Source organism: Crassostrea angulata, chromosome 1, assembly GCF_025612915.1.
Source record: "Crassostrea angulata isolate pt1a10 chromosome 1, ASM2561291v2, whole genome shotgun sequence".
NCBI classification, from domain to species: Eukaryota; Metazoa; Mollusca; class Bivalvia; order Ostreida; family Ostreidae; genus Magallana; species Magallana angulata.
In genome coordinates this window covers 4,635,101-4,779,279 of record NC_069111.1, presented here as the reverse complement: position 1 = coordinate 4,779,279, position 144,179 = coordinate 4,635,101, and the positions used below count along the sequence as shown (strand labels likewise).

General features: G+C 35.0%; 7 protein-coding genes and 1 pseudogene across 14 annotated transcripts; 5 read left to right on the top strand and 3 right to left on the bottom strand.

The window, feature by feature from the left end:
• LOC128171030 (uncharacterized) overlaps positions 1-1,336 on the top strand; it is a 3,746-nt pseudogene extending 2,410 nt beyond the window's left edge.
• An 11,325-nt stretch (positions 1,337-12,661) lies between these two features.
• Positions 12,662-25,093, bottom strand: LOC128166270 (peroxisome proliferator-activated receptor gamma-like). The gene is made up of 8 exons (XM_052831337.1): positions 24,967-25,093; positions 16,540-16,828; positions 16,313-16,414; positions 15,982-16,126; positions 15,688-15,869; positions 15,344-15,541; positions 15,037-15,235; positions 12,662-14,640 (listed from the first exon to the last, which is right to left on the bottom strand). The coding sequence occupies exons 2-8, from the start codon at positions 16,822-16,824 to the stop codon at positions 14,393-14,395; spliced, it is 1,359 nt and encodes a 452-aa protein (XP_052687297.1). The 5' UTR covers positions 16,825-16,828; positions 24,967-25,093; the 3' UTR covers positions 12,662-14,392.
• Positions 25,094-40,329: 15,236 nt separating this feature from the next.
• LOC128188760 (glutathione hydrolase 1 proenzyme-like) lies at positions 40,330-52,447 on the top strand. The gene is made up of 14 exons (XM_052860014.1): positions 40,330-40,381; positions 41,322-41,431; positions 42,085-42,348; positions 42,548-42,645; positions 43,561-43,677; positions 43,776-43,980; positions 45,025-45,185; positions 46,241-46,393; positions 47,245-47,378; positions 47,468-47,658; positions 47,920-48,007; positions 48,112-48,255; positions 50,962-51,075; positions 52,046-52,447. Exons 2-14 carry the CDS (start codon positions 41,394-41,396, stop codon positions 52,220-52,222), a joined length of 1,884 nt encoding a protein of 627 aa, XP_052715974.1. The 5' UTR covers positions 40,330-40,381; positions 41,322-41,393; the 3' UTR covers positions 52,223-52,447.
• A 108-nt stretch (positions 52,448-52,555) lies between these two features.
• On the top strand, positions 52,556-62,181 carry LOC128188769 (potassium voltage-gated channel protein Shaw-like). 4 transcript variants are annotated; one of them, XM_052860036.1, is made up of 4 exons: positions 52,573-56,067; positions 57,098-58,019; positions 58,255-58,452; positions 61,864-62,181. In XM_052860036.1, exons 1-4 carry the CDS (start codon positions 55,483-55,485, stop codon positions 61,917-61,919), a joined length of 1,761 nt encoding a protein of 586 aa, XP_052715996.1. In that variant the 5' UTR covers positions 52,573-55,482; the 3' UTR covers positions 61,920-62,181. The 4 variants fall into 4 exon arrangements, with proteins under 4 accessions (XP_052716010.1, XP_052716004.1, XP_052715996.1 ...); XM_052860026.1 differs by having other exon boundaries at positions 52,574-56,067; positions 57,098-58,025; XM_052860050.1 differs by lacking the exon at positions 58,255-58,452 and having other exon boundaries at positions 52,556-56,067.
• Positions 62,182-62,483: 302 nt separating this feature from the next.
• Positions 62,484-87,366, bottom strand: LOC128188909 (glutamate receptor ionotropic, kainate 3-like). Its single transcript, XM_052860234.1, has 12 exons — positions 87,231-87,366; positions 85,229-85,346; positions 78,357-78,551; positions 77,787-78,077; positions 76,948-77,147; positions 76,261-76,317; positions 75,511-75,747; positions 67,618-67,731; positions 67,393-67,515; positions 66,660-66,854; positions 63,569-64,374; positions 62,484-63,251 (listed from the first exon to the last, which is right to left on the bottom strand). Exons 2-12 carry the CDS (start codon positions 85,341-85,343, stop codon positions 62,990-62,992), a joined length of 2,595 nt encoding a protein of 864 aa, XP_052716194.1. The 5' UTR covers positions 85,344-85,346; positions 87,231-87,366; the 3' UTR covers positions 62,484-62,989.
• A 160-nt stretch (positions 87,367-87,526) lies between these two features.
• LOC128188917 (glutamate receptor ionotropic, kainate 3-like) lies at positions 87,527-97,177 on the top strand. The gene is made up of 13 exons (XM_052860244.1): positions 87,527-87,668; positions 89,095-89,253; positions 90,603-90,842; positions 90,923-91,113; positions 91,410-91,463; positions 91,602-91,701; positions 93,928-94,079; positions 94,255-94,374; positions 94,505-94,627; positions 94,776-94,958; positions 95,190-95,493; positions 95,619-96,156; positions 96,680-97,177. The coding sequence occupies exons 1-13, from the start codon at positions 87,587-87,589 to the stop codon at positions 96,879-96,881; spliced, it is 2,448 nt and encodes an 815-aa protein (XP_052716204.1). The 5' UTR covers positions 87,527-87,586; the 3' UTR covers positions 96,882-97,177.
• Positions 97,178-100,869: 3,692 nt separating this feature from the next.
• On the top strand, positions 100,870-129,464 carry LOC128172235 (intermembrane lipid transfer protein VPS13B-like). Of its 5 annotated transcripts, none has more exons than XM_052838035.1 (54): positions 100,870-100,906; positions 101,508-102,486; positions 102,754-102,944; positions 103,156-103,362; positions 103,533-103,770; positions 104,228-104,410; positions 104,651-104,832; positions 104,950-105,141; positions 105,242-105,366; positions 105,493-105,668; positions 105,755-105,874; positions 106,015-106,176; positions 106,476-106,655; positions 106,913-107,118; positions 107,346-107,568; positions 107,970-108,184; positions 108,589-108,754; positions 109,067-109,246; positions 109,569-109,701; positions 109,795-110,549; positions 110,751-110,862; positions 111,097-111,214; positions 111,380-112,004; positions 112,137-112,274; positions 112,480-112,725; positions 112,909-113,061; positions 113,327-113,580; positions 113,766-113,913; positions 114,013-114,069; positions 114,997-115,178; positions 115,778-115,971; positions 116,310-116,485; positions 116,783-116,919; positions 117,103-117,216; positions 117,299-117,400; positions 117,556-117,645; positions 117,728-117,805; positions 117,928-118,080; positions 119,772-120,035; positions 120,323-120,403; positions 120,676-120,708; positions 121,825-122,000; positions 122,083-122,244; positions 122,547-122,823; positions 123,074-123,247; positions 123,797-123,934; positions 124,241-124,682; positions 124,812-126,101; positions 126,448-126,624; positions 126,939-127,109; positions 127,299-127,481; positions 127,569-127,674; positions 127,802-128,054; positions 128,377-129,464. In XM_052838035.1, exons 2-54 carry the CDS (start codon positions 101,559-101,561, stop codon positions 128,623-128,625), a joined length of 12,015 nt encoding a protein of 4,004 aa, XP_052693995.1. In that variant the 5' UTR covers positions 100,870-100,906; positions 101,508-101,558; the 3' UTR covers positions 128,626-129,464. The 5 variants fall into 5 exon arrangements, with proteins under 5 accessions (XP_052693995.1, XP_052693997.1, XP_052694015.1 ...); XM_052838037.1 differs by having other exon boundaries at positions 105,242-105,370; positions 105,497-105,668; XM_052838055.1 differs by lacking the exon at positions 114,013-114,069.
• Positions 129,465-129,636: 172 nt separating this feature from the next.
• Positions 129,637-141,620, bottom strand: LOC128172269 (coatomer subunit alpha-like). The gene is made up of 29 exons (XM_052838066.1): positions 141,485-141,620; positions 140,576-140,689; positions 140,358-140,431; positions 140,189-140,269; positions 140,005-140,081; positions 139,259-139,368; positions 137,947-138,162; positions 137,497-137,632; positions 136,976-137,209; positions 136,684-136,750; positions 136,497-136,572; positions 136,299-136,381; positions 135,969-136,108; positions 135,775-135,860; positions 135,528-135,666; positions 134,959-135,121; positions 134,503-134,649; positions 134,166-134,355; positions 133,870-133,965; positions 133,441-133,659; positions 132,449-132,541; positions 132,005-132,192; positions 131,656-131,861; positions 131,181-131,367; positions 130,730-130,840; positions 130,449-130,610; positions 130,216-130,328; positions 130,041-130,122; positions 129,637-129,944 (listed from the first exon to the last, which is right to left on the bottom strand). The coding sequence occupies exons 1-29, from the start codon at positions 141,522-141,524 to the stop codon at positions 129,885-129,887; spliced, it is 3,690 nt and encodes a 1,229-aa protein (XP_052694026.1). The 5' UTR covers positions 141,525-141,620; the 3' UTR covers positions 129,637-129,884.
• Between the last annotated feature and the right edge of the window lie 2,559 nt (positions 141,621-144,179).

Genomic DNA, 144,179 nt, shown 5'->3' with positions numbered 1-144,179 from the left:
ATAGTTTAAATTCTGTGTTCCATATTTATTCAAGAGGAACATTTCCTTGATAAATTATCAAGGTCTTCTTGTATAATTATTTTAAAATTTTCTGTTTCATAAGTTAAGAAGACTTCAATTGAAAAGTGAGAGAAGTACAGAGACCAAAAGCAGTGAAATAAGGGAAGGAGATACATACCTATCCAATGTTCTTGGTAAGAATATAAAATGACCTCATTAACCTTTCAGTGATTCATATAGCTACATGTGTTCCATATAATTACCAGTACATCTCTACAAGGCAAGGGGAATATTATAATGACCCTCTTCTTTGTGAGTAAAGTTAAAAATATTTTTCAGGTAAAGGGCAAAAATCATTGCACCTGCAAAACCACCTGGGATATTTTACCATACATGTATACTTACACTTTTAACATATTACAGATGATGTAGTAGAGCCAGATCTTCTCGAAATCCCGGGGCCTAATGAAGACAGTGGTGACCATGTCAGCAAGATTGTTTTCTATGATTTAGAGACCACTGGCTTAGGTATTAGACTACACAATTTACTCATTCTGTTCATGTATAGTTTTTATCATTGAATTGTGTTTGTTACAAGTTGGTTAATCATGTATGGATCCATAGAATTTTTCCAAGAGGAAGTCGAGGGTTTTGGGATAATTGTGTTTGCTGGTTGAGGGGGGTGTCTAAAGTCTCATTTTGGTAATTTTAATGCGAATTTGATAAATTTGAATTTTCCATGGGGTCCAAAGGACCCTCCCCCCCCCTTATAGATCTGTACATGGTCCATTGTTTTGATGTTTTGTGACATTTAACTAAACCATTTGAAACACATTTGTTCACTTTATATTTTTATTTTATAACAACAAATTCGGATCACAGCCTATTGAGACATCATGGATTGAAGAGCATCATATGAACTAGTTTGGATATATTTCTTTGTTTTGGGTAAAATTTATCAATATCTAATATTACATTATTTCTTAAAAAAGTTTTCTGCATGGTTAGTGAAGAGTAATTTAATTTCTAAGCCTTTTTTAAATGTAAGCTGATGCCTATGAATTTCACCTTACAAATTTTCTCGAGAGAGAGAGAGAGAGAGAGAGAGAGAGAGAGAGAGAGAGAGAGAGAGAGAAATTAGAAGCGCTATGATGGAAGTATTGCTTCATTATTAAATAGTGATGTATAAAAATGATTGTAGGACGAGAGAGCTCAATTGTGCAGTTGGCAGCAACATATGAGGACCATGTTTTTAACAGATATATAACTCCAAATCAGGAAATGTCCGAAGAAGCCAGCCGGGTCACAGGAATAAATTACAACTTCATGACAAATGAAATGGTTCACAATAACAAGTCTGTATCTCACAGCCATGCACTACAAGTTTTGTTAGATTTTATACAGTTTTTGATGTTACTTGGTAAAAATTGTGTTTTAGTGGCTCATAACAACAAGGTTTTTGATTCCATCCTTCTTTACAATCAGTTAAAATATCATAGTCTTTGGAATCACTTTTGCAAATATGTCACTGGTTTTTGCGATACTTTACCTTACTTTAAAAAACTTTACCCTGGCTTAGAAAGTTACAAACAGGATTACATTGCCATGAAATTACTGCAAGAAAGTTATTCTGCTCACAATGCTTTAGATGATTGCAAAATGTTGCAAAGACTTGTACATAATGTTGGAGATGTTGATACTTTATTGTCCAAGTTTTATTACAGCTCTTCTCAGATTACCTCTCATGGTGTTCAGCCTTCTTTAGAGTCGTTTGAACACATGCTAAAGAATGGAGTCATTTCTAGGCAAATTTATAAGAAAATTGAGGGTTCATCCCTTACACATGAGCATTTGAAAGCTGCCTTTCAAAGAGAAGGTTTTGATGGAATTTATTATTTGCTCACAGAGTTGAATGAAGATGGAAAACCTAGGATAAGAAAGAATCGCAATGTTATAAAGAAAGTTTTTGATTATTTTTGCTCTTTAATATAAATGTTCCCTATGAATAAAAATGTGTATATTTGCCATTGTGATATGTGACATTTGAATTTATCCCACATTGAATTATATTGAGTTATTTGTTGTACACATGCAGACATTGTATACCACTATTCTTTTTAGTGCACATATATTCAAAATATATACATATTAATCTTTATAGTCATTATTGAAAAATGACAGGTCATGCAGTTGAAGCAATTTCTGAATCACTAAGTCATAGAATTTTAATTATAGAGAAAGTGGAATTACTATTTTAAAGCAACAAGTATGTTAAAATCAGATCGGTTTGTTGTTTACTGAAGTTTTTTTCCTGTAGAACTATGCATGCATCCATCCAAAAGTATGATATAAAAATAATGATTTCGATTTATGATTAATTTGATCTATGTATTAATTAATCTAAATTACTTTTCACTCTGTACTTATCTTTGTAAAAGATGTGTAATTATTTTTGACAATAAATGGGTTGATGGGTTTCATAAAAAGTTTTTCTTAACCAGATACCATTTAGAGCATAACGTGATTTTGGCGAACAGGATGCGATCCTCTGGCGCAGGTGAAACATACTCGTAACATCGCAAGTCACTGGCGTAGTCGAAATATACTTGTAAACTTGGCCTGCTGCAAAATCTGAGCTTGCTGTGTTTTAAAAATTAATGTAAAATGGGTCTGCTTTTACTCTAAGCATATAAACAAAGAAACATGGATCTAATTATTTTTTTCTAATTGTGATAGATTCCAACCATAATGACATGATTTTGTTCATTATACATGTAGATATAACAAAACTCAAATTTGATTGCTAGGAATGATTGATAGACATTGTTGATATGATTGATTGTGGTTATAATTAGTCATCATATACTGTCATGTAATATGTATAAATACATGCATACATGTATAAATATTGCATTTGTTATTGTCTGTTGAAAATTTTAAACAGTAAAACTGTTATAACAAGTTATAAGATATAAATTGTGTTTGGGGTTTTTTTTATCATAAAGATACTATACATGTATGTATAACATTCAATATATAGAGGGTATGTTTTACTTTATTGGAGGAGGAGGAGGGTGTCACATAATACTCATTAGTACTTTTAGATTATATATAAATGTAAAAAAAATATTAAGTAGTTAATCCATTTGTCTTTGTACATTTACACACAAAAAATCATTTTATGAATAACATTGGATGTGGGGAAAATATCATTACTGACATTGACATTGTATTAAAAATCCTTATTGCATAATATTCTAGTTACATTCATCTAAAATACTAATTAAGGTTTTTCCTGCATCTACCCTTTAACTAAATTCGATCAATACCCCAAATAAAGCTTGGTGCGTCTAATAGTGCATTGTGACGTCATCTTTATGAGTAGTTGAAGCCATGACGTTATTGTTTCAACTGCAGATATGCAGTGAATCTTTCCGAATATAGCGATCGCTTGAGGCGTAAAATTTACATTATATTGTGGAATAAACAAAATACATGGTTACTTTCTTAAAGAATAAACTATATTTAAACTATATTTAAACTTGGGTCGAAAACGTGAAGGGGGTTGATAAGCCTAGCGTTTTGTCATGTTTTCTTAACCCGCTCGAACGTACTTGTATTTCAAGACAGTAACCATGTATTTTATATTTATGACCCTAAATAAGTGATGCTATACACTTTTTTATTACTCAAATATGTTTGAATACATCTCATCTCTTTTAATGATAATATAAAGATCACCATTTCCGCCTTTGTCAAACAAAAAATGGCCATTATTTAACATATTTGGGAAATTGGGCATAAAAATTCAACTTTGATAAGACCCCTAGAACAAACTAGGAGGTAAAAGGGTTTTTTTATTTGATCATTTGATGCCTTTTAGCATTAACTTTCATATGTAGAAGAGAAAAAAATCCCTAGGGCAGAAAGTAAAGAAAAATGAAAAAAATGTGCAAATTTGACACATTTTAAGCAAAATCCCATAGGGTCCTATGTTAAAAATTTACATACTTTGAGATGGTCCCCTAAAAAAACGACATGGTAAATGCCTAATTTTTTTATCTTAAAATAATAATTATATCATTAGAAATTCATGTAAAAATTTTCATTAAAAAATCTAGGGCAGAAAAAATTAGACCCGGCCTCGTTAAACGAAATTAAAACTGAAGAAAACTTTCTTTTAAAATGCTTATTATATAACGACTTACGCAACTCACTTTTATAAACCACTTTAGGCTCCGTAAATTTTAATGACAACGATTCATTTAAAACATCACTGTAACTTTCCCCGACAATGTCCTCAATTCATATTTATAGCTTTTAGGATAAGACAAACCAAACTTTCACGCTGACTTTTATATTTGTATTAAAATTCAAAACAATGACATATAGGTCCGATGAACCGGGTGTGACAATATATGTGTTATTTCAATGTGTAAATGTTCAATTTAAACCCATGTCACTATAATAATTAATTTGCTTACTTAATTCAGAAACTGGTCAGAAAAAAAATCGAGCAAAGTATAAAATGCCAAAAAGAAAAAATAGAGCCAGATTCCTTCTGCAAAATAAATCGGTCCTCCGCCTTCAAATGAATAAACAACCAAATAAAAACAAGATACTACTAGAACAGAGTCCTCGATTTAAAAGACCAAGTTAATGAAATAATATCTGAAAAGTGGAAAATTGCACCTCTTTTTATAAACAAAAGCAGGAAAACAAGAAAGTTCTTCGTTCGTTGAAGCCCAACAAAATAACTTGAAACTAAGATATACATATAAAATCAATTTTACATATAACCCTAGTAGCTGTTTATTAAAGTTAGGTAAAAAATAAATTTAGAGCTTTGGTAGATGCTGGTGCAGCCTTATCTTTTATCAGTAAGAACATGTGTGATAATCTATTCCCCCGACCCAAATTGTTCAAAAATGACATCCCATCTCTTCAAGCAGCAAAAAATTATTCATTAATTGCGATTGGATATGTAAATATTTCATACAAAATATCAGGATTAACTTTAAACCACAAACTTTATGTGACAAAGGGACTCAACCGAAACATGATTCTCGGTGATTGACTCAAGGAAAACATTATTTGTTTATACTATGATATAAGACTCATGCACATTGATTGCAAAGTATATGCAGAACTGAAAGAAGATCTTAACTATTGTAAGTATGTCTAAGAAACTTATTATGCGTCCAAACACGGTGAAAGTATTCCATGGAAGAATAAACAACTATTTCTCTTTGTAAGAATGTGACATAGTTGAAGACAGCAGTATAGACAGAAACTGTAATACGAAAGAACCAGGGCATCATTTAAAATACGCATCAAAGACCAACATACGCATCAAAGACAAATGTGGTTGAATTGATTTGTCCCAAGGGGACATTATCTGAGCGAAGGTTAAGATATTGCTTGTGTGTAGAGAAAATGAATAATCTGTAAAATGGACAGTTGGTTTGGGGTTATTTTGACACTGTTTCATATAAACCAAAAGTTTCTATCATTATAAGGAAATAAATTATATCAATATAAATAAAGAATTATTACCTATCTTAAAAAGCTGTTTAATAGGTCAAGTAAATTGAATGACCCTTAAAGGGATTAATGTACAAAAAAATCAAAATTATTGATATGATTGTACTGTTTTGGCAATTTAAAATAATAAAAAAATTGGAAATATTTAACTCTTCTCTTTACTAATTGAACAAAGTATGCTTATGATGATAATGTTAAATGAATTTTTTTATAACTTTACAAGCTCATCAAAGGGTCTCATGCACCATAGGAGAAACTGAGTAAAATTTCACACAGCTTAGGAACATGTACAAATTCAAGGTTTTATTCACAAAAAAGCATTGCTTGCTATTTTCATTTACTGAAAAGAGAGGGGCTATCGACACTTTGATGTATTTTCTTTAAAACAATTAGATTAAAATATACCATCGGATATGTGAACTATTACCCTCAGTGTTAGCAACACATTTGGCAACGGGTAACACGATAAATTGTTAAATGCGCGTAAATTATGCGCGTACGGTTCGTCGTAGAATTCACTTCATTTCTATATAAAAGCAATAAAATTTTTTTTAAAATAAGACATGTAGTATAATAAAATAAATAGTGCCTGTTTGAGTTTTCTCGGGGGTGTCAATTTCAACAGTTACCCTCCCAAACAGGCACTATTTATAAAATGAGACATCTTCATGTTCTAACGTACTATCTATCGAAATAAACAATAAAATGAAGTACAGTTTTATAAATAGTTTCTCTCCAAAAAGTGTCAACAAACAGCGTAGCGAAATTAGTTTGAGGTTTCTCTACGAATCTGTAAGTCATGAGTTTCAATCCCGCTGGGAATTTTAAAATTTTTACCTTTCCAAAAATGTTCACGCATACCTTTTGGTTAATTATTGTTAAATTTAAAAATTCTAAACAGTGAAACTATTTCAATTAAAATCTACCTTATTCCACATTGATATCGACATTCATCTCATACCACCTTAAATATTGTAAATGATTTAAAAATAAGATTTGAAGATAAAAACTCGTGACAACGCCTCTTTACCATAATTACCCACCTTAAGACTCAGCTTACATATTCTATAAGATTTAAATAAGATTTTCACACAGTCAAATTTGAATAGTAACATGATTAAGTGTTATAAAAAACAGAATCCGTTCGTAGATGAAAGCAGAACATCATATATTCAGAAAACCTATTCAATATCAATAGATAGTTTTAAAATGTCTGATAGAATTATCCTCACCTCTAAAGAAGACAATGAACAAGATGTCTGCAATTTTGGGAGTGAAGAAAGTAAATGTTTCTATTTATCAAAACTCAATCATGAAGATTCAACATTTATAAAAGAAAACATTTACCTTTTAACTTTTAATGAATTGTTGAAAGTGTATTAACAACCGAACAAATAATTAGAAGGATGATGCATTGATGGACATTTAAAAATTGAAACAAACAAAAATTAGAAAATTGTCATAACTCTTTAGATTCTACGATTTGCCAATCTTTTAACTGCAACATTATGTAATTTTATTAAAGTTAAACAAAGTATGATGTCTTTTTCATTGGTAGCGGTTCATTACATTTTCTTGAATTTTCATAGAATAATGAGGACGCCCACTTTTTTACAGACTTAATAGATAGCCAGCGCATGTATGTCTATTGTTCAGAGATCAAACATGCGCTCATGGTTAAGCAGAAAAAAAAGTTTTTATTTTATTCGCGTTCTCTGTTGCAAACGGTATACTTTGACCTGTTGAATATTATATCTCTAACGCGTGGTAACTTTGTAAATGCTAGACTTCCTTCGTGTGACGGAACCCATTCTCCAAATATGGTGATTGTCCATACCTATCTCAATTCATTCCCATCGAGTAACGGTTCCTTTATTTTTCTAAGATACACGTATGCTTACACTCAAAAGCGTGATATTTCCATTATTACTGTACAATTTTGGGTAATTAAGATCAAGTAGTTTTATATAGGCGACATTTCCAGTGTGGTAAGTAAAAGTTAAGAAATGAATTCAATATTTGTTAGTTTTATCCGATATAAAATGGTTTGTGGCAGTTCACGCTTTATAAACCGCGAGGCGATTTATTAAAAAAGTGTAAACCGTCATGGAAGCTACAATTCCTTACGTGTTAAAAAATTTCCTAGACATTTTTACTACAAACCTTGTCACTTAACTTGTCCACAATATTCCTTTAAAACACCATCATCAGCTTTGTAAATTTGAAGTAGTATAGATATTTTGCATGAAAAAAATATACAAACAAACAAAGGAGAAATTCTAAGGCAGGTAAAGCAACGACATCAGTACTAATTTGTCTGAAAAAATTGATGGTACTAATTTGTTTCTTCATAAAAGAGAAAGGAGATGTCTTTTTTATTGAAAATTCAAATGTTGTTGTTTGACTTAATCAGTGTTGGATAGATTGAAGAAGGAATAATACAAAAGTATTTTGGTAGAAACAAGGAACTCTACTAGAAGCACCAATACTCAGGATCAGTTATAAACAGATCATGGCTCAAAAGCAAGGAAGAATCAGCTCAGAAAAAACCTAATGTAGGATATGACATATTTAGATTTAATAAGAAGACTGTTACTCGGTTAATCGAAGTCGTATTATTTTTGCAAAAACGGCTTGATAAAGCTACTAGTATTTTATCTGTACTAAATAGATAACATTCAAGTGCAATTTTAAATGATTTTCATGATTTAAAAAATCAGAACTTGCAGTAGCCGCAGTAACATGTATTGTTTGAAATTGACAAAAATAGTGTTTGATACTTAAATTTATTAACTTTATCACTTACATTGCAAATACTTATTGGTATTGAACAATATTAATAACTGTGATTACAAACTAATTATACGGTATATATATATTTTTTTCAAATGTTTACGTGTACTTCTGAAGACTTTGAAGACCCTAAACAGTGGGTTTTTGGGTCTCACATTATTATTTAAACTTTATAACAATGAGCAACTACTGTCCATGATTGTTTTTATAATTGCTAGTTTCATAAACAAAATAAACCTATTTGAAGAAATATATATAATTACATTTGTTATTACAAAACTTGTTTTCTTTCTACGCGTCTATTTCTTAATACGAAAGAGTTAAGGGACTTTCACTTAATCTTAAGTGATCAAGGCTTTATTGATTTAGGTTTTGACAACAACATTCATTCAGTCTGCTTACGGTTCACTATGTGCTTAAATGATCGTTAAATGTTTTAAAATAGATTTGATCGACAATTTTCCATCCAGTGTGTACAAGAGTAAATGTACTGCTTACATAATTCTATTTTAACATCTCTCTCTCTCTCTCTCTCTCTCTCTCTCTCTCTCTCTCTCTCTCTCTCTCTCTCTCTCTCTCTCGTGATTTGTTAAAGTTTGATTCGTAACATTTTAGTTAAAATTGTGCTTACCCTTTGCTTTTAAAACATCGAAAAACATATAATTATATTTTGCCAATATAAAACTCAAAACAAATTTACATCCTCACAGGGAAAGATCCGAGTCGACCTTATATGTAAGAATTTAGGGAAAAGGGTCAAATTATGAGTAATTTCCGAATTTGCTGAGGACAACATACTAGAAAAATAGAATACATTTTCCCATTTTTGACACATATTTTTGATTTCATTGTAACACGTTTATTTTTCTTTTAATATAATATTTGATATTTGATAAAAGCTTTACGGTCATTTGATGATTTGATAAGGAACAGAGTATATAAAATTCATATTCTTCTCTTGAGATATACCTCGCTTAGTGTTTTAATACTTCACATCTTTTCTCAATTGTTAAGACATATTTTAAGGTTAATGGGAGACATTTTGTTAATTACTCTCTAATTGTGCAGTAAAAAATAAAAATGTCAATCAAATTTATATTTGTGACGAAGAACTTCATATAATATTGTGGCATTATTTCCATTATTTTCTTTCAATCTAATTAATTTATTTAGACTTTATCCATCACTTACATGACTTAAAAGTTACATGAATTCAACATGAATTCAACGGATTTTAGAGTTCTCCCTCAGTTGTATTTATATCCTTTTTATCTATACATGTAGTTAGAAGTTCTATAGTCATCTTATTTATGAATCCCCCTAACAGTAAGATTTTATCGGATGCAGAAAAGAACAATGTGGTTTTGAGTTTTATCCATTAAAACTGGATTTTTGATTTATAAGAAAAAAAATTGTACCAAACTGTGCTATCACCGATCCATATTGCATCTTAACATTCTTTGACAAATCTATATATATATAAGCCATATTGAACGTTTGTGTTTTCTTTATATATATATATATATATATATATATATATATATATATATATATATCTGTGTGTGTGTGCTTTATATATATCTACATCATGTACTATGGGCAGGTATATGTCAATTTGAGAGTTATTGCAATGTTTGTGCTTATTATATATATATATATATATATATATATATATATATATATATATATATATATATATATATATATATATATATATCCAAATCACAAAAGTATTTTCTCAGTGTCCGGTAAAAATATAATAAAAGATAAAAAGCAACACTAACTGCAAAACATGTTAAAAATCTTCAGACGTTTTACAGTCGTTAAAACTATGACGTAATTCTATATATATTGTTAAATGAATAAGTACCCTATCTTGGGCCCCTTGTGGAGTTTGCGCAGCATTACTCTTTATGAAGGGCAAGGACGTTGCTAAAGTCTGCTTCAGAATTGTGTCTTATAAATGTTACGCGATACAAATTTCTGTTTTACGTCACATCCGTTACGGTTATGAAACAGACGATATTTGAACTAGAGTTGAACCTTATTGCTCTGCATCAAGGCAATTACCAGGACTGATCATGTCAAACCGGGGAGAGTGTCAAAAATCATTATCACAAGAAAAAGACGAACTATTGGGTCACATGTTTAGAGAGTCACGGAAGTAATGAATAATTAATGATGTCTGCTTTTAGGTATTTGATCTTAGTTTTATCGATAAAATTAAAATGGTTTTATCAAACACAGATTCAATAAAAAGTATTATTGAGTTCTTTTTTTCAATAAGAATTCTTATTTGTCTTCCGTTAACCGACCTATTTAGATGAGAGAAATCAATAGGAGATAAAATGTGCTTCTTTGATTGTGATTTGCTTATCAAATCATTATATTATTTTCTTGTTTGGTGTTTAGTTTAACATTTTATAAGTTTAATAAAGTGTCGAAACCAGTAAAACTGTAAAGAGTGAGTATGTTTCCGAAGTTTGATTTTGAATTTTCATTATCCTATCTTTCATTTTAAACTTATTGCGATAATTATAATGCATTGAATGATATTGTTTGACAAAACAATGTGTATATGTTATTGTAGTCATCCTACAGTAAAAAAACAACGTGATAAAGATTACAATATCTTATTTTTAATGATAGTATTATATTTAGAACCTGTCAAATTTTAGTTTTTTTCTGGCAATTTTATTTTATAACAACAGTTGTTTAAGATTATCTATGGACTTGATGAATTTAAAACTGATGTAATAAAAATGTAGTGTTTTTTTTATTATTAGCAGTAGTAGTATTATTGTCATCATTATTTAGTGAAAATTTTGATTATGCTTTTGATGATAATATATCTGATTAAAGAATTAAGACGACGTTATCATAATTTATTCATTTTGTTTTGAATGTGCATACGTAACTTTTGTGATTCGTAACCTGAGAGTTGCACACGAAAAATTTCGTGATGCATGATTAAGGTAAAAAGAACAATGATGTGTCTCTGGCACTTATGTTATATGTTGCAATAAAAAATACCACCATTTCCATTTCTTCTGCATTGGTTTTTTTTACATTAAGAATAATGCTATTGTCATATTGTGAATTTTTGATTTATTCGATGGGTGTAAATACAAATATCACAATTATAAATGTACAACAATTTACATTTGTATTTACATTCAACCAGTAAATTATACTTGTTTTAATTCTCTTTTATGCTTGAATTTTTCGTAAAAAGAACGAGAAATATGTTCCGATGTCAACAACAAAACATTCTATGAAAAGTCCAATACGTTATTAAAACAAACAGTACAATAATTATAATATTGGTCAAAGATTACGTCATTTGCCATAAGTAGACATTTTAAAATGCAAATTACGTTCTCCATTTCTGCTCATTAATTATTACTTATATATTCATACTTAAGTTATCAAATGAAGTAACATTTACATTAAATGACATATCACTATTTGCATGAACAAAGGCATTTTGTGCCCATGTAATTCTCCTCTATTTGAATTGATAACATATTATACATTTTTTGTCTATTTTCCTAAAAAAAATCTTTAATGTTATACCAAAAGTTTTTCATTAGCTGTACTTTAAACGTAATTTCTTACTTTGATTTCAACTTATTTAGAGTCTGAACACTGTGTCTAATCAATGGAATTTGACCAGATAGAAAGAAATAATTAATTGCTAGTTTGATTGATTCAAATCATTATTATATAATCATTATCCTTCAGACCTTTTATTAACCTTTTATTATTTTTTATCAAATCATTAAACTCTAACTTCTCATAATTCTCTTCCATATGTCAAACTCTGCTTAGAATGCCTGATCTTCTTTAGCAAATATAGGGCACATTCATATTGTTGACCAACTTTCATTTGAAATATTAATAATGAAACTAACTATAACCCTATACAGTTTTTCGTTAACTTTCTGTACGTTTGTGTTTAACTTCAACGCACAAAGTATTAATGTGTTAATGCGTCAGCCATTTATCCGTTTGTCATTCGCTCGAAATTAAACTAACAATTTTTATATTTTTTATAAGTAAGCATCTTAAAAATACATTTCCATGTTAAATATTGTTCAATTTGATTTTTTTTTATTTTTAATATGATGAACTTTATCTTAAGGTACCATTTATAATTCAATAACTTGGCTGAGATATTTCAGAAAACATCTAGAATAATATGCAAATTCTGCAAAACATGAAAGATAACGCAGGCAAAGACGTTGAAGATAGGAAAATATACATAAAAATTGAAACATTAAACAACGGACTTCTTTTTCCAGGACAAAACAAACAAAAGAAAAACTTTCACATACTTTATTGATGTTAATTGGGAACAATGCAGATATATGTCATTATACTTCATCGTTTTATATTTAGCTGGTAAATATCAACAAAGTTCGCATATTTTGAAACGTTTTGAAATGTATATTTGATAAGAAAACAAATCAAATTAAAATACAACCTTTCCTAAATTTATCGTTACATGACCTCAGTTATGAAATACTTTGAATGGAGCACATATACATGTTATGGTTGAATTACACAATGAATTTTAACTATTGCTTTCACCAAAGGTTCACATGATGCCCAATTTAACACAAATAAAAGATTGTAAAAGTTACAGCTATGGTGTAAATAGTACATTTCATTGAGCAAGTTATATATTTACATTCATTAGTAATATTGAATGTTCATAATGTTAACAAAACAGGAAACGTGTTTGAAAACTGCTTGGTTTTCGATTAAAGTCACCAGCAATTTCTTTACATTTTCAAGACCTTAGTGTTTAATATATACGTTAAATTGCATTATACCGTTTTAAAAAAAAATGTATACATATTTTTGATATTTGATACATGTTTTGTGTCTGTTGAAAACTATCATAAAAATGCATGTTATTCAAATTTTAAAGTATATTTAAATCGTATTTACCTGAATCATTGAAAGTTAAAATGACAAAACAAATAATGTACAGTACGACAAACAATGTCGTCACAAATGTGCCAGCGGTATGTGCACATCACCGGTTAAATAAGTTTGGAATGCAAAAAATACAACATATTATATAATAATGCTTTAAAAATTTGTAGTCCACCGGATAAGAATGTAAATATAACAATTCATTAAATCCATTTTATACAAAATAAGAACAGAGCATTGTTGTCACCGGGTCAGAAAATAAGAATACGAAATACGTATATGTTACCCAAAAGAAACGCAATGTATATTTCTAAACTGATGATGAAAATAGCATTTATCGATTTAGAAAACACAAAGCAGGAAATAAACAAACAGTTGTACAACATGTCACAACCTTTCACTAGAATAGTTAGCAGGGACAAAAAATTTATATGGCACATGTATGTATATATATATAAATCATATTTGAAAAGGAAAAGTTCAAACATGTGCATGAACATTAACAGCAAAGAAACATCAAGAACCACCGGATATTGGTATCACATGTATATATAAATGTTTTTATGTATATGTAAAAAAAACTATAGTCAACGAATTACTAAATGTACCTTCTGTAGCAAGCACCAATATGTTGTCAGCCTTCAATAACAACATATTCCTTTCGTTGGAGCACAAAACTTCTTTATAATGTTATCATATCAAAACTGTTCACTGCTTAACAGCAGAACACTCAGCATTCATCATCATTAACGGATCTCAACAAAGAATGTAAGTCAAAGAGTTGATAACAAATTGGAGTAATATTATATCTAAGCTATTGAAAAGGCTGGAAAGTTGTAGCTATAATAAAGTACCCCCTCATTTGCATGAAAAGGAGCTAGATCAAGAATTGAAAGGAATGCATATTATTTGTCAAATTTTCAATCATGATTAAATAAGTAATTCAGAAGGTTTACAGACGACGCATGTACCATAGTTTACCACCTAGCCTTTTCTTAAAGTCCAATAGTTATGATTCTTCTGAAGTCATTAACACATTTTCCAACTTTAATTAATATTGAGTAGCACAATACATCACCGGTAAGCTTAACAGTCATATTTATATCGAATTTTATAGATCAAGTAGTTCTCGAAGAAGCGGGTCTGTGTTGCAAAAGTCTGGAGTTTCGTCGAAGAAATGCAGTTGCATGTTTCTGGATAAATCGTCCACAAGCTGTCGCAAGTCTGTCACAAGCATTAGAAGTTTTGGTAACGATGCAGGTTTTCTTGGATGGTTTCTTTTCATTGAAATCCTTAACGCTTCGAGCACGTCGTTTTGGATATTTTTGATGATACTATCCTCACTTAACCCATTAGTGTCTGTCGTAATAAAAAAAAAAAAGTCTTATCAAAATAATATTAGATTTTTTCCAAAGAAATTTCTTGAACATTTGCTATCTATTACACGTCATCATAACTCGATATTAAAGTCGCCCTATACATTAAACAAACGAATTAGAGAAAGATAATTATACTTTTATCTTAAAATTAAGTGAAAAGTTTGCTGCATGCACTCACAGGAACTTACAAGTGATAAGTGACTGACTAACTGTTATCAGTGACATCCATAGTGACCACTAAGATTAATTCTATTTTTACTTAGACTATTTGTTAGTAAATAAGCAATATAAGACCAATTGATTCTGATGCGAGATTTAAAATTGGAGAAATTTTAATATTAGAATGTTAGATGATAGAGGATTCCAAAGATTTTACCTGACATAATCAACAAGCCACAGAACAGGGCCTGGTCCATTGGGGTCAGTTCCAGTGATGTCAATTTGTCCACAATCAGAAGAATTGTCTGCATTAGAAGATTCGACGTCTTGTTGTCACTAATGGCGGTCCTCGTCACCCGAATAAAATCCGACTGATCTATAAAACTCACATATTTTGGAGTCACCAATGCCTGTAACTAAAAATATGGGGAGAATTGTACTGGAAATTGCTTTAAAATTGTTGTTTTAAGAATGGCTACGCTGTGCGCTTGTAATTGCATTTAAAACACACATCAAAAAATTACCATTATTGTTGAAACGGTAATTGCGCCTTGTTTCATCAAAATGACTTTATCCTGCATTCCAATGTCATTGAAATTTGGAAGGGATTTTGCAAATCGAATCACCGCGTCACAACATGGACATAAAATGGCTTGGAAAAGTCGAAAAAAGTAGACGGAATCGCTACTCAAAAGTTTGTCAATGGTCGAGGATGGTTCCAGCTGAAAGTCAAAATAAATTTATTCTGACAACCAAATAAAAACTAAATCTCTCAGTGTATATCCTTACAAAAGTCAATAATATTTTCAAAAGTGCATATTTTTAAATAATGAGTTATCAAAGATAAAATTACCATTTAAAAGTTTACCTTTTCTTGCTGATTTTTGAAATTTTCAATTATTGGGGAAAGGTTTTGTCGAAATGCTTTCTTGATAACATCAGACAACGTTCTCAATTCTATTACGTAACCGCTTCTGTTGTTTGTCATTTCTTCTTTGTCAGCCATTAATTTTTCCCGTTCCGTTTTGGGCATTCTTCCAAAACGCACAGCTAACAAGAAAAAAAAATAAATTGTTATAAATAGGCCAACTTTTTATCTTACAAATCTTGATTACGATCGAAAGATAAGAATGTAGTAAATAGGCCTTCAATAGGAACTTACAATCTTTGGACATTCCGGCATTTATACATCTTTGATAACGACAGTACTGGCATTTGTTTCTGGACGCTGTGTTGATTTTACATTTGCTTTGCTCAGAGCAAGGTCGATAGTTTAGATTTTTCTTTAAGGTTCGTCGGAAAAATCCCTATTCAAATATTCATTTTGTATTAAATAAATGCAATTCAGATAATCATAGTTTTATGAATGAAAAAATCATTTCTAATACATCATTGTTAAAACGTGCTTTGTTTTACCTCGAATTCTTAAGATTTTGCAGAAAAATATTTTTTTTGACGTCACAAAACATAAAACCAAATGCTTGACTTCATACCTTACACCCCTCGCAGGAATGTACGCCATAGTGAAAACCTGAAGCTTTGTCTCCACATATACGACAGAAAACATCCAGCTCCTGTGTATATTGTTGCTTGTTCTAGAAGAATACAGTTTTAGTTACTAAAAGTGTTTATCTAAAATTTTAATTTTATCTAAGATTTTAATTGCTGACATTTGTAGCTGTTATTTCCGTTTAGTCTTGACCTTAAAAAGCATCTTTACCTTTGCATCTTGGTAAGGTTTAGACCTATATTCCTTTAATTTACTGCGGGAGAGTGTTTGCGATTTGATTGGTTGCGGTTCAAAAACATCATCAAAGATGGTAGAGGAGACATCGGAGCAATACTCAGGGGGAATCCCGTGATGTGTCGGAGAAGATGTCAAAGGTGAAGAACTTGAATAAATGGGAGATGATCCATCTGATCGTAGTTCATCACACAGAGACTCTAATATATCCTGATTGTGCAGTATAATATCAACACTGGATGTTGAATTGTCCAGTTCCATTATACTGAAATTAAATAAAAGCTATATAATTTCCATGACCAAAAAGAATTTTTAATGAATAAATGTAATGAATTATTCCAATTGCAGAGTTTCTGATCAAAGCAAAAGGGCATTTTAATAGTTTTCTTGGTCGCTATAGAATAATACATATCTTTAAAAATATTTTTTAAAACTCTTAATTCTAGCTTTATTTTTAAATGTATTACAGTTACATGTATATATGATAAATAATTATAATGCGCTATTTCGGAAATGAAATAAAACTGTGACATTACAGCTCACGTTGCTTAACAGCTTCCGTAGTGAGAATAACATCCTATTGCAAAACATATTTCAATATTTATTAAATAAACTTTTTAATAAATTAACAGCAATTAACTTTTACATTGGCGTGCGACCAGTTCGAATTCTCGCCGAGTACCATTTCTCGCAAGTGCATTGTTAACTCATTTTTCGTATATAAATTTATGTGTTGATGACATGTGGTGATATAACGAACAGTGTTCAAAATCAAAAGTCCTAGGGAAAACATCAAATAAAAAGCGGTTTCCATTTAAACATCCTACTCCGTGCACTTTTACACTGATCCGTGACTTCTGATAAACTTTTGAGAACTCCCCTAACCGAGTGTGATTTATCCAGTCTGACAAAAATAGCACGGAGTTCACTCAGCGTTTAAATATAGCGTGTTTCAAATATCTTTCAATTTTTATTTTTACATTAACTAACTTTTCGTTATGATATAACATATTCAATAAAATAAAATGGAATTCATTATCAATTTCACTTAAGATTCATATATATATCTACAATTGGTATGAAGCCTACCAGATTACGTTAGAGTAAAGAGATACTGTTGCGACCGATGCATCAAAAACTCTACATGTAACATGTTGTTGTCGTGGTGTTTTGTTTTTATTTTTATTATTATTTTTTTTTTTAAATCATGCATTCTCATTTTGTGTGTACAGAAAGAATACACAGGCATCAATAAAAGTGAAGGCAAGTCATCGGCACAATTCTTAATATCATGTTTGCATTATAGGACAGACTTGTTCTAACGGTCAGTGGCCTATTTAAGGGTTAAGGTAACCACTTATCAGTTCGTTGCCTTTAAAATATGGGTAGCACACTGTTAAGATCCTTGCGCTTTCTCATATTTGCTAACTCGTGATATTTTTATGGTTACCTGTATTATATATTTTGGGTATTTAGGGTCTTCCGTTTTCAACGGAAGACCCTCTTGTTATTCTTCGGTTTCTTTTTATTATTATTATTATTATTCTTTTTCTTTTCTTCTGACTCCTTTTTTGCTTCATAACTCAAAAAGTGTTTAACCGATTTTGATGAAATTTTCAGAGATTTTTGTAAGTTGCCGTCCCTCAAAAATATTAAAGTTTTAAAGAGAACGTCATTCCCGTTTTGACGTGACGTCATTTTTAAAAATTTCAAAAAGTCATTTTGTCCCGGACTTTTCTCAAAAACGCTTTAAGATAGAGGCTTGAAATTTTGAATGGTTATGATTTGATCGATTTACCTCTGTAATAAGGCTGGAAATGAAAATCTATCACTTCCGGTCGAAACCGGAAGTAAAACAAAATTTTCGAAAAAATGAATTTTCTGATTTAATCAAAAATGTATATGTGTTTTGTAGAGCTTATTAAGCTGAATCTAACACTGAAAGCCGTTTTAAAATCGGACGATGCATTGCAGAGTTATCGGGGTTTAAATATTGATTTTTCCGGAAATTTTGATTCTGCGTCTTTGGTTTAAAAAATAGCGTAATGTTCAAAGTAATATTAACTCGTACCAAAAATAATTGTTAAGTCGTACTTGGACACATTCGGATTTTTTTGTTAAGTCGTTCTTGAAATCAGAAAGGTTTTTGTTAAGTCGTACTTAAAATCATTCGGATTTTGTTAAGTCGTACCAGGAATAATTCGATTTTTCATCTTTTTATTTTAGTTACTCTTGTTATTGGTTTAAGAGCTCTGCTTCTTACAGGAACTTCCAGCTTTACTTCCGACATTAACGGAAGACCCACTCGTTGCTTTGCAACGAGCTTTGCTCTAGTTCTTTTAATTTTTCTCCCCTATAACCTTATTTTCATGTTCATTTTTTTTATTTTTAAATTAATCGATTAACTTTCGTTGTTTGCAAATAAAGAATAACTGTTACATTTCATGACAATACAAAAATAATAATTAAGGTTTTCCGCTGGGAGCGGAAAACCTTACTATTATTCTGAAAAATTTTCAAATTTCTTATTATTTTTTTTTTTCTTCTAGACGCGAACTTTGATCCTTAATATCTCGCTCGTTTGTTCATCGATTGTTTTGAAATTTTCAGGACTGATAACATGCCGCTTGATGTTGTCGTTGCATATTTTAGTTAAGGAAAATCCTAATCCGGTTTTGAGTTATTCCCCTTTTAGTAAAATTTAACGACTTCTTTTGTCCAGGGGGTTTAGATTTAACGATGACTGACAGAGTCTCAAACATGGGCTGGTTTGGAAGCTAATACATTGAATTTGTGCGAGATATATTTTATTTATTATTTAAATGCTAATAAAAGGGGTGGTATAGATGTTGAAACAAAGGTAAGAAAAAAAATCAAAAAAATTCGCGTATTTTCCGTGTTAGTTTTCTACCTGATAAAAATTTGTTATAACATGTATTTTAAAAGTTCTTGGTCTTACTCAGACCTTTCATTCGGTATGCCGAAAAAAGGGCTGGCCCTTATAATTAGGGAGTTAGAGGCGTCCAAAGTTTCTTGTCAATAACTTAAAAAGGAATAAAAATTTCTAATGCATTATTGAAGCAAAGTTGTAAAGAAATTAATTTTGAATCCTTCTATAGTATTCAATTTAATGTTTTCGTAATTTATAGTCAGTATTTGCAGAAACAATTGTTGTCAGTTCGGTCCATTTTTGTGGGGGTGCGCACGTTTCTGAGGTTATGAAAGGGCTTCTTGTAATGCACTAACTGATACATGTAGTGCGCAAAAATAATTCCACATAAAATTCCCAATTGTTTTTATTCATATGTACATTTTCATTTCATATAGATGAACCTCTTTGACCTTATTTTTGTTGTTTGTTTCATAACTGTGCCCCTGTCTATGTTTAGATGCATTACGAGACTCAGGTAACCGATCGATAGGAGAGTCGCTAGCTGTATTCAGGCCGTCGCCTAGACGATAGCGCATGTGCTTGTAGAGCTGGACGTACACGTTTAACGCCCCACTGTGTTACTGTAACAGACATTTTGAATTGTTTCAGTACTGGGAGATGTGTTAATAAAAGGTTCTAATGCAGGGTAATTAAACTCAACTTTTCTACAATACGTATACACGGCCGTCTTATAAAGCACAATGTGTATTACTGACATGACAAATGTACGCTGGCAATTTAAACGAACGCGGGATTGCTCCCGATAGAACAATTCTTTTAAAGCAAAAAAAAAATACTGATTTGCGATGGATATAATATAATTATCATCGTGGAGATGATTTTAAAAAGTGAACTTAATATACGATAATATTTGAATCCAAAGCCGCTAGTTTTAAGTTACGGTTATTAGGGATATTAATTATGACTTCCCCCACGTTTCAGGTTTTTTACTTGCAAAACATCTACAAACGAAAATACCAAACAACCTTCAGCAGCAACTTATAAATTATTTATTGCATACACAATTCTAAGAGGTAATTAAATAGATTTTATAAATGCTTTATACTTGTATACATTCGCTATCTTCCATGGAAAACAGTGGCATGGAAAAAATGTTGTTCAATGTTCATCAAATACGCTGTAGCCTTAGCAATCGAAAATAATTAACAAACTGTATATTGATAGATTGACATATCAACAAACATTCAGACCCGCAATGTGTTATTTTTTTTACAAGTTCTATAAAATGTAGACTCAATGACTGAATTCTTTACCGTTTTTCGTGTTGGTTATTTTGAATCACGAGTGTACGTTATGTGTAGCTATATAGATGAACACTTTAAGTGTTTAATTTTTAAAAGAAATTGTGTACATGCAGAGCAATACAATGCTAGGACAATTAAATTCCAACAATGTGTATGGTGAGGCCGGTCAGACTGATACTGGTTCTGCTTGTTCTACAAATAGCAAATGTAAGACGAAGTATTTGGGTGTTATATTTTAAACAAATATAAGTATTGCTTTCTTAAAAGCTTGCATTACTCAACAAAGTATTTTATTGGAATCATTCTTAGTTACCTTAACTGCATATATGTACCGCTCGGTCTGTATCCCGGAAAAATTGACTACCATCCGAAATTTTTCATACAAGGTCTACAGACTCGCAGCTAACATTACCTTTAAAAATACATTTTAGAATTTGCCGCTGTTTATAAATTCATTCAAAAGACGGGCAGAATCAAGTGGTAATATGTCGTTTGATATGGGATTTATGACGTCTATTTATATTGTTTTCATTAAAATTATTTCATTATTTCAAGCTTGTGGGTGGAATGAAATCAGTTTCACATGTTATATGACATAAAGATGTTCTCTCCCCGCTTTTTCTCGCAGCAACTATTTTTTTTGAATTTACATAAAAAATTGAATTATCATGGAGTTGCCCCCCCCCCATTTTTGTAGCATGTAAAAAAAAAATGGTATGAAAATCATTAAATTATGATTGAAATTTTGAAAATTTTGGAAAATTCTAAAAAAAAATTTCTTTTTTTGCTTGTCAAAATTGGTTGGATGAGTTTGCCCCCCCCCCCCCCACTTTCAAAAACGATGCTACGTGCTTTGAAATTACTCATTTCTTTATTCCCCTCTTTAATAAACAAAACAAACTAACAAACATAACCGATCCAGGTAAATATAATTACATGTATCAAAAATAAACTTAAAAAATAAACTACACATTCATCCTTCACCCACAATATTGCCTTTTCGATATTTGTCATCGTTGTAGACCCGTGTAACAATCTGTTACATTATATATGTAAGTAGGTGCTTGCACGACAAAGAACCCCTTGCTGATCTACATTTTCATTAACGCATACAAAGAAAAAATATATTTTGATTTATTTTTGAATTTCTTTTGATGTTAAAAAAAAAGAGAAGAAATTGATTCTCAGTCTCTCTTTATGCCGTTAATCCAAGTTCATTTTGAATATCCTTTTGTAATTTCAAAAATGCGATGTAAATTTTTTTTCATGCAAATTTCGGATAAAGCAATGAAGAGTTGTTTCTTGAAATTTTATGAGACCATGAAATTGTAAAATGCTAACATTGAAAATTGTGCCCGATTTCTTTCTTTTTTTTAAGGTAAAACTTTATTGATTTAAAAAATGATTCTTTGAGACAAACAAATTGACATAATCAATAAGAGTTTGACAATCTCTAACTGCAAGTCTGTAGCTGTTAGTCAGAAAAAGAATCGAATGGACGACCTAGGACACAGATCGTCCATCCGAATTTCTTGAAAATTGCCATTATTTTCGCACGCGGACGCAATACTCACCGAGACTAAATGATTCGTATCTTAAGTTTTAACTGCTTTGAAAGGTAATATTGGTTTTCTGATAATTATGAACATGAATAATTAAATAAAAATGGTTAAAATTATAGTAAAATTACCGGCATCGGTCTTCTCCGTGCGATCTAGAAGGGGAATGGTTCCAGGACCCCCCCCCCCCCCCCAGCGAAATTTCTTTCAATTACGTGTACATTATAAACTTACCAAATATGCCTCGGACATCCCTTGGCAAACTCAAATAACCGTCTGACTTTTCACCCCCCACCCCGGCAAAATTTTCTGATCCGCGCATGTTCCCCCTCCTCGAAATACAAAATTATTCTTCAAAACCCCTTTTAAAATTTCCAAAATCTCCGCATATATACTAAGAGATTCATTGGTGCTTGCGTTCGATAAAAATGCGTGTAAAACGTTTGCCAATGGTCTTTTTACCTTCGTACCGGGCATAACCACAGTCCCACTCTGTGAATAAAATGCGGCGAATCAAACTAGAGACAACGTGTTAAGATCTGTATATGCTTATAAACATGTAGTATCATCGTGCAAAATGCACTGTTCAATTATAATTTTTTTTTACTTTACTTGTAAAATTCGTAATTTTTTCTCACAGTTTATTTCTTACAAAGTTACTTTTTTATTTAGTGATTGACACTTTTCAGACTTTATATGTGATTTCAAAGAGACAGAGTGTCATGTCTCAAGGACTGTTAATCTCTTAAAACAACATTGTGCAATTATCAGATTTTTATTTCTTGGACATCAAAGACTTATTGAGTTTATTTAATTATTTTAATATATCTGTGAACCTTTCACTCAGCTTACTTATATCATTACCTGTCAATTTATACTCATTGTTAAGATTCTTATAAATAGTTATGTACAATTGTCAATGCGCAGTCTGGAATACGGCGGCCAGCCCCGGCCACGTCCGACTCTCCCAGAGTCTTGAGTCCGGAGGCCACTACTGGCCATATCCGAATTGTTTGTAACATGTCTGTCTGTTAAATTGTTATAATGTTGCCATCGTTGGGTCTCGTCCAATAATGTGGAATCCTGCATCAATTGCCTGTTTATTTCTCTGGAACTGTATACTGGTGGACCTTCGGGAATACAGCAAACCTACCCTTCGTTTTAGCTTACGGCCCACAGCGCGCCACAACCTTATACCTTATACACTTTACGCCAACATTCCCTCACCCCGTTTGTACTACACACGGCCGATGCAGATCCAGACGAATTCTCTATCACCGTAAAAATATAATACTTTGTTTCTCAGTGTTTACACATCTAATATTGTACTATGGTCAGCTATCAATTTTTTTGTAATACGTCACAAGTATGACGCAGCTACGACGGAAAACCTAATCGTTGCTTGCAACGAGCTCGTCTCTAGTTATTATTATTTCAAAGAAATGAACGATACAGAAAATAGATTGTCGCTTTATATTTTAAATACAGGGACAAGTAGAGCAAGTATAAATTGAATTAAAATTGCAGTCATTCCTTTTTCTTTCCAAAATCAATATCTGGATATATACATGTAATCTAAATTCTATAATGTTTATTTCTATTGATATTTATTTATATTAACTCTACGTTGTGTAACAATGAGCATGCGTTATATTATTTTTTATAACCGATATAAAATATGACCTGGAATATCATGATATCCCTTCCTATTATTTTTCTGATCATAAAGGAGTCTCATCTACGTAATGCCCTTTGAACAATAATTCAAAACAATATACCAGGTTTTTTTTATGTTTTTTTTTTCAAAAACAAGATGTCGCAATTTCATTCATTCAAAGAAGACCTTATAAAAATATACACGTATACAGAGAAAATTTTCTACTTGCTTCGCCTCTTATATCCGTGTCATGGTTATTATTGCTAGACTATATAAATAATCCAAAATGAGTAAAGTTAAACCACACAAGCAATAAATAATAAAAAATAAAAAAAAATAACAGAAAGCCGATTCAAAACTCTTTTTATAGCTCAAGTTTTGAATCGGCTTTCTGTTATTTTATATATATATATATATATATATATATATATATATATATATATATATATATATATATATATATATATATATATATATATATATATATATATTTAAAATCACAACACCGAAATAAACTCAACTAGTTTCATTTTAAATCATCAGGAGTTTGTGTGTGTATATTACTTTGAAGATTTTATTTATTTAGTTTTATATTCTACAAACAAATTCGATTTGTATACAATGATACGAGGCTCGTATCGAGTGGATAATATTTGTATTTTAAAAATGATTCTATGCATGCATACATCGGCATAATACTAGTTAATCAATGCATGTCTCATGTGGGCTTTTATTAAAAATTCATCATCAATATTTTAAAGCAGTACTGATATTTATCACGCCATTTATGTATACGTCAAATTGTTGCTTAAGGTTTCCATGAGTGAGTGCTGATCGAGCGGCTGACACCAAAGCATAGCAGTTCGGTAGGAAGACGATTTAACAACAAATATTTTACAACAAACCAAACCCAGGATGCTAGTTTTAACATTGCTTAAACGTTTATAATAAAATTTGCATCATAAGAACGGTTGCAGAAAAATCACCTACCCTGGTAGTGCCGTCTTGAATCTAATCACCGGTAAGATCCTCACTCGTCTTTGCCACAAAACAAAACACACGAACAATCTTATTGTGAAATAAGCTATACTGTGCAGCAAAACGGAGGGGCCCCCTGAAGGAGCGATGAATTCTTTGGAAGGAACGACCGTGACTTAAACTGACTAATTTGACAAGGAAGATTTTATAACGATATCTTACTCCTCTGTACGTAAGTATGCAGCAGTTAATGTGGATAAACATCTTCATATAGATTACGGCTTTTTTTCTTGGAAGCCCCTGTAACCCAGGTCAGATCAGGACAACGACCGACCTACTGGGTCATTTAAGGTAGAGGGATAGGGTGCCTTAACCTAGCAGTAAGAGGGACAAAAGGCGCCTTCGGGGTGTATGGCTCTCCCAAGTCTGCCGATGGTTACAGTAGTAATATATTTATTGTTATACTCTAGGTTATCACATCTCATTTTTATTTTTTTTTTACTTATTTTTAAAAAATAATTTTGATTACTTTTAATCAATTAAATTTTGTTTGTTATTTGAGTATTTATTATTTATGTATTTTCTATTGTTATCTTTTTTATTTTGTTGCATTTAATCTTTCTTTTGAAAAATTCTATTTAATACCTGTGTATTTTTTTTTTAAATATATGTCAGAAGAATTTCCTTTTTGGACGGTGTTTAATTTTAGTTGTGCGTGTTTGTGTAGTTATATTTATTACGAACATATTACTGAATATACCATTATATACGAAGTATTTAAGACAGGTTCTTACAGTTCACAAGAATCTCGTCTTATGTAATTAGTTCAGTGTCTTTTCATTTCTGATACATTATAAAAACAAACACACAATGTAAAAAATTTACACATTCAGGTAAAAACTTACACATTCAGGTAAAAACTTACATATTAAGGTAAAAACTTACACATTTAGCTCACGCATAAGTAATTTTTATACAGAATCTATGAAAACTGAACAGCAAAAATTGGGGTTTTTTTATTGATTTCAATTATATTCGTATTATCAATTATCAAATCGTATCATTAAAATAAGTTTATCAGTTATTGCTGTTTAATTTCACATGTAACGTAAAAAGTAATAGGAAATGTTTGTTTCCATACCAACAGTAAGATATGTCCATGATATTTCTTGTATAAATCATGATTGAGTAAACAACGGCGTCCTAACTTTTGTCTCTTAACATTTACAACCATCAAGATTTTGGCCATGCATTAGGAGAACCAGTAGACATTCTTGCAATATTAAACATTATATTTGTATACCACATATGATAAGATACTGTTTATTTCCTCCAAACTAATTAAGAATGTTGCATTTCAAAATTAATAAATCATGTGATAATGAAATTAAAACGAAACATATTTATATAATTATGTACATATTTATAGTGGACAGTCGTAAATCACGACAGTCTATAGCAAAGAAACCTGTTTTTATCCAACATAATTGAAACAGAACTTAAAGCTGCTTGGTCCGATTTTATATCAAATTTAATACACGCTTTTAAACGATGGTTATGCTTAGTATGTGTATAATAATGGAGATTGCAGTAGTTTTACCCGTCAATTATGCCCAATTTCAATGAAGAAAAATACGTAAAAAATTTGCTAACAAAACAAACGGCATTAAAAGGTACCATGTTATTTCGCCTCGTGTTAAATTTCACCCCTGACGACGAGACGGGTATGGTTGTACATGTGTATTATGACTTTGACATCGCTTTAAATAAAGGTCGAAATGATCAGACAAATTACAAATAAATATGTGAACGTTTTGTTCGCTCATATTTCCAAAGTCTGCTTTCTTTAAAATCGATGCATAGCATGCGGGTTGAATAACCCCAATCATTCGGGGGACGAAACCAAGCGGTTTCCTTTTCTAAACATTCCCGTGATGCATTTTGGTTTGTTTTTTCGTTTGCCCAAAGAAAAATTATTTTTATTTACTTTGAATATTTCTAACTTTGAAAGGAGACTGATTCTGCTGGTGTAAATAGGAGAAAGTCCATAACTTTCTAAGATAATTGATTTGTATGGAAAAAAAATTGATACTGTAATTACAAAAAAATCGGACCAAGCAGCTTTAAAATGCGTTTTAATGTATATATCATAGAAACAACTCGTTAGGAATAAAAGCTATAAATATGGACCTTGATATTTATATACAACATATTGATTGTCGTCAAAAATTTCTATAATGTCTTCAAGCATACATTTTGTCTTCTTTTTTTAATTATTATAAGGTGCATATTATAAATATTTATTCAGTTATCGATTTATATTTTACATGCATATATATTTTTACATAATAACAAGGTTCACCGACGAAACTTAAAAAAAAGATTAAAAATCAGCAATCATCTCGATTATCAACATTTTTCTTTCTTTCATTTATAATAAAAGCTGATTTTAACGTTGTTCATATAAAATTTAGATAACTAAATCATCAATAAAATAAAACCAAGATATCTATATGACATTGTGTAATTTTTTGTTGTCACAAACACAGATTGTATAGATTATTTAGTCTTGATTTACAAACGAATACAACTTTTGTTATTCCACGTCAGCTAACAATCGGCAGACACTAATAAATTATATTTTTAGATCACATTTGAGGCACAGTTTTAACGTCTGAGCAAAATTTTAACGACAAAAAATCATAATATTGACGGAAACAGGTGATGTTCACTCTATTGAAACACAACTTTTTACTTCTCTCAATGTGATGAAATAAATTAATACATTAATTCTTAATCAGCATTGGTTTGCAGGCAGCTAAAAAAGGTGAGAATGGCTGCCATCTGCTCTTCTTTTTTTATTAGACAGTATGAAAAATATTATGAAAGTTGTGATTTTTTTAACAAACGATTTTAAACCCCATATCACCTACAGTTATCCACGGTTTACGACTTAAAGAGGCATGGTCACGATTTTGTCAAAAATAATTTTTCCGTTTTTAATGTTTTCAATGGTTCAGTAAGGCATTTCAAATAGTCAACCAAAATTAGAGTGGCATTTTTCGTGTTATCAGCAAGATACAATGCTCACAATTTTCTGTCATGATAACAAAGTTATTGTTTACGTTTTGAAAGTTGAAGTAAACATTCTAGTTTTAGACCGAAAATGAATGTGACAAACGCCAAGGAGTATTTCTGTGTACTTAACACGAATAGAAAGACGGAGAAATCAACTTGAAAAAGGATTTTTCCCGGTTTATTGAACCAATGTAGACAAAATAAGGGTGCGATCCTTGTTTATATGACAAAAAATATTGAGCTCTGTACTTTGCTTAAAACTCTACGACTGATACTCAAAATTTTGTTGATCATAATAAATGTATTTCTTAAGCATTGTAAACAATAAAAATAGAAAAATAAGATTTAACCAAAATCGTGACCATGCCCGTTTCAGGCTGATCTTCCAGCCAACTTTAGAAATTGATACATTGTGCCCATCTGTAAGAGGATAAAACATGGAGTCCTGTGAACAACAACATATACTGTGTCATGTAAACGAAGAATGCTCCAGGTCCTAGAAGACCTTTAGAGTTTTTTCACCGGAACCGTAACGACGAAATCTCTGCTGATGATCTTTGCTTTTCGTCGATTCCAAGAAATACCAAATGATACTATGAAATAACTAGGATTAAAATGATATGTTTTATAGCCAAACATTATTTTTAGTTCCAGACATACGTACATTACAGAATTTACTGGCCCGGAACGGATATTACGACCAGCTTGCACTGCGTTGATATTTAAATCTGGAACAACTTTCAGTTTAAAAAATGAATGCAGCGGCAGTCACTGTAGAGAATGTGTGTTCAGATCAATATTATTCATAAACAATATACAGAGAAAGGAATTTAATTCATGATTTATATACCTGTTATGCATCTTTGTGTGAATAGAGTGGTTAGAGTGTTCTCCCTTTTTTGTATAGGTAAACAACAGAAGAAATAGAAAAATTATTTTGATATTTTCAATACCGTTAGTAACAAAAACTTGGTAGCCATCAGCACATCAGCTGTAAAGATTTTTTTCATGCGATAAAAACGGCACGTTATTAAATTCAATATGTACGCCTTACTACCATATCATTTTTTTTCAAAGTCAATCAAATAATTGTCCTCTAGTCAAATAAACACTTCAAATGTCTTGAATTAATAACATGACACGGGTGTACATGTGGGTTTCCTTTTTAAAGCAATGGGAATTGATATCTTAGAAAAGGCATACTCGCGTCTAAATAAAATATGCTAGGTCAATCAGAATGCATAACAAGTAAATTAAACGAGCTAAATGAAAGAATTCAATATTGGTTCTCTCTCTCTCTCTCTCTCTCTCTCTCTCTCTCTCTCTCTCTCTCTCTCTCTCTCTCTCTCTGATATTTTAGCACTGCAAAACTAAAAACAAGTTTAATGATTCCAAAATGGAGGTTGCTGTATATTAATGAGATTAATTCATTTTGTTTTTCAAAACTAGTATGAATTTATACACAAAAAATCATATTGACGCAAGCGTCAAATGGGCCGCAAAAAATATAGTTGTTGTAAGAATCATCATTGGTTGTTTACATTAAAAACACATCACAAAGAAGAAAATAACGAGTTTAACATTTTAAAGAATCAAGTTCGTTACTGCAAGCATTTCTAACGGTAATTGTATGATTATTGCCATAGTAAGTTTCTTGTCATTCGGGTCTTTATGTCCCGTATACCGATCCCGATACATTGTTTTGAAAAGAATGAAAAAATCCTAAATTTCCCAATAGATTATAGTCTCGATAAAAACGTACCTACCACGACAGTCTATAGCTATGACCTAATTTACATTTACGAGCAAAACCAAAAATTTGTGATATTTTTTAAAAGGCATACAACATATTTCTTCGTGCAAATTTACTTTTAATTCATAAAAATATGCAAAGTATTAATTCTGTAAACAAAAAGCTATCCTGCAGAAACGCAGTTACAGTATTTTAAAAATGTATATCAAATAACGGACCGCATTCTGGCGGCCCGTTATCAAGGAACTGAAAATGATGCTAATTACCAGCAGTTCTTATACTTATTCAGGCTTTATTAACACAATGAAAGTGGAGGGACTAAATAGCGTTATACCAGCAAGAACCACTGATTTTAAAAAGGATTTTTGTGGGTCCTTGTTATAATTTTAAACACTAAATTGAGCACACGTTTGATACAAATACCTCTGGAACTAAATGTATTTTACTAAAAAGAAGAAAAGAACTGTAATGTGTTGACGTGATTGTTAAAAATTGTATGGGTTTTATATCAAATAATGCCATTCCTCTTTTGCAAAAATATTTCGTAATTATGTGTTACTAAAAAAGTATAAGTAATATTGGAATTGATCAATGATATAATTGAAAAATAGAAAAGTTTACTTGCCAACCGCAAGTAAACTTTTCGAAGAAAAAAAAACACTATCATGTGTAAAAAGATATATTACAGCCGTGAACAAAATAATAATCTTATCTGATCCAATCTTATCTAAACCATGAGGGCTGAGTATTTGTGCATAATCACCATTGACGGTATTTTTGTTTCTTTTTTTTTTTTCTTTTTTTTTTCTTTTCTTTTTTTTTTTTTTTTTTTTTTTGGTCCCGTGATTCAATCCATTTATGCATGTACTTTACGCTTTTTTAAACTATGTTGGTGCATTAAAAAAGTATCAAACACAGAATTATTGCGTTTGATATATAACACGACAAAAATATACTTTACAGATTAAATTTTTTGATTATGATTGGATTTACACTGTGTTAAATTTCATATCTCAAGGCACTGAATAAATTAATTTGAATTTTTCATATGTAATATAAGGAAAATTTCTTACATCAAATAAAAATACAAGTTTGTCAAATGTTAACAAATTTGACCTATGCTTCACAATAGCACAATCATATAAAATCAATATCAGAATTCAGGGTCCCTTCGAGCAAGCAAAGAGTTAATGCAAAGGAAGGACTTGTGCAAAACTTTTGACTATTTAAGATAAATCTGTAATGTAAATCAATCCCATCTACGCCATAAGGCCATAAGTTAATTTAAGGATATTTTTCTGTGCTATTGTTGAAAAGATATATCGGTTACAAAATTTCATATTATTTTATTTTATAACTGTTAGAATTGTTCTATATATCAGAGTGAACACTTAGACGTTTTGTTGATTGTACATGCTTTGTAAACCGCAGTGCAAGATGATGCGGCTCATGACTATGATCGGAATTATCAAACCTACTCCGGTTGTTTTCTTTGTGTTTCATGAATTTCTAAGTCAGTTCATACACATGAGAATTGGAATTCAGTTATAGTTGATTAATTATCTAATTACAATTCGATTATGTGATGGGGTTTTATTGGTCAATGATAATTGATTTACTCTCTGTTCTTCGTCAAATCGAAACAATTTTGTTTTCGGGATGAAGAAATGCTATCTCATTTGAAATGTTATCTGCTACTTGTGATATTCAGGCCAAAGTACGCACAAGTACCATATAGATTATTTATTAACACAGTCATCAAAACATCTCTCGTGGTTTCTGTTGGCTTCACAGCATTATTGATTCTGTATGATGAATCTTAAACAAAGTAACACTGGTGATTATTGTTCAAAAAGGTTATAAACAGAATAGATGTAGTTATAATGAACAAGTGGAAACCTGACATTTTCTTACCTGACAAAGTATTTTGAACAAGTGGTATGTTATTCATGACTTCGAGTAATACTGCATAGTTATTAGTGATTTTTACCTTACATAAAAATTCAAATTTATTTCATTACCTTATACAGTGAACTCATTAAGATTCGTTTCGGCCAATTTCCTCGCGTTTTAAATCTCTCATAAGTTCTTTTGATGTCATTTCGTAAACTAGATTGAATGATCTTTTTTATTGCTGCTTTTTATTGTTAATATATTTTTTTCAAATTTTGGGCCCAGTGGGAGTTCAACAGTATATAACAAAACAAAAAATACACATCTCATAAGAAACAGAAATATAATTGACGGTGACATAAAGATAATTGATCATTAGGAAGAGAAGTCAATTTTAAATGTAATAAAGAGAGAGAAAAAAATTGGGAGTCATTAAACATACATAAAACAAACATAAAAATAAATGATACATCTTGTTATTGTCGTCATTCACAGGTTTTTGTCAAAGAAAAGTAACATTACAATCCTTTTGATGCAAGTTCCTTCTCATGTTTTATCATACCTAAATCAAACCTAATTTAAGGAATACTATGAGGATAAAATAAACAAAGTCCTACAAAACCTGAATAATGCATACCTTTTTATCGGCCGAAGTGGGGTTTGGGAGTCGGAACCCCCCCCCCTTTTTCTCGTAAATATTATTTTTTAAAAGGTATAACACTGATCTAAATGCGATTTTTTCAATCTACAATCAAAATGATATTATCTGAAATAAATGCTTTATAGATCACGTGTTAATTTCGCATATATATATATATATATATATATATATATATATATATGTGTGTGTGTGTGTGTGTGTGTGTGTGTGTGTGTGTGTGTACATTATCTTGCTTTTGAAGTACAGCATATTAATTGACGTCATACATTTCTAAAATGTTTTAAAGCATATTTTCTTTGTTTTAAAGAAGAATTAAACAATTTTTAACCATGTGTATGCTATTTGTAGCCATATCAGGTAAGGGACAAGTTGTACAGACAGTTTCCATTGAAGGAAATTGCACTTTTTTATTTTCACCCTATTAAATAACTGACCATATTTATGAATTTATATACCACGTGTTTATCCTTTATAATAAAAACTGACGTTTGTTTTAATTCAAAAAACTCATATTACTAATAAAATCAATTATGTATAATAAAAAGCGTGCATTATTTTTTATCCCCTGTCGAGATGTTTACGTTATTTAGTTTTGTTTTACAAACTAATAAAAATAAATAAAACTTGATTGTTTATTTCTCGTTAACTAACAACATAAACAATCAGTGAAATTTTTTTTATAGAAATCCTACATCATTTAGCACAGTGTCAATGTCTTGAAAATAAAATGTATTAACTATACATTATCTGAAAATAATGAAAAAAAATCAATTCCCCTGAATAAACGATTCTAACCCCACCCTGCCCCAAATACCGGTTTTGGACTTTGGTTTTATTTTGACTTATGTGAGGCCTACGAATATTAAACAGTAATATACACATATATAATGTCTTGTGAACAAAAAATGCTTTAAGCCCTTAAATTCCTATGGAATTTATCAGACCTGAAATATTACAACAAAATCTTCTCTGATCTTCAAATTTACCTAGTTGCTCTTGAAACCAACTTTTCGATTCCGAGAAATACCCCAAAAATACTGTGAAATATTTTTTTTTTTTTTTTTTATTGATATTAATTTCATTTGCACATACAATATATCATACAATATATATATACATGTAAGTATATTTAGCACAATTGAAAAGTCTGTTGACAAGATCAATTTCAACAAATTTAAGGGAGAGAAAATGAGGGACAGTAGGAAATGGAGAGTGGGGAGAGAGAGTGGGGGAATTATGAGGAAACATGTATCATGTCAAAAATATTTTATTAATAATTAGGCGTAATCAAAATATTTACTACCGAGTTGTTGTATTCAGACAAGGTATATATAAATCGTGCCTTATGTAAATATGTCAATGGTCAGGATCTACATGTACATGAGAAAAAGCCAGTCAGTCCATTGGTTTAAGAAATTATTGTATTTGCCTTGTTTTGTTGCAGTGTATTTAAGTGTAGTTATATGGGTTTTGAGATCAATCAGAAGTTCATGGATTGATAAGTTTTCCTGTAGACATCTTTTCCTGTATACGTAAGATTTGATTATAAGAAAAATTATACCCAAATAAATTGAATTAGGGGTTCCTAATATAAATGATTTTTCTTCTAATGTAATATGTAAACCTTTTCCGTCACATATTGATATAAAGTGGCTTAAAAGATTTTGGACATGTAAACAGTCCAAAACAGATGCACGATAGTTTCTTCATTACTTTGACATAAAGAACACAATTTTGTGTCGGTTTTACCTATTTTAAATAAAAATGAGTTTGTTGTCAAAATATACTGATTTATTCTAAATTGCAACCATTGCATTTTAGAATCCTTAGTGTATAAAAAAGGAAATGTGAAGATATTTTCCCACTGAAGGTCTAAAATTTCAAAAAACTTTCCCCATTTTACTTTTCCAAGAGGAGTAATTTTTTCTGTAGTAAGAAAATTGTAGATATGTTTTGTTCCTTTTTTGTTGTTACAAAATTTTTTAATATTATGAGGAAGAAACGGTCTAGGGCTATTTGTTCCAATTTGAATTTTTGAGCTTGAGAGACTTGCTTTAATTAAATTTCTAAGTGATGCATAATTCAGAAAATTTGTTTTTATCTTAATTTTTTTTTGTAAATCTTGTAAAGAATAAAAATTTCCATTTTCATCAAGCAAATCTGCTATGTATACTATGTTCTTATCAAACCAGTTTGTATAGAAAACTGTTTTATTTTCAATTTTGATTTTCGAGTTGTTCCAAATAGGCTGAGTAATAAATTCATCCCATGATTGAACTAATTTTTCTTGAATTATTTGAAAGACAGTAAATGTATCTTTCCAGAAAGGATTTTTTTATTTCCTTTTTAACAACATTAATATAGTCTGATCCAGTTTTTAATATTTTTTCTATAGATACAGTTTTGCCAAGCAGCACTTTCCATTTTGTTTCTTGGGAACAAAGAATTCTTTTTATCCATGATGATTTTAACCCCAGATTGTAATTGTTAATATCAAGCATTTTTAAACCTCCATTAATATAGTCTTGCACTACTTGCTTTCTTTTAAGTTTATCTACTTTGGAATGCCATAAAAAATTAAAAAGAGTTTCATTCAGATACTGTGAAATATGTATATTAAAACTATAGAGTATTATTATGCAAAGAAGACTTTTAGTTTCAGACATAGGTAATTGCTGAGGTGGAACGAACACCACCACATCCTAATCCGTATCAACAGTTAAATTTGGAACAAACGTTCATATAAAAAAACTGAATTCAAAAGACGTCAATGTCAAAAAAGTGTGTCAATAATACTCATAAATATTCATCGTGTAAAACGTATAGAGAAAGTGTTTAAAGCATAAACACTGTATATTTTAAGGTATCTTTGTGTGGTTAGGGTTGTTAAAGCCGTTTTACTTTTTGATTTAGTTAAACAGAAGAAATCGAAAAATTGTTTTGATATTTCCACACCGTAAGTAAGTAAAACACAGATTAATCAATAGCACACATTTTGTATCCTGCGTTCAGAATGAAATGTTATCTTTATTGAATAATTTAATTGTACGTTTTAAAACCATATCATTTAGTCAAGTAATTCTCTCTCTCTCTCTCTCTCTCTCTCTCTCTCTCTCTCTCTCTCTCGTTACAAAACTATAATCAAGTTTGTTCCAAAGATTTTGCTAAATGTTTTTTTAACATTTATCTTATTTGTTTTGTTTTTTTTTACGTTCATGCATCAAGGATTTGTCTGAAAATGATGCAAAAACCCTGCAATGCTTATATTTCTTCAGATTCTATATACACAATAAAATAGATAGGACTAAAATATGTTATACCAGCTAAAACCATCAATTTTTACGATAATTTGTTAGCTTTATTTGTTGGCATGATAATTCTAAACATAATACTTAGAGTCCATTTAATGCTGTTAGCAATACACCTAGCACTATTTTGTTAAAAGGAAGCGGTTGCCTCTAGTAAGTTAGTAACCTTTATAATAACAACGATGTAGATTTCATACCCCAAAAAACGACTTTCCTGTCGGACAAACAAAATGTACTGGACTTGATTAAAAATAATATAGATAATAAAAACGTTTTCGATGCATTTGAAAGTTATGTTGGCGCATCCACGTCAAAAATGTTGACTTACCCTTCATTTTAACATAGACATATGCAATCATTAATTTAAATGTCCCTTCTAGCAAACAACAAGTGTCAGAGAACGAAGGAAATCATGCAAAACTTAAGAAGTTTAAATCTAAAACTGTGATGTAAATGCATCTCACCGACTGCTTGAGGACTATACCTTGTGAACCACAATGATGAAAGGTGGGACAACTCCTAACTATAATTGATCATTATAAACCTACCTTGGTTGCCTTTCCTGTCATTCACAAATACTCTGTTTTTATCATAAATCATTTCATGCACAAATTATTCACAGAAACAAAACTGTTGGGCATTGAATTCGGCTATGGCTGATGAAAATGACAGCTAAATTTGATACTTTTCATTTACATGTTAAATCATATTCACATACACTCACAGTGATATTTGATTTACCAGCTGATAATGGTGGCTCAATTTTCGTGGAATTCGTGGGAACCTCTCATCTACGAATTAACACCTTCCATTAATTAATAAATGAGGGTTATAAGTTCATATTTCCTTTTGTAAGTATAGAATAACACATGAAATTACGTCCCCACAAAGCAGTTAAATTTAAGCAATTCTAGTTTGAAGAGATATCCAGAGTATGTACATGAACAATATAGAATTTCTAAATACAATTTTAAAATATCATCTATTTTGAAGTGTCATCAGCAACCAGTGAAATTTGGCCCAGAGTATGTACATGAACAATATAGAATTTCTAAATACAATTTTAAATTCAATTTTAATTTTATTTTTTTCCTTTTTAAATTTTTTATAATTTCACAATACACCTCTGTAAAAGAAACAATTTTTAGATATATTCAATTTGAATAGTTCAACAAATGATAAAAAAAATTATTGCCTCAAGTTTTAACCTAAAAGCCTTGTCCTATGAGGTAACCTTAGATCTGGTTCTCTAACCACTGAGACATATCAGTCACAACAAATATCCTTAAAATGATAAATGCTTTTTTGCCTCAAATTTACGGACTTTTATTATTTTCCTAAAACGTTAAATTGTTAGGATGCAAAATACTATCTTTAATGTATAGTGTGTCATCACTCCAAGTTTTTGTTGATTGATATAGGTTCATTATCAATTAGACCTTAATTTGTTAATTACAAAAATACGGTGCACAGGCCTATTCTTTAGAATAAATGGCATCGGGGTTCTGCCTCATTGACGCTTTCTTGGAGGTTTTTATACAAATACACCGGATAAGATTAATATATATTCAATATTGAGCATATTTAAGGGATTCATATCGATGTTGGGCTAATTATAAATTGTTTTGAACGAGTTTTACAACAACAAAAACCCGAGGTTTTTTCAATGTCTTATCCGTCCTTATATATGTATTTTACACGATTTATTAACGTACTTCTTTCTTCTCTGCCTACACGTATGTATTTTTAGTTAATTTTTAAAGTTTATTTCAAGAAATTACAAAGTGAATTCATTTCAATTTTCTTAAGTTGTCTATCTTGAGGTTCTTGGGCCGTTATTTCGTAAATTAGTTTAAATGAATAAACACTACACACTAAATGAAATGAAGGCGATAAAAAGTATATTATGTTTAATATGAGCATATAATTAAACATATCTAATCAAATTTTTTATTTTAAAAGTGTCAAAAATGTTTGGGAAATCATTTATGTATGAGATTATGTAAACTCTATATAATAACTATTACACATATGTACTAATTGATATAGAAGACCTTTAAAATGATGGTCAAACTTAAACATTAAAAATATTAATTAAATACTGTTGTAGTAAACCCCTCCTCCTCCGCCAGCAATCAATCAATCACATACGTTGCCTTCTTAACGTTAGATTATAATCATTCAGCTCTCGTTTTACACACCCCGAAAATAAACTTCTCTTGACTAATTTATTGTTTAAAAGTCAGTATTTAACAATTTTCATTCAAATGCTGGGCCAAATGGCACAAAAAGGTTTATTAGCAACATGTAATAAGACAGAAATATCCAAATGATAATTAAAATGAGAATCGATCATTACCAAGAAAATGTTTGATAAATTTGAAATTTATATGCATCAGCTTTTTATGCACAATACCTGCAAAATGTATCACTAATGTTTACAAAATTTATTATTTTCAAGGGCTTTTTGGTGTTTTCTAGAGGTATTTTTGAAACTACACGTGTCGTCTTATAACAACAGTGATTTATTGATGAACCAGACTCATTTACTTAAAATTTATTGTCGTCTTGATATTTTTGTTTCAGTAAACAGTCGATGAACTACACCGAACCCAATATAAATGTTAACCTTTATACGAAAAAAAAAATACATGAACACAAACAATAAAGTGATTCCCCCCCCCCCCCCCCATTTCCTTTAATGTTTACCTTTTTACTATGCATATGTTAATTTTCGCACTAGCCTTTCATTTCTTTTCACACAGTTTCCAACTTGTAGAAAAACTATACGTCAGGATTGGAGATGTAGTCTTTGGTTGGCAAAACGACGACTTGGAGATAAAGGCTAAATCAAACATCGCCGAATAACGCTGACAAACCCCCAACCACCAACGGATGGCAAAATCTTCATGTCTTGTTCGACAAATACGTTCAGTATGGAAGAAAATGAGCATGTTCAAAACTAGGAACGGACACCGTCAAAAAAGTGCCCGCTAGAAGTGAAGTAGCATTGTATAATTAGTGCCTGTTTAGGTAACGGTTGAAATTAACACCCCGAGGAAAACATTGTCAACCTACGCGAGGCGAACGCGAACGTTGACGTTCGTTGGACACAGGCCGTAAAAAGGATCAACGGTGTCCTGAGGCTCGTTCAGCATAAGGGAGGCGACAGTTATTAATAAACAACCAATGGATTACGTTTGGCTCCATTTTTTCTTCATTTGTTAGACATTCAGTAGTGTTATCAAGTAAGGTGTAGCAAGGACACTTAGTTTTTTTTTCACGTTATATATTGATCATTGCATCCCTTCCTCACTAGCTCTATCTACCTCTTACAAGTAGTGTACCAGTATGTACATGTATGCAAGGACATTACATAATATATAGTATACTATATGGGTTGAATTGACTTAACATTAGTACATTCATTATAAATGACTTTCTGCAGTATAAGATGTATGCACCTGTAATCTTTTTTGTACTTTTTTGTCAATAAAAATAAAACCAAATGAACAATGAAAACAAGATCAAAACGAATTAATTTGTGCCATTTTTTTTTTTTTTTGGTTTTTGGTTTTTGTTTTTTTTTTTTTTTTTGGTTTTTTTTTTTTTTTTGGTTTTTTTTGGAGGGGTTTTGTTTTTGTTTTTTTTTTTTCGATGTGCTATATTGTGTTTATTCTATTGAATAAATTCGGGGAATTTTCAGTTTTCAAAAATTATAAATCTACCTGCTACTATTATTCGGTACTTAAGACACGATGGTTTAATCATCTCTACGTCGTAATTTGTAATGAATGCCATATTAAATGAGTCTCGATATTCTTAATATATTTAAATGCTATTTTTCATTGTTCATGTATGTATTTGTAAACTATTTATTTTACATTAATTGATCCCCCCAAAAAATTTTAATATTGTTTCAAATCACTCTGTCAAAATGTTTTATAAACAGCTGTGTTCGTTCCATATGTACGATTTTACCGATATTTCCAATACATATCTTAGTTTTCTGTCAGAAACCACAATCGGCGATCTGAGAGACTGGTCCTGTATCTAGAGTACTACGTACATTGTAAGTGAATTATATTAAGATGGTCTTGCGATTAGAATACCGGCCGCAAGGTGCCGCTTAAACGTACTTCTGGTTTGGGTCTAATGCCACAAAATCAGATTACTGTCATGTTGTCAGTTTTGAATTTACTGGGTGGGCGTAAATAGAAAATTTACAATATGACAACTAATTTTGTATTTACATCCACCCGTTGTAAATTCAAAATTTATGACATGACATTACTACTATTTATTATTTAAATAGTGCTAACAACAGACAAAAATGAGAGAAATATATATGTGCTCAAAACATATTGAAGAAATATATAAAAAAAAAACCTGAACCAATAAAAAAAGAGGCAAAAATAAACAATGATTTTAACGAAAAAAAACCCCACTTAATTTTATAACAAGTGCGACAAAATATAATATTCTTATTAAGCAACGTTGTTGCTCTTACATTCAGTAAAACAAGCATTGTATACAATGGCAAGGTTCATTGATAAAACATATGAAACAATTACTTATGGATCCTTACTCGTAAAACGCCACACCGTTCGCAAGGCGAAACTCTGGATGTACCAGTTGCAAGTGTCAAATTAACCACGATTTATAGGTACAAGGATAACGACCCTTCGCGTGTCCGACAAGTTCCCAGTACTACTGACCACGGAGCACGGCCAGGTAAGACACTTATTGTAACTACAACCAAAAAAAACGTTCTACAGCGGTAATAGAAATATATATAAGTTGCCTACCACTTCATGCATATTTTTTTTACTATGAAAATAAGTTATTTTTTTTTGTTTTGAATGGAGAGTTATTGCAATTCCATTTTAAATTGAATCATATCATCTGTGTATTTTAACATTTCATCATGATGCTTATGGTATAAGCATGCAATCAAGAAGTTCGTATTTAACTACTAAAAACATTTTTGTCACTTTAAAAGTCGTATGTAACCGCAAATTTTGACAAAATGCACAACCAAAAAAGATTAGGGTTTTAAAATCGTAATTGTATAGGCAAGTAATAAGATGGAGAGCCACAAAAATCTATAACAATGTCGTTGAAGAAAACTTTATGTATTGCCTTGATCTTTGAATTCTCGTAGCAATCAAATAATATGTAACGGCTACGGTAAAACCTTGCATTTGTATAATAGTTTTAGAATGCTATGACCGATTTTGCATAAATATACATGTATTTTATCATTGGTGGTTTCTGTAGGGATTGCTTTCAATTCAACATATTACGTTTGAAAGTATTCGTGATAAAAATAAATATCCAGTTGACCATATATCAGAAGAATTTATTGTTCAGTTTAAGTACTTGAGATATAACTTTGTCGCCATTGTCAATTCTAGATTTTTATTTAAAAACAGGTGTACGTACAATAAAAATCAGCTGTTTGTTTGACCAGAACTGAAGCAATTTCCGGTCTGAAAATCTAGACATTTTCTGAGCGAAGAAATATAAAACATTTAAAGTCGTCTTTTAGTTGTTTTTTTTTTTTTTTGGTCATGCAAATAATTATGCAAACTCATGAGGATCAATGAGGATTAAGAATCCTAGACGTGACTTCCATATTTTAAGGTACTACCGGTGTTTGTTACTTTGTCAGGTGTAGGAGAATCTCGACCTGTCCACTGCTGGTGTGTGAAAGCGTACCATCCAAGCGTAGAGTCGACACACAATGGCAGCTAATGCAAAAAATCTGGACCCGGAGAATCAGTAAGTTTTTTTTTCTTTTGTTGAAGATGACTTCTGTCATTATTCGCACAGCTTTAAGATGTCAAGCGCTGGTGAGTTTAACACGTGTTTGTCCGTGATCTATAGAGAACGCATGTTATATCTATAATATAAACGCGACATAAGCCATTTCTGAGATGTCAAGAGTTTTTAATGAAACGCTATTAGAATAAGCTATACAAATATCATAATTATACGTTAATTTTTCTTCTCAAAATTTTATGAGCACAAGGTTAGAGAAGAGAGCGTGAGTGAGCTTTCTAATAATGTTAGTTTATTTGTATGAATTGATTTTAAAAAGTATTGTGTTTAGGGCGGGGCGTTTGTGTTCAAGAATGTTCAAGATTGCTCGAGATGTAGATTCTTTTGATCATATTACTATTTACTAACAAAATCATTCTTCAGAATGGTTTGTAAAAAGATAAACAAATCGTGCTCAATGTAACATCTTATTACGGGTAATGTGCCAACAAAATATTTTTTCAAAATTTGTGTGTCTTACTCAATTTTGATTTTTATTAATTTAAACAACAGTTTACCAATATGATATACCGGAAAATGATACAAAGGTATATGAATTACAGAGTGTACAGATATGGATAAGGGGTTTATAGCGCGGGAACCTTTACTTACAGAATCATTGCAGAGGAGTCACATGAACGGGTTTCCAATAAAAAATCGGGTATCTGTTACTCCAAAAAATTCATAGGATTCTTAATACTCAATGTGTTGGTCGCTTACATTGTTGTCATATACCTGGCGACCAAAGACCCGGATGATAATGGTGACCAAGAGACAACTACCATGATGGCGCCGGGGGAAGCGCGAGGGGCGGACGAGGTGCACGTCAACACGGGGGCAGTGGTCAGTGACAACGTGGCCTGCTCAAACATCGGCAGGTCAGAGTTTTCCTCTTGTAATGTTGCAATAATTTTAATTGAACAGCAGTTTATGCAAAAATGATTTGTCTGGTAAATTTTGTATTTACTGCCACAAGGTAAATGAAAAATTGAATAACATTATGACTTTTAAATAAAAAATAAACACCCGATTTGGTGAGTGTTTGTGCAGAGATATCACACCTTTCGTCTGTTTCAGAGACTTTCTTTTGAAAGGCGGTTCTGCTGCAGATGCTGCCGTAGCAACACTTTTTTGTAATGGCGTCTTGACACCTCACAGTATGGGAGTTGGCGGGGGTATGCATCTTCTACCTTCTGAAGTTATTGTGTCCCTGCTTTGCATTTACTTACTTACAGAGTGATCCCTGTTGAACTTTTTAATTTCTAATTTGATGCGTAAAATAACTAGATTACAACATCTCTTACAAATCTATTTACCCGGATTGAATAAAACACATAAATCTGATCTACAATTTTGTTAAATTCCTCCGGAGGATTTATCTACTCGTCCCCTAACTGTTACGTATTTATTAATATATCTTCAAAGAACATGGGTTAACGCTGGAAACGTTATGTTTCTTTCGATGTGGGAGAAAGTACGTCTTAAACATGTGTATACCCCTACACATGCTCTGTTGATGACCAGTGATAGCATCAATGGAAGGCTTGAGACGGTAGACAAACAGTGGTTATTTTGACAACCTTACACACTGTACGCCTCTCTCTGCGTTAACGAACCCACTACCTCTTCTTTCATCAACGTGTCTGTAATGGCCATCAAGGGTCACATTATTTCGAACAAAAAACAATGCTGAAAGACATTTATCCTCAAAACAGAAATAACAAGATGAAGGCGGACGTATCTCCCTGGAGCTTAACCGTGACTATCGCGTCTCTCGACATATTTCCGAGATTACCCTCCCTTTAATGACCTTTTTATTTATAAATTGAAAAAAAAGCAAACATTATAAGAGACGCTAACTGTTTACTTTTAACTAAACCATTTGAGGTCAATTAACGCTGTAAAATTTCTTGTTTCAATACTTGAATGGCATCAACTCAAGCGCGAATGTACATGTATGGCGCAGTTGACCTCACCATTTTTTTACGATTTAATTTAATTTTTATATATATTCTAAGTAATCATATTCAAGTGATGTCTTTGTGCATTTTGTTATTGTAGTTTTGTTGCGTTATGTTTTAATGTTACAGGTCTGTTTATGGTATACTACGATGCCGAGTCAAAGAAATCTGTGTACATAAGTGGCCGAGAGAGGGCGCCACAGAACGTTCAAAAAGACATGTATGTCAACCATGAGGGCTGTTTTGGTAATGCTGTAGGTTATACATGCATTTCATTGAAAATCTGTTGTAGCATTGAATACATAGATGTATTTTATTAATTCAATCTCAACGACAAATTTTAGACGCAAAGTACATCGCTATACCTGGTGAAATCAAGGCTTACTGGACACTACACAGGAAATATGGCCGCCTTCCATGGAAAAACCTCGTCCAACCAGCAGTCCATTTTGCCAGAAATGGATTTCATATATCAAACAGTGTCGCAAAAGCCATTAAATATCTAAAAGACAATCTTCAAATAAATTTCAGAGATTTTCCTTCTCTATGGTAAGTATTTACTTTACAAATCGCTGTTTTACTCAACAAATATTTTCGAAAAATACTATAGTTCAATTTTTACGCGTTATTTGGCTAGAATATTTATTTTAAACACTGCATCACGTTAATATATTTGAACAATTTCTAAAAGATGACAAAATCAATCTTTATTTGATTTTTGCATATTGAAGTTATTTAAAACGCATCGCAATAGTTTGTTCAAAACCAGGGTTTTTTTTTATTTGAAATTATGAAAGTTTAAAAACCATAAATTAAAGCTGCTTGGTCCGATTTTATTTGTAATTACAGTATCAAATTTTTTTCCATACAAATCATTTATCTTAGAAAGTTATGGACTTTCTCCTATTTACACCCGCAGAATCAGTCTCCTTTCAAAGTTAGAAATATTCAAAGTAAATAAAAATAATTTCTCTTTGGGCAAACGAAAAAACAAACCAAAATGCATCACGGGAATGTTTAGAAAAGGAAACCGCTTGGTTTCGTCCCCAGAATGATTGGGGTTATTCAACCCGCATGCTATGCATCGATTGTAAAGAAAGCAGACTTTGGAAATATTAGCGAACAAAACGTACACATGTTTATTTGTAATTTGTCTGATCATTTCGACCTTTATTTAAAGCGATGTCAATGTCGTAATACAACATTACCCGTCTCGTCGTCAGGGGTGAAATTCAACATGAGGCGAAATAACGCGGTACCTTTTAATGTCGTTTGTTTTGTTAGCAAATTTTGTACGTATTTTTCTTCATTGAAATTTGGCATAATTGACGGGTAAAACTACTGCAATGTCTATTATTATACATATACTAAGCATAGCCATCGTTTAAAAGCGTGCATAAAATTTGATATAAAATCGGACCAAGCAGCTTTAAATTGTTAAACGGATTTATTTTCACCATGTACCAACTTTATTTAATTCGCAGGTATTACTTTTACAAATTATTAAAGGGTTATTTAGATAAAGATTTAAAGATGTTAGTTAAGATTGTATTAACTTTGATGATTCTGTTCACGAAATCTGACTTTCTACAGTTCGGTTTTTTGTGACACTGATGGGAACCCAGTGTCAGAGGGAGCTTTGGTCAGAAACGCTAAATTGGCCGACTTCCTGGAGATGATAGGCGAGAAAGGCCCGGATTATCTGTATAACAGTTCCCTGACTGACATTGTGGTCAAGGAAATCAACGATCAAGGTAGGACTGTTTACAGACAGGTCGTGAACAGGTCCTTAGTTAGTTTGTACAATTAGTACTAGGCCAAAGCTATCCTGCTCATTTGAATACATGAAAAAGCACCAGCTAGGTCGTAACAACTACTACTGTGGAATCATTAGAATTCGTGGTGGCTCAATTTTCATGGTATTCGTGGGTAGCTCTCGCCCACGAATTTACATCCTCTACGAAAACTAATTATGAAAGATTGAGTTTTCCTACTGACACTGAAGACCGATGCATACATGAAATTACATCCCTACAAATAATCAAAAAACCTACAATCTACGAAAATTGGACCCCGCGAAATTAAATGATTCCATATATAATAAGATAATGTATATTCCTAATTAAACGCGTGGAATTAATTTCCGCGTAAAATCGCGAGAAGCAGCTCTCGCAATTTTAAAATCTCGCCATTATTTTCTGAGAGTTGGTAACTATAAGAAACAAGGAGAAAAGTTCCTCGGTCGTGATTTTATATTCTCGCGATTTTATGCAAACCGGATAGATTGTGGAATTAAGTACTCGCGTAATACAAGGAATTAATAGTAGTAAGCAAACTTTATCCTTATGAGACTTCATTGAATAAGCAGATCTGATAACCCTGTAAAATATTCAGTGCAAGCAAACTATGGATTGCTGTTGAGTCTAAATGTTCTTGACATTAAGCATCATCACGACGTTTGTGACTAGTGGGCGACAGCTATCATTGATAACCAGTTTACAGATGTGACTCATCATTAGTTTCATCCAGAATAATTCCATTCAAAAAATGGACTATAGTTTCTGAAATGAATTTGTTGCAATGAGATCGTGATTTGTAATATCTTATACCTTCATTCTCAATGTATATATGGGTGACATATTTAACTTACAAAACTTACGGGACAAAATTTAAGTACAAGTTGACGTCTGTGTTTCATGGAACGACTGACTTTGATGTTCAAAGTACGAAACTGACAAATTGTCTATATAGCACTATATAAATAATATATGAAACAGTATAATTGTCTATGAAAAAAATCCATTTCTAGTATCCTTCAAATTCTGGGACAGAGAGGATCTGGAGACGTACCACGCGAAAGAAGATTCGGCGCTGTCCGTAGATCTAGGTCAGTGGACGCTTCACACCGTCCCCGACCCCAGCGGTGGGCCCGTGCTGGCGCTCCTGATGAATCTGTTCCGAGGTAAGTAAGCCAATCAATGACGTTGTTTCACCTTAATCTTGAAAACTCTCTGTCATTAAATAAAATGGGTTTTGCAATTGCTCTTCTCTGTTATTAACCTGTGACGGCATAATGGCAGTTTGAACACCTTTTTCATTGCATTTCTTTCTCATAGATATTTCTTATAGAATATACATATTGATAGTGGCCTTTGACGAAACAATTATTCATTATAATGAGTCAATAACAATCCTATGTACCAGTCGTTAACATCATTTGATTCATCATTATTCATTTATATACAATTTTCCCCCAGTAACTCTTGCAATCTGATTAAAGAATTTTTAGTTTTATACGACTTAAAATAGTTCGGTTTGGGGCAGTTTACGCTTTCTTAACCGCCTAGTGGTGTATAAAAAAAGCGTTTTCAAACCATTTTATATCGTTTAAAACTGAAAAAAATTCATTGCTTTATATATTTTATTACTTTTTTGCTATTGACTGCGTGTTAAAAACAGTCATTTGACTTTTTAAGAAATCAAGTTATACAAACTTCAAACGTACCGTTAGGCAAATTGATATGTTTTTGTCGTTATTCTTAATATGACGTAGGCAACATTATTTGTACAATATAAAATAATTTTATAGCCAATCAGAATGTGCGTTACAACCAGAATTAAATTATTTTAAAATACCGAGAGATCTGTCAACGAATAAACTTTAAAAAATCTTTGATTCAACCAATCAGATGGCAAGTTACGTTTTTCTGTAAGGGATATCGTGACGCCATTTTAAAAATGATACGAGTATAAATATTGGTTGATCAATATATCTTTTATTTCCGACATTATTTATTTTTTCATTACCATTAGAACTGAAACTTTCTAAAAGCATCATGGACGCAAATCCAGCTGGAACCTACCATCTGATGATAGAAGCTACCAAGTTTGCTTACTCCTTTCGACCAAAACTTGGAGATGGCGATTATGAGCCAGATGTAAAAAACGTAAGAAATTTCTTTTCCTATAATACTAGTAATAACTCCTCTTGAAGTGAAGTGAATTAGTTTTTCTTTTCTTTTGGATCCTTTAACAGCTAGTCAATCGTTTAGTCTCAAAGAAACTTGCAAAGGATCTAGCTGCTCTAGTCGACCGAAACAAAACGCATCCTGGAGACTACTATACCAACAATACCATGATGTCACAGGAAGAGCACGGGACAAGTCATGTGTCTGTACTGTCACAGACAGGGGATGCTTTATCAGCGACCAGTACCATAGAGTATTAGTAAGCCAACGACATCAAAAACTATCTCACGATTCTATAAACTATGTAAATATTAGGTTATTAACTGATAAAAGCAGATAATGATATAACATTGAAGTAATTTAAAATGAAGTAGTACATGTATATCTAACGTTTTTCATTCCGATGATTATGTATTATATTCAAACTATTTGAAATGTTGCTAATTTACTATATTAGACTTTTATTTACTATATTAGACTTTTATTGACTATAGTAGACTTTTATTTATGCTTTTTGCAGTTTAGGTTCCTTGTTTATGTCAAATAAAACTGGCATAATTTGGAATAATGAGATGTGTGATTTTACCCTCAAGCGAACTAATGAAGAGGTAGATTGTGACCTTGTTATATTGTTATTTTTATAAAACGAGAAAAAAAGAAGATTATGGATGCAAAAACCAATATCACAGCACCTTGTTTGTTTTTGCAATAGGTACCGGAAGTAAATTCTGTAAAACCCGGAAAACAGCCTTTATCATCCATGGCGCCCGTCATATTTGTTGATAATCAGAGCGGGAAAGTACGGCTCGTTACTGGCGCTGCCGGTGGCACCAGAATAACCACCACCGTGGCACAGGTAACAACTGTTGTCGCCGATATTTCTTACATCAATCTTAAATCAAATCTCGGAAACAAAAAGTAGTAAATTTAAATCGCACCTTTTATATATGATATGCTAATTGTTTGGGAATTTATTAGGGGAGGGGGCTCTAAACTATGGCGTGTAAAACGTTGATTTATTAAAAACTTTTGTGATGTATATTCAAAGTTTTGTGATGTATATTCAAGATCTTGTTATGTAGGTACCAAATCTCGTGATGTATATTCAAAATTCTGTGATGCATATTCAAGATCTTGTTATGTATACGCAAGGCAGCAGACTATGTTCTCGGAAAAAAAGCTGCACATGACAGAAGTAATTGCCAGTCTACAGAATATTACCCACAATGCATTTATTGCACATATATCGAGATTTATAGAACATATATCAAGATTTATAGAATATACATAACAAGATATAGAGCATATATCACAAGATATTGAAAATACATCACAAGATTTCGAACATACATCACAAGATTTCAAATATACATGTACATCACAAGATTTCTAATATAAATCACAAGACTATAGAATATACATCATAAGATTTCGAATATACATTACATAATTTTGAATAAAAAAAAACAAGATTATAGAATAAACATCACAAGATTTCGAATATATATCACAAGATTTTGAGTATACCTCACAAGATTATAGAATATATATCACAAGATTTTGAATATACATCAATAGATTTCCAATGTACATCATAAGATTTCCTTTATACAACAATATATTTCGAATATACATTACAAGATTTCCAATATGCATCACACGATTTCGAACATACATCATAAGATTTTGAATATACATCACAAGATTTCAAATACACATCACAAGATTTTTTAATAAAGCAACGTTTTACACTCCATAATAAACAACCAACTCTTTATTTGTTTGAATCTTGGTCATCTCATGAATCATAAAGGGACTGGGACATGATTTGACTTAAAATTTTTCAAAGTTTGTTTTTCCATTTTTTAATGTTTATACTGATAAATATAGAGGTTTATAATATTTGAAACTTAAATATCAAGTTGTAAGCAAGATACAGAGTTCATAATTCTTTGTTTTGTAAACAAAGCTCGAATTTTGTCATTTTTACATATGTGTTGTAGTGATGTAAGTTTTAATGAAATGTAACTTCCTTTTGTTGATAATAGTATTTATGAAGATATTGAATTAGTTTTAATTGTTTTTTACATGTCACTTTGTCTAAGAAATGGTAAAATTCTACATTACATTTTTTGTAAACAACTATAAGACTCGAGCTTTGTTTACATAACTATCAATTCTTACCTCTGTATCTCGCTTGTAACTTGACTTTAACATTTAATATTTTGGTCAATCATTTAAAATGCACAAGTTAATCATTTTATACATAAAAAATAAAAATAAAATTTTTGATCTCAAATCGTGTCCAAGTCCCTTTAATTTTAGAAAACTTTGCTTTGTTAAAAAATTCCAATTACATGAAATATTCCTTCTCAGGTTACCCATAATACCCATTGGCACCTTTATACAAATCATGTAAGTGACATAAAAATTCCAACATACAAATAATTAAGATGATAAAAAATACAAATAACCCTAATGAAGTCGTGTGGTTAATCGAATAACTCGGCGGTAACCAAAAAAATATTTTATTATTTTACAATAAGCTTACAAGAGTACACAAAATCTAATACATTGCATAGAAAGGCTAAAACCAAGTGAGAAAATTTTGCCAACAAACTTCTCAAATCCCCAGATCTAATTGAATTGTACTACAGCGCATTTGTTGTTTTATATTACAGTCAAGACAAACTTGATCTATTTTGATAATACTAATGATCCTAAGAAGAAAAATTACAGAAACTGCACACAAACCTCAGTGAATGCGCTTAACAAGCTTTGCATGTATATTCTGTCCTAGATCACTGATTATGCCGGGATTATCTAGCTGCAGACTCGTCTTGGGAACTTCAAAGACGATTTTTATCAGATCAGATCATCTGATGCCGCTCTATTTCTCTATCGGATCCGAGTTTTGATTGTAACAGTTTCATAAAAATCTGTTTCATAAAAGTCTGCGCAGCCAGAACTTTTCAGATTTATTTAAACGATTGCAAGTTTTCACTAGATTTTTTATGTCTTTGGACTGTGTTATAAAGTTAATAGTATATTTTTATGGGAAAACGTAACTTTCCGCAATAAGCCACAACTTTTCGTTGGATGACAGTTTGATTTATACATTTTATTTGCCAATGCCTTTTTCTTTCTTTTTCCGAAGATCATTATCTTAGAGTTCTCATGATATTTTGGGATTCTAGCAAAAACCGCTTTCTTCTAAATTATTTTGAATTTTGAAACGTTCTGTAATTCCGAATTTTCGTGAAGATGTACTACATTATAATATGCATTTATTTCTATATCAAAAGCTGCTTTTAGAGGCATTAATTCAAAAATATAACTGCCTTAATAAATAGAGAATAACTGCCTAAATTAGCATTTTCATATCGTAAAGTACCTAGATGTCCCGAAGAGAGACGGCCGGGGGCTCCAACATACGCCCTATCCCTCTATATTGATCATAGATTTCATTGCGAATAACCGAGAATTTACAAAATTCAAAGTACTCACAATTATAGCAATTTATTTTAAGAAAATAATCCTGTTTCATTTTTTTTTATTTTAGATTGCTGCAAGAGTGTTATTGTTCGGTGAATCCATCGAAGAGGCTATTCGTAAAAAGCGATTTCATCATCACCTTTCTCCAAATGTTCTAATGTACGAGTTTGGATTTCCAGAGGTACAGTGTGTTGAATACTTTTTTCATAATTAATAGCATTGTTTTTTCTTCGTTGGTGGAACTGCCAGAAAAAGGATTTAAATGATAAACGACACAAAGTCACGGACGTAAATAAAAATGACAAACAAAAATATGTCTCAAACGATTCTTCGCGGTTGGAATCCGACACTTCGCCGAGCCGTGTTGCATTATGGCTCTCACTGTGTTTGTAGCATAGTCGAGTTAATGTTTGGTATCCAGGTTAGCATGTTTATGACATAGCAGGAAAAATAGAAGCGTATCCATGACAAATTGAAGTCGACAGACAGGGGAAAAGGAATTAATCAGATCGCATTATCTGGTTATCAAAGGCTTCATGCTTGCTCCCTCACAAAATACATAATGCAGGTTGTATAAAGATGAGCCAGGGAAGATTCAACTGTTTGTCTCTAAGATAGGGCGCCAGTAACTCATCTACAGATTCGTTCTGTATCATTAATCAAAATGTTTCACCCCATTTTTCTCGTTTAAATGCATTTTAATTCGAAGAAAGTATTATATATAAGGCAAGTTTGACAGATATGTGAATATAACGCAACTGTTTCCGAAACTATCAACTTTTTATAAAGTGCAAACATATTATTAAGTGCGAGGTGTAAAGGAAAATCAATGTACTAAACAAATTCATCACAGTTCAAACACTGAAAGCGAAAGTGGATGGCTAATTCATCATTTGTTGAACTCGCATCCTTCATTCCTGAATGACATCACAATAAGGTCACTAAGTACCTTTGATGAAGGAAACACTTAACAACATATCACAACATTTATTTCATCTTTTTTCCTTAATAATAAGTAAAATTTATATCTGTAAAATTACAATCAAAATTTATTTCGTATATTGATAAGCTTACATGTAGGTGATTTATTTGGCTACAATATGTTTGTTTATTTCTCCATACGTGGTTATTAAGAGCCTTGAGTTTTACAGGACATCGTGTCACAGCTTGAGGATACATATGGGCACAAAACGAAGAAAAGAGAAAGATACATGGCAGTAGCTGAAGGAATTGAACGATGTCCGGTTACAGGTCAGGTTTCTGCATTTGCAGACGTAAGGAAACTTCCGGGTGGTGCTAGCTTTGTTCAGAAAACTAAATTTATCTGATGATCCCATTAATATTTTTATTCGATGTTTATAATATGTTTATAAAACATGTCTTTCGTTACTAGGCAATATATTCTGTATAATAATAATTCCGATATTGGTATAGAAATGAACTGGACATACTGTACGCATTGTATTTTACTAGAATTGATTGATTTATTTGAACATATATCATAAAAATACATAAATACCTTTACTTTGAGAATTAAATTATAAAACTTCGAACTGTTTTTAATAAAAAAGAAAAAAAGTATAAAAACATAATGAAAGGTGTTAGATTGTCTTCAAGTTTACAAAATTCAACGTCTTTTTATTATTTATCATACATTAGTGTACAAATTTTAATGACAATATAGTTTTCTATCTTAACTTTTAAAAGGTGAATTATTGTATCAATTTGTATTTTTGTATAGATTTTTATAATCCAATTTTTCGGTTGGATTTTGGTGGGTTTTTTCTTGGGTTTGACCCCTTTTCTTTAATTAATTGCATTCACCGAAACAAAAATTTTATTAAGGCATGGTTTAAACTAGCAACGACAAGACACAGACAATTATTGATACTTAATTATGACCAACAGTCATGTGCGACATCGCTCCAAGGTCATTGCTATCGCTAGCTAAAGTAACAATGAAACTTCCGGTATTTTAGAATCGAACCCAGCCCTGCACGCATGCACCACCTCCCTCAGAAACAAGATTAGTCTGTCGATGATGAAAGTATTACTCCGATCAAAGACGGGATTATCGCAATGTGTACTTTACTGATAATCAATCAGAATATGTAATGGCGGATACAGGACTCATCTTCTCTGCTTCCTGCTCCGGAGTGACCGAATTGTATGTTGATAGCTATGACGTGCCCCATACAATGAAGCCTCTTTATCATTGGATAAATCGCAAAAATCTGGAAGTGGGTGCTTTTCAATAATTCACGTCTTACACTTGCTCTCTCGAATCAAGAGGGGGGGCCACCATGACCTTGAGTGAAAACGTCATCAGACGAGAATGACGTTTTAGAGATGGTTGAAAGTCTTCCCTAAGAATCGGTTCCTGTCTTTGGGTTGAAGTTTATTCAGGGGCAGTATTAGCTGTCGACGAAACCGCCCTGTAAAAATACACAGTTGCTTAATCATGTATTTGTAAACTTTCAGACAGACGAGTTGAATTACGCAAGCCGTGAACTAATCGTATATCGGTTATCATCTAGTCTTCTTATCTCCTCTTTAACAGTTTCATCGCTGATGATTTTGGTGTGAATTCTCTAAAGTAAAAATTTTCAATTTTTAATTTTTTATGATTTAAAATATCAATCAAAGTACATCTTCTCCAAAGAGAAGACCTTGACATTCCTTGCAACAAATGAATGAGGTCACAGATACGTGACGTCGTCACGTAACGTCGAGTTTCGAATATTTTAAAAACACAAGACGCGTTGTTTGAGTGAAAAGGTTCATGTGATAGTCATTAATTTTAGCCTAATTTTCAGAAATATAATTCATAGTAAATGACCCATACCCATTCAGCGCCAATTATTTTACATTTTATTACCTTCTCTCAAACCGTTGTTCACTGCATAGCAATAATTATTTGTGCTTTGATAACTTAAGATTTTACCAAATGTATCTATATTTTCTTGGGCTCACGAACTTTTCTACACTCGTATGTTCAAGCATATTCAAAACCTGAGGGGTGGGGTGACCTAACCACATCCTTTTTTTGTTATATATATATAATATATTCGCATACAAATAACCCATAATCCAACTATGTTGAATAAATGAAATATTAAACATACCCGTACGTGTTACACATAATAATCTATTCAATTAAATTAAAATGACTTGTAATTAAAGCATCAAATTTTATTAAAAACACATTAATACTATGATAGCAACATGCACACATGTAAATGTCTTGTTTTGGTGTTTTTTTTCCTTTCGATAATTTGCTACGTGTACATGTATCTCTGATTTTATATTGACAGACTTCTTTCTGTGTTATTTAAACCAAATGTCAAAACTAATATGTTAGAACCAGTTCAAAGATATCGTTTATCAGTTCGGCACGAGCTTATCTTGTCGAAAGGCACATTGTGATTTCCTCAGCGTAATTGTTTTCAAACAGTTAATTTTACAGGAAACATAATTCTAAGATATCGTGGAAATTCCCGCCAAACAAGCTGACGTGAAGTCCGGAGGGTAATCGATTTGTACCCGCCTTCCTCCGTGTGCCCCCCCCCCCCCCCCCCCCGAGCTGCAACATGTCTCTCCACAGCCGCCTGATGGCTTTCCCACGTGGTCAGGATGAAATCCAAAGCTATCAAGAGATCGCGGGGATTGTTTGAGCATCTTTTCTTCTGTTTAAACACCAGCGGACAAATGACAACCGCTTTGCTAACAAATAACTTCCAGGGACGTCACTCGATCGGCCCATAATTGAAAAATCAAAGATAAAACAAGTAATCGTTGAAGATAAGACTGGCCATTAATCAAAGTAAATTATTAATAAGTTTTTTTCAAGATCCCGGGATTCCAATGGACAATATTTACAGAAAACGCAGGTGCACATTGTTTTGTTCCTGCGGATCCTTAATGAGTTAAGTTCTATCGTCAGAATAGTGATTGGGTGTAAGTGCGATCAGCTAATCATCTTCTGTGTGTATTCATTTAACTGTATTGGTAATCAAAAGGAAAATATCGAACCCTGTACCTTAGTGTATATTATAAACACAGGAGACTTCATGGAGTTCTTATACACGTCTTCATGTTGTTCTATCTATTTTTATTTCCTGTACTCCTGTCTACAACAGATGGCAGAGGATATAGCGAGCTCTCTCTGATTCTGTGAATCACAGGAAAAGTTTTACTTACATTGAACCGACTCCTTATTTAAACAGAATAAACTGTTTATAAGATATGCCAACATTTCAATTCTTGTAATATATACTCGCGGTGTTTTTTTCAACAACTCCCATCTTGAGTGTGAACTGCCCAGAGTGCACGCTGTGGGATTGTTGTACCAGTGTTTTCATCTGTGATTGGTATGTTAGTATATGCTGAGAGACGTCTATTGACAATATTCGTGTTAATATGCATCGGGCATCTGCTGGGGATTCACGGGCTTCCGCGTCATTGGTAGAGAACCATCCATCCATCAATTCGCGTAACTCGTATTACTCCACTGTGGCAGCGAGTCATGTATGATAACTGTGTCTTGTTAGTATCGGATGCTTCGCTTCACTAGACTTCATTTAATTTAATGGATAACTTTAGACGGTCAATCTTTGCTCCCAAAACGTCCATCATACCTATTCCGCAGTCCAGGCGGAACGAGAACAAAATTGTGCTCAATGTCGGAGGAGTCAGGTTCGAAACCTACAAAACGACGTTAAAGAGCATCCCTGACACCCGACTGTCATGGCTGTCCGACTCCACCGGAAACACCCCGGAGTTCGACCCGGTATCCGGAGAATTCTTCTTCGACAGGCATTCCGGCATGTTCCACATGATCTTAAACTATTACCGCACGGGGAAGCTGCATATCCCTATGGACGTATGCGGCCCTGCATTCGAGGAGGAACTAGCTTATTGGGGCCTGGACGAGAACCAGATAGAACCATGCTGCTGGAACACGTACCGGGCCCATAGAGACGCCCAGCAGACCCTGGCGGAGTTCGAGGGCCACGACCCAGAGGGCGAGAGTGACGACGAGGAGGAATCGGCGATGAGGGAGAGGTTCGGTATCTCGGAGGACTTTGTGGAGGTCAAGAAGTCAACCTGGGAGAGGTGGAAAATCCGGATCTGGAATATCGTGGACGCACCAAGGACAAACCTACTGTCACGTGTAAGTAGGGCATCTATAATCAAACTAGGTTCAGTAATAAATTTTATTGCATTAGGCTACGTGACGTGGTTGAATACTCTCTACAATTTAGGTAATTGTTGTTGATGTAACGCTTTTTTTCTTAAATTTTTAAAGTAGCTTTTGCAGACTTAAATATGTCAATTTGAGTCGGTTGAATATTCTCCGTAATAAGAAGGACAAAGTAATTATGTAGTGTCTATCTTCTAAATTCTTCCAAGCTTTCATATGTCTTGATATGTTCATTACACTTAATTCTATACAGAAATGCTTGTAAATTGATATTAAATGAAAGATAATTTCTAATGTATCTTTTAATGCCTTTTAATGCCTTTGGATTTTGTAAATGATACTTAAGCGGTTTATTTATTTTAGAAGAACTAATTGTGGCTTTCTTTACATCAGCATGAAATGGTTGCACGTAAGATCTCAATATTATGACTATTAGAAGGGAATGATAATTGCGCGATGCTCGTTAGACCAAAAAAAAAACAACAACTAATGGAATTCTTACAAACTCAAAAATTAATACATGATAATTTCTAATGTCCAATTCTGTGACCTTATTACTGTGGGGTATTACCGTAAGAACTGTAGCTAACATTGTGAACACGTTATAGTTACCCTTAATGTTCTCATAGCAACCAAACGTATCAGAATATAGTTGATAACTTTTGAAGTTTAGTCTCAATACTTAATAATCACAGCCATTTTGCTCTCATCCGATTCCAAAGGTTCCATCATTAACCCGTTTATTAATGAGCTGGAGCTCTTTTTGTGGCGCATACTTTTGTAATGCAAAGCTGTTTGTTCATTATGCTGCTAAGAAATAAAGATGTCAGGGTTTTTTGGAAGATCTACCAATTATGTGAATGTAATACATGTATTAATCCTAATGATTTGTTTATGTGACGAGGTCAACGGCTCAAAAGCCAATTTGGCTACTTCACATCCCTGGCATCTTAATTTCATAGTATGTTAACAATTAATTTTATTCTTTTATAATTTTCAGATATTTGCCATCGTGTCTGTGTTCTTCATCATTTTGTCCATTGCATCGTTCTGTCTTGAAACTCACTCCAAGTTCCGCTACGACATTTCCAGTAACAGTTCCGGAGAACCCCGGACGATCGTAGAGCAGGTCCGGAACACCCGTCCCCATGTCCTGTTTCAGGTTCTGGAGTATATGTGTATGGTATTCTTTACATTTGAAGTGACCGTCCGATTTATATCTTGTCCAAACAAATCAAAGTTCATCAAAGACTTCTACAACTGGATTGAGCTGTTTTCTGTGATTCCATTTTACTCTCTTATCATCGCGAATTGCATATCACCTGCCTTTATGACCACAGATATAGGAATTTTCATAAATGCCATGCGTTTCATTCGGATTTTCCGTATCCTGAAACTGACACGTTATTTCAGCAGCCTTAAAGTCATTGGACATACAATAAGAGCAAGTGCCAAAGAGTTGCTCCTGTTGTTCCTGGTTCTCATCATTGGAGTTCTAATTTTCGGTGTGTTAATCTACTTCGCAGAACAAATCCAAGAGGACACCCAGAATGACTTTTCAGACATTCCAATCAGTTTTTACTGGGCCGTGGAGACCATGACCACACTTGGTTACGGTGATATCGTGCCGAGAACTATGACCGGCTATATCATTGGATGCGCGTGCGCGGTTTGTGGTCTCTTGATGCTATCTCTTCCGGTCCCCATCATTGTGAGCAATTTTACACTATATTACACCCATGCACAGGCCAAAATGAAATTGCCAAAGAAAAATAAGAATATTCTTGTCGGCGCCGCCAACGCTTTAAAAGAGAGTTCGTTTGGGACAGTGACCCCGGTGGAAAGTAACGGGTCTGCAGGAGGGGAGTGTTGTAAAGAGTCCAGGCGGAACAGTAACGACAGTGCCCTGGGCAGCTGCAATAGTACGGGTAACTTCATTTATTCCTCCCACCTTTACCCGCCTGTCCTCCTGGCTGAGTACTGTATGTTTGTAAAAAAAATAGAGGATATTCAAACATTCCTAATGCATGTGACTTTTCAACTTTTGTTCTAATTACATGTCTCTGTAACTAATTTTAATTGCATGATAACTTTCTACTCCTTCATGATTTGATAACAGAGTGTATAGTATACTAAGTGTAGTTTTCCTACTTCTAGAATCTCCTCAAAGTATGAAAGAGCAAGTTGGTATTAGTGTTATATTTACAAACGAAACCCCGCCCGGAAATACGTCACCTGCCAGTTCCGGGTCCCCGGGACAAAAAAGGAAACTGTCTGATATCAAGGAAATACCGGGGCGGCGCTGTAGTAGTCTGGAGGCCCCGTCCCCGACCATTCACAGACTGAACCGCTCTGGTAAGCTTTTTTATCAACGGCGAATTGGCACTTCCATTTCGTAAATTTTGATTCCACAGGATGGGTAACTGTGCATATACAGAATGACAGGTTGATAAATTGCATGTAGTGTTTTTAGTTTGTTTGATGGTTTTTTTTTCTCTTAACTTCTTAAACATGTACATTGAATTCAAACGGATGTCACGAAAAGGAATGGTTCTTGGTTAATTTGATTTAATTTGAAATGAGCCAAACGTCTTACTTAGTTCATATGAAATCTGGATAAGCATAATGTTTTACAACTATAGAGGTTTTTTACTGCTTCTTGGTTGTGAGTTACTTTGAAAAAAAAATATTTTCGTGGTGGTCTTGTCTTACACATAGGATCTTTATTGGCCATTATCCCATTATTTCTTTTATCAATCTTTTACAACTAGCTTCCTTGGTTCAAGCTTCTTTGACACAAAATAAGACCTTGTTTGGATTCCTGTCGGCATTCTGAGGCAGGAAGAGAAACAGTTTACGGCAGTCGTTGAGTGATCAGAGACGGTTGACGGCAAGCAGGGGAGAATTGAAACAAACAACCTCCCCTTTTATATCACCAAAAAACGAACATCCATTAAATAAACCCAAGTCATGTATACACTCCGTGCATTTTCATGCCTACGGTGTACCTTAAAACTTTTGAAAACAAAATTTTTCCAAAAGCCGGGAATTTTAGTAGATCAATTTGTTTGGTTATAAAATAAATTCAATCTGTATTTAAAAAATGTAACTCCGAAACAAAGTATTATTATTATTTTATTAAAGAAAGTTATCTAAATTTCGATTCGATTCCACCATATAAAATATCAAGAAAGCAGATTTTGCTTATATTATATTTTCCATTTTCAAAATAAAAGGGGTTTGAGTAAATTATTCCGCATAGAAATAAACTGAGAGCCCTTGTTTTTGTGACGAAATAAACCCCATAGTTTAATGATAATTAGGTCGTTGTGTAAAACGACTTTCCAGGCGGCTAGCAATGTTTGGACGCAGAAAGAAGTAAATACAGATAAGAGTGTCTTATATGGTTTTGTAAATAAATTACCCTAAAAGTGGATGGTTGTAAACACATTCCCTACTGCGTTTCGTCTGAAAGCAAAAATGATTGCAATTGACGAAAAGAGATTCTTTACGGAATTCGCTGTTAAATAAGTTTACAAGATGGTGAAGAAAGTTGGAAACAAGCGCCCGCGTATTGTAGACAGGGACTGTCTCGTTAAAAACAAAAATAAAACTAATTTTTATTGGAATGGCTTAGTCCCTCTACTGAACCTTTGTTCATAATTTCCGTCTTGTCCGGAATGCTGTCAGCTGGAGGGTTACTATATACGACTTGATTTTAACGACCAAAAGCAACAAATTTAATCACTGAAATGGTTCGTTAAAATCATCAAGTCCACTCATTTTGCCAGCTGCAGTAAATAACTGAATAACACTCACTAAATTACATTTAGTAAGCACGTGACGGGATTTCTCGTCCTAATCAAACACGTTTCGGCGGGTGAGTTGTCTTTGTAATAGAAAAACACCGTGTGGTTGATTGTAACATTCAATGTTCATTTGATTATTTCATTTTCTTTCCACTGTTGTGATAATAGTGACACGCTATAAAAATTTGTTCTGAATTGTTTCGTGTAAAACATGTTTCTTTCAGTTGTCGATTCGTTCATTCTCTATCGGTAAATACTTTCCGAACACGCAACGATAAATAGTTGTTTTAAAATCGTAATGTGTATAATTTTCTGCAAAGCTAATAGCCGAAACTTTATTTTTTATTCTCGTTTTTTTCCACCCTTGAATTATCCAAAATATATTACCAGTATTTGATTTTTTTGATATTGTGAAACACCTCCTGTCCTATTTTTTACGGATAGGTAAAGATTAATGTCAGACATACCGGTATTAGCGATCGAACATCCGTTTTTGTTAAGACAGAACATAAAACAATAGTTTTAATTGAGTGAGATAGATATTTGCCAGACAAGCATCGAATATTTCTGCAAGGTGTTGCGATGGGTGCAATCCCGCCCTGTCATAACTCGCTAACGAAATTCATTAACTGAATTATTTGGATTGTTTATGTGAGCAACCAGTTCGTCCCTAAAACAAATGCCTATCTTTTACATTATGTCTTAAACTCCAGGATATTTCGATTTATTTTCAAAAAAGTGAAACATTCGTCTCGTGACGTCACGCAAAGTCTATTTTTATGAAATTCTATTTTCTTTCAATAGAAATTGCAAACAAGATTAAAGATGAGATATAATTGTTGATATATCATCGAAGAAAATATATATTTAGGAGATTCACTGGTTCGTTACCGGTATTAATCATAAATAGTTCTGTAACTTGTTCGTGGGTGATAGAATTCCTCCTTGCGCAAATTAGAGCCCTATAACTTTCATCAAGCTCGTATGTATGATTATCTTGAAACAATATGTTCTCAAGAGCTATAAACAATAGAGCGGCATTAATTTCTGAGTGCGATAAAGTGCATGTATATATATATACAGAACCGGTTCTCTCCTCAGAAACAATAGAATACTATTAGATGTTCTACACAGCATTGGCTCTGTTGTATAGAATGGACAGAGATGAAAGCAGAGCCCGCTCAATCCCACTACACGTGTTTACAAAGAGAACCTAGCGCGAAAGCACATCGGGATTTGATTGTTTTTCAAGATGTCTTACTTTGGCCATTATCGGGGAATTCGGAAAGCATTTATAGGTGTTTCCGAAAAGTGTTTTCAGAGCTAATAATGCCTACAGATCGTTAATGTCCGAACTCTATGAAAGTTTTCATTTCAAACACGATTCTATTTCAAACGCAAAAGAATATCAATTTAAATATGACAACTTTTCATCTGACATCTGGGAAAGTCGAGTATATAGGATGTCCTTTAATCTAAACAAAACTCAGCATGAATAATCTAAAATCATGTACGCATACTCAATAGGCTTATGGGTTTTTTTATTGTATAATATCTAAATACTTAGAATTTGGTGTTTAGTGATCTTACTTAATTTAGACTATTACATTCTATTAATCTAAAATCCTGTACGCATACTCAATAGGCTTATGGGTTTTTTTATTGTATAATATCTAAATAGTTAGAATTTGGTGTTTAGTGATCTTACTTAATTTAGACTATTACATTCTATTAATCTAAAATCCTGTACGCATACTCAATAGGCTTATGGGTTTTTTTATTGTATAATATCTAAATAGTTAGAATTTGGTGTTTAGTGATCTTACTTCATTTAGACTATTACATTCTATTAAGATGTGACATTTCACCGTGTAAAGTAACAATATTACATGTATATTCTTTGACAGAACGTATTTGATTGAATTGATTCATGAATGGTATTGAACTGATGTTTTAGGAACTGGTTCCCTGCGATTGACACCTGCCAAGCGACGTTCCATCACCGTGTTTTGATTGGCGGGAGCCGCCATTGAAGGTAGTCGATTGGTGGAGTTTCAATCATTGCTCACGTGTCGGTGACAGGCGGAAGCGGGGGGACTGTGCTAAAGTACAAAGTTCACGTCATTTGAGGATATTATTATCTCAGTGTGGAATCACTGACTGTCAATGTCCGAATCATCACTCCATTACTTTGTGACTCACGTGCTGGGTTTAATTCGCTGTCTGTGATATGAAGATGTCAATAAAGTGTGTATTAATCAATTTCACTGTGTTATGATTTCAAGAAACAAGTTGATGTCCCATTCTATATATATCGCCTATTTCTGACTTGTGTTTCTGGTATAAATATTAATATTTTGAATATTTTTAAAGAAGAATAACTCGTGTTATGTTGAAAAGAAATAAAAGAACCTACAATACATATGCCACAAAAGTTAAATTTAAAAGAAATAACTAGCCTTTCATATGGTGTGCCTCACTATCTATAATACCATTTTATTTGTTCATGAATGCAAATAAGATTTAGTTAATAAATATCAAAACAGGAAAATAATTTACGAAGAAAATTCTGTTTGTAATTGTATATTTTATTGGACACCTTGTAAATATATACAAATATTAATATGTCCTTCAGTATTTATTTACATACATGTAGTAACCGACCCTAGACATGCACTTCGTATAAGTTAGATGAATATGAATATCAAACTCAGGGCTTGTACATGTAGATATAGTTCAATCCTTCTCATACATTTTAAACGTACAAGATGAGTTTTGTGCTCTACTTTCAAATAAAGATTTTTAAACCTTACTAAGTATTTTTAAAAAGTTAAAGGTTTGCGAATACAAACAAATATTATATTAAACTTTACGAATAAACTCAATTTACGTTTCTATGATAAGTATGTGTAGTTCTTTAAAATACATGTACAAAAATATCCCAAACGTATGAACGAGTATGGGTGATGATTAAGATGTGATATTATACATTTCCTATTTACAATAACTTGACTATTGTCTGCTGACATGCAATAAACAGACTCCCCCATCTCCCCTGTAGTGGGGGTCTGAGACTGGATGAGCTAGACTTTGACGGCGTTGGCTATGTCTTCCTTGCTCATTGTCTTGTCCGTAGTATACAAGGTTTCCTCCAGTCCTGTATCTGACTCGGCGCTCTTTTCCTTGGTCCTGACCGCCACGAACCATTTCTTGGAGAGGAAGAAAAGAATGGCACACACCAGCCCGCCCGCCCCCACGATAAACACGCCCGCCATGTGTTTGATCCCGAACTCCACGGTGGGCTGGCTTTCTATGAAGTCACACTTCCGCTTGTTTTCCCACCACCTGTCAGAGAAAGAGAGCCTAAGATTTGATTCGTACGCGTGTTTGTAAAGAGCCTCAAATCCTTTTATAAATATTTAGCAATTAAATTAGATACAAGTGCTATTTATGACTTCAAATCCATTAATCGAATATTATGTTGGATCTAAGATTCTACAGAGTTACAAATAAATTCTCATCATTTTTACCTATTATTCTTAAAAGATATCAAGATATGAGAGTTGCATTTCTTTCATCCTTGCTGATAAAATTTTGAAAAACAAAACAAAATTCACAAAGAATAAAGATATTTCACCAAGAGGATACCTGCTACAACGTACTTGGTGTGAAGTTGTGTCATGATAGGCGACTCCTTGATCTTGAGCAGGTTAATATTGAGGATGGATTTGATTGACGCCCCCTGCTTCATCGCAATGCCGTGCTCCTGAAGTCGAAATGGAGTCCCAACCATTTTAGTTTCACACGAAGTCAGTTCTGAGTACGAGTTAATCATGTAATCAAAAATAAAGGCGTAGCCCCCCGCTCTGACCCTCTCGCGTCCCTCCTGTGAACTACTCACTAGCCCCCCTTCACTCATCTTTGACCACACTTTCCGATAGATGGGCTTGGAGCTGGTCTTGAAGAAGTTCATAGTGGCCGAGTTTTTGACCGTCCCACACTGGAAGTCCGACCTCTCCACCAGCTCCTCCAGCGTCTGGATCTGTTTCTCCAGATTATTAGTCGTCAGGAAGGCAGCCATGTTGGCCGTGTATGAAGACACTGTGATCAGAACAAAGAACAGGAATCCAGCGGTCAGGATCCTCTGAGAGGAAGGTCGGGGTGCGAAGTCAGTCCCACGCATTAAGAGGGTACCGACCGAGAACCACCAGGTTTCCCTGGCAGAGAACTTCCGTTCCTCGCTGGGGTAATCAAGGACGAAGTATAAGATGGAGACTCCAACAGACGCTCCAACAATCGCCATCCACAGGTTCAGCGAGAATGGCTCCATGAACTGAAAGATGGAGTCCATTATTTTGGGTTTCGATATGAGGAGGTTGACCCCCGTTGTCATGACGCCGAGCGTGAAGTCCACGTCCTTTTCTCTCTCAGACGTAATGGATATCGCCCCCATACCAAACGTGGCATTCTAGAAGAAAAATGAACAAAAGGCCCATGGGGCCACATCGCTCACCAGAGCAACAATTGCTTTATATGGGTATACAAAGGATATTGTGTGGTAGGGGTACACTGTTAACTCCAATCCCCTTTATTTTAGTTCTGCCCCCTCACTTTATAAAACGATCATATGAGAATATGCATATGTATAGGTACATATTAATCTTCAACTACATTGTACTAGCTAGTTATTGTATTTAATTAAAAAAATTCCGACATGTGAAAGAAGATTGTACCTCAAGGCGCTCAATTTAAGAACATTCAAAAATTTTATTCGTCTTCCACATTATAAACGATTGTTGTTTACCAGGTGCGAACTCGTGCGACGTTTTATAACCTTACGCACTTGATCGATGAATACACTCGAATGAAAAATGTTTTCATGTGATATGGTGATATGTTAAAGATCTTTTACATGTACAATCAATGCATAGGCGTCGGAACTGGGTGGAAGGGGGGGGGGGGGGGGTCCCCCGCACATTTTTTTGGCAAAGTCAGACATAGCCGTATTCAAAATCTTTTCATTTTTTGCTTGTCAAGATTTCTGATAAGGTCTAGCCCCCCCCTCCTCTCAATGAGCCTCAGACTGCAATGTATTGACAGACATATCGCTCTTTTTTACTAAGGCCCATTCTTTATTTTCATCTTTATTCAAAATCAACATTAACAAATGGCTACAAATCAAGATGATTTTCCGCTGTAATTTTTTTCTTAAGAATAGCGATAATACATTTATCCCCATAACGGTAATGTTTGTAACTGTTTTAAAGGGGTCTTTTTTATTTAATTGTGTCTAAAAAACCAACAAAGTTGGTGTAAATTCATCGTATAAGGAGGAGGCCCCAAAAAGTTGTTACAGCATATCATCCTTTTAATTTTTCTGTGCAAGTATTAAACGTTAAGTGAGACATTTCTAATGATAAATCGAAATTTCAGCGTCAATCGCAGAATTATAAGCAAGATACAGAACTCACAATTCTGCTTGGTTTTAGTCAGTTTTTTGTTCACAAGAGTTAATTACATTCAACTTAAAAATTTTAAACTTGGTATTTCCTATTCAGAATGAACAAAAGCATGGCCTCAGTTCTATGAACAAAGCTCTGTATCTTGCTTATAATTCGAAACTTGACACAGCTGAATATGGTTTGTAAAGAGAAAATTGTAAACAATTAAAACAAAAGAAATATGCACTAAAACAAAGAAAGAGCACAATTTATTTTTCATAATAAATATATACCTATATATTTCTAGCAGCAAAAACAAACTCCGTTTAGACTGAAAATGCACAGCATCTTAACAAAGTACGTTGCATTATAATCAACCATTACGTAGAGATCGTACCGCATTACCAATAGAATGTATAGTATTTATAATATAATATGTTGTTAATGCATCAGATTTTGCTCATTTTGCGCAGGCAAACAATTAACTGTCTGGTTTACTGGTCTAAATTTGATTCGATACGTAAAAATTCCAAAATACGGGCGATATTTCCCCTGAATTTAAAAAGCATAAACGAAATTCAAAGCAACGTAAAACCACGGTCACGAGTGAAAATGTCAACGCATTGAAAGTTTAACCTCAATTCACTTCACGAAATCGGCACAAATATGTTTAGCATGTTTCAAGTATCCCTTCGCACGTAAACTGTTGCACAACAAGCAAAGACATCTTTGTCAGTTTGACCCGTTTGTCATGCGTCCACATTCAAACATGGCTGCTTTATACAAAAAACTTTCGTTTTCGATATGGAATACCGAACCCGAAGTTATAAACTGATTGACCGCAATTATGTCTATTTTTATTTTCGTAAATTACTCAAATTTGAAACAGAATTCGCCGATAATTTTTGCAATTTATATTTTCCTTTCCATAAGGATTATTTATGCAAAATTACGTTGAATTTGACTCAGTACTTCTTGAGAAGAAGATTTTAATTTTCTACAGTTTCGAGGTTTTCTTCGTTTTAAATAAAGATTGGTCTTTCATTTCTGCAATTTATAATCACATTTCTATATGGATGCTTTGTGCCACATTTGGTTGAAAATGGCCCAGTGGTTTTAGAGAGGAAGTTCAAAATGTGAAAAGTTTACAGACGGACAGACAGACAGACGGACGAACGACGGACAAAATGTGATCAGAATAGCTCACTTGAGCTTTCAGCTCAGGTGAACTAAAAAAAAAATTAAATGAAATATCAGTCGGTGTCTATGCATAAAGTTTGGTCAATAGATATGCATTCTTTGAAGTTTTTACCCCGCTCAGCACCTCTCCCACCATGCCATTCCATTTTCCGTCTCCCGTCGGAGACCCGTATTTGTCCACGATGTAAATCTCGTATTCGAACCCAGATTTTTCGGACAGTACCTTCAGCAAGTCAATGGTGAAGCCTTCGTAGCGGTTGTTTCCCGTTAGCTGCTTCTCATTTTTAAGCATAACAAACGGCGCTTCCTACAAAAACCTTTACATGTTCATTTATATCTTACCTCCTGCTAAATTGTAAGAAAATCATTGGCTTACAGCAGTCACGTGGAGACCACGTATATTCCATACATAGTCAGTACAAAATATTATTCCCTTTGGGCATTATGCTGTCATTTTTTAGCATTATGACAACAGATATCCTACTCAAATTGAATCTTGTAATATTATTATAAAAGATTTTCATTGTTTTATTAACTTTTTATCATTAAAACAAAGGCAGCCGGTAAGATATAATCGTTACATGGTTTGTAGTTGACCTAATATGGTTTATACATGGTCAGTAATCGCTCGAGCTCCGCTCTCGCCCCATATGGAATTTACTGACTAATTATAATCCATATAAGGTCAACTACAAACCATATAACTAATAATGTACATTGATTAATACAACTATATTTAGTGTTTTAACCATAAATAATGAAGAGAGCAATAGATTTTTCATTAACGATAACAAAGTATACAAAATAAAAGGGTAAAATTTTGATTAAACAGTCCCGATCCTCACCAGCACCATAGCCACCCTCTGTACCCCGTCAAACAGACTCTTGGACTTCTTTGTCTGGGGCTCTGACGCATTCAAGCGTAGGTACCTCGACTCTGGGTCATTGCCGGGGGACCATTCTCCGATCTAAACAGACAATCCATTCTCAGATATAAACAGTACATTTTTTGCTTTAAACAAGTATCCTTATACAATAATCTCAGTGAATACATTCTAAGCCTTCGTTACCCTGGTGATGATGTCCTGTCCTCCGCCATGCCGATACAAGTGGAGGGTAAAGTTCACACGTTCCCCAGAGCTGGCATTGAACTGAATTCTTCCTGTGGATCCCATGAAAGACACCTTCATGGGGAAAATTATAGAAATAATTTAGCATTTTAATGTAATTTCTTTTTTATTCTTGCTAGTTTGGCCATGTGTTCACCGCTCTTTTAATACTTCATATTTACATTACTAGGCCGAAGCTAGCAGCCACTAACAGCAGCCACTAAGCCCGTAAAAGCTAGCAGCCAATAAGGAAATTCATCAAAGTACTGAGAGTACTCGAAAAGAAAATTATATTTTACTTAATTATCAACATATTTTAATTAATATCAAAATGATTAAAGCTCAATAATTTGTACGAGCATTGACGACTTCCGAAGCAGTAAAGCTCGCCTGAATAAGAGTTATAAATGCGTCTTAGTGGATAGAAATGAAATACGTTTATACGGGTTTTTAGTTATGAAAATAATGTTATCCTAAGGATAGTCTTATTGATACAAATAGAAAAACTATATGCATCGTATAAGGTGATATGCAAACGTATTATAATATAAAAGCCATGATAAATTAAAGTAAATTAAAAGGCCGCATAAAACGATACAAATACAATAAAACCCCAAGCCAATCCAGTGTTGCAAGATAAGTTGTTTACATCGAAGTTGAACATTTGCGTGTTTAAAAATTTATCCTCGGGCCTTTTCACTCCCCTGGAAACAACATCAATCGAAAATTAAAAAAGACAACGTATTATTACGAATATGCGACAATAGAACACCCAGCTTTGTGATTTTATTCCCATAAAAAGATTGTCATATGTCGCAGTCAAAAACAGCAAAAATCATAAGGTGAAATTGGGATTATTTTCTCTCAGCCATGTTTTGACGTGAACTTTCGAAAAATACAACCATGACAATGAAAAGGGTCGGTTTAGCTCACCCGAACTTTGTCATATTTTAGCATTTCAGAATGATATAGGGGTGAAAGGCGGACCATTATCTCTTTTATCTTTGAAGTGTGCATCAAACGGATACCAGGGCAGTGTAGGGGACCTATGGGGCTACTATTTCCCGGTCTCAAATTTGGGCTGTAGGGGTACCACCAAGTGGCTCCCAGGGGTTCTGGCTCATTTCAGGGGTTTATATCTCACTTGAGATTGCAATTGACCACAAGAACTTGCAAACACTAGGAATAAGTAGAGGACCTCAAGGGGTATTCATTATAAGCGTTAAAGGGCACCTATGACCCCTGCAAGGGTTCAGTTAGCTCACCCGAACTTTGTCATATTTTAGCATTTCGGAATGATATAGGGGTGAAAGGTGGACCATTATCTCTTTTATCTTTGAAGTGTGCATCAAACGGATACCAGGGCAGTGTAGGGGACTCAAGGGGCTACTATTTCCCGGTCTCAAATTTGGGCTGTAGGGGTACCACCAAGTGGCTCCCAGGGGTTCTGGCTCATTTCAGGGGTTTATATCTCACTTGAGATTGACCACAAGAACTTGCAAACACTAGGATTAAGTAGAGGACCTCAAGGGGTATTCATTATAAGCGTTAAAGGGCACCTATGACCCCTGCAAGGGTTCAGTTAGCTCACCCGAACTTTGTCATATTTTAGCATTTCAGAATGATATAGGGGTGAAAGGCGGACCATTATCTCTTTTATCTTTGAAGTGTGCATCAAACGGATACCAGGGCAGTGTAGGGGACTCATGGGGCTACTATTTCCCGGTCTCAAATTTGGGCTGTAGGGGTACCACCAAGTGGCTCCCAGGGGTTCTGGCTCATTTCAGGGGTTTATATCTCACTTGAGATTGACCACAAGAACTTGCAAACACTAGGATTAAGTAGAGGACCTCAAGGGGTATTCATTATAAGCGTTAAAGGGCACCTATGACCCCTGCAAGGGTTCAGTTAGATCACCCGAACTTTGTCATATTTTAGCATTTCAGAATGATATAGGGGTGAAAGGCGGACCAGTATCTCTTTTATCTTTGAAGTGTGCATCAAACGGATACCAGGGCAGTGTAGGGGACCTATGGGGCTACTGTTTCCCGGTCTCAAATTTGGGCTGTAGGGGTACCACCAAGTGGCTCCCAGGGGTTCTGGCTCATTTCAGGGGTTTATATCTCACTTGAGATTGTTATTGACCACAAGAACTTGCAAACACTAGGATTAAGTAGAGGACCTCAAGGGGTATTCATTATAAGCGTTAAAGGGCACCTATGACCCCTGCAAGGGTTCAGTTAGCTCACCCGAACTTTGTCATATTTTAGCATTTCAGAATGATATAGGGGTGAAAGGCGGACCATTATCTCTTTTATCTTTGAAGTGTGCATCAAACGGATACCAGGGCAGTGTAGGGGACCTATGGGGCTACTATTTCCCGGTCTCAAATTTGGGCTGTAGGGGTACCACCAAGTGGCTCCCAGGGGTTCTGGCTCATTTCAGGGGTTTATATCTCACTTGAGATTGACCACAAGAACTTGCAAACACTAGGATTAAGTAGAGGACCTCTAGGGGTATTCATTATAAGCGTTAAAGGGCACCTATGCCCCTGCAAGGGTTCAGTTAGATCACCCGAACTTTGTCATATTTTAGCATTTCAGAATGATATAGGGGTGAAAGGCGGACCATTATCTCTTTTATCTTTGAAGTGTGCATCAAACGGATACCAGGGCAGTGTAGGGGACCTATGGGGCTACTATTTCCCGGTCTCAAATTTGGGCTGTAGGGGTACCACCAAGTGGCTCCCAGGGGTTCTGGCTCATTTCAGGGGTTTATATCTCACTTGAGATTGCAATTGACCACAAGAACTTGCAAACACTAGGAATAAGTAGAGGACCTCAAGGGGTATTCATTATAAGCGTTAAAGGGCACCTATGACCCCTGCAAGGGTTCAGTTAGCTCACCCGAACTTTGTCATATTTTAGCATTTCGGAATGATATAGGGGTGAAAGGTGGACCATTATCTCTTTTATCTTTGAAGTGTGCATCAAACGGATACCAGGGCAGTGTAGGGGACTCAAGGGGCTACTATTTCCCGGTCTCAAATTTGGGCTGTAGGGGTACCACCAAGTGGCTCCCAGGGGTTCTGGCTCATTTCAGGGGTTTATATCTCACTTGAGATTGACCACAAGAACTTGCAAACACTAGGATTAAGTAGAGGACCTCAAGGGGTATTCATTATAAGCGTTAAAGGGCACCTATGACCCCTGCAAGGGTTCAGTTAGCTCACCCGAACTTTGTCATATTTTAGCATTTCAGAATGATATAGGGGTGAAAGGCGGACCATTATCTCTTTTATCTTTGAAGTGTGCATCAAACGGATACCAGGGCAGTGTAGGGGACTCATGGGGCTACTATTTCCCGGTCTCAAATTTGGGCTGTAGGGGTACCACCAAGTGGCTCCCAGGGGTTCTGGCTCATTTCAGGGGTTTATATCTCACTTGAGATTGACCACAAGAACTTGCAAACACTAGGATTAAGTAGAGGACCTCAAGGGGTATTCATTATAAGCGTTAAAGGGCACCTATGACCCCTGCAAGGGTTCAGTTAGATCACCCGAACTTTGTCATATTTTAGCATTTCAGAATGATATAGGGGTGAAAGGCGGACCAGTATCTCTTTTATCTTTGAAGTGTGCATCAAACGGATACCAGGGCAGTGTAGGGGACCTATGGGGCTACTGTTTCCCGGTCTCAAATTTGGGCTGTAGGGGTACCACCAAGTGGCTCCCAGGGGTTCTGGCTCATTTCAGGGGTTTATATCTCACTTGAGATTGTTATTGACCACAAGAACTTGCAAACACTAGGATTAAGTAGAGGACCTCAAGGGGTATTCATTATAAGCGTTAAAGGGCACCTATGACCCCTGCAAGGGTTCAGTTAGCTCACCCGAACTTTGTCATATTTTAGCATTTCAGAATGATATAGGGGTGAAAGGCGGACCATTATCTCTTTTATCTTTGAAGTGTGCATCAAACGGATACCAGGGCAGTGTAGGGGACCTATGGGGCTACTATTTCCCGGTCTCAAATTTGGGCTGTAGGGGTACCACCAAGTGGCTCCCAGGGGTTCTGGCTCATTTCAGGGGTTTATATCTCACTTGAGATTGACCACAAGAACTTGCAAACACTAGGATTAAGTAGAGGACCTCTAGGGGTATTCATTATAAGCGTTAAAGGGCACCTATGCCCCTGCAAGGGTTCAGTTAGATCACCCGAACTTTGTCATATTTTAGCATTTCAGAATGATATAGGGGTGAAAGGCGGACCATTATCTCTTTTATCTTTGAAGTGTGCATCAAACGGATACCAGGGCAGTGTAGGGGACCTATGGGGCTACTATTTCCCGGTCTCAAATTTGGGCTGTAGGGGTACCACCAAGTGGCTCCCAGGGGTTCTGGCTCATTTCAGGGGTTTATATCTCACTTGAGATTGACCACAAGAACTTGCAAACACTAGGATTAAATAGAGCGATAAAGGGCAGGGGTCATAGGTGCCCTTTAACGCTTATTATGAATACCCCTTGAGGTCCTCTACTTAATCCTAGTGTTTGCAAGCTCTTGTGGTCAATCTCAAGTGAGATATAAAACCCTGAAATGAGCCAGAACCCCTGGGAGCCACTTGGTGGTATCCCTACAGCCCAATTTAGAGACCGGGAAATAATAGCCTCATAGGTCCCCTACACTGCCCTGGTATCCGTTTAATGCACACTTCAAAGATAAGGAAGATAATGGCCTGCCTTTCACCCCTATAGCATTCTGAAATGCTTAAATATGACAAAGTTCGGGTGAGCTAACTGAACCCTTGTAGGGGTCATAGGTGCCCTTTAACGCTTATTATGAATACCTCTTGAGGTTTTCTACCTAATCCTAGTGTTACAAAGTTCTTGTGGTCAATCTCAAGTGAGATATAAAACCCTGAAATGTGCCAGAACCCCTGGGAGCCACTTGGTGGTACCCCTACAGCCCAAATTTTAGACCGGGAAATAGTAGCCCCATGAGTCCTCTACACTCCCCTGGTATTCGTTTGATGCACACTTCAAAGACAAAAGAGATAATGGCCCGCCTTTCACCCCTACATTAATCTGAAATGCTAAAATATGACAAAGTTCGGGTGAGCTAACTGGACCCTTGCAGGGGTCATAGGTGCCCTTTAATGCTTTTTATGAATACCTCCTGAGGCCCTCTACCTAATCCTAGTGTTACCAAGTTCTTGTGGTCAATCTCAAGTGAGACATAAAACCCTGAAATGAGCCAGAACCCCTGGGAGCCACTTGGTGGTACCCCTACAGCCCAAATTTGAGACCGGGAAATAGTAGTTCCATATGCCCCCTACACTACCCTGTTATTCGTTTGATGCACACTTCAAAGAAAAGTAAGATAATGGACCACTTTTAACCCCTATATCATTCTGAAATGCTAAAATATGACAAAGTTCGGGTGAGCTAACTGGACCCTTGCAGGGGTCATAGGTGCCCTCTGTTGCTTATTATGAATACCTCCTGAGGCCCTCTACCTAATCCTAGGGTTTGCAAGTTCTTGTGGTCAATCTCAAGTGAGATATAAACCCCTGAAATGAGCCAGAACCCCTGGGAGCCACTTGGTGGTACCCCTACAGCCCAAATTTGAGGCCGGGAAATAGTAGCCCCATGAGTCCCCTAAACTGCCCTGGTATTCGTTTAATGCACACTTCAAAGATAAAAGAGATAATGGCCCGCCTTTCACCCCTACATTATTCTGAAATGCTAAAATATGACAAAGTTCGGGTGAGCTAACTGGACCCTTGCAGGGGTCATAGATGCCCTTTAACGCTTTTTATGAATACCTCCTGAGGCCCTCTACCTAATCCTAGTGTTACCAAGTTCTTGTGGTCAATCTCAAGTGAGATATAAACCCCTGAAATGAGCCAGAACCCCTGGGAGCCACTTGGTGGTACCCCTACAGCCCAAATTTGAGACCGGGAAATAGTAGCCCCATAGGTCCCCTACACTCCCCTGGTATCGGTTTAAGCACACTTCAAAGATAAGTAAGATAATGGATCACTTTTAACCCCTATAGCATTGTTTGTGAAATGCTAAAATATGACAAAGTTCGGGTGAGCTAAACCGACCTTTTTCATTGTCATTGTTGTATTCTTCGAAGGTTCACGTCAAAACATGGCTGAGACAAAATAATCCCAATTTCATTTGATGATTTTCGCTGTTTTTGACTGCGACATATGATAATTTTTTTATGAGAATAAAATCACAATGCTGCGTGCTCTATTGTCTCATATTCGTAATAATACGATATCGTTTTAATTTTCGATTGATGTTGTTTCCGGGAAATGAAAAGGCCCGAAGTTAAATTTTTAAACACACATGTTCAACTTTGATGTAAACAAATTATCTTGCCACACTGGATTGGCTTTGGGTTTTTATTGTTTTTGTATTATTTTATGCCTTTTAATTTACTTTAATTCATCATGTCTTTTATATCATAATACGTCTGCATATCACTTTATACGATGTATATTGTTTTTCTATTTGTATCAATAAGATTACACTTAGGATAACATTATTTTCATAACTTATGACCCGTATAAACGGACTTCATTTCTATCCAACAAAGAGCATTTATAACTCTTATCCAGGCGAGCTTTACTTCTTCGGAAGTCGCCAATGCTCGTACAAATTATTGAGCATTAATCATTTTGATATTAATGAAAATATGTCGATAATTAAGTAAAATAAAAATGTTTGTTCGAGTACTCTCAGTACTTTGATGAATTTCCTTATTGGCTGCTAGCTTCTACGGTCTTAGTGGCTGCTGTTAGTGGCTGCTAGCTTCAGCCTGGTATTTACATTCAGTGTATATTTCCACGTATGCTTGCAATGGAAATCTTTGACGTTCAATTTCCTGTGAAAACACTTGGCCTACAATATTTTTTATAGTATTTATGAGCAATGAGCACGTATATAAACGTCATCACACGTTTTGTGTATATTTATTATTATGAAATTAAATGAAACGTTTCAAACTTGCATAACCAATTTGATATATACTAATGATATGAAAAATAATCATTAAATCAAATCTACTTGTTTATTAAAAAGATTTTTCTCTACAAATTTTCTGTAACTTTATTTCTAGTTGCAGAAGCGAACTAAGTAATATGTTAATCTGACTAAGAGCGTGTATATAAAGGCTTTAAAGCGACGATGCACAAATACTTCATACAAATAAACATCAATCTGAATATAGAATTTATAGTCTGTCCCAAATTATTAATACAGCACATTTTGCCGATTTTTAAACAAAAATACACATACCTGTGAAAGAAGTTCAATTGAAATTGATAAAAGGAAAAATATCCAAGATAACTTCATTTACACATTATCATTTTTTACTTGGAAAATTCACAGGAACGAAAACTGATTTCATTCATAATAGGGAACGTTGACATCTTTTCTCAATTCGGAAGTCACTCGGAATACCTCGCACAATTTTTCAACGTTATCATCCGGGTCTGTTGCAATATAAAGTCCACGTAGACATCAAATGTTTAAGCCGTGCATTAAAACCTGATATGCTAGAGGGGGTATTTCAAGGGAGAAAATATGGAATTTTTTCATACTTTTGAATGAACATCGTTTGAACCCTGAGGTATTTACAAATATCGAGTATTTAAGCAAAATTTGAATCGAGGATACTTGTATCTTACAGAGTATAGAAAGCTAACTTGCAGTATTCAATTTGTCAGCACAGCTTCCAAAAATAAGCAAGCTATGCTTAAATTGAATTAGATAGAATCTTGAATTGAGATTTAACGTTTGAAATGGCCCCACGTCATATCAACTAACAATATTATAATACCTCCTTCATACTCTCCAGAAACATCTTGCCATCAATTTTGGCTACTTTTCCCACCGCCTCCATGTACCTCTTCTTGGCTTCGACAATAAGGCGGGAAACGTCATTAGCTATGGCCTGTGTTGGCGATTTTAAGTCTTTTACCTCATCAAGATATCTAAAGGCTAGCAGCTGACTGTCGGCATTAAAGTATCTATTGCGGATAATGTTGCTCTCATTCAAACTTTGTAAGTAAAAATCCTGCAAAAATTATCCTTTGTTTGATTTGTGGTTAAAAAATTAAATGTATGTACATACATTTTTTTCTCCGCGAGAAGAATGAAAGAAAATAAATATCAATAGTGACTGTGTGTTGTTTGAAAAATAGCGAGATGTGCAAAATATCGAGTAACTCAACAGTTTGGTTTGGAATACAACTTGAGTTTGTTCTTTGAGATTTATTTGTACCGGTATGTAAGCAATAGACAACAGATTTGAATTGTTGTGCGCTAGAAATCTAAAAGCTGGTAAGAGTTTAGTTTATTGAAAAAAAAATCACGAACAAAATTATATTATTATAATTTTTGATAAAATGGCAAAATATACCTGGTATTTCAAAAATACATAAATACTACATGTATGTTCGAAATGGTTCTATGGATGTTAGGTTCTATAGTTGTTTAACCTCTACTCATATACATGTATATGGTTGTTTTAACGTATCAAGTAAAAAAAAGTTACTGAATTTTTATTGTAGGTGTAAAGTTTTTTTACCGTATCAAGTAGAATAAAATTCCTAGTTTCATCGCTCATCATGCCAAACGTTCTCGACTGAAATTAAAAAAAAATTATGATATCCTTCTCTGTGAAAAATCAATGACAAATTATATAGATGGGCCAATTGTTGACCAATAAATATGAATTCTATTATATAAGGTACAAAATAGAGATCATTTTCTGCTGTGTGTTATTGTGAAACACTTTTTGTTGGACTAGAATGGTATCATTTGAACACAAGTCTCCAAAACCAAACTAGCTATAGATGCCAATCTTGATTTTTAAATGCGAGAATGGGATCAAAAGTGATGCTATTCTAAAAACCATTGTCCATTGCTGCCTGATTTGCCACTTCGTCTCAAGCAAATATTTTGAATTGACAACACCATTGACGACGAATGTATCCTCGAAACTGACAGTTGATACGAAGGAATTCTTAAAGAACAACAATTTGGGTTTTTTTAGGTCATACGACACGTTTCTTGGGCATCTTTTCTATATCTTCTTTAATAAAGAGTTCGAAGTTGGTTTTAAAAATCATACTAGTATTTGCAAGAAAGCTTGTCAAAGTGGAAAAGCTTTAATTTGTTAAATTGAGGAACGTGTTGTCTGACCTTAACTCTACTTTCATTTGGAAAATAAGATATAGATTTAGATGATAAGTAATCTGTTGAAAGTGCTGACCGTGTTCAGAACGGTTTCTATGATGCGTTGACGGTAGTCCCTCGGGCTACAGACGACAACAGTCCTGATGTTCAACAATTGAGCCGTTCGTAAGAGCTCTGACGTCTGCTCCTCCATTTTCTCGCGAGAAGTGACGTCCAGAGAGTAGGCGATCGGCGAGATCTCCCTTTTCATCATCTGAGCCAGCATATCGTTGCATTCTGCATTTAAAAGAAGCAAACGGTTTAGGTACCAATTGAAAATAGGTTGCTTCAAGCAAGGAGCAATATCAACTTCAGACACATTAACTCAATGGTCTGATCGTTCGTTAGATTGAAACTAGACTGGGGCTCTATCTATGGTTTACACTTAAAGCCTTGGCCTAACAATGCTAGATCCTGAATATGTTTAGATGGTCCAGACATCCCTTTCTTAGATATTTATCTACATAGAGTCTATTTTTATCATTTACATCATAGAAAGATGGTTTGTATGACATTGGAGTATATCTGTGCTATTTGTACGGATGAACACGGCTCTACATGTACATGTATCGTGAATGTTTAAGCTGGCCGATGTATGGCACTGTAACGTACCCCAGGTGACTTTATGCTGTCTTGACAATTTACGACAAAAAATGAAACACGGTGTATATATATATATATATATATATATATATATATATATATATATATATATATATATATATATATATATATCGCGATACAGCTGCTAGTAAAAGAAATTGGCGGGGTATAACATATCACGTGACCGACGGCACATAAACAGAATTCTGCGACGTGCTTGTTGAATGTAGGGTATGATCTTTTGCATTACATGTATATTACACTAATATTAACCTTGGTCTGATGTCTGGTCGTCCGGCTTGACCACAATTGCTAAGTTCCAACCGTAGGCCTTCATCATATCCACCACCGCCATGTTAACTTGGTGGGAAGGAGGCTTCAAGTCTAGCATGGTCTTCCAAGTCACGTGGTTTCTCACGCGGTTTACGTCAATCCAATCAAATCCTTTGTAGTCGGTGATGATGTAAGGTATTCCCATTCTCTCTGCTATCATGGCGACATTGACGTAGAAAGGCCCTATGATGACGTTAAGGTCTTTATTGGCATCGCCCTGGTTTTCCATTGCTTATAGAAATAAAAATTTTAAAAAAATGTTTAATTGTGACTTTGGTCTCTATTGAATACTCAAATCAATGGCTTGTTAATGTTGCAATATTTGATGGGGTTTTTTTTTTCATTTCAAATGTATAATCTTCCACTGTCTTGTTTAAATTTCTATTTGAGTTTGTTTATTTTTCCGTTAAGTATTGTGTTTCCATTTGTATTGTATAATAAACAGAAAACTGAGTTGTGCATGGTAATAGCATGAAGTAATTGCTATTGTTTTGCCCCTGTGTGAGATACCTGTTTTAATGGCTTCCTCTATATTTGTCCAGCCCAGTGTCTTTATTTGTAGGTCAGATAGAACCTTGATGTCAATCTGTTTGTTAAATTTGAAGCACTTTTCGATGGCGGAGATGTTTAGATCCGTGGCCTTGGCCAGATCGTTTCTGAGTGTGTCCTTGACGTCACCTTCAGACTCATGGCGATTCAGGATACCTTCAGGTGAAAAAAGATAATACATTATATATATTGAATACAAGTTGGTGCAAAAAAATTTACAATAAATATTTATAATTGATTAGATTTTAATTTTTTTCCTATTTAGATTAGTTGTCCAAAAATTTTGGGAGCCTGATTGTTTATATAAATATACATTTTTGGCGGAGGGGGAGGGGTATTGATTCACTTCTTTGAAAAAAAATCCTAAATGACAAAGGGTAAATGTCGCAGTTGTCATATAAAAGTTTCATACTTTGCATATTTATATTTGGCGCGCATTGCCAATGGAGCGTGTATGAGAGATGAATGAGTGAACGTATGAATGAGTTTTGGGTTAGTCACGTGAGGATTTTGTTTACAGGTGTATGTTGACCACGTGTTTATTCTTTACTACTATACTACAGCTGACCAATAGAAGTTTACGACTGAATTCATTAATATGCATGACTTTACTAACTCACTATAAATAGCAAAAATCCCGCCAATTCCCCAACCCCACGACTTTTACCTTCATGGTAGACACAGTGAAGTGTATCTTTACCTTACCTGTACAAGATATTTCATATATTTTGTTAACTCATAGTTCTGGATACCTGGTAAGCTTCCGTTTACCTTGTAATTGAAATATATTAATTGTAAATTAATTTTAATTCATTTTATTCAAATATTCTAAATTACCGTGCGATGTTGCGTATGAATTGTGAGTGTGAGTGTGTTTGTACTTATAGGTTTTATTTGATAATATACAATCCTCGAAATAAAGAACCAGTGAATACATGTAGCTGAAATCAGTACCAGCGTTATTTATTCATACAAGACCCTGCGACAATGGCGCCCACGTTAATTTTGAGGAACCAGGATCCAGAACCCATTACGAGGACGGAGACCAACGCCCAGTGAGGTTGCTGATCGACCGTTCTATATTTTGGTAGGCCTACCGATACAAGAAATACTACCAGGAGTGGTACTTGGAATTCCACCCGATGTTAGTCCATTCATTGCCGGCAAAACTAATACGGAAAAAAGTGATTTGTAAAAATTTCACCAAGGTCACTCTACACAGAAAGGGAAGCCTAAAGGCAAGCCACCAGACTGGAAATGGGGTCAGGAAGAAGAAGAAGCTTTTCAGCTTATTAAGGAGAGACTGTCTTCCCCACCAATTTTAGCTTACGCTGACTTTGATGTTCCATTTGTTCTCCATACAGATGCTTCTTCACAAGGACTTGGAGCTGTCCTTTACCAATTACAGAATGGCCAGAAGAGAGTCATCGCCTATGCCAGTCGAGGACTGAAGAACAGTGAGCGGAACTATCCAGCACACAAATTGGAATTCCTTTCCCTGAAGTGGGCAGTGACAGAAAAATTTCATGAATACCTGTATGGAAATTCATTTGAAGTTGTTACCGACAACAACCCACTCACATATGTTCTCACCTCAGCCAAACTTGACGCAACCGGCCATAGATGGTTAGCTTCATTGAGCAACTACAACTTCTCTCTTCGCTACCGTAAAGGTGCGCACAATGCAGATGCTGATGGTTTATCTAGACGACCACAGGACATAATGGAGGTCACTCCTGATGTTGTCAGTTCCATCTGTAGTGCCTGCACCATAGACAGAAGCAATTGTCCTTATCTGGAAAACATATTTCTTCCAACATTTACACCAACTTGTAATTCGGTAAGTGCACTTGTTCATAGCAATGCAGACAGAAATGCACATTCCCCTTCTTCTTTAGTCCAAAATAATGAAACAGTTCAGATAGAAGATACATGTTTACTATCTGATGTCAATTGGGCCAAAGAACAGCATAGAGACAAAACAATTAGAAGGGTTATTGATCTGTTACAGGGAGATTATCTACCCTCAAGCACAGAACTAAAATCTAAATCTGCAGATGTTTGTAAATATTTCAGGGAATCTGACAAGTTGTATTTACAGAACGGTGTATTGTATAGAAAATCTGTGTTGAATAATAATAATGTCAAACAACTTGTTTTACCAGTACATTACAGAGATATTGTTTTCAAGCTCCTCCATACCAACTTGGGACATTTTGGCAGAGATAGAACTCTACATCTCATCAGAGAGAGGTTCTACTGGCCTGGTCTAGAACAAGATATAGGTGAAAGAATTAGAAATTGTGACAGATGTGTGAAGTTTAAAACTCCTGAAAAATTTTCATCAGAACTTGTCAACATCAAATCTTATCAAGCTTTAGATTTAGTATGCATTGATTTTTTGTCACTTGAAAAGAGCAAAGGTGGTTATGAAAATATTTTAGTAATAACAGATCACTTCACTAGGTATGCTCAAGCTTTTCCTACTAGAAACCAAACTGCTAAAACTACTGCTAAAATACTTTTTGAAGAATTTATAGTACACTATGGCTTTCCTACTAGACTTCACAGTGACCAGGGCAGAAATTTCACCAGTCATGTTATCAAAGAGCTATGCAAGTTAGCTGGAGTGCAGCAGTCTCGCACTACTCCCTACCATCCGATGGGAAATGGTATGGTTGAGCGGTTTAACCAGACACTTATCCATATGATCGGTACCTTAAACAACAAACAGAAAGAGGATTGGAAATCCCATGTAAGTAGTCTCGTCCATGCATACAATGCAACCAAACATGACAGCACCGGCTATACCCCTTTCTATTTAATGTTTGGTAGACACCCGCGGTTGTCGATTGACGCGTATTTATGTCTCGATAACGACAATACTGAAAAATCCAACAGTTATGACAATTATGCAAAGAAACTTGAAAAACGATTAGAATTTGCATATAAGATTGCTTCTCGTGAAGCTGACAATAGTGCTGTTCGGCATAAGCATCGTTTCGACAGAAAAGTTCGCGAGACTTCTGTGCGTGTTGGAGACCGAGTATTAATACGCAACGTAGGTCTAAAAGGTAAGCAAAAACTGGCTGATAAGTGGGCCAGAGACCCGTACATAGTTGTCAGTCAGCCCAATTCAGAAATTCCAGTGTTTAGAGTTAAGAAAGAATATGGTCAGGGGAAAACAAAAGTTCTCCACAGAAATATGTTATTACCCATTTCATACATCCCCAATTTCTCAGATGTAGAGCAGTCTCAGTCCAACAAAAGTGTTAAGCCCAACCCAGGTATAGAGCAGGTACATGAATCTGATGAGACCCCTAGTCCAAACCAAATGGTGTTATATGATTCTGATTCATCTTCAGATTCTGAGTCTTCTGACAGTGATCATGCATATGTGATTCCACAGAGAAGGGTAGGTCATGACACTGTTCAAAACTCAGCTCCCAGTGTTATACATGGTACAGCCAATAATTTTGAGAAAAGTACTTTTTACAGCCCTGCTGATACTTGTACTCCATCATCCTTGAATAGGAATGTATCATTTGATAGTACTTATGTTCGACCACGGAGACAGATAAAACCCCCAGACAGGTATGGAGACTGGGTCTCTCATCAAGTAACATCAGAGGTGTACTATGTTTGAATTTTGCAGGGGAGAATGTCATAGAAGTGTTTTAATAAGGTCTTGTTTAATTTTCGTGTTTGTATTGTGTTTAAAATGTCAGGAGCCATTTTCCCAAGCAGGGGAGAATGTCGCAGTTGTCATATAAAAGTTTCATACTTTGCATATTTATATTTGGCGCGCATTGCCAATGGAGCGTGTATGAGAGATGAATGAGTGAACGTATGAATGAGTTTTGGGTTAGTCACGTGAGGATTTTGTTTACAGGTGTATGTTGACCACGTGTTTATTCTTTACTACTATACTACAGCTGACCAATAGAAGTTTACGACTGAATTCATTAATATGCATGACTTTACTAACTCACTATAAATAGCAAAAATCCCGCCAATTCCCCAACCCCACGACTTTTACCTTCATGGTAGACACAGTGAAGTGTATCTTTACCTTACCTGTACAAGATATTTCATATATTTTGTTAACTCATAGTTCTGGATACCTGGTAAGCTTCCGTTTACCTTGTAATTGAAATATATTAATTGTAAATTAATTTTAATTCATTTTATTCAAATATTCTAAATTACCGTGCGATGTTGCGTATGAATTGTGAGTGTGAGTGTGTTTGTACTTATAGGTTTTATTTGATAATATACAATCCTCGAAATAAAGAACCAGTGAATACATGTAGCTGAAATCAGTACCAGCGTTATTTATTCATACAAGACCCTGCGACATAAATACATGTAAATTGTGCGTACATTCTAATATAATATGTAAATAGCATTAAGAATATAACCTGCTTAGTTTGTTTTATAATACATGTAGATGCATCCCGACAGACAAGATACTAGTCATTTTAGAGAACGCTCAAAAACATAAAAAATGAAGAAAAAAATGAATATAAAAAGGTTAGTGTGCTGCTTATTTAAAAACTCCGTGGCATTTGAGCTACATATACAAGCGCTAAATTATTCATGTGTCGACAAATACCCCATGTTAACAAATGAGCTAACTCATTGTATTAACGTGTGTATTCGTTCACGTGTCCACAAATAAACCTTGGAACCAATGAGCCAACTTATTGTATTTTAACATGTTTACATATTTTGAGTTACGATATTATATGAAAAAAAAATTATGTATTGATATATATGCATTATTTTTAAATGTTATTAATAAGTTATCTAATAAGAATTTAATGATGATATCGTCAAAAGCAAAGATTATAACAAATAAAACAATTGGGCTATATACCTAACATAAAAATGACGTTGATAAAATCATAACGTAACGTCGCAAGGTAAACAACGTCAAAGGTGAAAAAAATCCTTAACTTTAAATGTCAAATAAAGATATTTACAGTTATTGGATCTACATGAAACTTCATAACATGAATCTTCTGACATATATAAGTAAAAATCCATAAAAAATCTGGAATTGTGAAAAAAAAGCCATAAGGGCCCTTTTCTCATGGGCGCAATCACACACACACACACACAGAGATATATATATATATATATATATATATATATATATATATATATATATATATATATATATATATATATATATATATATATATATATATATATATATATATATATATACACACCCTTAGGTGTTAAAAAATGACAGAGAAAACCTTCATGTCACCTCATACAGGTGACCTTAAATTGTTAAAAATAAAATAGAGAATATCTTCATGTGTAAAACATTATACCGGATACCTTCCTGTGTAAACAATAATAGAGAATACCTTCCGGTGTTAACAATAATAGAGAATACCTTCAGGTGTAACGAAAAATAGAAATTGTTATATGATTTATTAATCTCTAGCTCTCTGATTTGCTGATATCCAACAGTCTAAAAAACACGTTAAATTCACCTGCACGTGACCTAGAAGGTCAATTTCATACAATTATTGCTGTTTCGGTTGTTAATACGATGATTTACATGTAGCTACTCGAGACGTACAATATTCACCGAGCCGAAGGGTACCTAAATCCTCATATTGATCGAAAAAAGCAGCAAGAATTATTTTATTTTATGGTTCAATGACGAATTTATACAGACATATCTCATTGGGTGTTATCAAGCGAAGATTTATTTTGAAGCCATAGCCGAACAAATTGAGAAACCTATATTTGATATGAACCAATCGAGAGCTAGGAATTAATCACTCATATGATAAAACACATTGGACTAAAACTACATCGTTCAATGAAATATCGCGTTTCTCAATATGTTCGGTTACAGTTTCAAACTAAAACACTCTTTATCTGTATCAATTCGTCGTTGAATCATAAAAAACCAATTATTGCTGTTCTTTATTAATACGATGACTTTAATAGCTACCCTCGAAGTACAATATTCACCTCGTTCTCAGCTCGTTGAATATTGTTCTTCTCGGTAGCTAAATCATCGTATTTACCTCAAAGCAATAATTGTATAATATTTAGGTATAAAAAGAATCGATAGAAAATAACTTGAGGTGAAAACATTAATTTAGGGTAAGTTCAAGTTTAAAATGTAATAAACGTATTTGAAACACTTATTGAATGTTCATACTTTTACACTTTCTTACAACGATGTTTCCTTTCAGAACATTTATAAAAAAAAGTCTCAAATTATAACTTATGCTCTATTTGGCACTCGATGCTTATACGGAGTCTATGAACTGATCGCAACATAAATTGCGAGATGTTTGAAAAATTTCCACACAAACGTTGTACAGATTTGTCCCCAGTTCTCCACGAGAGTTCGTGCGTGAAGTGGCACAATGGCAGTGTATAGTATATACATGAAGGCCGCCAAAGCTTCTGGCGATATCGAAAATATCAGTCGAAAAACCGTGGATATGCACGGTTTGTAAAATTTTACATAACTGATATCGTAACCGACGAGACAAATATGAACAAGGATGAAACAAGGATTTAAAAAATACATGCAAATTAAAAAATTGAAATCAATAAAAATATATTACAATTGAAATTTTGAATTTTAATGAGACGCATGGGATTTAATTATCTACAAATGAGAAATGATTGATACAATTAATTGGTTTTTTAGTTTCGGTTTTACACTGATTTACACGTGGTCAAAAATAATGTGAAAGCAATATGCGAAGTGGATTTTCATTGAAAGTTATAATGAAATCAGATGAAAATTTGATATTTTATGGGGATATCCCCCAGCGAATTGTACTCACCCTCATAGAAAACAAAGGATTCCCCAGACAGGGACTTCTGGCAGCGCTGATGCTGGGCCATTTGCCATAAACACAACTCGACAAACACTAGGAGGAGGGCTTGATTGAATTCCATCGTCTATAAATAATAAAACAACACCGAATATGATATTTGCATCCACTAAAGCGGGAGATTCCTAATTTCTGGTTTGTTATGGATGAGTCGTCAATTCATTTGATAATCATATTGACGAGTTGAAAGGACCGCAGGAATCGGGCACATAGATAATATACTCCATACGGTACAGGAATGATGAATATTATAGCATGAAAAATGATTTTTATCGCATTTGACAGCATACATTCGATATCTTTAAGGTCAATTATAGCAAATATACGACATGATTCATAAAAAATCATTCCTGGAAAAAATGACGATACATATACTGTGTAAGATATTGATGATGAAAGTATCGCGACTAGATAAAACGAATATAATATTAAGTTTGTAAGTTTTTACCAACAAAAGCCATCCTTTGGTAAAAAATTGTAAAGTTGTATATAGAAGCGTCAACCAGTTTACTCGCTGGTCGTGAGTACCATCATTTAACAGGCTTTACAGCAACCGTAAATGAATCAAGATAAACAACCCTATATCAATAGTAAAATAATATCGGTTTCCTCCCGCGTTTTCTAGCACGAACTTTAGCAAGATCGGCATTTTTTTTCCTTTTTCTAATTACATTGATTTTTCTTTCTTAATTTTGGGCAGAGGTAATGCTTTACAAAATCATGTTTGGATTGTAAAAATGCAATATGTTTGTGATTTTAACATTTTCCAAACAGATGGCATGTAGAGCTTATAAGTATATTAATTTTACAGATATACTGTAATTTTTGTAACTGAAAACATTCAACTCTACTCCGAATAAAAGTTGAATTTAAAGTTCTTCAAAAATGAATATCAATCTGTTAAGTAAATTTTATTACCATAGATCTGTGCAAAAAATGACTGTATCTTGATGCCCAATGTGATTAACAAATTGTAATAAATCACCAATCTACCATTTTCCCGACCCAATCCTTTTTCCCGTTGTATAAAATGGTATACAAATTTATTACGAGTTCAGATCCAACCCCCCCCCCCCCCATGATATCAAGTCTGTTTAAAATCAATTCATAAGCGTTCAACCTTTCCGCTTTTTTTAGTAGGAGATGTTCCAATTACCATTTTTATGGTTCAAGTATCCCCTTTTGGTATTAAAACGTTTTATTATACTATTCTAAATGGAAAGTACATAAACTAGGGCATTCTTGTATTTCTATGAACATTATCATTATAAATACTGAAAAATACCAATAAACAAAATTGGCATTCAGGTCAAGAAGATTCAATGAACCGCCCTTTATAAGGATCTATTTCTTATAACATCAGTGATATTGGACCCCAGTGGTATTTTCTCCGGTTTTATCCTGCAGCTTTCACCTTGGGGATATCTAATCGAGACCATTTCTCCCTAGAAACGATGTTTGCTAGTTAGCAAATCTTTAGTTTCAAGGAGGAACAAATATAATAGATTCTCTGCGCCGTTTTTATACGGCCGCCATTGAATAATAGTGCAGTTGTCGATATGAATGCAGGGACCAAAGTAGATATCATAAATCACACACCGGGTGTTCTACACCCATGTTATATTTAAATCTGTTGAAACAATTAACTCATCAATACGACCAATTAAACTTAATTTAACGACGCAGTAGATTCCATTGACGCGATGCACAGCTGAACAGAATTACGTTAATAAAATAATGTTCGCAAAGAATTCAAGAAATGAATATGTCAATTGTTGACGTTTACGTACTGTTGCCTAGAAAGTAATAAATTCGATTATACGTACATATAAATACTACTAAATGAATATTGATGAAATTATCGCTTAAAAACTGAAAACATTTTGACATAAATCAAATTCATCAATGGATAAAAGAACAGATTTAATACGAGAAAGTTAGCCAAACTCACCTTTTTTAAATAAATGTCATTTGTCTCCTTTTTTAAGCAGCTGTTGTTGAACTATCAAAAATATTGAATCTGACTGAAATTCCTAATGGTCGCTAAATGGACACATGTCATCTTTCCGCTCCCACAATTCTCCGCCACGGTCCTGTTGCATAGTACGTGAAATGTACATCTATTATTGATAACAAACAAATGGGGAGTGCTGCTTGATTTTCATTTGCCGTTATCCCTACCGAGAACAATTCGGAGGACTACCGAAAAGCTACGATATTATCAGATTGAAAGCTTTGAGCAGTCCCGTGAGTTGTCGTTGAGTTTTGTCTGGGAGCAGGCGTTCTACAGACGTCTAATTCCAGGAAATGGACCAAGTGAGTCGGTTCCTTTTGCTGACCATTTTGTCCGCGGGTCACGTGCTGTCTTACAACTACTATCTGACCGCCGGTAAGAAATTTAACGGTTCTTGTTCATGTATTCGTGGATAAGTTTGTTAATATAATTCCATACAAACTGAATGCAAAACAAACAAAAAATATTGAATGCATGTGCATGTTATACAATGTCTTTTTAAATTGCAATATTGCGTTGGTTTATGAACTGATTTGCTGGAATCAGTGTCTGATGGAGAAACTTTGAATAGAATTTATGGATTTAATAATTAAGCATCATAAGTAAATAGAATTTGTCTAGTTAATGTGAATTCTCCAGTTACCCGGTAACGTAGGCTAGGGATTCTATTGGACGTCCAATCGATGTATCACCGGCGGCAGCTTCTATTTGATTTCGGCAACCGCATCACCTACTGAGCACTCTTGTGTCTGAAAGACATGACTTTGGCATCATGCTTCACAGAGTTCAAAAAGTCGAAAATACTAGATGGACAAGAGAATTGGTCTGCTGCATCAGATAAAGACCGAAACATGCTCCTCTTAAACGATCAGATCAGAAAAAGCAGTTGGATGTGCAAAAACAGAAACTTTTCTTCTGACACAATTAGGTCCATGGGGGCTTGTCAGACTGATAAGCCAGCGTCTGAAAGGGTATGGAAACTGTTGAATTCCTAAAATGGAATAAGTCATCAACTGATAACTTTGATCAATTGCATCAGCATTCAGCGCATCGTTAGCAGGATGAATTATTTATACATTCCTATTTGAGAGAGATTCTGTCAGAAATCCATGCAAAATTGTTTAAATCCAATATTCTACAATAGGATTAATATTTCACACTTCAGATCCTTTTATAATGCAAGTTTTCGTGTAAATCATTAAATCTTTTGTATTTTTGTACATTCTATATACGTTATCAGTTTTCTTTTATTGATAAAAGTGTAGAATTGTTTTTAAACTAGAATACTAGAATATATTTTCTTGTTCCGGTGAGTTTCACCTAAATTATTTTGAAATGAAAGTTTTCTGCAGCTCAAAACTATTTTGTTCACAGTAATATCGTCTTCACGTTCACTGACTATTTTCTGTCCTTTAATTTTTTAAATGCTACTGTATTCTTATTGTTACTGGCACGATAGAACCAAGTACAAATATTTCTTTCTGCTCATGGTGATACAACCCAGTAGATAAGTAAAATAAAGAAGTAGTTACATTTGACTTTTTTCATCGGCATTATCTGAGTTTTGTTCCTTTGCTTTCTGCAAGGGTTTATTTTATTTTATAAATATTTTTATTTTTTTTGGCTGTACATGTATAAAGTTGCTAGCGGTCTGATTGTTAAAGATAATGCACTGTATGAATTTTACCATTTAAACAGTTTATACGTATATAAAACATGGCTTCATAAATTAATTATTACGAGGTTTTCATGGCCGATTATAAATGCCCTACGGTAATCCGACTCTTCTTAATCTCCCCAGCGGTTGTTGGACACAAGGGTTCAAACCGGGTGACGGAGTTCCGACGAGCCTTACAGCAGACAGAGAGCGGACAGGAAGGAGACTTCTGTAGGATAGAGTTCCAGGAACTGGACTACGACGAGACGGACGGCAGCACAGTGTATGAGACGCTGAACATAGGTAAGTCACTGCTCTATGTACAGAGAATAGTGAGACTCTCGACATAGGTAAGAGAATATAGAGATCACTGATCTATGTAGAGAGAATAGTGAGACTCTTGGCATAGGTAAGGGAGAATAGATATCACTGATGCTACGGTAAAGATAACATATGTAAGAGAGTATAAAGATCACTGATCTATGTAATGAGAAGAGTGAGACTCTTGATATGGGTAAGAGAATATAGAGATCACTGATCTATGTAGAGAGAATAGTGAGACTCTTGGTATAGGTAAGGGAGAATAGATATCACTGATGCTACGGTAAAGATAACATATGTAAGAGAGTATAGAGATCACTGATCTATGTCGAGAGAATAGTGAGACTCTTGGTATAGGTAAGGGAGAATAGATATCACTGATGCTACGGTAAAGATAACATAGGTAAGAGAATATAGAGATCACTGATCTATGTCGAGAGAATAGTGAGACTCTTGGTATAGGTAAGGGAGAATAGATATCACTGATGCTACGGTAAAGATAACATAGGTAAGAGAATATAGAGATCACTGATCTATGTCGAGAGAATAGTGAGACTCTTGGCATAGGTAAGGGAGAATAGATATCACTGATGCTACGGTAAAGATAACATAGGTAAGAGAGTATAAAGATCACTGATCTATGTAGTGAGAAGAGTGAGACTCTTGACATGGGTAAGAGAATATAGAGATCACTGATCTATGTAGAGAGAATAGTGAGACTCTTGGTATAGGTAAGGGAGAACAGATATCACTGATGCTACGGTAAAGATAACATAGGTAAGAGAGTATAAAGATCACTGATCTATGTAGTGAGAATAGTGAGACTCTCGGCATTGGTAAGGGAGAACAGATATCACTGATGCTACGGTAAAGATAACATAGGTAAGAGAGTATAAAGATCACTGATCTATGTAGTGAGAAGAGTTAGACTCTCGGCATTGGTAAGGGAGAACAGATATCACTGATGCTACGGTAAAGATAACATAGGTAAGAGAGTATGGAGATCACTATTCCCTGCGTTAGATATGTTGACGCAAGGAATAGAGATCCATGAGCGACGTTGAAATTGTCTTAGCAAAATAGAATCGAAATATTTCTACTACAAAGAAAATTGATTAGTCAAGATTGATAATAGAATAAAAATAACAGAGCAACGGTAAAGGTAATTTTCGTAAGATGGAATGAGTTCAGTAAGCAAATGAATTAACCACCAATTTGTATTAGTTTCTGTATCATTAAAATAATGGGTTTTTTAATTGTTTCGCTACGCCTGACATTTACATTCAGAGACCTGATTTGTACTTTTTTGATTCAGTGTGTTTACTTTTTAGCCCGCGACACGTTAAATAATGCCTCTGTGGCGGCGGTACTCGGTCCATACATTGATGTGTTTACGTCAATGGCCTACGTCATCACAAAGCAAGCACATCTACTTACGGAAAAGTCCGAGAGTTCCGAAGCGTCGTTGAGATCTCTCCCTATTCTTCCCGACTCCGACTCCTTGGCAGATGCTGTTGCAGAGATCATTGCCAATATGATGAAATGGGAAGGCATAGCCTTTCTTTCACAGAGTGAGTAATGACGATATTTATGCCAACGATGAAGCCAGATGCAGTAAATAATATATACGTTTATTATATTTTTTTTTCAGACGACTTTTCTCCTGTAACCAAGCTTAGCCGACGTAACGTCAAGGTCTGGCCGATCCGTCTTCCTCCCTCGATCGACTCGGAGAACGACAAGGAGCTGGTGCTGACGCTGACCAGGTTACGTAGCGCTCAGCGGCGCCGCCTGGTGTTTCACTCAATGGACAGTTCCGTGGTCAAGTTCGTCATGAAAGCGGTGGGTCAGAAATACCGCGGTGGGTCAGAAATACCACGGTGGGTCAGAAATAAAGCGGTGGGTCAGAAATAAAGCGGTGGGTCAGAAATAAAGCGGTGGGTCAGAAATACCGCGGTGGGTCAAAAATAAAGCGGTGGGTCAGAAATAAAGCGGTGGGTCAGAAATAGAGCGGTGGGTCAGAAATACCGCGAAACGTTTCATTCTAGGATGCCACGCGTACACTTTGGTGTGTGTTTTATCTGTAATCGACGCGATGGGTATTGCAAAGGTTATCTCTTTTTTTTCTCCCTTTTAAGGCCGATAAACTGCTGATGTTGCACAGTTCTTTGAGTTGGTTTATCACATATTTGGTGAGTACATTTAACCCTTTTCCTATATCTTTTTACCATAATGAACATCTATTTAGAAACCAGTATAAAAGACGCGAGATATTCAATTTGAGTTTTTGGTATCACCCTTATTATACTGCAATAGCGTCGTTTCTGTAGGATTTTGGGGACGTGGTGTCCATTATCAATAGGACGGCAGACATCTACGGCCTCCAGCTGCTCAACAGACACTCCATATCTTCCTCTTCTAACTCAAACGGTAAAACAATTACCCGCATAATACTTGTTCAGTTCAAACGGTAAAACAATGACCCGCATAATACTTGTTCAGTTCAAACGGTAAAACAATGGCTCACATAATCCTCTTCCAGTTCAAACGGTCAAAACAATAACAAACATAGCCTACATGTAATCGTCTCCTAAATATGTTAAAGAAAGATAACAGAAATCCTTAATTCTCTTCCTGTTGATACGGTAAGAACAATGGCGCACATAGCACTAATTAAAAAAATTACCCTAATCTCAATGTCTGCCACTTCCTACCCATCTTTCTTAAGACAAAATGTTCTTGATTCTTAATGAAAAACACTTTTTCTGTTTGAATATTTATTTCAGTTAGATTTATTGTGATAAATCTTCATCAAGGTACCAAAGCATCACATCTTAACTACTGAATAGTACATCTAGCAAATTAAAGGGTTTCTTTTTCTTTATTTTATTACGCAAGGACTTAAACGTTCTTGGTTAACAACTTTGTGAAAAAAATTAAAAACGAGGCATTTTTGGTTATACCTTGTAAATTCTTGAGGACAGGTTGATGCTAAACGACAGCAATTCTGAAATGAATGGGTCTTCTGTTATAAAAAAGAATCAAAACATGATCGGGAAGATACCTCAAAATTGTTGTTTCCATGGAAACTAAACTGTATACTTAAGTGGGCTTTTATAATATATTTTTTTTTCAACTTTCAAACGTTTTGAAACTCTTACTATGAATCATAAATATGTGTAAATTATGTCCTTTAAAGAATAAAAATATTTTGAGATTGAGATTTTTTGTAATATTCATTTACAAATTAGTGAATATAGGTAAGAAATATAGACAACCGTTACCATGGAAACATTGAAATCTATCTTATTTCATTATGAAATGATTACCAAATTTTTATGGAAAAATAAGGGCATAAATTATCAAACTTATGTTTTTAGCTAACCCGAACAGAAGACTTTTTTTGTACGGCATCCGTCTCTGTCCGTCCGTCTACATGTATCTGTGAACTTTTCTTATTTTTAACTTCTCCCCCAGAGCCAAGTCTTACCAAGCTTAGCACAAATTATCCCAAGGGAAACAGGACTCAAATTTGTTAAACTAACGGGCAACACCATCTTTCATGAAGAAAAAAAGGGGGGGGGGGGTAAAAACATTTTGCTCAACAAGTGGGTAGAAATTCAAAACAATAAATAGAGACAAGTCGCATTGTCCTTTAGAGGTATAGTGAGCCCAATGAATAGTTTAAGAACCAGAGACGTCGAGAATTCCGGAAAACCTCAGCTAAATGCTGGCGACTCTTCCTTGTGATCCGTTCAGACCGCCGTTAGTCGGTAGCCACTAGACAGGGTCTCCTCAGGGTGCGATTGATCACATGGATAATGAAGCAACAAATTAATATAATTGCATTACACAGATAAATACAATCCTTTTGTTTTCGCTGGAGTGTATATTTGAATTATTGATGAGGTCTGTAGGAGCGGGTTGTCTCCCTTTGTGAGTTCACGGATACTCTTTCGCGGTCATATTTTACCAGTGTTGTTGTCTTTAAAGTCTTACTATTGAGTGCTATTGTATTTCATCATCAATTGTTAGGAAAGTTATCAAAACTCTAAATTTAGCATTCATAATTACATGTATGCATTTGATTCTAGATCAATAAGTAAATGTAACAGTTAACTTCATTTGTTCTTGAATGTTTTTTAAGGTGCAAAAATCGTTTTGTTGTTTTACCATAAGCGGGAGTTCTGTGTTCGATAACGTCCACAACAAGTCGGTTGATAGGAGTTAAACATAAAACAGCTTCATTCGATGACCAAGCGCTTCATCAACGTTGTTGGTCATTTTGACCATGTCTTGTTTAACAAGGTCAATATGTAATACAATAGTTCACTTTGAGTACTAACAAAGAGTAGTGGCTCAAACATCTATAAGTAATACAGGTATATCAATAATTTATTATTCCGATATACCGGTTCGCGACGACAAATGTTCGCGACCAAGCTTTATTGAGATCCGTGTTGTTATAAAATAACACGACATAACTTGTTCACGGCAAGAAATATTCGCGGGGATCGGAGCATTTGCTAATCCCGCGAAAATTTCTCGCTTACTAATAAAGGTTGGTTTACAAGTAATCAATCATTAAACAAATCTTACGTATTATTATTTGGTGGCAAATCCTGAAACAATGCAAATCTAATCATTGACTTTCAGACGACCTCAACAATGCTGTTCTTTGCGACTCTGTAGGATTGTTACGTCACATCCTCAGCCAGAAATACAACTGCTCAAAGGAACCGGAACAAAACGTAAACTTGAAGGCGGGAGATGTTATGAAATTTGTCAACGATCTACCGAACGAAACAGTGAGTCTTTTCACGTAGAATCCATGGGTTCAGTAGTTGTAGAAAATAGTTCTACAGTTATAATCATTTAAATATGCCATAATCGTATATGTTATAGTAAAGAATTGTGAATCCTTTTCTAGAGTTAACGATATGAGTGCTATTACTTTTGTATATTCCGTTGTATTTCTGTTAGAGTGCTCCATACATTGGGACCTTGAGTAAGTATGTGTGGACCAACAGCAGTGACAACACGGGCAAAATGAGGACCCAGTACTCCTTTGGAATTATGGGATATAATGGAACGACCACAAAGGTTGAAATCAGCATCACCAATTTCTTTTTCAGCTGGACACTTATAGTTTTAAAAAATATAATGGGAACTTTTCGCTTTTTTCTGTTTCGACAATGTTTGAATAGTTGTTTTTTATGCGTTGTGCTTGTAGATTGGCAACTGTACATTCGAAGGCAACAACATTACGATACTGGAGACCAAGCAGATGCCGAGTCGGGACCAAAGCCTCGATAAAGTGCTCGCCGGCCATACATTCACTGTTATAACGAGGGTGGTACGTGAATATTTTGTACTCCTAAAGTTGCATAATGCTGAAAATAAGTTTTTTAAACGATATCAATGTTCTCTGATGCGACAGGGTATAACATTAGTTCATAAAAAGGCCAATGTTCAAAACGTTGTTGTTTTGCTTTATTTTGAAGGAACCTCCATTTGTGATGAAGACAGGAAGTGGTCGGTACGAAGGGTTTTCTGTGGATGTACTGGAAGGGATCGCCAAGGAAATGAATTTTAAATACGACATCCGGGAACTTGACAGTATCACACAGAATCGGAGTGACGTGGAAGACGACTGGGACACTTTAATCAAACAACTCATGGTCGGGGTAAGGGAGTACCACAGACAGGCTGTTAGCACAATCAGATCGCTATATGTCAGTCCACCTAATTAAGAAATCCAAAATTAAAATCGTAATATTTCTTTCTTTCGTGGGCAAAAATTTGGGAAACATTATCGAAAATTCGTGATATAAGAAATGTGCTTATGCGTGCCGTGTATTATGTATGCACGACGAACTGCACAGTTTTAATTCATTTGTTTTTCTGTTGGTTTGCAGAATGCGCACATGGCGATCGGGTCTTTGGCCGTGAAGTCTAGCCGGGAAGAACAGATTTCCTTCTCCTTCACCATCATCTCCTCTACAATTAGCATTGTTACCAAACGTCCGGTGACGTCACCAGTGTTGTTCCAGTTCCTGTGGCCATTCAGTTGGCAGCTGTGGGTCGTCATCATAGCGTTCTACGTCGTGGCTGGTGGAGCGCTATGGGTCATGAGCAGATACGACGTCACTCAAAATGGTTCAGAACAACAGTTTGATTTAAAGGAGAGCATTTGGTACTCCTTCAACCTTTTCCTTGGAGGTACTTAATATATATCTATAGCATTATACCTACAGGTTGCACAAGTACATGTATTTATCATTTATGCTATACATGACATTGTATGTAAGAATGGTGCTCACTGTATCTCTATTTAACACATTAAGGAGGGACAGAGTACTCCCCGCAGACTACATCGATGAGGACAATGATCGCTTTCTTCTGGTTTTGTACTTTGGTGATCACCGCAGCGTACACAGCGAATCTAGCGGCGTACCTCACACTACAGCAACAGGACAATCGCATCAAATCCATGGACTCACTCTCCAAGCAGATGACCGTCAAGTACGGTCTCCAGAAAAACAGCGACCTCATGCAGTTCTTCAAAGATTCCTCAATAGATCCATTCGAACGCATGTGGGCTACCATGAAACTCGAGGAAAAGACGCGACTGATTCCAGACAGAAGCACTGGTATTGAATTGGTGAAAAATGGCATGAACGGCAGTGATTTCGCGTTCTTGGACCTGGCGCTAATGAATGAGTACGCAGCGTTGCGGCACTGCGATATGGAATCGTTTGATCAGAACTTTAAGGAGACCAAGTTCAGCATGGGGTTTCCAAATGGTGCTCCATACAAAGACGACATCAACAGGGCGATTTTGATTCTAAAAGAAAGAGGACAGCTAGATGCTCTCAAGGATAAGTCAGTATTTTCATTTCATTTCATAAATCACAAGTTATAAAGTATTTTTAAACCACAATATGTATCTTGATTATGTATAAAGACGTGGAAAGGATTTTATATAAAGACTAGGGCAAAGCTTGTTGTAAAGCCGACGCGTGTCATGTGTTTTTCTTCAATGCACGCTACCTTCATACCCGTATGAATCACCAAAAAAGTTATTTTTTAAATGTTTAGCTTGTAAAAGAATAGCTACTTAAGTACCTTAACCATTTTACTGTTTTAAATGAAAGGCACCAAAAAACTTAACTAATTGGTTAGCAATGTTGCAGTGTATATAACAAAAAGCAGCATCAATGTTCCGTTCATATAACGGTCAAAATACCTTTGTTTTATTGGCTTTTCAGTTCTATAGATTTTCGTAAAGCAATGATCAACCAATGATGAGTATTTGTCCACACATAGGTTAAGAGGATTGGGACAGACAGGGGCAAAATTGGGACGTAGCATTAAATCATTATAAAATAATGTTCATTGGTTTCAGATGGTGGTCCATTCCCGCCACTGCCGAGTGCGCCGACTACGTCAGACCGGAAGACCGGCAAAAGCCGACGGCGGAACTGGACCTGGCCAACATGCTGGGAGTGTTCATCGTGCTGTTGTCCTGTGTCTGTTTGTCTGTCCTGATAGAGATCTCCAAGAGGGTGATGTCCCTCATTAATGGACGGAGGAAAGCCAAACAGTGAAAGTCACCGGCCTCGTAGAGTTTTCAAAAATGGTTCAAAACTCCAAAGTATTATAGGTGAACATATGATATTATGTAATTCATGGGGTTGTGAACTTGAATATGTTACCTGGTATATTTACAGTTTGTGTGATGTTGTTGTGTTTTTTCCCACAACAAGAAGGAAGGTGTAAGCTACGTTCAGAACTTAAGTAGCTGTTACATAATTATGTACTACAATTTTTTCATACGAAGTGTACTGTAGCACGTGTTTTGATGTCTCTCATGCAGGAATTGTGGTATAATAAAGAAAGTAATGAAAGTTATTTTTGATTCCTTATTTCTTGAAATAACAAAAACATGTTATTGTTTTATATATTTATTAGACTTTTACCCCACGCGTGCACGGGTTGACATTGCATATGATATCGGACATTTACGAAATAGTTACACCGACACACCGTATTATTGACATTTACTGTTACATAACCAAGCTTTAAGCCTACAATAATGTTCTTTATTTCACTACACTCTGCTTAGTTAGAATAATCTAACTGTGTCTCGGGACAGACCTTCACCATTTTTAAAATGCCTCCCATATACCCATAATCAGAGACATGTTATTTATGTCTCTGCCATAATGTAGCAAAAAAATTGGAGAAAATTAATGAAGTTGCATTGAAAATAACAGTCAAATTATTCATAAACCATTTTGAGGCTGTAAATACCTTTCATCTAAACATTTAATTCGTATAAATGAAGAATTTAACACCTTTTGGGAGTTGATTTTAATCAACTCTCGTATGCAGTTACTCAGACAAACCGAAAGTGAAACAGTGTTTGGACCTCAGCACAAATCATCGCTGCTGACAAGACTTAGTTCTTGAAAATAATTGATAAATTCAATGTAATGTACGCTAAAGCATTGTTTTTCAAGGAAACTTTTTTATAAATACCTTGAAAATAGTCAGATTTTAAATGGTACGAATAATTTAGATATTTTTTTGTTGTCGTATGTATTCCTACGCCAGAGTTCAATATGGTCTCGTTCAACTCGACGCTCGCCTGTCTCCGTAAATCTCCGACAAGCAGAGAGTCTCTCTTGCTTGTCGGAGATTTACGGTTTACTAGAGTTCAATATTGCTTGGATCCATACAATTTTCGAGAAATATTTCTATTACTGATACATAGTTTGATTGAATTAAGTTTATCTTTAAATATTATTTAACATGATTCATATGGGGGTTTCTCGACATTCTTGTCGAAAAAGTCCCAAAATTCATATCATAAAAATGTGCGTAATTCAAATACAAATTAGAAACTTGTCATGCAAAATAACATATTATTAATATTAAAATAAATAAGCATTGACAAAATCAACTCCCGTCAGTTCTTCAGTACTTTGATTATTCACCAAAGGTGTTTACTCGCTTCAAATTTACACACCATGTTGACATTCAGAACTCTCGGGACCTTTCATAATGAATGCATTGAGTTAGAGTTATCCCCCGTATTTTCTTTGATTTTCGAATATATAGCAAATTTTCAATGAAAATTTACAGTACACGTATTTGTATTATCGTTTCTGAGTTTATCCATGCAAAAGTAATATTGTGGAAACATAAACTAAAGAGCCTCCTGTGTATTAGCGAGAATGTAATGCGCATGCGCAAGATTGTAATATCCAAAAAAAATCCAGATGATTTCCGAATTTTTAAAGGAATTTTTCTTGAATATTAATTAGCAAAGCTTGATTGAGAAAAACTAAAAACAAATTGGTAATCTTCAAGTACCAATGATGTTTAAAATATATATAGCAAAAGACAGTACTCTTTCAATTTTTCGGTATTAAAACCCGAAAATTCGAGGCTATTATTTTAGTGTAGTGGTATATATTTTTCGAAAAATTTTCGTTTTCGGATTTTTTCGAAGCTGTACCATGAAATCAATAAAAGCATTTTGTGTGCTATGTAAAGTCATTTGATTATCAAAAATAAAGAAGGATAGAAATTAAAAGATATTTTATGTGGGGAGGAAAAACGTACACAAATCGAAAAAACTTAAACTTAAAATTTTCTCCACTTGTGAAATAGGGCTAATTTATGGCTATGTACATTCTATGTACAAAATATAGTTAAAACTGTTGAAGCTAATTAGTTATGAAAAATCCTTTGATTGCATTTCTGTACGTTTTATTGCAAAATCCTGAGCTGATTGGATGAAAGTATAGTTTAGCAAATAAAGCTTCTGAATACAAGTAAATTTAAAGACTAAGATTGAGGTTTACATTCAAAGTACCAAACCTGCGAAGAAGGGCATTAATATTAAAACGAATAAAATTTTAGAACAAATTATTTTAATTTTTATTTTTGTTAATACAAATAAAGTGAGTTTTCAAGCTACATGTAAGCTTTCTCTTTATAATATTCTTTCCTGTCCGCTTTAATTAAAGATAATTCCATTGAGTATCACGTATGTACGCGTGCAGGTGACGTTAAACAAATTAAAGAACGAACTTTGGGCGGCCTTATCAAAGGAGACAAGCAAATATTTATTAATTTTGCGCTGAAGTTCTTGCAAATTCAATTAAACAAAATAATTAAATAAAGGGCATTTTGTTATGTGATAAAGAACATAGAAAAAGTCAAAATACATTTGATTTTTTTTCTTTATGACAAATCTAGTTAACAATGTACAGGTTAAGATACCTTTGACTTCTATCTCAGACATGTTTCTGGCTTATATCATTAAAAGAATCAAAACTTATCTGTCCGCTTCAGAACTTTTACGGACACGAACTATAGCATATAACCATATTAAAAAAAAAGAAAAAAATATTTTTTTTTAAGACAACTGCATGGTCGTGTTTCATGATCCAAAGTCGATCATTTCATTTTCTTTTCTACAACCTGAAGAGAGGCAATTTTGTAAAGACATCTTTTGTATTAATGAGAATTTAAAGTTCGGTTGAATTCAAGCTCAGCAACATTGAGGATCAGTAATAGTATATACAATTGTATATATTGTATGTATTATCATTAGGAGAGGAACTTGTAAGTTGTAAGAACTTGTTTCCGATCCTTTTGTGTTACTTTAATACTTACACAATAAAATATGTTCAAATCAGCAATAGTGGAACAATGTGTAAGTTTACTATGTCTTCAAAACAATCATTGTTAAAAGGGTTTCATAGCAGGTCATAAATTATAAATATGCAATTTGAAGCTAGTTACTATGGTAATGGTTAAGATTGTGTTCACAGGTATACTTGATGTCGGTACTGCATTTATTTCCCAAAATGATCTTTTATTCAGAAAAAGTGGCCCATGCGTAGTGTAAGTTTGTAGGTTTTTTGGTTTTGTTTTTCTTTGGTTCCTTTTTTATTATTATTATGGGTTGATTCTCAAAATATTCGACACTCTCAAAATTTCTGACGAATTTTGGATAAAATGTGGAATAATATTCAAGAAAATAAAAGAAATTTGAATGACAGGTACAGTCGAGTCGCAAGCCTAAATGATGCAGACCATATACATATAAAATTCCTGCTGAAAGTTTCCACTGATGAGGACAAAAGTTTGTTCCACATCCTAAAACACACACCAGTTTTTCATAAATAACTCTAGACCGAAATATCTTACGTTTTCCTGGCGTTTTATAACGATTAACCATGCAGTTTTCTTAGCAAGTAATATGTCCTATATCAAAATCGTTAAAAAGGCCAGGAAAACGTTTGATATTTCGGACTAAATCAACTCTAAGGAAAATAATAACTGTATTCTAACAAACAAAAATTGTAACTTGACAATAGGGTTATTTCAATTTCATTACAATATCTATTTTTACAAAGAAATATCATCATTTGCACCTTTAAATGATAGGAAAAGTTCACTCATATTAAACAATAGTGTATATATTTTGGAACGACGACTTAAACGACGGGGACCGAAATGTGTTGGAGTCGAATTATCTTTCACCACTCCCGAATCTCTTGGCTTATTAATAAATCTCTGGATTCCGAATAACTGAAAACAAACATGGCGAGTTGTGAGTTGGCATATCATATGATGTTTTATATTTCTTGTAATTAATCTATTTAAGACAGCTTATTGGTCAATCTATAATACATAGATATTTCTATAGCATATGGAATTTTGGCTTTGATAACTTGAAAATAAAACGCCTTGCAGGTTGCCGTTACCCAGCGGCAAGCATCCGTGTCGTCTGTTGTTTTGACACGGGTCTTACAAATCCTATGCCGCGATATTAATATATGTTTTTTGTCTTACGGACTTTTAACTGGATTTGAGTCTGTGTGCACATCTAATGTGATACGTAATCGATTATTAATTCGAAGCAAGTGCTTGCACGATTGAAATGTAGATTAACTGATTAATAGAGCAAATTTTTGCTGTCTGATCTGTGGAATCTCAGGATATCTTGGGACAGAGTATAAACTGAAAAACTATTTTGGTACAGAGAAAATCAAGATTCTAACCATGTCCTTCATGGTTTTATTTCGTCCGATGGCATGATGAATGTTGGGATAGTTATCAGTGAATTAGCTATAAGTATCAATAGAGCAAGAGTTTTTAAATCTTTACGAGTATTTGTCATGATATTATAATGAATTAAATCTTTCTTTCAGAAATAATCAATATTCAGAAACAAGATGTGAAAAGGAGAACAAAATCTCATCATGTTTAAGATTGAATCCTACATCACCCCACTGTTGATGGGCTACTTGGACAAGTATGTAAAGCTACGACATGAAGACTTCCAGCTATCCCTGTGGGGAGGGGATGCGGTTCTGAATAACCTTGACCTAAGATTAGATGTCATTGAAAGGGCCATCCAACTTCCTATTATCTTCAAGAGTGGCCACATCCATGAGCTGAGGATACATGTACCATGGACGAAATTAGGATCTGAACCAGTTATTATAACCATTAACACTATAGAATGTATACTAAAACTACGAGAAACAGCATACGAGGATAAAGCTAGTTCTCAAACACCAGAGTTAAAGAAATCACGATCATTTCAGGCGAAACAAAGACCGAGGAGACAGCAAGGGGGTGAGGAGCTCCCCCCTGGGTACCTACAAAGCTTGATCAATAAAATCTCGAACAATGTTAGTATAGTCATAAACAACCTGATTGTGAAGTTTGTAGAGGATGACATAGTGTTGTCTGTTAATGTGAAGTCCTTGGAGTGCTTCAGTGTCAACGAGCTGTGGAATCGGGCCTTCATTGACCTGTGCCCCCCAGAACTAGCCCTAAGAAAATCCATCATTATCTCAGATCTGACAATATGCCTTGATAAATGTGACAGCAGTGGTAAGATTGAGAACTACCAGGACCCCATGGTCTACAGATGTTCTGTCACTGGCAGGATCTATCTCAAGTATGACTCTATCCATGGGAAGTTACCCAGCATCACAAAGTTTGACCTCTTCTGTGAAAACCTTGATGTCTCTCTAACAGATACCCAGCTACCTTTGTTTTTCCGTTTGATTGAGCTGTGTTTGGCATTATATTATGGTACACTGGAGTTTCCAAGCTCTGAGAACGAGCCAGCTACAAGTGTGAAAAGTAAAGATGATAGTGCTGATACAACATTAGAAGGTAGGAGTGCTACTACTATTACTGGATGTACTCAGTACACAGTACAGCCTTGATCATTTATGTATAAATGTATGTTATTGCTTTTCATTGTTATGTGAACTTTGCACCTTACAACAATTTACTACAATTAATTACTTAATTAAGGACACTTAAAATGCAACCTGATGGTACTGTAGTACACTTATGTAAACAAACAGTACACACAATTTACACAAACACAAAAGGAAAAGAGTTACATGACTACTTATGTTGATATTTGTTTGCTAGATGTGGCAGCGCTCGAAGAAGCTGATCTTGAGAATCAACAGAGCTGGTCATCCTGGGCATGGTCCTACGTCCCCCAGATTCTCCCATCCGAGGAGGAGCTACAGGAGGAAGAGAGGTCTCCTAAAAAGAAGCGACCCCCGGCGGTCCTAGCTGTGGGAATGTACGCTCACAAAGCCACACTAACATTTAAGGTACATGTACTGGTATTCCCTGTGTCTACACATTATTGTATTAATATCAATGTTATGATATGCTTGTACATTATATCTATTCTCTTTATTAGAATTGATGAATGTGATATATTAAAAAGTACCTTATTTTATTGGACAAGGCTTATTCTGAGGGTCTTTTTTTAGGGGAAATACTTGATGTCAGTGTGACAAACATTTCATTAACTTACAGCTAACAGAGAAGATTAGGGAAAAAGTGCACTATGGTCCTCAGAAGATTGCATTTAGACCATTCATGTACCTGGAAGCGGAGGGCATCGGTGTGGACATTGTGATGAAGGGGCTGACGTTCTTCAACGTCCAGTTTGGGATCAGCAACATCTCTCTGGAAACCAGAGGCAACTGTATCTGTGGGGCGGACGACAGTGAGGAGCTGAGGGTGGGTATATCTCAGAAGTCTGAAGTATGTTTAGTAATTGTATGAAAACCTACACAAACTCTCTGCCAACAAAGCAACATATAGATGTCTGTATCTTATGTGATCAGTATATATTATTGATTTTATATACCGGTAGCAATCTATTAAATCTTGTTGATTTTTTTTTACAGAGCAGAGTGATTGTGAAAGGGGGGAGTGGTCTGTCAGAAAAGGTTGTGAACTACTACAGCAGGTCATTGTTTGACCTTGGCTGTCCTGTCAATCAAGGTCAAGTTTTGACCTGGACTTTCGATGGCCCTGAACACTTACAAACATTTACAGAGCAGGCAGGGACAGAGAAGTTTGGGGTGTTCTTTGTCGACTATTTGTATGTGCTACAGCCATTTGAAGATGCATCTCAGATGATGGGTAAGATTAAACTATCAACACATGTTAAGATGTATGTATCAGCTGTGCTTAATGTAAAATAGAAATATAACAATACCGCTATCTGATGACTGGCTGAGGAATTAATGGCCTGTGAAGTAACATTGAGTGTAAATCACGTACATGTATAATGGTTTTTTGTTGTGGACAATGAACGTTTTAGATGATTAAAGTAGAGTGTATAAATTATGCATAAATATTAAATTATTACTCTTCACTTATAATGTTGGGAAATTTTGTCAAAATGTACATGTACTCTTTTCTTGGTAAATCAACCCTACAAAGATTGTTGGCATCAGGAAAATATTCAATGACAAGTCACAACTTCAAAATCATTTGATACAATATTCTTTTTTTTTAAAATTAGGTGGCAGACTGGATTATAAAAGTTAATTTTCAATATGATAGATAAATGTACCTTATTTTTTTTTGTTCATAGGAGGAAGCACATCTTCATTGTCAGAAGGAGATGAGCATGTGTTTCTGAGGGAGACATCATTAATGCGGTACATTGTGGGGAGTTGTCAGTATAACATCTCTTCGTCTGCTGTCCACAGAATTCAGAGGTTTATACAGGCGGCTCAGAACCATAGCTATGAACCATACTCTAAAACCAAAGAGGGTATGTATACAGCTACATACGCTCTAAAAATATAAAGTCAATCAAAGTGTATTTAAATGTTGATCTACACTTTTTTTTACAGGCTTCCTGTACAATCTCTTCAATATACTTTTAATGCTAGCCTAGATCTGAAAAAAAATGAAGAACTTAAAGAGTATAGATACAATGTAATTAGAGTAAATTAAGTACTTTCAAGTTTTGATAGTCACACTGAAAATGACATACTGTTTCCCTCAACAGAGGTAGTGGATGACCACAGGCCTGCCCCCACAGAGAACCAGGTGATCTCTATGGAGAACTTCCTGCCCACCCGCACACAACAAGTGACCATACTACAACCCTTTGTCTCTGTTTACATTGCTCAACATGAAAACTGTGATATCTCCAAGAAATCCTACAAGTCCATTCATAAACCTTCCAAGGTATTAATGTGGCTTAGTCATGTATTTATATACTGGTACAAAGGTACTACTGGAATTGTTTTTAAATTTCAAGATTTTTAAATGTAGAAAAAACATGGAAAATTTTCTTTTTATCAGGTTTCAAAAGAAGAATCAAATTCAGCTAAATCAGCGCCTGTGATAATACCTGTGGTTGCCATGACAGCAGTTAGATTTGAATTTCAAATCACCAATCCAATGTATCCACGCAAACTGATCAAGTTTGTGAGTAAGATGGAGGAGCCTTCCAGCAATCTGCTCCATCACTGCCACTCACACACCCACCTTAAGGTGAACGTTCAAAACAAAGCCATAAATATTCAATGAAATCACAATTTTAAAAACGTTATACTTTGGCAGTGTATTTTATATTTACTGATTGGGTTTATAGTTATTTGGAGCAGCCATTGGCCTGCAGACACTCTCGGAAGATACATCGAAGTCAAACGCCCTGTTCTTGGTTCCAGAGTTCAGTGGAGCTATATACACCAGACGTCTTCTTCTTTCCATGTACTGGCAAGTAGAAGTTCATATTCATAGACTTAATCATTGTCAGTGATACTGAGGTACAATATAAAGAAATGTTTATTAAATCACAGATGTTAAGAGATCTCTCATACCATTTTGTTCCCCTGTTCACAGGAAGAGTAAGAGCCAGCCCAAACTGGAGCAGATTTATGAGCTTCCTCAGGCGACCGTCAACCTCACCAAGGCCAGTCTGCTGCTGCTCACACAGATTGTGTTGTCATGGCAACAAAGGTCACCCAGGTCAACTCTTCTTGCTGACACAACACTGATGGAAGACAACTTTGTTGAGGGTAAGAAGTTTCTCAGAATCTGATTGATTGAGGTTCAGTGTGTAAGATTAACTATACAAATGCATTGAATTGGGTTGTCATTGCAGATGCAGCCAAAATTCCAGTCATGGAACTAAGTGTTTGTGGACTTGAAATGAAGAAGTCTAAGCTTGTGGATGCCCAGGCTTGTACTGGTACCCTGTCCTCCGTCATGGCAACACTCTATTGTATGTACATTGTTAAAAATGAAACACTTCAGAGCACTTCTTAAGAATTTCACTACACATTTTGTATGTTAAAAAAATATTTCAACTTAAATATATCTAAAAATTGCAAGATTCTGATAGACTGTCTTGTGTGATTCCAGTGGGGAGGAACTCCTCTGCTATCCCAGTGTTCACTGCTCCCGCCGACACCACCAAGATCGCCTCGGAGGAATTCTTCATGCATCAGTCCACCTATACAGAGGAATCTAAGGACTTCGTCACATTCATCTACCAGTACCCCAAGGATCAGTCACTGGCAGAGGGTAATCACAACAGCACCTTATCTAAATACTGCTGAAGGATAAGTTTTTATTGATGAATAAGTTCTAATGATCTCATGGTGACTTTGCTCTTGTAAAATCACTGAATGGCATATGTACTGTATGAGAATTTAAATGATATCTGTACTTCTTTCCAAACCAAATGTTAATCACAAAATTTAAATGATTATTTTTTTCTTCGAAAATCAAGATGATATACCATGATGAAATAAAGGATTTAACAACATCAGAGTGATGTGATGGAATAAAACTAATTGACTGTCATTTGTTGATTCATGTAGTTCCTACAGTACTCCTGCTGAATATGGAGGGATTTGTGTGTAATTTGACACCATCATTGAATGAATGGTTTAACTACACCCCGTCTCTGAAGAAGAAACCCACAAAGAAGGAGAGTCAGATCAGCCTTGACCTGGCCTTGGCAGAGGCCACCTCACCCCTGCAGCAGCAGGTGTCTAAAGGTACAAAACAGAAAACCTTTATTTATAAGATTTTCTGTCTGACTAAGCAGCTATGTTGGAATTTCAGGTTGACAGATCGGAGAGCAACAGTACCATAAATTTTTTTAAAAAGAAAAAAGCTTGCATTTTGTTAAGCTCGTAATTATATTGCTGTAAGTCTGTCGACTGAAATTTTTCCAGAGAGGTAGGAATCTGTGACTACTTTCTAACCAAAATTTGGCTGCCAAACATTTTAAAATTTTATTTTAATTCAACAGTTTCAAGTGCTGGATCAACAACACAGAAATCAGAGTCAGTTACAAAGAACACTAGTCAAGTAGAGACTAAGACAGTTACTCGTAGTGCATCACAAAAAGCCCTGACCAATCAGAAGTCAGAAGGGGAGAAAGATGATGCTGCGGAGGATGTTCTTGGCAAGTGGCTGTCAGGAATTTTCCCTTACATCAGGTCTCTCTATCTGCAGGTAAATATCAGCCTACATGTGGAAGTATGCCTTGAAGGTCTCCAGACAAGTTTCAAAGATGAAAATTTGCAGAAAACTTTTAAATTTAATTTGTTCTTCCTATATCTTCTTGTTGTGAACATAAACTAAGTTATCAACATGTATTTTAATGTACAAGTCAGCTGAGGAGTACAGTGATTAGAGTAGTTGTGTTGACATGTTCAGTGAATGAGAACATTCTGTTACAGGTGGATGTGAAGTGTTGCTGTGTGTTCCTGAGCTCATCCTATGGGACTCTCTCAGAACCAAGCTCCTACATTCCTCTCAACATTCGTACAGCCATGTCCGAGCAGCCTGACTCGGAGACCCTGGTATTCTGTTTCCCTACCCTCAAGCTGTACAGCTCTGGGGGACGGTCCCTGTCGCGGGGGATGGATGTCCCTATCACTGACTTGGATGGACCCCTAACAGGTGTGGTACATTGTCAGAGTTACTCAGAATATTTCATTGTTGATTTAGTTTTTTATTCTTTGTTTAATTAAATCTGAGAAAATTTTAGATTTCAAGTTTAATCATTGATGCTCATGGTGGCTTAATTTTTGTGGATTTTCTGGTACTTTTATTTCCTTACCCTTGCATTATCATCACCAACAAAATACTGTTCTTTTATTAATTGTACATGAAGCAGATCCTCAGGGTATCATTCCAGTGATTTGACATTCCAATTAACCTTAACAAATTTGCAATCCATGACAATCAGCCCCACAAATTAGAATGATTCCACAGTAACTACAGAAAAAGTTCTTCATGCTATTCACTAGTCATTCTGCAAGATGGGTAACAGTTGTTTTAGAGTTGCAGTACTTTGACAGGTGAGAGACTGCCCTGGCAGATGAGTCTGGATGATTTCAGTGTGTATTCCCTCCATGGGTCGGACATTCACTCCTTCCTGAAGCCAGCCTCTGTCAGCTGTACTATAGCGGTCACCTCCAAGTACGACCCCTCCTCCTCAGAAAACATCTCGGCCCTTGGTCTCTGTTTACACACAGACATGAGGGCAGTCACCCTGTCGTGCTCCAAACCACAGGTAAGGTTCTATACTATTGTACAAGTTTTGGGTGTGTCACTGTCTAGCATTGAAGCTTCATTAACATATCAAGGATTGCACTTTATTCTGTGAAAGGCACATCTTAAATATTTTTACATGTCAGTTGTTACACAATAATGTAGACTCCTAATTAAACGCAAGAAATCAACATCTGCGTAAAATTTTAAAATTTGGCTATTATTTTTGGGACAGCTATTAATCATATTACCGGTAAACTAAATTGAAAGTTTAGTATTTATGATTTCAATACTTGTTATTTATTACAAAACACAAAATTGCATAATGAATTACACATGTAAAATATGGTATCTTAAGTATATATATATGTCAGTACCCACCATTTATGGACCTGTAAGTTTCAATCTATGGCTGTACACTTCCAGGTCAAGCTGTGTGCCAGACTGGCTTCCAATCTGCTGGACATGGCCACAGATGTCCACTCGCTGGTGAAGGACCTCCTGCCTAAACCTGGAAAGAAGTCGAGCCAGGATGCGACCTCAGAAACACCCCCAGTACCGGATCCTGCCAGTGGAAAATCTGTTGTAGAAGGTACTGACAGCCGCGCAACACATTCTGTTTGAAAGTTGTTCAAAACCTACATAAAGCTAAATTTTTGTTATACCTTTATCTTTTATTTGCTGCAATTGAAGTACAAAATCTATAATTATAGTATTGCTGACAGAACTGTCCATTTAAAAACAAAACACCATTTTCTAAGTTAGTCATTTAAAACAGTTTAAAAGGTTTTATGGATTGTGAAATATTATTTCATGTTGCATATTTGAAGGCTGTGTAATACATGTACGTGTCGCTTTCATTTGAAATGTATAAATCTGCCAGAGTTACCGTTTTTACTTCCAGATGTCCTGCTGACAGATACCGAGACATCATGTGACAATAAATCAAGGGGGACAACTCCCAGCCAGGACCTGGAATATGACGGCTATAACAAGAACCGGGTCAGACTGTCCCTCTGGCTCCAGTGGACCCTCCCCAAACTAGACATGAGATTCTACAAACATGACAAAATCACCAGTCAAGGTAGGTACTAATGCACAATGAAATATTTGATAAAATATTATTCGATATAAACAGTATATACTAGTACAGACAAACTTTGTTATCTAGAACTAGACTGTTTAAAAACTTTGAGATATCCGAGTATTCGAGATATCGAGGGTATAATACTTAAAAAAGAGAAGTCGTTAGGACTTACAAATCATTTTTACATACCCATTATATTCGAGATATAGGTGTTTAAGATATCAAAGTTCAACTGTATTTTGATATTTGTGCATGTAAAATGTTTTTATTTCATTTTCCTTATAAGACTCTTTTGGCATTTTTTATTTTAACTCAATAGAAAACAGAGTGACCATGCAAATAGAGGATATTGCCTTGTCTGTTGATGTTCAGGAAATATACGCCAAGGTCAAAGTTACATGCAACTCTGCCAATGTTCATCATTTTGTCAGGAAGATTCCTAAGCATAAAAAGTGAGTATGAAATTCTTAGCTTTGTGATAAATAATGGTTGATATTGAAACTTAGGAGAATATTTTACTGAGGATATCTTTTCTGTGATTGTAGTGAGCTGTCCCACTGGGAAGAGGGTCCTTTCTTGGGTATCTTAATGAGCTGTAGGAAGGAAATCTCAGAAGACATACAGATTCTATCCCATAAATCTGGCTACCACACCCAACACTCTGCCTCGCATAAAGCAGGGGAGTCCCAGTCAAGGGACGTATCTCATGGCTTCCTGAACTTCACCTTTACACGTGCTTTATGTAAGAACGTGGCCAAGAAAATGCGGAAGCTGAATGCAGATCTGGCAGCTTTTGAGGAGTTTGATAATGACGTTGTGAGCTATGATCTCTACTTTCACAAGTACATCTCGGAGATGTGCTTAAACACTGAGCCCTGTGATTTTATTCTATACATTCCGGCAGTGCATGCTGTTTTAGATAGCTTTGAATCTCTAGTATTCCCCAAGAAGTCATCCTTAGTGCCAAAACCTGCACAGACTTCAGTCATTCCAAGTCAGGAGAAGACCAACCTTCCAATACTGACCTCCAGTTTTCTCCCTTTGTTGTATGTCACGATCAACAGTGTACGAGTTTTTATTCCAAAGACTTCCTCTGTCAACCAGAAAGGTCATGACCTTGCTTTGATCATTCTACCAGAAATAGCGGTGAATCCACAAGTGGACAATCCATTGCCACGGTATGCTGTGGAGAGGGAGATCTACCACAAGGCCATGCAGCTTAATCTGACCCAACAACCGGGATCTGCCATAGAGAACCGTCAGTATCAGATTGACATTCAGGGACTCTCCATCTGTACAGGTACTGAGATGTCAAGATGGAAAAACAACTCCCTTTTATATGTATATATCCTATGAATATCAATGAAAAAGTTTTCATCTTTATGTTTTCATACATTGGGAAAGCATGAAAAATACCTTTTTTTATATTGTATACTCTGTAAGTCTGTATGCATATTCTGGAAATAAAATTATTAATTTGTGTGACAATTGTACCTTTTAGGGAAATGGGGAGATTTTCTCCAACAGACTCACTCTGAGAGACAGAAAGATTTGGTGAAACCTAAGATACAGATTCCTGCCCTGGAGTGGAACACAGTCTTAAAGCCCTTTAGGTATGGTGACAAGGTCTTTCTGAGAAACGAATTTATTAGTTATTTCTCTTAAGTAACCATAGAATACTGCTGTTAATTAGTCTTATTCACACAGTTTGTTAATAATGTGATAAATAATGTGAATTTATGATGAAAACGAGAAGCTTTGTGAAATTTTGTTATATTTTATTCAAAAATAATCATGCCATCATACTCCCAATCTTACTTTTATGGATGACTGCTCTTACATTATAGTGATGAACGTGAGCCCATTAAGCTGGTGCCCATGCTGTGTAGACTGGATATGAAGATTGTGGCAGCTCCCGCCATTGTGTACATCTCCCAGAGAAAAGACGTTCAACCCGTACCAAAGGTAGGTAGAAAGCTAGCCAGAATGTAGGGAAAATTATGTATATACCAAACTATTGGTTTTTTAACTTCAAATCTGAAATGCTGGTAAAGAATTTTCAGTTTAATACATGTACATTCAATTTTACATAAGTGCTGTTTCATTTGGATCCCCCTCTCTTTTTTCTAGATTTTGGTGTGTGGACATTCCTTAGAAGTCAATGTAACCAACAAGCTTAACATCTATGCTGGGACAAGTCAGATCAAGCTTCTTGAAGACATTGCTCTTACTGCTGTGTCAAGCTTGTCAGGAAAGCAGAGCAAGAGAGAAAGACATCCTCGAACTAGCCAATCAGGTGTTCCGACAAAGTCTGAGATATCTGTAGACAGTGGCGTAGGCAGCGATATCTCGTCTGTGAAATCTCCCACTAAAGCACACGCAAATCACTTGACCTTGATGAATCAGAGGTCAGGGTCATGCACTTTCACCCCATTTGACCTATTACTGACAGCGAATGTAGTGTCATGTACATTGTATCAAAACAAGAAGAAAGAGACAGAGCTAGAGGAGGATGTGGTGATCATTGACAAGACAGATGTGATTGACATTGAAACAGACAAGGAATTAAAAGAGAAAGTAAAAGAGAGAAAGGAGAGTTCAGGAGATTCGTGTAGAGAACCTGTAATGCCCTTCCTGCATCTGTATCTATGGCAACCACACACAGTGCTGTCCTGTCGTCAAGACACCCAAAAGTTTGAAATCTCCTGCTACGATGTCTCTTTGAAAGGACCTCATAAAAACTGCCATTTCATAGGTACAAAACCAATATTGAGTAATTTGTGTTAGTGCCATATTCAAATGCATACCCCAGTATTGAATATTGGTAGCTACAAAAATGATACAGTAGCAAATGGGTAAAGTCTCCTACGGTTTTTGTTTTTGGTAGATTTGTCCAGGCAGTTACCTGATTGGTCGACGTACTGTGTGAGTTGGATAGAGACCAGGCCCGGTGAGCCCAACCCTAAGACGGGCATTCCCCCTAGTCTGTGTACCCTGTCTGTAGCCGACTTCATCAGGGAACGCGGTATGTGTTGGGCTGTTGTTTTTTAGGCAATATTATGTCGATTTGAATTTATAATTTTGGATCACAAAGTTTTCCTTCTAATAGAATATTTAAAAATCAATAATTTTGAAATTAAAACCACGGTGAAATTTTCAGTGAAAATCATTAACTCTTTAATTAAAATCAAAGGTGATAAAGATATGATATTTGTGTTTTGTTGTTACAGCTAAGCTTGGTGTGAAGGTGGAGAGACCAATGAAGATCAACCTGAGTCTGGACAAGGTGGAGCAGATTCAGGGGTTCCTCCGCGACGTTGTGGTATCTAGTGGACAGAGGAGTGATGAGGGGGCAGACAGCACCACCTCACAGTCCAGGGGAGAGCCAGCAACCAGGGAGACCACCCCAACAAAGTCAAGGGGAGAGCCACTCACGAAGAACGGCACCACCACCCAATCAAAGCACGGTGTACATGGTGAGTAGGTTCCTGTTCAAAGCTTTCTGAAAGAATGAGTAATGCATCTTATGATCTCGTTTATCTGGTATTTTTGATGAATCATTGCAAAAAAAAAATAACATGCTCAATTAAAAACATACCGTAAAAGGTTTTATTTATTTTCAGTAAGCAAAAAAAAAAACATTTTCATTCATCTTTCAGCAATTTTGTCTAAAATTGGTAGCCTAGAATGTGTATGCAATCAAATAGTTGTTGCTATGGAAACACAATTTGCTGAGGAAACTGCGCAGTTGTTCAGTAGTCTGGAGGAGATTCAGCTTGAGGTCAACTTGATTCATAATCAACAGAACGAAGGTCAGAATTGTCTTCTACTTCCCTGAATAAGCATTTCTGTACTTTAAAAATATAGAAAAATGTTCTGAGATTTATTTAAAAGAATTCTTACAATGAAATGCCTGTTAAAAGAAAGATTTGGGACAATTCATAAATTTCATTATTATTTGTACATTTTAAATATGTATTGGTTTTGACAAATCAATACACCATATTTAACTTTGTGTTTAAATAAAGCACAGGGTGCAGTAGAAGCGTTATGCCTGACTGTATGGTTGTATTACAGAAATGAATGAAGGGTTAACAGTGGACCTGTATTTCTGGGACCTTATGGTTAGCACAGGGTACGGGAACGAGACCCGCCCCTTCCTGGGGCCCCTCAGTCTGGCGGCAGACACAGTAGTCAGGTTTTATGAGGATGACTGTATGACCCCCCTAACAGTACCCCGAGTAGTTGCCACAGTGACCCTAGAGCATGTCCCTGTACTTTTTGGGCAGGAACATGTCAAATGTCTACATGTGTTTAGGAAAAGTTTGGAGGTATTGGTAGCTTTTTTTTGTGTGTGTGGAATAGAAATAAGTTTGACGTTTTCTTAAACAAGTATGGTAATTCTTTTGCTGGTGTAAAATTTTTAAATGATTCCATTTTGTTTTGAATTCCTACACTGACTGGACATTGGATTGAATTTTTGTTTTCTGATTTGCTTTGTTTTGTTTCTAAACAGACCTTTATGAAGAAATCAAGCAAGAAAACAAAGGAAATTCCAACTCTGCAGCTTCCAGAAGAAGTTTTGAAAGAACCTTTGTTGGTGGCTGAGGAAATCTCTAGAGATGACCTTAGAACTGGGAAGTTCCAATATTTTACAAATGCAGGTCAGTATTCCTCAGGGTCATTAATCTCTCTGTATTTATCATCCTCAAAAAAATCTGAATATTTCTATTCTATATCCATGTGCACAAATTTGGTTTCAGCCAAGATGAAAAAGTTCAAAGAGAGGTTAACTCCTGGCACTCCCACAAACACTCAAGGTGAAAGCTGTTTATTCCTGCTGGTCCCACTGATAATGAATGCATGTTGATGTAGATATATGGTTAATGGTTAAGATTTAGGGAACAGATTCCGGCTTTAATCCACCCTTATGTTTGGAAAAGGCACCTTTATTTTGTTTCTTAATCTGCATTGATGTTGTATTTTGGAATGATTTAATACATATTTGCAGCCATTTATTAGTACATATTTGCAGCCATTTACATGCTTTGATGGGTGTTGTATTTTTATTTACTTCGGTTAATTCAGCTCCCTCCTGATCACAGGTGCAAGCAAGGCACCACATGCTCTAATGTTGCACCCTGGGTTGCATGCTGTTTGATAGGACTTGTATTTTTATTATGTTCAATGTGCATCAGTTCAATACGTATACAAGTACCATAATACATGTACATGTACTTACAAGTAATGCAAGTAATACCACTGATAGCATGCTCTGTTCAGGTGATCACATCACTGTTACACAATTGCTCCTCACACATATGGTAACTTCTTTGTATTACCTTACCATTGTTATCTTAAATACCATGGATAGATCAAAGTGAGCTGGAACTGCCACTGTTTTAATGTACATGTATCTGTACCTTTTTATCTACAGTAGAATCCTTAGATATATCTAAGTTTTTTTGTGGTCCTGTCTACTTTGAAGTAATAGGGTTAGACTGTATATACATGTATGAGGTTTGATGCACTTCAGAATTTTGGGTAGACTAAATATATGATGTAAAAAATTATTTCTTGAAAGGGTCTTTCCACATACATTGTACATACATTCTACAGATATTTGTAGATATAAATAGTAAACATTTGATACTGGTATATTGTACCCTACAGATGCTGGGCTGAATTTGCCATGCGCTTGCTTTATATTTGTACATTCACTAACTAATATTTTATACAATGTACAGATGCGGGAGTGATGCTACCAGTAGCTGGACAGATTGTGTTCTGTCTGGAGGACCACAATGACGAAGGCAGTATGACCTGGTGCTACAGTCAGCCCAGAGTTCTCTCCCATATGTCCTTCACTCCCATACCACTTAATCTGCCACAGACCTTCCCCAGTAAATCTGAGGAGAGGCAGATACTGGTAAGTTCATTGTCACATACCTCTCAACCTACCACAGACATTCCTCAGTAAATCTGAGAAAAGGCAGATACTGGTAAGTTCATTGTCACATACCTCTTAACCTACCACAGACATTCCCCGGTAAATCTGATCAGAGGCAGATTTTGGTAAGTTCATTGTCACATACCTCTTAACCTACCACAGGCATTCCCCAGTAAACCTGAGGAGAGGCAGATAGTGGTTAGTTTAATGTCACATACCAATCAACCTTTGACAGACCTTCGGAAGATACTGGTAAGTTAAATGTTACATACCACTAAACCCACCACAGACCTACCCGAGTAAATCTACCTGAGGAGAGGCAGATACTGGTAAGTTAAACAACACACACCAGAATGGAAAAGACTGTAGACTAGTTCAGTCCATGGTATTTATTATCTGTGAGAGAACATTTAATTCATGAAAATAACACAGCGCTTCATCGTCTTTAAGACATGTTTATATGTTATGTTGGTGACTGATATTGAAAATATTTTTAATACTGGTAGTGCACACTACAGAAATATCATGTAATGTGTATGTCATGAAGTGATATTGCAGGCTGATTTTTGTTTCCACAGGTGCCCTGTGCCTTACAGTATTACGATGTCGTCACTAAACAGTTCATCACCTACATCCAGTTTGACCTGTCAGAGAATTGTGAAACCAAACTAGAACTTCCTGAGGTCAAAGGTCACCTCATAGGCGATTTGGCGGTGGCCAAGATCTGGAGAGTGCTAATCAAGTACAACCAGATCTTCTGTCCCGGTCACGAGTGAGTTATTTCTTTGTCACACAGTCTAATGTATAGGATGTGTATACTTTATTTGATGCAATCTCAAGACTATGAAGACAAACATAAAAGTTTGAACTTTTGGGGAAAAAGTGGTTTTATGTTGTTTGTGATATTTTTCTATAGTGAATTGTATTATTTTTGTGTTGTCTGATACTATTTATGTTACAAGAAATACAGCAATTAGGCTGAAAGACCTTGGGATTTTTTCATGCCTTTTTTTTTTCTTTTTGTTTAATAACAAATGAAATTTTTCATAGTTGTAAGTTTTGACCCTTTAGTTGAGAAAGTGAGAGAGAGGTATTTCCCTTCCTTTACAGACTGAGGGAGGAGGAGATCCCTAACAGAAGCACAGTCCTCTTGCCTATGTCGCTGGCCGCCTCAGCCAAGATCGACTCCTGCTACCTCCCCGCCCTGATTCCAGGGGTCCAGTGTTACCTCAGTGTGGGACTGGTGGATGTACACCTGTACAATCACTTCAGGTGTCTGGGCACAGGTAAGACAGTTCAATCATTTATTGTGAATTCAATGTGTTTTTTTGTGTGTAGATTTTCAAATTAAGTGTAATTGGGCATTATAGATAATCTATGAGCATTTCTTCAGAGAAGAAACATTAAAAACAACAGATTAGGATAAGAAATTGTTTTGTTAGTTCACAGTAATTTTCGTCATTGCCATTAAAAGTTAAAATTTTCATATTAAGCATAATCTAAATTATAGATTCTCCAAAGGTTTTCCTTGAGAAAGGAAACAAAAAAAGCAAGCATTTTAGGATAAGAAATTGTTTTGTCAGGAGTTCCGAGCAAGTTGCATCCCTTTGAGTTTGACGGGACTATGGTGGAGGACCAGAAGTTTGCATCCCTGTCCCTGAGGCAGTCCTCCTTAATGGTCAGACACCTAGTGGGAGACTTCGCCCGGACAGCAGTACAGGTCAGACTATGTCATAAACCACTACAACATTCATAGGTTTATAAACAACACTTAAATCACTGAAATAAGGTTCAGAGAAACTGAACTAACTTTGCATCAACAGCAGGTTCATTGTCTAGTCCAACTATTATTTGAGTTTAATAATCTCCTTACAAGTCTGTATTAGGGTATTGTCTGTTGTAGATGAGGGGATCCCCCTGTTTACAGGTGACAGACTTTGGCAGTCTGACAGAACATGATGTCATCAAACCGTTTATGTGTCATGGTGACATCTGGTATCTTCCTGGAGACCAAAAGGTGCGATTTAATCCAAGTGCATTCCTGAACATCAGTTTGCAGATAAAATACACTCAGTATGTTTAATTCTTTTCTTATTTAGACACAGCAGCTGGATTGTAACCTGACAGTTGATCCGATGTTTATCCGGATTGGTAAAGGGGCTGTCCACACACTCAGCTGTTCAGCGCAGGCATGGAAGCAGGTATTACATGTACATAGAGAAGGGTAACATTTATTTTTCCCAGTGTCAATGGATTAGATTCACCTTTTGTGAATGCATATTTCATTATTTAAAAATACAAACATTAATGATCTATGAAACATGTATATTAAACTGGTGATGTGATTGATTAACAGGTGAATGGAGTAACCAAAGAGACAGATCAAGTCATACTGAGTCACTACATTGTCTGCAACGATACCTCTCAACCAATCAGATTTGGCCAGGTAGGTCACAGGATATATACACACATTTTTTGTACCCTGGCTTTGGTGAGAAGTTAAAGTCATGTTGTAATTCTCATATCAGGTGGGGACAGATGAGAACATTTGCGTGGGATCCAGACAGATTCACTGCTACAGCTGGAGAAGTCAGAAGGCAAAACAGGTACTATTCCTACATTACAGTGATCATCCAAAATATCTCTCTGTATTGATTTCTGGTATTGAATTTATAATATATGTACATTGGACAATTTATGGTAATAATTATCTACAACTGTTTTGCAGGAGCTTCATCTGTGTGTGGATGGGAAGGTTTGGAAGTGGTCGGAACCGTTCGACATCAATACTGTTGGGAGTGTTGTCAGGGTCATGAAGACGTTTAACCAGCAACAATCTCTAATTATCACCATCAAACAAATAACCAATGTCCAGAAACAGGTGAGAGAGTTATGAAATTTGCAAAAAAGTGCATGATGGCTGATTTGTTTAATTAAGATTATCTAGTGAATATAATTTGTATGCCAGAAGCAGCAGAGCTGGCACTCATGATGGTCGTTGAAATTCTTTTTCCCTCTGATATCCAGTAAATATCCAGGACTGCGTTTTACAAAAGAACTTAAGACAAAGTCGTAAATATTTTCAGTCTCATAGATTGGTCTTTAATAAAATGAAATTATATAAAACCATTTATTTACAACTATTTTATTTTCCATAATTAGGGCCCCGCAAGGATTTGCGGGTGCCCTATAGTAATCACTCTGTCCGTCCGTCCTTCTGTCTGTCCGTCTGTCACTCTTCCGTCCACAAATTTTCTGTTTTTTTCTAATAACTTTTTTCATGGTTGCCCAATCAAGTTCAAATTTGGTAGTTCAGTAGGCAGAAATACATATTTTGATGCTAAGATTGGTTCTCTATGTCTTCTGGTTTGGAGCTGGGGTGGTGGGGTAGATTCCTTAACTATGCATAAGAATGAATGGGCAAAGAGAGATAACTGCTGACAATGTTACCATTGTATACTTGGAAGGCTGTGCAATATTTGTCCTTTGGGAACCTTCCACAGGAAGAAAATCCTAAGCTTTATCTTTATCTGTCACATTGAGATTAATTACTGCACTGCCTGTGTCTGCAGATGAACTTTGTTTTGAAGTTAAGGTCAATTTTGAATGATGTGTAGTATTGTGTACATTCTTTGAAATATGGATTTAAAATATATAATATTCATACTTTATTTTAGTTAAAATACTGTACACAATGATTTATGATAATTTTATTGAATTCTAAAATCAAGATATATATTAAGATATCCTATTTCACTATTTTATTTTTTAATTATTAATTTTTTTTTCTGCCTTTATGCTGTTAATTTTAACAGGTAATCAGATAATAACCCCATTCTGTCATTTCTGAAGAAAAAAATCTTATTGTAAATTTCGAAGAAAAGGATGAGAGAGCAGAACAATTAATCCCCTGGGATTAATTATCTTGCCTGCTGCAGAAAATTTAGAGGCTTATCTCTATCTGTCATATGAAGATTAATGAACACCTTTGTCTGCAACTGATGTTTGTTTTGAAGTTGAGGTCAACCCTGGGTGATACAATGTATTTGCATTCACTGAAGGCTTGCATTTTATAAAACACCTGTTTAAATCTTTTTTAAATACACATTTAATTTAGTTTTTTTTATAAGACATGAGGTTATCCCTGTTTTATGCAGATACAAGGTTACTATTTAGAGTTTTTGGACATTCATGAATTATCTTGAAATTTTAAAAATACAGTTGTTACTTATAATTTTCATATTTTTTTTTACCACCTTATATATATTGCAGTTCTTTACATCTTATGCCGGGCATTCATTTTTCATCATTGTTAATATAAAGAGGATGAAATTCAAAATTTTTTTTCACTTCTCTTTATTAATTGTCATAGCGGGGCCCTTCCTGACTGGTCAGTTTTCTAGTTATATTCTACATCCATTAGAATAAATCATTGATTAGTTAGGGATTAATTAGCATTCATTGATTTAGTCGTAAGTCATAAGTTCTGTTGTAAAACGCAGCCCTGTATCTGTTGATCAGACATCTATTTTAGAGAATATCAGTCTAGTTTCCATTTATGAATAATAACAGGTGACGATTCATGGTCAGTTGATGATTGCCAGTCGTTTGTCTATACCTCTCAATGTCCGAGTGTTCTACTCCACATCACAGTCAGAGACCAACCAGTCGACAGTCATGCTTCACCAGACAGAAGCCGCTCCCTCCCACATACTGGAGCCAGAGCACATTAAATACATCAAAGTGCGGGCGCACCGAGGACCTGTGGACGATTACGATTGGTCCAGCGAGGTGTATGTGTCGGCAGAAAAACTGATGGATAACAGTACTATTCAGGTGACTGATGGGAGACTAGATATCAGAAGTTGTAGTCCAGGGAATATGTGACATTAGTCTGATATCTGATCACTTATATCTGCTTCATTGTATGATAAATACAATAATCATTACAAATTGTTAAAAAATAAATTTTATACCTGTACATGTAGGTACATCAGAATTATCAGCAATAAGATTATGATGCTTATTCTTGGTATAGTTAATATCACTGCAGATATTTAGTGGTCTTTTTATGTTTACACATTTGATAAATGTCTTAACTCCATTATTGATTTGTTTTACAGATAACGATGCCAGACAAGAGTAAGATACACATTTGGTGCCATGTGATTTGTCAGCATGTGAAGAGTTCATCACGTGTAACAGTAAGTCTCTTACTCAGGTCATCATCAGTACACAGACAGTACAGTCATAACGGGAATAATACTCATTACTTAGAGATAAAAAAGATAATTAGTAACCACTAGCTCATAGATACTTGGTAATGGTGATTACTGCATAGAATAGTGTTAGAAATAGAACCTTTAAAAGGCATCTAAATACTTGTAGTTATACTTATCAACTAGTATGTTCAGATGAAGTGATTGTTTACTGAATTATCTCCCTTATTATGTGTGATTATCTCCCTTTGCATCAGTTACAGAGGTTCTACACCTCGACTAGGCGTCTGGTGAGTTCCGTGGGTGTCAGCACTCTCTCACTCTGTGGATTTTATTCTCATAGACTTCAGCAATTTATCTCTTATCTTGTTTTGTTTTTGGTTTTTATTTTATTTCACTCTGAAAAATCACTTATTTATTAATCACACATATGAGCTCACATATTTTGAGGCAGTAGTTGTTATGACATTCTGAATCAGTAATTATTGTGAGGCATACGTCAGTCAATATTTTTGACATTATATTTCTAATACCCTGTACTTGTGTTTAATATGTACCTACTGGAGTGACAATAATATGATTTATTTCCCGTATTTCTTACACATATTAACATCCTAATTGTTACAACATTTAATGAAATATCTGAAAATCTCTAAAAATAAATGTGTTGGCTTTCAAATATTTAACACATACACGAACAACATTTATTAAATTCCCAAGTGTTATATATTTAATCACAGTACCAGGCAGGTTTTTTATGGTATTCAGAGCTGATGTGATTTCATATTTGGTGTCTTGTGACCTCCATCACCGTACTTTAACTTATGATAATTCCATCTTTTTTTTAACTCAAAAGAATTTCTACCTTTTTTATACCTGCAACATGTTCTTTCTCTGACCTACAATAGAAAATGAATTGGATTTATATTTATTTTAATTTTACTGGTGCTTTAAAAAAAACTCTATTGAAGATTATGATGAGGATTTCAAAACAGTGAAAGAAAATTAATTTAGTACAAATGCATGAAAAAACTTGTGCAATAGATGAGGACTACAGCTTCTTCTTGTGATGGTTGAATTTTTATCAGGTTTATGAGATGAATTCATTGATATTCATAAAGCATGTAGTATGGATTGAAAAAAGGTGCAAACTAATTTTTATTATTGATGACCAGTATAAGTACTTTATTTCAAGAATCAGCAATGTCATTATGATGTGTTATGACAATTTAGGTTTTATATTCAAAACTTCCTTTAGATTTACGTTTGTCTTCAGAAAAGATACTCATATCATGAATATTTCCTGCTCTGAAATAAAAATTGGTTTCAATATTAATGTGACATTAAGGAAGATATTCACATTACTGGTACATTGTTTATAATTATTTTACATAACTATTGTTTAGGTCTTGCTGTGTCCACTCTATGTAATACGATCACAGTTACCACGGCAACTGATAGTTCACATACAAACGCCTAGTCTGAATCAAACACGGGAGGTTCATGTTCCAGGGAAGGGGAGAGAACTGCAATTAGAATGTCTGGGGGCAGCCTACAGCCATAATCTCACTTTCCAACTTGGGTAAGGACTTAGATATTCAGTGGTATCAGTTATATTCCTGTAAGATGTATGTTGTAATATCTTCCTTCTCTCTTTTTTGCAGCCAGGGGTTAGAAAAGTCTAGTTCATCTTTGACCTTGACCACAGGACTAATTAATAAGGTCACAAGGTCACCTCAGTGTGTGGCAGATGTCGAGGCTCTCACACAAAAATGGAAGCTAGACAGCATAGACCAGTGGCCATATTGTTTTACAGACAACTCAAAGTAAAATACTTAAATCTGAAGTTTGCCAATATTGACCCTAACATAACTTTGTCAGTAATATTTTCTAACTATTCAACTATTGATAGACAAACACCCATCCAAAATTATTGAATAGCTGGGAGTAAAACAGGGAGAATATTCCTGCAGTTTGAATTAATTGTATACAATTTTCTTATATAAGACTTTAGATTTTAATGTATACATGTACCTACTTTTTTCTCAGGGAAAAATGCATTCATTTGTACATTTTATGACACTGAAAGGCTTTTTTAAATACCTCTGAACACTTTGTATATTTACAGGGGTCATTCAGGGATTGTTCACGGTCCTCCAGATACCCCCTCCCCAGGTTCAAAGGGAACTGACCCTGAGGATTTAGACATGGTTGTGTCCCAGCCAAGTCTAGATGTCCATCTGAGCCTCTCTGAGTACTGGCCGGGATTCAGTACTGTGCTGGTGGATGTGTCGCCATGGTGCCTGATGACAAATCAAACAGACCTTGACCTCATGATTTTAGAGCAAAATGGCACACCATGGCAGCTCCCCTCCAAAAAAACATTCACGCCTCCCAAGTTCAAGGTCAGCCTCTCTCTCTGAAGTTTCATTTTGATTGTTATATATACGCAGTTCATCTGAATTTATACAGTATGTGAGTAGTGATATATTAACAAATAAGTTCACTTTAATACATGTGGCAAACACATTTTAAATTAGGCCAGAATTTCAGATTGTATTAATGAGACTGAGTTAAGAGTGAAGAGTCAATCAGGATTTGTAATGATTTTAAAAATCAGGTTATTTGTAGATGCATGTTTATACTATTTTCCAGTCTGAGTTTACGATTGGTCTGATGTTTGAGGGGTCCCCATTTTACACAAACCCCATCCCTCTCTCTGAGGAGGAAGTAGAACTTCAGTTATACAGACCAGACAAAGGGAAGATACTCTTCATCGATGGATATCTACAAAACAGAATACTCATCAAACACCCTCAGGAAAACAAGGTCAGCTCCCAGGATCTATTTAACTTTAATAATATACAGTCAAACCTTTTTATCTCGAACTAGATGGGACTGGTTAAAAACTTCGAGATATATGAGTATTCGCGATATCAAGGGTAAAATACTTAAAGTTTAAGTGTTTGGGACTTAAAAATCACTTCGACATATCAATTGTCTTTGAGATATTGGTGTTCGAGATACTAAAGTTCTAGTTTATTTTGATGTATAACTTCTATTGCACAAAAATTAAATAATGTTCATTGTGAAACATTCTTTTCTGTACAGCTTGATATATTCTATGGTTCATGAAAAGATTTTGTGTTTTACTGGCCCATATAGAGCTTCCAACAAAAAATTTTATGTTTGCATTATTTTTTACCATGATCAAGTGTAAAGTATGCAGTATAATGAAATAATGTAACAAACAAATATACATCAGTATAGACTAACCAGAGTCCAGTAACTTATCATATATTATTGTATCTTGTCAAGTTTTGTTTTGTTTTTGGGTTTAATTTTATTCTAATAAACATTCTGTGTTTAATGTTACAGATTTGTTTCCTGACGCTGCAGTCGTCTGTAAAGAACAACATGAGGATTATTGTGATCACCGAGACCTTTAACCTCAGTAACTTGACCACTGACCCCATCAACTTATCACTCAATGTCATTCCACTCGCCAAAAATAAGGTAAGACCAAAGTCCTAATGAGCTTGGTGTTTTCCTTTTGTGCATTGTACTGTATACCGGGTAATTTTCGCCCTGTGTAATTTTCGCCCTTTTATCTCTTGCAAACAGTTTTGCCCTGTCTTGAATTCGCCCAGTCATGAATGTGTTTTTAGAAAAATAGTTTCAGACATCGTAATTAGCCTAGTCTTAAATTTGTCCATTGACAACGAGGGCGAAAGGGCGAAAATAAAACGGGGGCCAATATTACCATGTATACAGTACATGTTCATCATAAGGTGTAATATATCATTTTTTTCTCAAATGTAGAGCAATTTGAGACCCACTGTTTCAACAAGCATTCCAAGTCACTTGAAAACCAAAAGAGACCAGACTGATTTCTCTCCCTTATTAACATGGAACATGGCAAACACTATAGAATCCAAAGAGGAGGCCTTCTCCTACTATATCTCTCTTAGTACCAACCAATGGGATGAGAACTCTGATCATCCTGAGCCACACAGAGTCGCTGATTTTGACTGGTCCCATCCAGTGAGACTGACCTCCACAGAGAAGGGGACCAAACTGACCGTGGCCGTCCCGACCCCTGACTGTGACCTCCACACCCGGCCGCTGTGTATCACCGGCTTCTTCAGACAGGGACTCCATTACTACGTGGTCAGAGAGCACGAGTCTCCCTCCTGTCTGATTCACAATAACACACAGTTCCCCCTGTGTTACGGTCACCAAAACCCAGCCCTACTCACTGCAGGTTAGTCAACCTCCTACTGTACTCCTGAACTAAAATATGCTGTAAAAATGAATGAAAAAAATAATTTACATATAAAGCTATTTGCATGGTTAAGTGTTACAAAATTTGACTGTAAACTTTCTTTGGTAGGAATCATGGTTCAGGAAGAAACGGAGCTGATGAGTTCCTTGCCTACAATACCTCCACACAGAAACGTGTTCTACACCCCACTACTGATGAACCAGAAGTTTTCAGAGAACGTTGGAGATCTCAAGTATCCCAAACTACACTTTGGAATCCAGACAAAGGACCAGTCAAAAGGAGAGAACCAGTCAGAGGGAGAGACAGTTGTGTGGAGTAGTCCAGTAGATGTCAATTCAGACATGGAGTCCTTCGTCTCCTTTCCTCAGTGTGTGGATATCAATGTCAAGGTTAAAGCTGTTGCCATGGTTACACATATTACTGTGGAGGCTATAAGCAAAGCGGAAGTATCAGCTAAAGAAATCAGGGGTCGTATCAAAGGTGACAATAAGAAGGAAGTCCCCTCAGATAGTCCTGCAGCTGATCCTGAGGATGAGTCCATTATTCAGGCTCTTGAAACAGCTGTCATGTCATCAACACCTCTAAAAAGAAAAGCAAAAAGAAAACAATTAGAAAAGAAAACGGACCTGATAATTGGACTCCATTGTCACCATGTGTGTGTAGTTCTACAGGATGAGACAAGCTCCACTGAGGAAATGTCAGAGATTCTCCAGGTGTCTGTGGACCATTTGTTTCTGACCCACATTCCTTCATCAGTGTCAAGGACAAAGAAACCTTCCAGTGAACTTGATCAACACCAGTGTGTATCTCTGTGTTTGGGAAGCTTGCAGGTTGATAACCAACTGTATTTCTCCAAAGGCCTGTTTGACTTCCCTGTAGTGTTCATGGGACAGACCGCTGTGGAGTTTCCTGAGCTGAGTGGTATGAACATCAGTGAGAAGTTAGCGGTGCTGAAGTCAGTCAGTCTGTGTCATGTTCAGGCGGTGGTAGAGCATGACTGTCTGGGACACAGCCTGATCAAGTCTGTGGAAGTGAGCGTCTCCCCCGTCATCGCCAACATTGACGACAAGTTTGTGTACAGGATTCTGAGGGAGTTTGAGATTCTGATCCCCACCAGCCTCTCCTATCCCTTACCTTACAGACAGAGCATCAAGACACTGCCCAGGTCCTTCAAGTCCACCTCACTGGTGATGAGTGTTCCTGTCAAGATAGAGCACCTGTCCATTAAGTCAATCTCTCTCCTCCTCAGTGTTCACGCCTCACTGAAGCTGTTCATTGCCTCGGACAGAACGCCTCTGGCATTCGGAAAGTTTGAGAAATCTAAGGTGGTGACCACATCGTATCATCTCATCAGAACCCTGGCCATGCACTATGCCTCAGGGGCCCTCTTCAGAGCAGGTTTGTCAACTTTTTTTTATAAACTGAAGAAGGGTTCATACATCCTTTTCCCACAAGATTTTTTGCCAGCAATGTCTTGATTTTCACTTGAAAGTGCATGTTATGAGCTGTAAATATCATATGAATAGTTCATATGGCAATTTTTTTAAAGCCAGATTGTTTACTCTGTCACTCATGAAAGATTTCATAAAAAAATTCTAGTGAATTTCACTACTTTACTCAGAAAATACAATTTGACTAATTTTTCATCTCATCACTGTATTAAAATGACATTCTGTCAACCTGATTCCCTCAGTGCTGCCACCACATTCCCCAGTTTTCACAGTCTGTTATCCTTGTCTTGTAGGCATTGTGGTGGGGTCTCTAGAGATCCTAGGTAATCCTACAGGACTGATCCGTAGTATCGGAACAGGAGTTGCTGACCTGGTCAAGAAACCGTATGCTGGTCTAACCCAGGGCCCCGGGGCCTTTGTCACAGGGGTCTCCAGTGGAATGTCCTCCTTTGTCAGGAATATATCAGCAGGTAGGTCACAGTTCATATCTGTTTGTGCAGGAGAAAGGCCAATTCACATGACACTACATTTGACAACATCAATAGGAATGCATCCTGTATTAGGGGTCCCACTTTTATTCAGTAAAACATTTTGTAATCTTTAAAGTTCATAATTAAAAACCAAATTTACTTATGGAAGAGAATAAATGTTGCTTCACTTTACTTCAGTCTACAGAAATAAATAAATCCTATGATAAAGTGTCTGCTGCTGTTCATTTGAACAATGTTTTGTTTAAATTAATTTTATTTTAATTTTGATAACATCTGTTTTGTTCTACCACTAGGTATGCTGACCTCGGTGACAAACTTTGCCTCCAGTGTTTCCCGGAACATGGACCGTCTGTCGTTTGACGAGACACACATGGAACGACAGGAAGAGAGGCGACGACATCAGCCAGACGGAATATCCAGCGGACTGCGACAGGGACTGACCGGATTTGGGCTCAGTCTGCTAGGTCTGTCAACTCCTTGGACAATTTTTTTTTTCACTTTGAGTTACCAGTGTCAAAGATTCGTTGGACCTTATAGTCAAACTTCATTATTTACTCACTATGAATGGCTCCTTGCTCTAACCTTATGAGGGAAGCATTATACCAGAAGTCAAACTTCATGAAATACTAAATGTATGCTTTATCTTTACACAGGAGCAGTAGCTGGTCTGGCTGACCAACCCATACAGAATGTTATCCAATCAGAGAACAGCAGCGAGCGGGAGGCCAGGAACTCTCCCGCCTCAGGGATTGTCCGGGGCATGGGCAAGGGAATTCTGGGAGTCTTCACCAAGCCTCTAGGGGGTGCTGCAGAGCTGGTGTCACAAACAGGACAAGGTTTGTATGAGGAAAATATAGACTGATGTAAGAAATACTGTATTGTTGATTTTGTAATTAGAGTTAATATATCTTGATATTTTTCAGGACTGCTGCATGGTACTGGGTTAGCTGATGACGTTCCTCTTCCAAGATATGATGCTGATGTGATTGTAACTTCTCTAGCAAATAACAGCGAATCAAAATATATCATGTAAGTCATTTCTCTGGATACATGTATTTGTAATAAAATATCCTCCATTCTGCAAGGATGTGCATCATCCCTGTACATAATTATATAGACAACAAATGTGTATCTGAAATTATTTCCAATTTTGCAGCAAATTCCTGACCTCCCTACCCAACGCCACGCTTTGGTCAATGGTGGAGGCAGACTTCCTGGACATCACCGACTCAGAGGTCAAAGTTCATCTCCTGTTGACCAGTGACCTGCTGATTGTGATTAATATAGAGGACGATTCTCAACAACAAGCGTTCTCTCTGCGGGAGATTGAGATCTGTAACAAGGTGACCAGTCAGCAAATCCTGACCATTCTCTGGAAGGACTCCATGCAGGCTCAAACACCTGACCAGGTAAAAATACTGTAATACTGTAAACACTGTCTGGCATTATTATCACTGTCAAAAATTACAGTAAAATTATAGGTAAAATATTGCCAGTCATTGTTACAGAAACCCTTCAAACTTCTAGATTTGTACACAAATATGCATCTAGTATTTTGTCAAAACTTTCCTAAAAAAAATACTATTTTCATGTGATATTTAATGTTGATGCTTTCTCCATTGTGTTTGTACGCAAGTAGTGAAATGAAATGAGCGTTTCCTAGTATTTGGGATAATATTTGAAAAAGTTTGTTCTCATTGATATACTACCATGTTTATAATCCTATTCCAGCCTGGTGGAGGGAGCAAGGATCGAGTTGAAGCCTTCATTGATGGGACCAGTGGCTATGTTCAGGTTTCGCCCCCAGACACACCTCCGATGGACGACAGCCAATCAGATTCCTCCATATCCCCAATCAGCAGGAGGGCGGAGTCTCCCAAATACAACTTTGTGATACATCCAGAAATCAAAAGTGCTTTTGTAGCTCAGTTCAATTTGTTAAAGAAAAGGATAATGCAAAGAGGTTTTAATGTCATATAAACGATCAGCATTGTAAATTGTTACCTGCTGATATTATCAATCAGTAATGTGTGTAGTAATAGTAAGCTTACATGTAAGTATCATTCTCGGTAAATAGAACTGACATGCATGGTGCTTTTAAACCCTGCATTCAATGCATGGATTTTGAGTTATGGGCCATGATCACTCTGTTTTCAATGAGCTATATTATTGCTTCCTTTTACACATTTATAATGAATCCATCTAAAAGTATTACTTTCAAATGCATTTAAAAACCTGAAGCTCAGTTTGTTTTCAATTTAATGTTTAAAGTATGGTACATTTTACAGACAATTGAATAGATAGTGAGTTTTTAATGCTGCTTGGTCCTACAATTTGGCTTTTATATCACCAATTTTTTTTTTTTTTTACAGATCAATTTATATTTGAAAAGTTATATCCTATTTCCAAGATTTTAATATATGAATTAGATGAAGATAATTCCAGTATGAAAACTAAAAATACGGGCATTGCAATGGAAATGTTCACAGAATCTGCATGTACATTTTGTACCTATATTTACAGCAATCTTGCCTTGGATTAAAAAAAAACTACTTCAAAGTACTGTACATGTTTTAACAGCTTCAAGCTCCTTTAGAAAACAGCTTTAACCTGTCCAGGTTTTGCTGAGAGCTGAGATGTTGGTTAGTTTTAATTCTTTTTTTTTACTTTGCTACATTTGAGGGGATTTTGTACAATTATAAGACTGTACTGACAGTTAAAGATTGATAAAGAGACTATTTTTATGTGCAATAGTGGGTGATAATATAATGGTACTCAAAGTACTTATTTGTTATTGATTCATTAAATTATTTATTATTTATTTTGTTGGTTTTTATTACTCCATTAGAAATGCTACCTCATAATAGTCAAATATAGTCCTCAAATGGATTCTGGTACATGTACTTGTATTGGTTGGAAAACTTGGTCTTTATCGGTAGAAGTGACTGTCAGTCTGGTAGAGTGTGTAAATATAGAACAGAGTCACCAGTGTAAAATTCATTTACATTTAATAAATATTCATGTACATTACATATATTCATAACAACAAACATTTCCAAGCAATTATAAAGTCACTATCTTATGTTGTTTTTTAGTGAAATCTTTTCACTTAAGCTTTTCCTGTTCTCGATTAATGTCAAAAAATCCTTGTTGTCATAGTAACCATAATCACAGTACTGATCCTCTCTCTCACACATTCACAATGTCCTTTAATGCATTCACAATGTCCTTTATTGCATTCATCTAAACTGGATGGGGCTGATTCGTAAACCGATGCAGTCTTTGCCAATCTCCGTCACCTGAAATTGAAAATTTTTGTAAACACAATCTACAAATTACAAATGCTTTCAGAAACGCAAAGCAAATTTCAAATATATTTTAAAACTCCTGGTTACCTGGGTAACTCGGCACACTTGACCTTTGAACTCTGGTTGATAGCATGCTCCACTGAGTGGACACTTGACAACAGGTTTACCCCTGAAAACAATTCATTGTGGAAATAAATATCATAGAAGCTGCAATGAATAAAATAATGAACAATACTCATATACATGAATACTAGAATATTACCTGTAAATTGGAACGTATGAGGCGGCACAGATGTCAAATGGATTGTGTTGGTCATATTTTAGTTCATGAGCATCAGTTGGGGTTTTCTCACAGGCAGATAAAATCTTTCTGGTCTAAAAGATAGAAGCAAATTTAGAATTTAAACTCGAGACCCTGGTATGGGGGATGCCCAATTCATGATACACATGTTGGCATAAGAATCTTGCATCAACAGTTAACTGCAGTGCACAAACCTGTGTAGCTACGTCTGGTTTGGGTCCTAATTCTAATAGTCTCCTGGCAAATGATGCAGCTGTTTTGTAATTTTTCAGTTTGAAGAAGAGATTTAATGCTGTCCGGAGTGTTAGGATCATGTGTATTGGCTGAAGGTTGCAGTGTGTGAAATAGGCTGCCATCTGTAAAAAATAAAGAATTGTCATAAACCATTTCTGTAAATGTATGCACAAGGTGTAACTACATGTACCACAAATCCACAATTAATACACAATGTTTATGTACATTTAAAGACACCGACCTCACAGATTCGCTTCTGTTCCTCTAGTGTGGACTTGGGCAGCTCTTTTCTGTTCTGTTCCATGGACAATCCTACAATGTATTCTCTACATATCTCCACTAATTGCTGGGCCTACAACACAAGAAAAAGTAAACAGTTTAAATCACTAACTGCTGGGCCTACAACACTAAGAACAGAGAATGGTTTAAATGATCGTTTCAAGCACCTGGTGTTTATTAAAAAATCAGTGTTGTTTATTCAAAGAGAAAATGTAAATAAACCCCATGCATGTTTTTTGGGGTCCTATAACTGAAAATGATACGTTTTACCCATCAGATACTGGTATTTAAAATGATTGAATACTTTAAAAAATTGACCCAACCAAGAGTTTGCTAATCATGGGCAAAATTTAAGTGCTATAACATGTTTTTAGGATCCCAAGATTCAGCATCCTTCCTATAATACCACTCACCTCCGAGATTTCCTGTTTATTTTCCACCACCAACAGTGGCACACTCAGCAGAATGCTGCGGAACTTGTCGATGGCTTCCCCAAACTTGCCGGTGGTGGTCATTTGGTAGGCCACCTGTAGCTGCTGTACCAGGGTGTTTAGCTTCAGTCCCACCGCAGGCATTCCCGCTCGTGCCCCAGCCTCCTTCCTGTGGACACAGAGCACCACTTACATTTTTGTATTCATCAACCATATAAAATGATCAATTGGCTGAATGTGTTACTATGTACACTAATTGACAGTGTACAATTTCAAATAAATTAAGAAACAACCTTATAACAAATTCATGCTTAAGTAAGGTCAGTTTCATTCCTTAATCTAAAATTAGAACTACTTACTTCTATATAGCAAATGGTTCACTTGTCTTTGGCACTTCACAATAATAGTATTTTACAATAGTAATGATTTATTATGAATCATCTGACAAAACACGCACCAGTTTCTGTGAGGGAATCCAAACAGAGGGGGTATGGAGGGTAGGCCCTGGTAGCAGGTCCTTGAGCGGGAGAAGGTCTGTAGGAACAGCTGTTTGTACGTGTCAAACTGGACCACGCCCACCTGATCATGCAGCAAACGCATGGCAGTCTCAAACGACCCAGCTAGGATGTGATCCACAGGCAACTGAGAATTATTGCACCAAACCTGAAAAACAAATGTTAACCTTTGTATTAGCGTACATTCTCTAAATCATTAAGTCTGTAATCACTATTTGTACCTTCTATTGCAATCACACTTAGGTATCATTCCAAACCCTTTGATGTAAATAATTCACTTCGTGTACTGACTTGTGTCTGACTGGTTCCTTTGGTTGGGGGTACAAAGAATCCCTCCTCTCCTCCCCCTGCGGCGGCTGGGCCCACGTCAAGGTCAGGAGGAAGTTCAAGGTCATCATCCCCAACATCCCATCCACCTCCTTCTTCTGAGGCTCCAACCAGAGCCTCATCATCCAGACCCTCGCCCCCAAATCCTCCCTCTGTAACACACAACATAACACACAATGTACCAGCTTGTACTCGGAAATTAACATGAATCTGCATTCTTTTTCTTTGCCCAAGTTTTTCTTTGTGATTTTTAATCTCACTTATTGAACACAATAACTAATACAATTTCTGTTTAACATTTTGTTACATGGAAATTTTGAAGAAAGAAAGTCAAAATATATCATCTTAAAAATACCCAGATACATATATGGTATTTCGAATTATTGAAATGGGACATGTTTTCCTTACCGTCGTCCAGCACGAGGTCTGCATCGTCTCCCCAGCCCTCTCCTGCTCCATCTTCAATGTCCACCGCAGCAGCTGCCAGACCTGTGCGTTTGGCTACAAACATACAGCACACATTATATAAAGCTGATTAAAAAGACAAACTACACAGGTCTGCATACAAACTGAGCAAAAAATATGAAGTGATACAATCTATACTACTATATTAAAATAAAAGACTCGTATTTTTGGGCTTCAATACCGAGAAATCGGAAGAGTACTGTCTTTTGTTTTATATATTTTTAACATCATTGGTACTTGGAGATTACCAATATGTTTTTATTTTTTCTCAAACAGGCTTCGCTAATTAATTATCAACGAAAATTCCTTTAAAAAATATGGAAATCGTCTGAATTTTTTGGATTTTGCAATCTTGCGCATGCGCATTACATTCACGCTAAATCACAGGATGCGCGTTAGTTTATGTTTCCACAATATCACATTTGCATGGATTAACTAAAAAACGGTGATACAAATACGTTAAATTTTCATTAAAAAGTTGCTATATATTCTGTTCATGAGAGAAAATACGGGAGATAACTCTTACTCAGTGTGTTTAATATGAAAAATTCCGAGAGTTCTGAATGTCAACATGGTGTGCAAATTTGATATATCCATTTCGTAAATGCCCAACATAATATGCAATCATGTGAACCCGTGCACGCACGGGTCAAAGTCTAGTAAGCAATAAAAAAATTCTAATTCTAAAGAACTGTTGGTACATCGGTAATTCATGTATAGTTTTCTCCCCCTTCTAATTTTCTGATCACTGTAAAGGATCCTTATCAGTTTTTTACTTCTTTGTATTCTTAATTGCACATTGTTACATCTGCCAAATCTTATGCATGTATAAAATAAAAAATACTCAGTAAAGAACGCTTGAAAACATCCCCACCATATGTTAATAATGACAATTTAACAAGAACTACCCCACCATTTTCCCCCTTTCTACTCACTTCCTGCAGTCCCTGCTGCCATTGCTCCCTCAAAGAATCCCTTAGTCATGGTCAGCAATGGCCAGTTGCTCTCCTGTTGCATGATGGGAACTGGGGGCTGGAGCAGCTGGGCCTGGGGGTAGAGTTCGGGGATCTTCTCGTCTTCCCCGAAGCTCTCCCTCAATTGTTCTGCCTCCTCCTCTAGTCCATGTGTAGCAGCAGTCAGGTAGGCCAGGGATTCTACAGGTGAAACAGACAGGGTCAAGGGAAATCTAACTTCAAAATGGTCAAATTAAGTTCAATAAAGTAAAGTAAAGTATCATATGAGTATGCTAGTCTACTTAACATTGTTAATCCAGTCTACTTTATTAGTGCTTTAATATAATATTTTTTGCATGTAACTATTAAATGCTTCAAAGTATCTTTGTGTACAGTTTTATGGAATCTTACTCTGTCCGACTCCCTTCAGAATCTTGACCCGCTCTCCTACATCTCCCAGGTACAGAGCATTCTGATAATGTCCACTGGTGTCCTTCCTTATCTCAGCTGAAGGAACAAAAGAGCAGTATTTCTATAGTCTGTGACAGACCAGCTTTCAAATCTAACTATTCTATAAAATCAGTTTTCAATTGATTTTTTTTACTAATGTTACTATTGTAAGAAAAATCTGTTCAATAATGTCATTCTTCAAGTTCATCTACATCTAAATTGCATATTTTTGCAATCTGTACACCATATTTTCTCACCAATTTTCATCATTTTCCTGAGCTTCTCTAGGTTGCCCGTGATGAGATATAGGAAGGAGAGTTTGTCAAAGTTCTTGGTTCTCTGGTACGCCATCTCCACCACCTGGTGGTTCCCCTGTAACAGTGCCGCCTCTCCCAACTTCTCCCAACAGGCCTGGTCATCCAAAGCCCGGGCTGCCTCCAGGGCAATCTATAAATAATCAGAGAAAAAGGGCAACCTTAAATTACCAAAGAAAAAGAGCAAAGAAAATCCTTTACTGTGGAAAATTTTCATCTAGTCTCTTACATTCTTCAATTTTAAGACATTATTTAAGGAAAAAAAGGTACTTGAAGATACCTCAATATTTCCACACTCTAGGGCAAGACCAAATCGAGTTTTCTCATCCTTGACGAAGTGGAGAGCCACCTCAGGATAGCCCTTCTTCTGTAGGTAGGAGATGATGGACTGTCCAACGAGTTTGGCATTCCTGACCATGTGGAGCACCTGAAATACAAATCTCCCATTAGTCAGTGGTAACTTGCATGTACATGCTGTTACATTATCAGATCATACAGTCATACATGCACTAATTTTAACAATTTTGTTAGTTTCCTACTCATTGTCAACACTATTTATTCCCCTTAAAAACAACACTGATAAATGATTAAGAAATCATTTTAAACTAAACATTTAAAATACAATAAATCTTTATTTTCTTTTTTAATGTCTGAGCATGCACTGCAAGATGGCCTTGTACAAATTTGTAATTACATACAAATTAATTGATGCAGAAAAACTGACGGTCATGCCTACCTCCTCATACTTCCTGTTGACAAGAGCGAGTTTAAACTTGAACTCTGTGGGGTCGATGGAGAGAACTCGGGGTCTGACCTCCCGATCCAGACAGAACACGCTGTTGCCCTTGATCCTGGTGATGTAGATGGGTAGGTCCAGGGTACGGATGATGCCATAGTCACTGAGGGAGACAGATGAAAATGAATATCAGTCAACATAGTGCATCTCCACCTTAAGTTTATGCAAGGTATGCCAGCTTTGAAGGAGTACAATCACGAACCAGAATTCCTGGTCATTTGTCATTTATTTTGCATGTAAATTTGGGTTTTTTATAAATTATGAAACATCTTAAATTGATCTACAAAAATTGACTCAAACAAAATCAATTGACTTCACAATATATATCAAGAATTCAGGGTGTATTTGATCTGGTACATGTAAATGTTGAACTGGTGCTCACACTACCACTCTAGAGGGGCACATTGAGGAGATAACTGATGGTTTCCTATTATTGGTGAGGAAATATTGGTGATTACCCGTCTACCTTGTGAGGGTGTATTTTTAGATGTTAATTGTGTAGTACCTACCCGTTCGTGAGGGCGTATTTGATGTGGTTACTGGTGGTGTACACAAACACTCCAGACTCATCCCAAGCCCCACTCTTCAGTTTGATATTCTCATGGATTGTACACAGATTCTCCAACTTTCTGTTACAGATTGCAATGACTGAAAATTAAAAGAAACCACAGAGTTAGCAATATTCAGCCAATCTGTAATAATGTACACTATACATATCAACATTACAATAAGTTACTCTCACTACCCAGTACATACCATGCTTGCTGATGAGAGCGACATGTGACATGTCAGATGACCACACCACAAACTTCACTTTGGAAATCTTCACTGAGGCCAGAGATCTGCAATAAACAATACAAAATGTTATACATGGTAAAGGTTTATCAGAAAAGTCTGGCCAAACCATCAGTTAATAATTGTCGAAGCTTAAGTTAAACCGAATTCCTCACCTCTTCTGCTGAACATCAAATAGTGTGACAGCATCAGCATCCCTAAGCAACAGACAACCAGTGCCAGCGTAGAAAATGTCGTCACAATTCGGGGCCTGCACCTTCTTGGTAATTTCATTCTTGAGATTCTTGATCACAATCTGATGGCAAAAGGAACCCACACACATCAAAAACTCTATTCATTGCATACAGAGAGAGAGAGACAGACAGACAGACAAGAGAGAGGGACAGAGAGAGAGAGAGAGAGAGAGAGAGAGAGAGAGAGAATATATTGATGTATTTGTATTATACTTTCTTTTTAAAAGCAAATTTTCTTAGATTTAGACCTACATTATGTGTTCTGTCTAAGACAGCAAATCTGTTGCGAGCCACCCAGACAGCAGACAAGCCTGACGATCTCTTTCCCTCAGGAGCTGAAGACAAAAAAAAAATTGTGTCCAAGTTCTCACTTGATGGTTCAGGTACTTTATTCAATGTACTGACTTCAAATATATATTAATTTGCAAGCAGCAATGAGATAAAACTTACCATCTGGGTTTTGAGAGTCTGATGTTTTTGGCAGGGCGTACAAGTCATAAGTGGAGTTCTCAGCATTGCTGGCTCTCTGTAACGAATAAAAGGCATTGATTAAAATGACTAGGAAAACAATTTAAAAGTAACCACCCAAATGCAACGAAATATCTGCTAAAATTTATCACTTATTAAAGAGACTTACAGTGCAGAGCAGAACCGCATTTTCGGCTGGATTGTATGACATGCTGAAAACTGGGTTCCTGCTGCCTCTGTAACAGAAAGGACAAAAATGAGAATTCAACACAAACTGCCAGTGAACTGGTATAAATGATTCACTTGGCTAACTAATATTACTGGCCCTGGCACCAATGCTAATTGTCTCATACACAGAGTATATAAATGAAAAATGTGAAACTGAGATCAGAAGTGAGCTTTTCTAAGTTTGATGGCTTCAGACCCTGTTGATAAAGAGAGAGGATGTGGGTTATCATTACCCTCTGAGCTGAATCACAGGGTTGTCCTTGGATGTGCTGAAGTCCAGCTTCCTCAGATATCTGTCCTTGACATAGAACAAGATGTTGTTGTGAACAGCGTAGGCCGGGCGCTCACGCTCCAGCTTGAACACGATCATTCCACTGTCGTGTCCTGCAGCGAACATGTTCAAGGAGGGGTGGGCACTCATCACCCAAAATCTGTCGTGTTCTCTTCTGAATGTCTGAACACCAGTCCTTAAATCACAAAAATAATGCAAATTGTTAAAAAAAAATTAGTGCAAGATATCTTTGCAAATTACAGAACAAGAGAGTAATTGCGTAATAATTTGATTGTGTTTTTTTGTAAATGAATTACATGTATATTGATTATGCCAAATGCTCCTCTATAAACAATAGGGGAAGCACTGAGAATTCTTTTTTAACATTAAATTTAAATTGCACGTTTCCTTCAATGTGAAGTTATGATGTGTGACCGAGTGTGTAGGTACAAAGCTATATTTTGAATATACAGCAGTTGTTACCTCTTGCTCATGTCCCAGACTCGGATGCTTTTGTCCTCAGAGTTGCTGAGGATGAGTTCCTGTCGCGGGTGGAACAGACAGCAGGACACATTGTTATAGTGACCACGGCAGGTGTCCACCTCCCACGCCTTGGAATCTACAACACACACCCACACAGTCACAGATACAGCACTTGTACAACAGCACCAGATTACAATCAGACACTGAAGTTTAATATGACTCTTATAGGAGACTTTAGATAAAGAAATAAAGCTACAGTGGTTTCATTAATATTCATTTAATTATAAAGGGCATCAATTTTCCCAGAGTGAAATACATTTTCAAGTAAGTTGGCAATGACTCTATCAATTATGCATTTGTTTTCTTGGATCGGCTCGAAAAAAAATTGGTGCTCAACAATGAATTAGATAAGAGAAACTATATGAGACACAAAATATATCTTTTAATTACCATTCATCCTCCACAGTTTGACCTGACGATCGTCGGCACCAGAAACAATCAGAGGGAGGGTGGGGTGGAAGGCAGCCCAGTTCACCCCACGATCATGTCCCTCTAGGACATGCTTGACCACTGTATCAGAAACCCCGAACAGGTCGGTCTGGCCCGAGGACTTGATTCGGTCCTCTATACCCCCCGGTCCAGGGGAAACATTTTTCTTTCTCAATCCTGTTGAAGATTTATATGAGTTGCTGATGGCTAAAGGTAAGGGAAAGGAGCACAGCAAAAATAAGCAAAAAGAGAACAGAAATCTGTGTAAGAATCCACCACCCAGCATGCAAAGCCACTATCTACTGGTATAACCTGTATGGTCGGCAGGATGAACCACGGCCAGTTTGTAACTGTTTCTCTTGTAAAAATGATATGATGGTTTTACCACCTTTTGGAACATGAGCATCACCTTAAAACAACTCATAGTTCCATGATGGGAATATTTTTGCATGTTTTCTTCTTCAGCAAATGGAAGATGTAAACTTATATCCAAGATGCCAACAGTACTTTTACTTGACCTTTGCCATGTAAATCAATCAAAACTAAGTAATTTCTTCTGTAAGTAGAATTTTTTTAATTTCCATGGCACATAAATATTTCTTGTTTTTTTGTTTTTTCCTCCTAATTCTTCAATAAGGTAAACACAAACGCATGTGCACATTGCAGATTATATGCTTGGAAATGTACATTCTACATAACCCCGTAAAACAGAAGATGCTCTTTTAATTTTAAATGTGCTATGGATTTAGTGATATATTCATAAACTAAATACAGATGTATCTATATAAAATTGATTAATTGTTAATTAACATATTAGTTAACAAAAATAGTGTAGCATAAAGTTGATGAGAAAAAAGCTTGTTGTAGAAAAATGAGAAACTACGAGTAATAACTTAATAATCATTAAGTGCAAATACAAAATATTATAGGAAAAAGTTAAAAGATTAATGAATAAAAACTTCAGTGAAAAGATAAATATACAGAAGATGTATGCCAGTCAGCAACTCTTGAAGGCTACCGATATGTATACACATATATATCAACAACAAATTGCAATCCATATGAGATGAATAAAAAAAATAATTTTAAATCATGAAATTACTGACAAAATAAGCACTCTGATTCTATTCATTACAAGTATATCTATTGATCTTATTAGATTTATCAGATCACAAACCTGAGATGTCCTAGAATTTACTGACAAAATAGGCATTCTGAATCTATTCATTACAAGTATATCTATTGATCTTTTTAGATTTATCAGATCACAAACCTGAGATGTCCCAGACCCTGACTGTCTGATCCAGGGAGGCTGACACAATGAGGTCCTCTGAGGGGTGAAACATGGCGCACATCACAAAGTGGCTGTGACCGGCTAGTACACTAAATGGAGAAGAAAATCTCTGCATAAACATTCACAGTTAACAGAAAAAATGCAGCTATCATGGCAGAAAAATTCCAACATTTGAACCTTGACTGCATAAAATAATCAGTGTGTTCAATGAATAAATATATACCACAGTAATAATACATGTACAGTTACAGTGAATTGATATAACCCACAGTAATGATACATGTACAGTTACAGTGAATGGATATACACTACAGTAATGATACATGTACAGTTACAGTGAATGGATAGAAACCACAGTAATGTTACATGTACAGTTACGGTGAATGGATATAAACCACAGTAATGATACATGTACAGTTACAGCGAATGGATATAAACCACAGTAATGATACATGTACAGTTACAGCGAATGGATATAAACCACAGTAATGATACATGTACAGTTACAGTGAATGGATATAAACCACAGTAATGATACATGACAGTTACAGTGAATGGATATACACCACAGTAATGATACATGTACAGTTACAGTGAATGGATATAAACCACAGCAATGATATATGTACAGTTACAGTGAATGGATATACACCACAGTAATGATACATGTACAGTTACAATGAATGGATATAAACCACAGTAACGATACATGTACAGCTACACACCTGACACAGTTCCTGGACTGCCAATTCCAGACTCGGATTGTCTGATCATCAGAGGAACTCAGGATCCATGGGTATTCCTACATCAATCCAATTAAAAGTAAGTTAATGAGAAAGTAACTCACATATGTCAATTTACAAGGAGAAAGTAAAAGGCAAGCCAATTTAGAGAGAAATAACAACTTACATGATGAAAGTATGTGGTTCTGATGTAATCTTGGTGTCCCAATAACGTGAACAAACATCTTCTCTGCTTGTAGTTCCAAACCTAGGAGAGGTAGACATTGAAAATGTAATTCAGTTGTCATCATAAGATGAAATATCAAACTTCTTTACAATCTCTTTATTTGTTTTACCTTGATTTTATAGTCATCACCACCAGACACAAACAGTGGCTGCTGTGTGTGAAAACAAATTCCTCTCACAGGACCTACAAGAAGACCAATGATGTACTTCGACATGCACATTACTCTAAAAATCATAATTGGTCTACATTTTCATATTGGAAATACATATAGTTGAATCTCAGTTCTAACTGAAATATTTGTCTGTATTACATGACAAAATATGTTACCATCATGCTCATCAAATTTGTCAATGAGTGTACACATCCTGTAGTCCCATAACTGTATCACTCCATTGAAGAGACTGGTCAACACCCATGGTCGCTTTGGGTGAAAGGAGAGACCTACAATAATGCAAATTCACATGTGATAAATGATAAATCTGAATAATATAAAAGATTTTTAATTAATATGCTTTGTCATATTTAGTGGTCAAAATAAGAGAAGCATACTATACAATGGTTAAGGGCAAATTGTTGATTTTGTGTTTAAAACTGAAATATGAGAGATTTTATATTAACAGAGTTTTGAATGATTTCTTCGTGTATACTACAGTGTGTAATTATGTGAATGATGTTCTCTTGTTTATCTCAAAATCTAACAAATCTACAAACTGAAACAATACTCAGATTTTGCACTGTTTACATTTTACATTTAATGAAATCTGGCATCTGAAATAATGCCGTAATAATTTCAACAACTGCTGGTGTGAGAAAGAGTTACAAATCAAATGTTTTTAACTGTGTAGTTAACTATAACTTTATAAAATAAGATTTGAAGTTATCATATTACAATGTACATTTAATGCAAAATATCTTCAATAAATAAACGAACTGAAACATATTGTCAATTAATGTTTAATATTTAGATAACGAGGTATTATTCATCATTTCTTATATTCAGTACCATTATCTAATATTTGCGATATGGAACAATATAAAAGATATTCAAAATATATAGTTTGAATTTACGGTTACTTAAAGTGTATCGTAAAGTGGGTATTCAATGCAGCATGTGTTACATGTAAATTGTGTTCTCAGCTATGCAGAGACCATTCGAGTTACGATCAAAGTATGGCATATTTCAACCATTTGCGATTACGCAGTATAATATTGTTGATTTTATTTAATAAAGCATACCTTTAACTCTCGCAGATTTTGTTTCAAATTTCGTTAACATATTCTGTTTCTTTCCTTTTCTCTTCTGCCGGGTGGCAATAGTCCACCGTCGAAAAAGAAAATGGACGATGACACGTAACCGGAAGCTGTGAGTTGGAAGGGGGTGAGGTAAATCTAGAAATTAGCAGATAGGTGTAGAGGATAGAAAAAGGTGGGCGCGCTTGATTTGTCTACACTGTGGTACACCTGGTGCAGATGACTAACACCTTATAATCAAGCGAAATTTGGTGTAGTGTATATTTTCAATATGGACGCCAAAATAGTGAAGGTTGCAGAGGAGTTCCGTTCTTAAGACAATTTTTATTTACAGCTTTGAAAATGAATAATTTTTGTAGTCCATTGCTACCTTTGCCAGTTTTCAGTTACATGCAAAGTAGAGTGTGCGTTTGTTTCTTTTAAATAGGCTATTAAAAATTGTTAATAAGCTTATTTAGGAGAGACACAATGCTCAGCAAAAGAGTAAACTTATTGTCAAGCAAAAAATAAATAAATAAAGTGAATTTATTACTTTACAACTGAAAAGTATAATCTGGTAAAATTACTAGAGCGCTAGTGCATTCATATACATTGAAAAATGAATGCATATAAAACTATCTTTTGGCACTTCTTAACACACAATACATGTATTTATCTGTTGACTTTTGCTGACAGAACATGATTTCTTGATATATATATATATATATATAAAAAATACAAAGCTTTAAATTTATTTTTCTTAAGCTTTGAACACTTTCATATTTACACATGCAATATGTGCTACAATTACGCTATCAACTCTAGCATATTTCATGTGCTGACAAAAGAAGTTCTGCAGATTTCTCAGCTTACCGTTTTGCCGCCATATTGAAATAAGAGTTTAATATTTCCAACACATGCCCTGCACAAAGTGTAGACCGTGCACACGTAAAGTGTACACTTTTGTACTTGATTAGAGAAAAGTGTACACCGGTTGTAAGGTGTAGAAAAATCAAGCGCGCCCACCCCATGGTATCTATGTCGAGCTTGAATAATGATGAACTTGAATAAGACCTAACATTTATTTTAATTTGAAGAGGGAAATCTTGACCTACAAACCTAAATTAAACTTTTATACGAATTAAATGTTAGGCCTTATTCATGCTCAGCATCCGAACCAAGACCCACGGGTTTTCAACAGTTGAAAGCAGTGAAACTGATAAAAAAAATCCATGGGTTCCGACGATGTATATTTTGACTCAAGTGAATTTAATATTATAAGTCAGAATTTTCACCCACCACCCCCACCCCCACCCCTCCCGAACCCACCATTCCTTTTAGATTCCAAGTATGCTTTACTTTCTTTATATTAATGATAGATTGGTAGTCATTTTGTAGACTTTTTTACATAATTGGGAACTTAACAAAATAGTCATCAAAGTTTTGTACTATAATGACTTTAAATCACCCAATGAAGCTGTTTTAAAGGGAAACGGTCACACTTCACAGAGGACAGGTATTTTGTTTTGTTTTCAACTGTTTTATATGTTTAGATTGTAACAATTGGTAACCAAGCGTAACCAAAGGCTACTATTTGTTTGAATTTGACAAAAAATCGTTCATGGTACTACCTACAAATTTCTACAAATGGCAGCACGGCTACATGTACCATAGTTCACCGATGACAACCAGATGCTGCCAGCGGTAAATCTCAATTTCACCAACGGTACAACTCTGAACGCACCTAAAGCGATTTGCATGCTCAACTAAGCTAAGCTTTTGCATGGTCTTTCTGTATCATGGTTTTCTATAATTCAAACATTTTATTGAGAATTAAAAAGGATTGGACAACAAGCAATGTCTATGTAAATTCTCTCCAAAATTCAACATGTGTACTTTGCCAAAAAAAAAAAATTACCCACTTTATGACTGGGAGGCGATTGGGTGGCTGCGTACTGGACGATAGTTACAGCTCAAAATTACACGGTTCATCATCCATTTCACCTCCCCTCCCCCCCCCCCCAAAAAAAAGTTCTTGATATAAATTCAAGTGTTATCATGTCAATATATCGCTTTATTTGTTATTAAAAGGAATGAATGGCAGTGAATAAATTCAACAGTAAACTTTCCATTTAAAATTCTATTATTTCAAATATGGAAACTTTGTTTCTTTTTATTTTTCAAATATCAAAAATAGAGACCAAGCTGTGATAAAAGATTATTTTACTGTTATGAACTCCTTGCATTGATTTAATGAGTTCTAAATAAATTTTCTTTCGTTTGAACGTAGTGATTTAGATTGAGAATATTTTCTTTTGTGGTAATGATGAATATTCATGAGGTAGGCGGGGTTCGAAGGTGATTATGGGTAGAGTATGTTCGAGTAGTATTCATTCTGACGATTCCGGACGGCACGAGAAAGTCGTTTTTTAATTAAGAATTAAATATCCAATCTAAAGATTTTGAACATGTTAGATGTTGCAAAGATGCATATATTACACAATTTCTAGTGTTACTGACAAGGTGCTTGTCAGGTAGCAAAACTTCGTGAAGTTTTGCGAATGGTTTGGTTTTGAGTGATGAAATGTGTGTTATGGTATTTTGAAATTGAAGGATTTTTTTTTTAATGAGCGACTACTTGCATCGGACGTCAATGCACAAAATAATAAATATTATAGAAAAATGGGGTGTTAATGTTATG

Bases quoted from the DNA above. Each gene is read 5' to 3' on its own strand.
- LOC128188917 (XM_052860244.1), top strand. From the start codon at position 87,587: ATGGACCAAGTGAGTCGGTTCCTTTTGCTGACCATTTTGTCCGCGGGT. The intron at 91,702-93,927 runs GTAAAACAATTA...ATTGACTTTCAG, and splicing joins TTCCTCTTCTAACTCAAACG to ACGACCTCAACAATGCTGTT. The intron at 94,628-94,775 runs GTACGTGAATAT...TTTATTTTGAAG, and splicing joins TCACTGTTATAACGAGGGTG to GAACCTCCATTTGTGATGAA.
- LOC128188760 (XM_052860014.1), top strand. From the start codon at position 41,394: ATGGCAGCTAATGCAAAAAATCTGGACCCGGAGAATCA. The intron at 42,646-43,560 runs GTATGCATCTTC...TTAATGTTACAG, and splicing joins CAGTATGGGAGTTGGCGGGG to GTCTGTTTATGGTATACTAC. The intron at 47,379-47,467 runs GTAAGAAATTTC...ATCCTTTAACAG, and splicing joins ATGAGCCAGATGTAAAAAAC to CTAGTCAATCGTTTAGTCTC.
- LOC128172235 (XM_052838035.1), top strand. From the start codon at position 101,559: ATGTTTAAGATTGAATCCTACATCACCCCACTGTTGATGGGCTACTTG. The intron at 108,755-109,066 runs GTACTGACAGCC...TTTTACTTCCAG, and splicing joins TGGAAAATCTGTTGTAGAAG to ATGTCCTGCTGACAGATACC. The intron at 113,062-113,326 runs GTCAGAATTGTC...GTTGTATTACAG, and splicing joins TCATAATCAACAGAACGAAG to AAATGAATGAAGGGTTAACA.
- LOC128188769 (XM_052860026.1), top strand. From the start codon at position 55,483: ATGGATAACTTTAGACGGTCAATCTTTGCTCCCAAAACGTCCATCATA. The intron at 56,068-57,097 runs GTAAGTAGGGCA...TATAATTTTCAG, and splicing joins GGACAAACCTACTGTCACGT to ATATTTGCCATCGTGTCTGT. The intron at 58,026-58,254 runs GTAACTTCATTT...TCCTACTTCTAG, and splicing joins GGGCAGCTGCAATAGTACGG to AATCTCCTCAAAGTATGAAA.
- LOC128188909 (XM_052860234.1), bottom strand. From the start codon at position 85,343: ATGGAATTCAATCAAGCCCTCCTCCTAGTGTTTGTCGAGTTGTGTTTA. The intron at 78,078-78,356 runs GTATCTCACACA...TATTTCTATAAG, and splicing joins AGAGGAAGCCATTAAAACAG to CAATGGAAAACCAGGGCGAT. The intron at 76,318-76,947 runs GTCAGCACTTTC...TTTTAATTTCAG, and splicing joins TAGAAACCGTTCTGAACACG to TCGAGAACGTTTGGCATGAT.
- LOC128166270 (XM_052831337.1), bottom strand. From the start codon at position 16,824: ATGGAACTGGACAATTCAACATCCAGTGTTGATATTATACTGCACAAT. The intron at 15,870-15,981 runs GTAAGTTCCTAT...TTTTCTTGTTAG, and splicing joins TGCCGGAATGTCCAAAGATT to CTGTGCGTTTTGGAAGAATG. The intron at 15,236-15,343 runs GTAATTTTTTGA...CCATATTTTTAG, and splicing joins TTACCGTTTCAACAATAATG to TTACAGGCATTGGTGACTCC.
- LOC128172269 (XM_052838066.1), bottom strand. From the start codon at position 141,524: ATGTTAACGAAATTTGAAACAAAATCTGCGAGAGTTAAAG. The intron at 136,573-136,683 runs GTAAGTCTCTTT...TATTCGTTACAG, and splicing joins ATGCGGTTCTGCTCTGCACT to AGAGCCAGCAATGCTGAGAA. The intron at 132,193-132,448 runs GTAAGGAAAACA...TGTGTGTTACAG, and splicing joins AGACCTCGTGCTGGACGACG to AGGGAGGATTTGGGGGCGAG.